Genomic DNA, 144,179 nt, shown 5'->3' on the forward strand with positions numbered 1-144,179 from the left:
TGAGGGGAGGGGGTGTGGGGCTACCAGCACTTCCATCTTCCCCAGTTCAAAGGGGTACACCCCAGTACCATCACTGCACTGCAGCACTCTCCCCACTGCCCCAAATATTAAGAGGATTCCCTTCCCTCCACCCCTGCAATTAGCTCGTTTACCAGGAGTATCCCACTAAAATGAACATTTCTGCTGTTTTAGGAAGGAACCAGCTTTTGCAGGTCATCCCCCCACCCCAGACAAGAAGGTGACAAGGGGATAAAGCAACATCTCCACCATCCATAGGGCAGCTTCGTTGTCAGACACCCCCCTGGCATTGAACCTTCTCACCTGTGGAAGATCCTCATTAGCTCACCACGCTGTGAATGCTTCTACACAACTTCTTCTTTCACCTCTGCCTGGTTTATATTTTCCTGGGAGCTTTCCTGGCTTTAAAGACTCAAGTCACATTTTAAAGTAGAAGGGTTGGGGGGTTGGTTGTTTTTTTGGCCCTGGCACAGCATCTCATCAACGCTGCCTTGGCTAAGCCAGGAAAGGTATCCAGCCTGCATGGACAGGGCAACATTTGCCTGTTCCACTGCCTTTTTTCATGACTACAGCAGTTCATCTCAGGGTGCATTCTGCCTCCCAGGAGGCCACGTTGACTTCATTGAAAAAGTCGAATCGTTCACTTACTCCGACTTTTTCCGGGATTATTTGATTCCAAACCAGCCCTGTATTTTCTCAGCTAAATTCACTGAAGACTGGGGCAGCAGGAGAAATTGGGTTACTTGGGATGGAAAGCCTAACTTTGATCATCTGCTGCAGAAGTTTGGTAAGCTGTTGACGTGTTTAATACCTGATTTAAATGCATATGCTGAATGACACAGCTTTCTTCTGATCATAGGAATAGAACCACTAAACACTGAGCAATTCCCTCTTTTTTTCTAAATTAATGTGTTCTGCACTTACTCACTCTGTATATTTCTCAGATTCCAACCTCAAATTAGATAATAAAATAAAAATAAATAATAAATACAATAAAAAGTGCTGTATAATTCAACCATACCAATTCACACACCTGCTTAAATTTAACCTCAAGAAGCTGACTGACACTTTCTCCAGGGAAAGGGAAAGCATTGCTCAGTTCCAGTGAAGTATCTCTTCAGGTTGTGAAATATTAGTTTGCTTTATTAGAATGAATACCCCATTCCTGATGGGGTTTTAAGGGGAAAATTCTACTCACAGTTAAATTACTAACTTCAGGTCTGAATCATGTTTGCCTGGATTGGTGGCATTGGGAGTGACAGCTGGGCTAGGGGTTGTTACTTCATCTGTTTGCACTGTATTGGGCATTATATTGGTGTTATATTATATCCCAGATATTGGAGGCTGTGCAGGGCACCAGCTAAGGGAGTTGAGATTCAACATCACTTATTCTGATATTATATCCCAGATATTGGAGGTTGTGCAGGGGACCAGCTAAGGGAGCTGAGATTCAGCATCACTTATTCTGTCCCCACCTGGGCTCAAAGAATTTCTCTTTCAGGAGATGCTGTGGTACCTGTTGCCAACTGTGATGTCAAGGAGTACAATTCTAACCCAAAGCAGCAGCTGCCTTTCAAGGAGTATATAAACTACTGGAAAGAGTACATTAAAAACGGCTACCAGTCAGCTCGAGGGTGCCTTTATCTGAAGGACTGGCACCTGAGCAGGTAAGAACACCATGGAAACCCCTCCTTACCTCACACAGCAGAGAGCTGCTGTGGAGTCTTAACACTTTACCTTTAATGCCTCAGTGTTTGAAGGCCAGCAGTGCTGTTTGGTAGCATCTGGCCACCAGAATATCAGTCTTACACAGCGTGGTTCTTGGTGATCCTTAAACAGGTCATTGTTTCCTGAAGTGGCTGATATTCTCAAGCATTTTCCTTTTCATCTGCTTTGGAAATGACTGTGTTATCCCTGTGTGTGGTTCTATCATCTGGCTTTTGTCTGTCTGCCAGAGTGCAAACCTTCTTAGAAAGAAGGGGGACATCTCTAATGATGGTTCATTCCATGAGCATGTGTCAGTTACAACCCTTTGCTTTTCTGTTACCCTTCCCAGTCATTAAAGTTCTCTTCACCCTGTCCTGGCTTTCCTTCTCCTCCAGCCTTCTGCTTGTAAGGTCAATGCATTGTCCATTCCTCCTACCTGTGTGGGGCTTGTGTCCTTTCACTTAAATCACTTCTTCCTTAGATACACCCTGTCCTTCCTCCTACTTCCTCATGCTCACCTCTCGTTCATTTTTGAGTTTGCAGTGACTTACAGTAGAGGCAGGTTGTCAGTCTCTGCCTCCCTGTTTGTCTCCTTTCCAAAACACCAGTGTTGTGGCTTCAGAAAGTCTGTACACACACCCTGGGGTGTCAAAGGGGGAGCATATTTTGCAGGAGGAGGCCACACACTTGTCAAAGTCCCACAGCCTGGCTTCCCTCCTAAACCTCACACTCCCAGCCTGCCTTCCAGGTGGACAACCAGTCTTGCAGGTCTCTCATCTAAAGAGAATGTGTTTATTAGGATTTGTCTCTGCCAGAATTAGGAGTTTCCCCAAATAGCAGTTAACCTGCACAGCTTTCCTGGGAGACAAGAAACATACAACACAGAGCTCCCAGGGATAGAGAGATGGCAGCTCAGTATTGATGTCCTGTGAGAGACTTGACTGATCTCTGTCTCTGGGTTTTGGGAACTGAAGTAGAAGGAGAAATACTGTGTTTTACTGAGACCAGTTTCCAAAACCTTATCTTTTTAAGAGCTTTCCCTGAGCAAGATGTTTATACAACCCCTGTGTATTTCTCCTCTGACTGGCTGAATGAATACTGGGATGCTGTAGCTGTGGATGATTACCGGTTTGTCTACATGGGACCTAAAGGTTCATGGTAAGGCAGTGTGGCTTCTGCCATCCTTATGTACTCATTGTTCTGATTTAGTGTTACAGGGGAATTACCACATTGTACTTCAGGGCAGCATCACACTGCAGAGGCAGTGCTGGACCTGAAGCCAGCCAGCCTTGTTTCTCAAGCAGCTCGTTTAGCTCTGCGTGTGAGCTGCCCTTATGTGGTCAGCTGAAGTGCTTTTGATCTTTCAGAAAGCCCTGAATTGTACTCACAAAATCTGGAAAAAAAAAAGTTATCAGCTAGATTATATGAGTTTTTAGAGCAGAAACCCTGGGGATCATCAGGCACTTGTGATTTGCAGAGTCAACAGAAGCCTCGGAGGGGCGCTGATGAGTCAGTCAAGTATTTTGCAGGTAAAAAATTAAGCCCAGCACTGATGATGAAGTTGCATTTACAGCATTCTCATCAGTTCACATCACAGCAGCTCCTGCCATTGAGGTGTATGTGGTACAGGTGCAAAACTTACTGATAGGGAAGTACAGAGGCAGCTGGGGATGTTTAGCCTGGAGAAGAGGAGGCTGAGGGGACACCTTATCACCACCTATAACTACCTGAAGGGAGGTTGTAGAGAGGTGGGTGATGGTCTCTTGAGCCAAGTGACAGGAGATGGAACAAGGGGAAATGGCCTCAAGCTGTGCCAGGGCAGGTTTAGATTGGATATTAGAAAAAAAATTTTCACTGAAAGAGTTGTCATGGCTGAAACAGGCTGCCCAGGGAGGGGGTTGAGTCACCTTCCCTGGGCGTGTTCAAAAAAAGGGTAGATGAGGTGCTCAGGGATCTGGTTTAGCACAGGATGGGAATGGTTGGACTTGATGATCTTCAAAGGTCTCTTCCAACCTTGTGATTCTGTGAAAATAATGCAGTACTGCATAGATATAGTGGCACTGTAATACTTAAAGCAGTCAAATGAAAAGGATGACAGTTTGGGGTTGGGTTTACACAGTAAGGATTTATTTCTCTGTGTGCATGCCTAATTCTCAGAGACTTCCATTCATCTCACAGCTTTTAGGTGTTGTGCTTACTTAAACCTCTGATTTAACCCCCCAGGACTCCATTCCATGCTGATGTCTTCCGTTCCTATAGCTGGTCAGCCAATATATGTGGGAGAAAGAAGTGGCTGTTGTACCCAGCAGGTCAGGAGGAGTACCTGAAGGATCTCCATGGCAACTTGCCCTTTGATGTGACTGCACCAAGTCTTCAGGACAGGAGTGTTTACCCTCGCTACAACCAAAGTCAACCCCCTGTTGAAATCGTGCAGGAAGCAGGGGAGATCGTCTTCATCCCCAGTGGATGGCACCACCAAGTTTACAATCTGGTAAAAAGAACCAATACCAACCTTTTCATAATGTAGGGAGATGGTCAGACAGCAGGCTTGAGTCTGTTCAAGCTGTTTGTTATGGATGCTAAAATCTAACTGGGCTGCAAAAGAAGTTTAGAGAGGTTCAGGGAGGAAAGGTGGCTGCTCAAGATGATGGTTAAAAGCAAGCTTGAACTTGTAAGCTCCTTGTGTCATTGACCACTAGAAGCTGGGAGAGTCTACAACTGGAAAAACTGTCTGCACCCCTCTTTCCTTATGCTTTTCCTCATTAGATGTTACTATTTCACTGAGAAATAGGATGGTAGGTGAGATGGGTTTAAGTTGAGGCTGTTAATCTAAGTTTCTGACAACAAACTATAATTTAATAAAGGAAAATGCTGACAAATTGGTCTTGGGGATTACAAACCAAAATTGACAGCATGTGGGTTGGACTTGATGATCTTCAAAGGTCTTTTCCAACCTTGTGATTCTGTGTGTGATTCCTTTCTCCCTGCTATGTTCTCCCACTGTCTTTCCCTTTAAAGGTTCCTCAGAGGAACTGGAGACATTTCCCAGTTTACAGAGTGAAACAAGATTTTGCTGTTGAGGGACAATACAAAGAGGTGTGGTGGTGCCAAAGCAGCATTTTCCATGCTGAGGAATCTGAGTTTGCATATTGCATCATAGGTGGTGTTACAGTTGGTTTCTCTTGCTTTCCCACATCGTGCCAAGTAACCATTTAATTTCTTCCTTCAGGAGGACACCATTTCCATCAACCACAACTGGGTGAATGGCTGCAATGTGGCCATAATGTGGTGCTTCCTGCAGGATGAACTAGCAGCTGTCCAGAGGGAAATCAATGAATGGAAAGACCCTATGGATGATTGGCACCTACAATGCCAGGTATAACAACATGATGCAGGCTGCCTGACTCCTCTGCTCCTCCCTGGTTGGGCCCCACCTGGAGTGTTGTAGCCAGTTCTGGGCTCCCTGGGATCAAACAGCCAGGGATCTCCTGGAGAGAGTCCAGAGGAGGGACAGAGATGCTGAAGGGCCTGGAGCATCTCCCCTGGGAGGAAAGGCTGAGGGAGCTGGGGCTGTTCAGCCTGCAGAGAAGAAGCCTGAGAGGGGATCTGATCACTGGTTCTCAAGAGCTGAAGGGTGGGACCCAGAGGGCCATGGGCAGCCTCTGCTCAGTGTCTGTGGGGACAGGACAAGGGGTGATGGGCTCAAGTTGGAGCCCAGGGAGTTCCCCCCAATGTGGGGAAGAACTTCTTGCTGGTGAGGGAGCCCTGGGACAGGCTGCCCAGGTGGGTGTAGAGTCTCCTTCTCTGGAGAGATTCCAGCTCCATCTGGACACCGACCTGCATGCCCTGTCCTAGGGACCCTGCTTTGTACAACCTTATGAGTTCTAAGACACAAAAGCCCTTAACATCATCCCTGGAATTAGTATGTGTTTCATACAGATAGTAGGAACTGGTGACAACTTCATTCTGCAGGAAATCAAATATTCCTTTAGTAAGATGGGGAAGGGTTTGTGCCAGTGTGTATTTGCCATGTCAAGGAGCTTAGGATGTTGCCTAAAACACTAATGCTTCAACTGTTCTTCAACTTGGCATCCAGATCAATCCTTCATGTAGTATTTATGTTCTTCTTTATAAAATACAAGTGTTTTTTAATGTAAATAGAAGAATTGATAAGACAGACTGCATGCAGAAGAACTGGTTTGAAGATGATTCATGAAAAAACAGTGAATCTGAGCCAAACAAAATTAAAACAAAGGTGGCAGCAAGTTTCTGTGTCTTCAAAGTGATGCTTTTAGAACATGTAACTATAGCAAGCAATATTGTATCTTGTATGCTTCCAAAATCCTAAGCATGAAACAAATGTAAAGTTTATTTCTGGAGTCTATTGCTGCTGCTCTAGGTTTGTATGGTTCAAAACTAATTTCAAAAGCCACAGCCATTTAGTACTTAGAAGAAACAGACTGTTGCTTTTGGGGCTAGTGGCATTTCAAGGTAAGGAAATCCCAGAATCACAGGGGTTGGAAGGGACACCCAGAGATCATCGGGTCCAACCCCCCTGCCAGAGCAGCTCCCCAGCTCATACTGCACAGACAGTCATCCAGATGGGTCTTGAATATCTCCAGAGAAGGAGACTCCACACCCCCTGGGCAGCCTGTCCCAGGGCTCCATCACCCTCACTGGGGAAAAGTTCTTCCCCATGTTGGTGTGGAACTCCCTGTGCTTCAACTTGCAGCCATTGCCCCTTGTCCTGTCTCCACAGACACTGAAAAAGGGCTGCCCATTTCCCCTGAATCCCATACTTCAGATATTTATAAACATTAACAAGGTCCCCCATTACTCTTCTTGTCTCTAAGGACATTGGAGAATTACAAAAATAATATGATTAAACATGTTTACTTATGATCCCAGATAGTTACTAGCTTGAAAAACATGTTTTTTGCAGTTCTTACTGTAACTAAGAGAGAGCTGTTTCCATTTCAGTGCTGAGTGTGTTGTTGTTTTCTTCTCTCTCAGCTGATCATGAAGTCTTGCACGGGTATAGACTATAAGGAGTTCTACAACTTCCTCAAAGTTATTGCAGAGAACAGGATTTCTGTCTTGGAAAAGGGCCTGGATGACGAAGCTTCAGCAAAGAACACTCCAAAAGCTGCCATTTCCACTTTGGGCATGCTCCATGCAGTGTTTGATTTAAAGAGGACTGTGAAGGTGTTAACATCATTGAGTGCTAATGAAGATTTCAAGAAACTAGACCTGACCTCACTTTCTCCACCTCCGGAGGCATTACTCCACCACTTGAAAGCAGCAATAGATACAGCCCTACTCTAACTTCCTATTTACTCAGCTCTTTGTAAAATGAACCCTTTGCAAAAAAAAAAGGGTGTTTGTAGAAGACTGACTCCTCCCTGTTTAATAGCTGTTGCAGTTTAAGTACAAAGAGCCTTAATAGAGAGTGGGGAGAGAGTACATTCATTAAGACAACCGAACACTGTTTGACAGTATTTGTCTAGATTAATTGGACAGGACAAAAAAATCTCAGATAAGAGAAACTCAAACCATACATTATAGTATTATGAGCCCTACCTGTGAGTATCATTCAGGGAAAGGGAACAGAAGTTCTCAGTGGATCAAGCTTAGGTCTGTCAGGGCTAAACACTGAGATCTCAGTGGTCTGCACCATGTTCCCTCTGAGGGCACTGCATGCAGACAGCAAACCTGCACTGCAGGCTTCAGCATTTAAGCTCTGCTTTGCCTGCTCACACCTAAATTGCTTCAAGGCCTGTCCTACTTCCAGGTGCAGCTTAGCTTTTCTTTTCCTTTTCTCTAATATTAGAGAGGACCTTAGGTCAGCTAGCTTCCCTTGAAGCCTGATCTGGCTCAACAGCTGCAGCCTGGATGGGGAAGAGCTGACTAGTATTTTCCCCATACAGTGGCATCTCTCCAAAGCTGTAAGTCTCAGGTAGAGTCAGCTATCATTGCTGCTCCAGGGTCTGCAGGATTAAATCTACCCTATCAGGAAGCTGCAATCCTGATAGCACATCTCCCACAGGTAATTTAAAGCACATGATCCACCCCAGCTCAAAAGGAGGAGCTCCAAATGTACTCTCACATTTCACCACCCTATTTCAAAGGCACTGTGTTTTATATCAAGTGGAGATTTGATTAATCAGGGAAGCTAGCAAGTAGCCTCACCACTATCTCCCTAAAAAGCCATGCTGTTAACACACCAAATGGCACTACTGCATGGTTACACAGCACAATTTGCAACCTGAATGCTACCCTTGGGCTAAAAGAATGCTTCCAGTGAGGTATCCCTCTTGCTTTTACTGGTTAGTGAGAAAGCCTAGAAGCACAAATGGCTGCACACTGTTACCTTAGCTGCCCCTTTAGGGCTCACTTGAATTACAGCTCAAGAACTTCCTCAATTTTCAACAAGATGACTGGTAAGAGCAACTAAACCACCTGTATGTTTAGAAAGTGCAATAGTAGAAATCTCACTGTTTTCTAGATAATCCTGTGGAGTTTGTACATGCCTGCATTTTGCATGTCCTATTTTGTAGTAGAAATTTCTGCATTTTTGAGTAGGAAGTGGTACCTGAATTTAAAAAAAGAATCAATATCCAGAGCATGGAAGAATGCAGTATGGAGAAAACAGATTACTTCCTTTTTTTCTTTTAAACAGCTGTGACTACATCTGAGTGATTCAACCTTCTGGCAGGCTGTTTCTTTAGACTGGAAAACTGCCAGGTTTAGGCAAGTTTGGCTGTTTACATTCTCAAAGGCAGGCAAGCTGGAGCTTTCCTTCCTTACATGAAGGAGGTGAGATTTCAGAGAGGTCAGGAACAATGCTGTAGAGCTGACAATCAGTAGGGAAGCATGGTTTTTTTGGTCTTGCATTCCCCAGTCTCACTGCATGCTGTGCAACTCAGATTGGCACCAACCACTTTCAACACTGCAATTTTATAAAAGGGTTTGCTTAGCCAGACAGTTTCTTGTCCCATGAAGCTGGAACTGCTGGGCTTTGCTGTGTGAAGACAACAAAACTCCAAGTTAGGTGTTTACACCAAGAACCCAGTATATCTCAACATACCCCAGGCTGGTTTAGGCACTGTTCTGTCCAGCCTGCCACATCCTCACTTGGATGGATGGCATGAGCTTGCTGTGATGCAAAAATTCAGGCAGCACTTCTCAAGGAAGGAGGCATCATTTCTGCAGGTAGTTCCTCTTCCCTAGTGTGGACCACTAGTAAGGAAGAAGATAGCCCCTCTTCCCTGGGTAAAGCTGGTAAGGAAGAAGATAGCCCAGCATGTCAGGGTGGCTGAAGAGGTGCTGAAGTAATTGTTCTCTTCACCTGAGCTGTCTTCAGCTCTGAGGATATCTAACAGCTATCCTTCCTAAGGCATGCTAAGGCTTAGCTTAGCATAATCAGTGCCAGACAATGGGGTAAACCAGAAGAGTTTTAATTGCAAGAAATGAGCTTAAAGCTTAATCCATGTTCTTACTTATTCAGCAAGGAGCAGAAGAACAAAAATTAGTCCTATTGATTCAGCCCTTCAGAATTACAGCAGGAAACCAATTTGTAGTTCAAATTCACCATTCCTATGGATAAGGCAGTAAGAGAGGCATCTGTTTTCTAAAGTTAAAGAGAGGAAAGCAAATTCTCAAAAGCCTGAAAACAGCAACAAGATTGGAACAAGACATAGGGGAGCCTGGAATCTCTCTTAAAAATTAGACAGCTTTATTTAAATACAGTTTACTGTAAAACTTACATTAGGATTCTCTCATACCAATATATTAACTATTGTAATCAGTGTACTATTTATTAAAGCATAATACTTGTGATAAACAAGAGAAAACTGTACAGTTGTGTTTTGTTTTCCTGAAGTCACCGACCTGGACAATTTAAAAAGTCAATGTGTAAAATAAAAGCAGGTTAAAAATCTAGTTGAAAAGAGCTTTTGCCCTAAATATGCAACTCAGACTTTACTATTTTTTGTCTGACAGGAACAGGATACTGAGTATCCTTTTGTCTTTTATAAAGGCAGCATAAAATCCAGCCCAATTCTTCCCTGATTTGTACCCAGCTGGGTACAGTCGGTGGGTGATCTGTCAGCACAAAGCTGTGCACCCCCAGGAAAACCAGTGTTTTCACAGCTCTGTCAGTGCAGAAAGCCAGGTGGGTTTCTGTTTTGTCTCACCAGGATTGGCAGTTTCACAACCCCAGGACAATCCATGGTCCTTTCTATAAGGCACACACAAACCCCTGCAGAACTACAAAGCAGCACTAGCACATCCAAGGTGCAAGTGTGATATCCCTGAGATATAACAGGAGTCTCTCCAAGATTATAAATATACACTTTGAAGTATCATAAACCAAGGAAGTTAGTCAATAGCAGCTTTACAATGCAGTGGAGAGGTACTGAGTTTGAGATAGGTAGGAAGAGGAATGGAAAAGCCTTCCTCTTTAGGGATACAGGAAAAGCCACCTCATTCCAGGAACAGGATGGAAATAGCTTCTCCTGTCCATGCCACGTTTCTGTCAGCCAGGAGTCGTCCCACCAAGACAGTTCTTGGGGTTTCACTTAATCACTGTCTATAAACTAATCCTCCCTTATGTCAGCTCACCAGTGCAAAACAAACACAGCATCCAAGAGAACAGTGAAACAAGGTTGGAAGGCAGGCTGCTCTCTGCAGGAAAACAAAACCTTGTCTATGTCCCAAACCACAAGCTGAGGTTGTGTTACCAAAGGCTTAAAACCCACAGCATCCATACAGCCATACTTTTGTCATCATAGTCCAAGAGAAAACCCAACAACAAAACCTCATCTCAATAAATTAACCATTCTTCCCTTTTTAAAGGCAGCCAGGACAGTGGTGACTTGATTGCTTCTTCCTCCAACAGTGTTTGGTCAAGAAAGTGCATCAGGGAGGAGCATCCCTTCAGGTCCTGGGGCTCAGGAGCTGTGAGTGACGTGGCAGTTCTCTCTTTGGTGGAGTCTCATCCTCTGTATGTGCTCGTAGCATGACTAGGCAGGGAACAGAGCAAGCTGTTACAGAAAAGTTTTGGGACTTTGGGGCAAAATCTGGTCTCTTGCACACAAAGTGAAGCTGTGATGCCCCCATAGAAGGGAGATTAAATCTGTACATTGTTAATTAAAAGTAGACTAGAAAGGAAATAATCCATACTATACTTATAAACACCCCTCTGAAACTAAATGAGAGTACAACGTGTGTCTCTACTACTCAGGACAAGCTAAAGCAGCTCACAACTCGCTCTTGAAAAGGTTTTCTTACCTCCAGTGCTGTCAACAGAAAGTCATACAGTCCTCCTTGATTGGTGGGGTCCATCAAGTCTCTGATCAGGTGGATTTCAGCTCCCAGGTGCTGTATTCTAGGGGGGGGAAAGAAAGAAAAAAAGTCATAACCAGAACAAATCTCTGGGCACTGGTGTCTGTGGTGCTTGAAATCAGAATACAGAGAGAAGGAAACAGAGATCTGGAAGTTCATTGCTGATTCTGGAAGTTCATTGCTGCTCTGACATTCATTGTGCATCATCTTGATCTTCTGGAGGTACCCTGAGGTCCCTGGCATGACTGGATCTCAGCAAAGATGCTCAGTCATAAGCAAATCTGAACTCCTCCATTTTTCATAGTGTCTCATTCCCCTCCTCTCTCATCTACAGTTGAGAAGGCTCCTGAGCAAACAAACCCCTGCCATCCTACAGGACTGCAGGATAAAGAGAGAAAAGGCCAAGGAGGCCGAGGCGAGGGGCCTGGCGGGGGCAGAAGGCCGAGGGGCTTGGGGGGGGCAGAAGGCCGAGGAGGCCGAGGGGCTTGGGGGGGGCAGAAGGCCGAGGGGCTTGGGGGGGGCAGAAGGCCGAGGGGCTTGGGGGGGGCAGAAGGCCGAGGGGCTTGGGGGGGGCAGAAGGCCGAGGGGCTTGGGGGGGGCAGAAGGCCGAGGAGGCCGAGGGGCTTGGGGGGGGCAGAAGGCCGAGGAGGCCGAGGGGCTTGGGGGGGGCAGAAGGCCGAGGAGGCCGAGGGGCTTGGGGGGGGCAGAAGGCCGAGGAGGCCGAGGGGCTTGGGGGGGGCAGAAGGCCGAGGAGGCCGAGGGGCTTGGGGGGTCAGAAGGCCGAGGAGGCCGAGGGGCTTGGGGGGTCAGAAGGCCGAGGAGGCCGAGGCGAGGGGTGAGGTGGGGAGAAGGCCAAGGAGGCTGGAAACAAACTTCTGGGTTTCATAGTCCTGAGTTTAAACATTTCACCCTTTTTTGGACATCCAGCATATCCAGGAAGTCAGTCAAGGATTTCAACTCAAAATTTTCCAGCAAAATAAAACAAATTAAAAAAAAAAAAACCCAAAAGTAGAGTTTCATTCTAGTGGATGTAAGCAGGTTCCTGCAGCTCCAGTGAAAGCAGCTCAGCCAGAGCTGCTTCAGCAGGAGTGTGTTATGTTTACAGTCATTCCTACACAGGAAAAGTCTGATCACTAGGTGGTCGGTGTTCAAGACCTTCCTCATCTCTGAAACAAATCACAGCGCCCCACTGAGAATGGAAAATAGATGTATGATACATAGATGATGCCTTGAAGGCATCAACAATTGGCCTTCAAAAGTTTCATGTTCTATTTTCTACAGTAATCTGAGACACAGGTAAGACTGTGTTTCCTATGACAACCCTGAATTATCCTCTCAGATAAGGAGGTGGACATTCAAGAAGTCCCTAGCCACTTTATCTCATGGCCCACACCATCACCCCACAGCTGGCAGGCAGTAACACACAGAAACCCAAACACAGCTCAGGAAAAAGCATGTTAAGAAACAAACCCCAGTTGTCATTTAAATTATTTGGCCTGGAAACGTGGCTGTCCTTTCTCTGAGGTACCACAAAACAACGGGACTGGGAAGTTAAAAGCTTCCACTTACTTTGCTCTGGATACAACATACATCAGTAGGGGCAGCAGATCATCCATGGGGAGCTTGTAGTCCTTTTCCACCACCCGGGACACTGTGTTCTCTATCTCCTCATACGTCTTCTGGAGGATCACCAGCTTTTCCCGGGGATCCACTGTGGTGCTGTGGAAACAGCCATGTCAAAGATGCTTCCACTATGCAGATAAAGAGACAAAGCAGCAGAACTAAAAAAAAAATCAGAGCAGACCATTGTGGTACAGAAAAAGACTGTCCCATCATCTCAAATGGCTGCATAAAAAGGGATCAAAAAAAAGGGGTTGTGCCAGGAGGCATCACCAAGATATAACATCATCCAGGTAGACCTGGAGCCTTCCCAAGTCCTGAGTATGACCTGCTCACCCTAGTGTCAGTCTTTTGGTTTAGGACTAACCTGGATCACCATCCATCAAATAAAACCCAAACAGCATGGGAAAAATCACTTTGGGCAGTTCTATTCAAGGTATTTCTCTTGCAAGGGACTAAGAGAGTTGTCACATCTACAAGGTTGACTTTTCCTGCCCATAATGCCCTGCCAAGGTGCATGTATCCCATGCTGCCTTCCCCAGAAGATAAGTCACATTGGCTCTCATAGGAAGGGACCCACCAGGAACAGTGTACTTCAGAACCCATGAGTTCCTGTCTGATGGATCCTGAGACACTTCTCTGCTCCCCTTTAACTTCCTTCCCGCTTGTTACTGCATCACCATCCCCTAGGTTGGACTTAAGCCAATAAACCAAGCTGAGCTTCTTAACTCAGCTTTGCTACATTAACTTATCAGGATGCTACATTGGATGGATAACCCCCACATAGCTCCATGTACCCAGAACAACAGGCTCCATCATGACCAGGCAGTCACAGCCAGGCAAAATTCTCCATTCACACTGAGTAAACTCCACTTCAAAGTCAGATTTGGTGTAGGAATGTCTCCACAAAACTAAGGGGAGATATTTTCCAGGGGAAGGTTGCATTTAAACATGCAACATCCTGACATTCTTCTCTAGAAGTTACTCTTTCTTTTGAATTGAAATATCACAAACAACTTTTATTTCAACTCTCTTGCGGGCTGACCCAGATATGCTTTTGTAAACAAGCTGAAGTTTACAGCATTCCCAGGACACAGAAAATCTCCATCAGCTCTGGTTGTCAGTCAAAGGTAACGGGTGGTGACTTACATCAGCTTCTGGAGGCACTCTGTGGCAGACAGGAAGCACTTGTCTTTGATAAGGGACCGCCTCTGAAAGAGAAAGGGTTGTGTCTCTGCAAGTGCATCCCACAGACAGCCACCAAATGGCTGGACCCAAAATAAGCACACTTGCTGCCCAGAAAGGTGGGCAAAACAAAGCTCTTGTAGACAGTGCCACTCTCAACACACTTAGATGTCTACAGTGCCACTCTGAACACAGACATCTTAGCAACACCCTTGAGCAGAGCACTATGTAGAGCTCATTGCCACCCATCTGGGAATTCACATGCAGCAGCTACAGGGCTTAACTAATCAACCCACACCATGTAGCTCTGATTTCTGAGTGCAACCTGCATGGTGGTTACTTTGGTGAAGCTCCATCATTAGCCAGCACCAGCAGGTAGCCTCAATGCCACCTCACTAACACACCAAAGCTAACTCCTAGGGTTCTTTCTTTACCTGGTTGGTTGTCAGGGTGAGATCTTTCAGAGGCCAGAGGTGTCTAAAAGGAGAAGAGAGAGAAGATTTAGAAGGTAGACATCCATATCTTAACTACACCCTAAGTCAGCCTTGACTGCTTTTATCTCCTTGTTCTAGATGATGCCAAGTCTTGTAGGTGCACGAGGCTGTGTTTGCTCTTCTCATTACTGTAGGAAGAATTAACAGACTCATTAACCCAAGTGTAGGGTTCATTTTACTCACAGAAGCTCCTGTAGTAATCAGTAGAGAGTTTTGGCACTCGCAGATTCAATTCCTCTCACTGTGCCTGGACTAAATCAGAGATTCTAGGCCATCTGCTGCCCTGCTTAAGCCCTTGAGCTGATGCTGTATTCATAAAAAACCTCACATGCCTACTGAGCCCAAATATTTGGTCCTCATCCATCAAAGATGGAACTAGCTGCAGGAATGGGTGAAGGAAACATCTGGCTCCCTAGCCCTTCCCCCATGTTGAGACTGTGTGCCCACACTATTATGAGAAGTCCCACTGGTTGGACTACAGTTCTGAGACAGTCACAGACTGTATCTGACCAGGGAAAACTTCAGAGCTAGTCAACAATGAACCCAGGAACATGTTATATGTCCAATCTATCCCTCCTGTGGCATCAGAGCTTTCCCCAGCCACTGCCTTCCCAGCTGGCATCACCCTATGGTGTTGCATCCTGGGATGAAAATCTGTCACTTACTTCTGCACATCCAGAAACTCCAGGAGCTTGATGTCAGGAAACAGGCTTAGGTCCACAATCCCTTGGCAGTACAAGTCATCTTCTCTTTCATGATAGAGCATGTAGAGCATGAAAAGCTCAGGGTAGAAGCAGGGCAAGATCAGTGGCAAGACAACACTGCATGCCTTCTGGTCACTGTGGCAAAGAAAAGCAAAGCAGGGTCCTGAGGCACATGGGACACAATGGAAGAGGCTGTTCTTGTTCTCCCCTCCTTCCTCCACCTCAGAGTTCAGTGTCACAGCGGGATAGTAGTGACCTAAAACACTCTCATGCTGAAGATACAAGCCTGTGCTGTAGGACAGGACAGGGTACTTTTTCTCCACATGGTCTCCTTAGTCACTGGGAGAAACCTAGAGCACCACAGACCTCTCTTCAGCTGTTCTTCCTGAGCTATTCCAGCTCTTCCTGAGCTTTTCTTGAGAAAAGCAGACCAAATAAATTCAAATAAAGTTCTTTTCCAGCTGTTTACCACTACACCAACTTCTTGGCTTCATCCAGCCCACATGGAGATGGCTGCAGATTACAGCAAAGAGAAACCCAGATGAAGCAGGAAACAGCTGAACAAAGAGACACATATTTCCACCCCAAAAACCCCTAAACCTGGATCTCCCACAATTATTCCTACCTTCTTATTCTAGGAACATCCTGCCTTGTACTTCTGCTACATTTCCCACACTGCACTCCCTATTTTCAAGCCTACCTTTCTCTCTGCACTGGTATGGAAGTCACCAAGAAGGTCCCATGACTACTGGAAAGGACACAGCAGTGCTGGAACTACTGCCTCACACACAGTAAGCTCATGTAGACGATCTTACAGTGTCATGTACCACACACCTCCAGCTCACCAATCTTTTCTGCTACAGAACATGATTAAAAGAAGTTGCTGTCATGCTTTAAGTAAAGCTATGGAAATGTCTGCTCAGAAGAAAGTGTAGGCACTAAGCCTGGTTCAAAAGGAGAAATACCATCAGTTCAGCACTTTAGATATTTTAGAAGGCACCCCATGCATCCACAAAGCTCAGCCTTAAACAATCAGTGACACATACCTTGTATCTCCATCCACACACTTTGCAGGCATTTGGCCTTTCTGTTCCAGTGCCAGGTGGAGCAAACCCCTAGAAGAGAAGCAGAACCAAGGTTTAGTTATCTCCCCTCCCCTTTAAGTGTGATTTGTTATTCACAAGTGAGGAGCTCAGCTGTCTGAGCATCAAGTGGAGCATTAATAAAAGCTCTCAGTAATCCTTGTGGTGTGGTTGGCATTCAAGTTTCAATGGACATGCTCCATTACCAGCAGAAGTTGCCAGGAATAAGTAAGGGTTTCAAAGATCCCCATAGCTTCTGAAGAGTAGGACAGTCACTCTGGAGATCCTAACTGTGGTCTGCATGGAGCACCACCTCCTTGTATTCCCACTCAAGGGACATGAGATTTCAGGACCTGTCATACCAACTGATTATCCAATCTATCTGTGAACATTTCAGGATGTTCACACTCTCAAGAATCAGCTTAGGGTTGTCTTGATACTTCCAAGCCAAAATCTTCATAACCTTAAAATTGGGATTAGGGAGAGGCTGCCCTTTTTTGGTGTAGAAGTATCAGCCCCCAGGCAGGGGCACAGCAGAGCAAGGTGGGTCTCCCTCTGCACACTGCATCTGAAAGGTCTTGAGACATGAACCAAGCTCTCCACAGTGTGCACTCAGCTCAGAAGCACCTTCACATGAAGCAGTGCTCAGGGTGTCAGCTGTGTTGTACTGCTTGTGAGCACAGCTCAGATGAACTGAATCACATCTCACTTGTTGCCATCAGCTGTCCAGCTGTTCTCAGACTGCTCTGGGAGAGATAACCCTTCATCATAGAGCTGGAAGTCTTCCCCAAGTACATAAGGTTCACTGATAACAACAGAGGTTTCACTCAACCTCTTATTTTCAAGGCAATACCACCCCAAGCACAGCTAGAGGCAGAGCTCCCAACCTCTGCCTACTCTGGCATGTCTTCTATCTTCTAACAGATGCTCAGACAGCAACAGGACCCCACTCATGCCTTTGACTCAGTGCTTAGTTACCCACAGGCACCACCACACAACTGAACCACCTCATTTTAGAGTCACTGCCCACACCAGCAGAGCCTCAACAAGGTGCTTACACCACATGTTCTTAACTCCTGTTGAGTTGAGGCATGTTAAGCTGTTTTTCATTCAGACACAGATATCAAACAGCACTTTGCTGTTCTCATTGCTTACTGAGGTTTCTTCCTCTTATTTATGGTTGTCTAACCAATTATTATGGGCAATAGCTCATGGAGCTTCCACAACTCAGTGAGAGCCCTGGGTCATGTACTGAGCAGTGGGCATAATAAAAGTTTTCCAGGTCACAGAATCACAAGTTTGCAAAAAACCTATAAGATCATCAAATCCAACTGTTCCCATCCTGTGCTAAACTATATCCCTAAGTACCTCATCTACCCTTTTTTTAAGCACATCCAGGGATGGTGACTCAACCATCTCCCTGGGCAGCCTGTTCCAGCCCTGACAACTCTTTCAGTGAAGAATTTTTTTCTAATATCCAATCTGACCCTGCCCTGACACAGCTTGAGGCCATTTCCCCTCGTCCTGACTCCTGTTAGTTGGCTGAAGAGACCATCACCCACCTCTCTACAACCTCCCTTCACATAGTTGTAGGTGGTGAGGTGGTCTCCCCTCAGCCTCCTCTTCTCCAGACTCAACACCCCCAGCTCCCTCAGCTGCTCCTCAGAGGATTTGCCCTCCAGCCCCTTCCCCAGCCTGGTTGCCCTTCTCTGGACTCACTCCAGGACCTCAATGTCCTTCTTATGGTGAGGAGCCCAGAACTGGACCCAGCACTCCAGCTGCAGCCTCACCAATGCCCAGTCCAGGGACACAATCACCTCCCAGGACCTACTGGCCACACTGTTTTTGACACAAGCCAGGATGCCCTTGGCCTTCCTGGCCACCTGGGCACACTGCTGGCTCATGTTCAGCCTGCAGTCAACCAACACCCCCAGGTCCTTTTCTGCCTGACAGCTCTCCAGCCAGTCTCCAGCCAGGTCCATAAAGCTTTGGTTATTACAAATGACTGTCTAATCCAGCACCATTCAGAAGCAGCTCTCTCAGGAAATACACTGTGAAATAAAGCAGCCCTGTCAGCTGAAGAAGTGATCCAAATGGTCTAGTCCACAATCCCTCTGTGCTCATACCCACTGGAAGGGCTCAGCATGATCGACTTACTGGTAAAACTCCCATATTTTCTTCGCATAGTACTTGACTTCCTCTTGTGCCATAGTCAGCAAGTGTCTGTTGGCCCCAATCCCAGAATATGTTGCCTGAAAAGCTACTGTCAAGGCCTTCAGCAGCTTGCCCAGTGGGTGGAGGGAAGACTTCAATGCCTGTGTGATAGAGGAAAATTTAATTTTACAAGTCAGCCCTTGTCATTAGTAAAAGATAACACTGAGAGGATGGCCAACCTTCTTCTGTCAGCAAAGAACAACAAGCCTAGAGGTGATTAACTATCATTTTGTCTATTTTTGCTGCCACAAGCCCATTCTCCTCCCATTATCATGTAGAAATATGCTCAGTAGAATTGCTGTTCTGATGAGATTTGGTGTGATATCTGAGAGAGCACAAAGGGTGCTTCAGGGAAAGGCTGGTTGAGTGGAATAACAGCCACTGAGAGTGCAGGGAAGCTTTTTAATCCTCTTCTTCACAAGCATAAGTATTCACACACTATTTAGTGAAGTCCCTGGCAACATCATATGTGCCTAAAGAAAGATGCTAACAACTTGTGTCTGTGTCTGGTGGACACCCATGGATCATCATGCCCTTGAACTTTACCTTGTCTAAATAACTCTGTAGTGATTCAAGCCCCTGGTGCTGGACAAGCTCTTCAAGAATATCTTCTATCTTCCAGGACACATCCTCAGTCCCCCTGAAAAGACAAGAGGTGAAGAAGGAAGACCACACAACACAGCACTGGGATAAATCCAAATTGATGTTGCAAATAGATTCCAAGGGGACAATGAGCTATTAGAACAAATTAATGTTTCTTCACCCTTTTCAACACCTGTGATTATCTAAATTCATCACCTTCAGCTCACCTTACAGCACCCCCAAGTCCTTCTCAAGGTTCCTCTCAATCTCAATTCATCCTCCTGTCCCATGAGCAGGAACAAAGGGATAACTCTTGGGTTCATAACTCGAACACATAGCAGACCTTAACATAATCTACTACCCCCTCTACACAAAAGGGCTCCTCTGCTGCAATGAGGGCACATAATACTCATACCTCTGGCAGAAGAGGTACTCCTGAGATTTCCGCAGCTCCTTGCTCGTTTGTATGTGGAACCCCACAAAAGACTCCTCCATTTCTTCTTTGCAGCCAGAGTGGATGAACTCCAGGAACTGGTCGTAGATTCCTTTCCACCTCTTCTCCACTGGGAAGTCCTCAAGGCCCAGCTGACTGCAAAACATCACGTGGCATTAGGCTTGGCTGGGTGTCTCCTCAATTATTTCAAACTTCACCTTCACATAGGGAAGGTTCTCCAGAGTCAGATATTAATACAAGGACTGTGGGAGCAGAGAAGTACATCAGTGCCTGACTGGTAATTCAGTGAATGAGTTTATTGTCCTGACAGTGAGGTACTTTGGGTGAAGAAGATCTCCTCCTGCGTGGAACATCGATCTGAATCTTTGCTGGAGAATTGATCACAGACTTTCTGCTCCAGTTACAGATATTTCTACACACAAACTATTTATCTCAACTGAAAGCCTTCAGAAAAGACTGATAGTAAGAAGACAGTTGAGGAACCATCACTAGTCAGTGTTGCTGCCTGAAAAGCACAGGCAACAGAAGCTGTTTCTGCAACATCAATATTCTGATGGACTGGAAATGGGTCGAAGATGAAAGAAGAGGAAATTAAACTGAAGTGAATTCCCCTCAGAGGACAGGCAGCTGTCTTTCCCACCAGGACTCGTTCATTTGGGTTAAACTGTCTGAACCCAGGCCCTCCTGCCTGGCAACGACAGCACACCCTTTGCAGGGTTCACCCTGAAGAGAAGAGTCCATGCCAAAGGATGTGGCATGATAGCTTCAGCCCAGCTACTCCTGCCCTGCATTCACACCACTGCCTACCAAGACAGCATCAGCATGCTGCAAAGCTTTGACCCTGGGTCAACACTACCCAAACCAAGCTCTTCAGAGCTTCAAGCACTATGCTTCACTGCTTGGTTTTTATGAGCTTTCCTACCTCTACAATATCAGTTTTAATTAATGTAGCAGCACAGAGGGACAGGAAAGGAGTAAGTGATACCCCCCTGTGGTACTCAGCACTGGTGAGGCCCCACCTTGAGTGCTGCATTCAGGTTTGGGCCCCTCACTACAGAAAAGACAATGAGGTGCTAGAGCATGTCCAGAGAAGGGCAACAAGGCTGGTGAGGGGACCTGAGAATAAATGTGATGAGGAGCAGCTGAGGAAATGGGGTTGTTTAGCCTGGAGAAGAGGAAGTTGAGGGGAGATCTAATTGCTCTCTACAACTACCTGAAAAGAGGTTGTGGAGAGGTGGGGGCTGACCTTTTCTACCTAATGACAAGTGATAGGAGAAGAGGAAAGGGCATTCAAGTTATGTCAGAGGAAGTTTAGATTGGATATTAGAAAAAACTTCACAGAGAGGGTTTTTAGGCATTGGAACAGGCTGCCCAGGTAAGTGGTGGAGTCATTATAGAATCCCAGACTGGTCTGGATTGGAAGGGACCCCAAGGGTCCCAGAGCTCCAACCCCCCTGCCACAGGCAGGGACACCAACCTCCAGGCCTGGAGCTACACAAGGTTGCCCAGGGCCCCAGCCAACCTGGCCTTGAACACCCCCAGGGACGGGGCACCCACCCCCTCTCTGGGCAGCCCCTTCCAGCCCCTCACCACTCTCTCTGTAAAAAACTTTTCCCTAACATCAAATTTAAACCTTCCTTCCTTTGGCTTTAATCCATCCCCCCTTGACCTCCCTGGAGGGATTTAAAAGATGGCTAGATGAGATGCTAAGGGACATGGTTTAGTAGTAAATGACAGGGTAGGGTGGTGGTTGGACTTGATGATCTAAAGGGTCCCTTCCAAGCAAGACAACTCTAGGATTCTTTGCCTGTACAGCTTCAGACCTCTGTGTGTGTGTACATGGAAATGTATGTGTGCACACACTTGTGCAAAAACCACAGGGAATGAGAAGCCTCCAGAATTCTCTCCAGTCTGAAGATGGGAGGAATTCTGGGTGGATGGGGACAGGATGGGAGTAGAAAAATCTCTGCTCCATATGTCACATTAGATTAAATGGCAAAACGTTGTCACCTTTCCTCCTTCCCTTGCACATAAACCATTTTTTAGATCAACTCCTTCAAGGCAAGGTGATCTGCCTTGATCCCTCCTATAGGGATTAACCTGGTACTTCTCTAGGCAGAGTCAAAATACAAGCCAGAACCCAAGAAGTCAGCTGTTGCTGCTCACGCTTTGGTGATCCTGTCATCCAGCTGCTCGTTGGACGTGTTCAGGATGCCGTGTGTCTGAAGGCCTTGGCCCAGTTTGTTAGTAAAGGTTCCCTCCAGAATGAAGCCGTTGGCAAAGGACAGCTTCCCCTGCAAGAGAGAAATAAAGGCTTATTCTGCCAAGATCTCATTAGTGAGAGGAAACACGCTGGACCAAGATCTCACATTCTCTTTTCAGCAGAGCCAGCTCCCCAAACAAGGATGAAGAACGGCTTCCAGCACAGAGTGCACATTTCAATTTCAGCCTCCCAAGGAATAGTGAGTAGCACTCACTGGAGAAAACATAACCTTGCTGTTAAGTGACACGTGTAGGATTCTGGACTGGCACAATTAGAGTAAAACATTTGCATTATGCTTTACAAATACACAATATCTTCTTTGACCTCTAAAATTGCCTGGCTTAAATTTGACAGTAGTTATTTCTAACCTAGAGCATGAAACTTCCAATTTCTCCTCTGTTTTTCCTCTGCTTGTTAAAACCACAAGCAAGTTTGGCTTCACAAGTAGGGGGGGATCATATGAAATTCACCATAAACATTTTCTAAATGGGTTTTTTTTTCTTGGTAGCAGAAAAAAAACCCCCTTAAATTCTCTGAGGCAAAACCAGAAGACATGCAGTAGCTTGACTCAAACTTGGAAGTTTTAATTGAATCAAATCCAAAGCCAAACAATATGGTAACTTGAATACAAGCCCAAGATCCTCGGTGCTAACAGCAGGAGGCATTCCATCTTTAGATAAATATCAGTTTTGGGCTAATCACTCAAGCTAAACATTAATTTTGGAGGAAGCTGTCTCTAAGCTCTATAACCAGTCTCTGACAAACCCACCCAAGGCTTCCATCTGAAGATGATGATGACAAACTCTTCCTCTCATGACATGTCATTAAGTGACAGGGCTCATTTGTAATCAGTACCCAGTATCTATTTTGACATCCACTCAGTCTGATACAACCACACGTTTCCTCTCAGGTTCACCACAGAGTTCTGCAACGAGCCAGAGGACTGGTTTCCCCTGTAACGGGGCGCCTCATGAATACTTTGACCACATAGTTCTGTTCAAGACTAACCACAAAGTGCTGAACGTGTCAGTGCAGCACCCAGATTGCAAAATTCAGCTTCCAAGATCCCTCAGCTATGTTAATCTCTTGGTTACGTTAGCATAGTGCTGGTGCTGCAACTCCATTGGGGTTTGTACATCATTTCCTGTGTTCCCTACCACTACAAAGGCTAAAAACATTTGTTTGAAGAACACAGAAGGATCTCAAGTGCCAGCTGCAAAGCACAGCCAAGCGTCCCACAAAACAAACAGAAACTCTCAGTGCAAACAAAACAATGCCCAGCACTCCCAGTGACTTGAAGTCTCTCAGCTGCAGCAAAACCTCCAGAGACACAAACCAAAATCAACCCCCCACACACACCCCAAAGAGAAAAGTGTTATTTTCTAGGGGACTGGGGGGAAATTGAGTGGGAGAGTATGGACTTTGAAGGCTAATCCATCAGCCCTTCTAGAAAACAAGCAACTGTATAAAAAGGTCAAGTTGGATGGGGCTCTGGGCAACCTTGTGTAGCTCCAGGCCTGGAGGTTGGTGGCCCTGCCTGTGGCAGGGGGGTTGGAGCTCTGGGACCCTTGGGGTCCCTTCCAACCCAGACCATTCAATGATTGTATGATAAAAGGCTAAGATGAAGCGCTCACCTTTCCAACAAATGTTAGATCTTCTGTGAAGTTCCCTTCATAGACAGAGTCATCTTCCAAGAGCAGAATCCCAGAACCCTTCATTTAAAAAATACAAACAGTGAATTCATAACATTAACTTCCTACCTGATCAAATTCATCTAGAAACAGCCACTGGTTTGGACTATTTATGGGCTGTCAATTCTGAGAACCTTTTTGAAAGCCCAACATAGGACTGCAATGCTGAAGAGAAAAGCAAGGAGGTGCTCAAGAGATAACCTATTAGTCATCACTGCACAGAGAAGTACTGGGAAGGTCAGGAGGCTTTAAGCAACAGCACTATTACATTCACTTCCCTAAAACAAGGAACAGAAGGCAGGTTCCTGTTCTAAGAACGGTCACCAAGCATTGCCATCTGCTCAAACCCATGGCCCTTCCAACCATATGACTTCTAGGTGATGGTAGCCAATTGTGTCATGCTGTCTCTCTTAGGAGAAGAGAGGAAGCCAGTTACTATGTAGAATTGTCCTTTGCTGGGCAGTCAACAGGACATCAACAAGCTGCCCCTAAGCATTTGTGAAATGACTTGTTCCATTACCTTCCAGTTCCCATGACTGCTTACAGTAGCACATGTTTCAGGGCAGGACCACCAAGATACAGAACAGACAGCAGATAATTCACACCATCACCAGGTTGGAAAAGACCTTTAAGATCCTCAAGTCCAACCGTTCCCATCCTGTGCTAAAGCATATCCTTAAGTACCTCATCTACACCTTTTTTAAACATATCCAGAGAAGGTGACTCATCCCCCTCCCTGGGCAGCCTGTTCCAGCCCTGACAACGATTTCAGTGAAATTTTTTTTCCTAACATCCAATCTGACCCTGCCCTGGCACAACTTGAGCCCATTTACCCCTGTCCCATCTCCTGTCACTTGGCTGAGGAGACCATCACCCACCTCTCTACAACCTCCCTTCAGGAGTTGTAGGTGGTGAGAAGGTCTCCCTTCAGCCTCCTCTTCTCCAGACTAAACACCCCCAGCTCCCTCAGCTGCTCCTCATATGATTTGCCCTCCAGCCCCTTCCCCAGCCTGGTTGCCCTTCTCTGGACTCATTCAAGGACCTCCATGTCCTTCTTATGGTGAGGAGCCCAGAACTGGACCCACCACTCAAGGTGCAGCCTCACCAGTGCCCAGTCCAGGGGCACAATCACCTCCCCAGACCTACTGGCCACACTATTACTGACACAAGCCAGGATGCCCTTGGCCTTCCTGGCCACCTGGGCACACTGCTGGCTCGTGCTCAGTTGGCAGTCACTCAACACCCCCAGGTCCTTCTCTGCCTGACAGCTCTCCAGCCAGTCTCCCCCAGCCTGTAGTGCTGCAGGGGGTTGTTGTGTCCCATGTGCAGCACTCTGCACTTGGCCTTGTTAAACTTCATCCCATTGGTCTCAGCCCATCAGTCCAGTCTGTTCAGATCCCTCTGAAGAGCCTCCCTACCCATTCATACCAATGGAGTAGATTCTTCATGCTGGGGCTTATTTAGCCCATGGTTTGGGCCTGAAGGATTCAACATACCCAATACCAGCCAGAAAAAGTGGTCACATTTAAAACTGTAACACATTTTCCACTGGAATGGTTTTCTTGATGGAAATCGCCCTTTCTGGCAAAAATAAAAGGTTTCCAAGGGAAGCTTCTTGGCCATACCAATTTTCCACTAGGAAAACTGAAGTGACTGCTCCCCACCCGGAAGCCTTGTGAAGTTAAAGGAGCTTTTGGCAGCTGGCAGACCCAAAGACAGCTTTAGTTTGGTTCTCCAACAGATGGGAGGTTTTTCTGGAAAGTCCTTCCACCAGAGTTTCCATGCTAAACATCTTGTCCTCACTTGGTGAGTGGGGAAGGGGTTGTTTGTTTTTTTTAAAGGGTGCATTTTTCAGGAAAAGAAATGCTTTTATTTCCAAGCCAGTCCTGGTGATGCCAGTTCCTGTTGCTTTCCCCACCGACACCTAAACTTGCAGTGAACTGGACAGCCAACTTGTCATGGGTTAGAAAGGTAACTGCTCTAATGATCTCCAAGACAGATACAGTATCATATAGAACTGCACAGCTCTTCCCATGTGAGTTATGCTCTATAATTCTGACCTAACAGTAAGCCAAACAGCCAGACCTATAACACAATTCAGCATGAGCAAGAAATGGCATCTAATTCCTACCTGCACCTCGTGAAGGTGATGATAAACAAGACTTCATCCGTGCCTTGTCCTTTGAAAACATCATTGTGATAACTTAAGCATTGACTTTTTTTCCTTGCTTTCTATTTTCCCCTCATAGATTACTTGTTAAATGAAATCTTAATCTTGCCCTTGATGGGGAATTCCGTGTCCCACCAGTCTAGAGAGCCCACTGAAGATGGATACTCACCACCATTTTATCAGCATGAAATGTTCTTTGATAGCAGACACCTGACTGGGTTACTACAATGCCTTGTCCATGTCTGTGATCATCAAGCCACGTCCCTATGTACCTCTCCCCTCTGGAATGTAACAGAACACAAATTATGTTTTATTCTCTATTTTATTAGATCTTAGTTGGTTTGATGTATCATGTTGTGAGGGTAGTTTTACCTGATACAGTGCTCTGTGGAGCACAACTGCCAGATGTACTACACAAACTCAATCCATATAATGCTTCTCCAGGAGCTTAAGCCTTATAACACAGATTGAACACAGCCCCCCTTCATCCCCAAGTCCCCCCTTATAAAAACCCTTGCCAACAGAGGGATAACACTGTCAGGCACTTAATGCCATCTTTGATCTATACCACCCTTACCTATCTTTGTCTTCCCAGACTCCATATCCATTCTTCTTGTCGTTTTCCCACTGTCCTGTGTATTTAAATGGATGTTCAGCTGAGAGGTTCTCCAGTACCCCAAACCCTTGACGCACGTTGTCTTTGAAGTAACCTTTGTAGACCATATCATTCCCATACCTTCAGGGAGAGGGAAAGAAAGAATTTAAGTCTTGGCAGCCTGCTTGAGGTGATCCTGCTCTTGCAGGGGAGGTTGAACTAGATGATGTCCAGATGTCCCTTCCAACACTAATTATTCTGTCACTATTTGATAGCTACTACTAGAGTAGGAAGCCAGGAATGTGAGTTGATTGGGCTCATCTGCCTGCTAAATACTCCAAATGTTTGGCTGATTGATCCAGAGCCTGTAGGTGTTTCCTATTAGGAGCATGCATCACCCAAGCTAGTCACTCCACAGTTATCTTTCAGTGTTAGCTAAGGACACAATACTTGGGCTTGTAGTTGTCCTGGGTGAGGCCACTCAGCCATTGACCTCTCACCAGCCAGGCTGCAGTGACCACTGGTTAAGGCAGAGATCAAGCAAAAAGCCAGATCTGCCTTCACTTTTCTACACTTGCCAACGTTTCAGGGCTCATCCCTAGGATCATCCCAGCTCTGTTCATGCTGGCCAGCAGATATGCACTGCTCCAACAGAGAAAGCACCTATGCTAAACAGAGAAAGCATCTATAATTATCAACATGCTCTCACATTTGACATCAGAGACACTAGCACAGCACTGCCCAGTTGGCTCCAAGCTCCCTAGAGACTGCATGTCCTAGACTCTGAGTTTGATTCTTAAGGAGGACAGCAAGCAGGGAGTATGAAGATGATCATGCTAAGCAGCCAGAAAGCTGGACTGTCTGCTTTCCTCTGCCACAGTTGGCTCAGTGAAAGCAGGGGTAAGTATGTACAGTAACAAGCAGTCCAGTCTTCACGTTGGCCAGCCCACTCAGCTACAAGCCACATGTAACCTAAGCAAAGGTGAGGATGCTTTTGTGCTTACTGCTGTGTAAACAAAGCAAGCTGGTCCTGCCCACTTAACCCCATAGGCTGCAGATGAAACCAGTTTTTACCTACCACCTGTATAGCAGGCCTCTGCTGCCATTTCTAGCCTTCTAAATGGCAAGGCTGGGACACTGCCATGTGCTCACAAGGAAGTACTTGACAGACTGGGCTCCATACAAACTCCTAGCAGTGCTTTGAGACGCAGATGTCCTAAGGTGTGTTTCCAGCAGCTTTCTGATGAGTGATACAAGAAAGTCTTGGACTCCATTTTTTAAGTTAAGATCTGGATTTAAGCTCAGAATTTGAGAAAACAGCCCCCTTCAGCAGCTCAGGATAACAGTTAGAACTCCCAGACCAACCCTCATCAACCTATACAAGGTTTAGTTCAGACAGTGTGGCCAGGGACGAGAGTGGCAGACTCCAACTCTGTCCAGGGCTGACTGCACACCATGTGCTCTCTGCTCTGCAACCACAAGCCTGAATGCAAAATTATATCCTCACCTGCAAGGCACAGAGGATGCTACATCAGGTAGCTGCAATGTTCACAGCTTGCAGAGAAGCTCTTACTACAATAATGCTCAGGAGAGTTATACTGCCCATCTCCAAAGCAAAAGCTTCTGGCACCTGAACAGTCACTAAGCCTCTCACAGTGAAGTGGGAATATTAAATACATGGAGTCCCTTATCCCAAAGTCCATCTTTTGAGTTTTACTTACTCACAGATTCCATAGCCTCTCATCTTGCCCTCGTACCAGTGGCACTTATAGCAGTCATACCGGTCTTCAGTTCGTCGTGGGACAAGGCATATTCCAAACCTACAAGGTGCATATGGCAGAGATCAGCATGGCAAAAGGCAACTCACTTGTCCTGGATGAAGTTTAAAAAACTTAGGACCTTCCAGACCCCCAAGCTGGTATTCATGGTCGGGGGCAACTCTGCCTCTGACACTATTTCCAAGTCCTGAGAGACTCACTCCAAGGAAGTTCTTTTCCTTGTGAACTGCAGTTGGTTTCCCATTGCTTCTTCTACAGAGCTACTTTCAGTGTTGGTTTTATCCCGCCTCTCCCCCCTTCCCCACTTTAGGAGCTGGGTTAGACTACAGAATTAATTGCTTTGGTTCAAATGAAACGTTTTCTTAATCCTGACACAAGGTATTTGAAACATTTTTTATTATTTTTCCCTTTTAAAAACCTATCCTACCCTAGAAATTACATAGAAATGAGAAATCTGTAAGCCTGACTTGCAAAAGGTTTTAGAAAAATGTTTAAATTTCACAGTATAGTTTACTTCCCCCTATAAACTCCTCATTTAGGAGAGTTTTTTAAAGATATATAATGGTAACTGCTTTCACGGTACTTCATGCAAATAAATTCACCTAGATGTAGAGATCAGAAGTCAGATTTGTTCAGCTGAACGGAGCAGTCTGCATCAGAATTGGCCACAAGTGCACGCTTATTTTATTGCACTCACTTAATCCACCCACTCTAGGTTACAACCTACTCAGGCTGAAGCCAGGTGTCTAACATAGGTCAGATGAATTGGGCTGTAACTGTGAATGAAGTCCTCTTACAGGACACTGGTGTCCCTGCACGTCTGGGAGATACCATTTCTCAGCTTATTTTGAAAGCAAGAAGTGATGGGTTTTCAGGCTTACCCATGCTCCAAGCCCTCTCTGAAATCTCCAACATGGTTGCGTCCGTCACGCCACTTCAGTGTCCCCCTGCAATTCAAAGCAAGAATTTTAGAAGGGAGATCACCAGCAATGTCCACAGCTGCAGTGGAAGGTGTCAAGCACAACCTTGAAATGGCTAACATTGAAACATCTCTTCAGGGAGCTGACACACAGAAGTTCTCCAGGCACCTCCAGGACGCTGGTTTGTACTCTAAGGATTTAATACCACAGTGTTTTCATGCTCTAGAATGAGCAGGAAGAATCCTCTTCCAAGTTCCCTAATCTCAAATGTTCTTTGTAGAGTTGCTTGGTCATCCTTTTAGAATCATAGAATTGTAGGGCTTGGAAGGGACCTCCAGAGATCATCGGGTCCAACCCCCCTGCCAAAGCAGCTCCCCAGCTCATATTGCACAGACAGACATCCAGATGGGGATGGAATATCTCCAGAGATGGAGACTCCACACCCCCTGGGCAGCCTGTCCCAGGGCTCCCTCACCCTCACTGGGGAAAAGTTCTTCCACACGTTGGTGTGGAACTTCCTGTGCTCCAACTTGCAGCCATTGCCCCTTGTCCTGTCCCCACAGACACTGAAAAGGGGCTGCCCATTTCCCCCTGCATCCCATACTTCAGATATTGATAAACATTAATAAGGTCCCCCCTTAGTCTTCTCTCCAGGCTGAACAGCCCCAGCTCCCTCAGCCTTTCCTCCCAGGGGAGATGCTCCAGGCCCTTCAGCATCTCTGTCCCTCCTCTGGACTCTCTCCAGGAGATCCCTGGCTGTTTGATCCCAGGGAGCCCAGCACTGGACACAACACTCCAGGTGGGGCCTGAGCAGGGCAGAGCAGAGGGGGAGGATCCCCTCCTGTCACCTGCTGCCCACACTCCTCCTGATACCCCCCCAGGATCCCATTGGCTCTCTTAACCACCAGGGCACACTCCTGGCTCATGGCCAACCTGTCACCCACCAGCACCCCCAGGTCCTTCTCCACAGGGATCCTCTCCAGCAGCTCCCCCCCAGCCTGTACTGATACAAGCAGTTGCTTGAATCAGGACCTTGCACATGATCCTTTTGGACCTGCAGCACAGCATGCAATTAACCCAGCTGAAGTTCCAGCATGGCACATTCCCACAGACAACATAATGGCACCACAGTCCAGAATTCCATTGTGCCAGGCACTATGAGAACCAGAGAGACAAGCACTGGTCTAAAGGGATCATATCTGTCCATCTGTTTTGTGGGGGAAGTTGTAGATACACGAGTTAACAACGCAACAACAAGACTGGAGCGGTCAGCACGACGGTTAAATTGCTGCACAGCCATGCCCAGTTATGAATGCCTTTCCCCTCCCTCCCAAGTCTTCCTCCCCACCCACCACCCACTCACTGTTTCAGTTCTTGCATCACCCCACACACTGCCAGCTCCCGACACGTTCCCCAACCAGAGACAATAGGAAACGGTGCAGTACCAGAAGCGTGACGCATTTGTTTGCTTTTCAACAAGTTCTTGTTGCTTTAAGCACCTGCCTGAGACAAGTTCTTCTCCTGGGATTCACAGGGAAGCTGAAAGATTCATTTTAAGTGGGTTTTAAATACGTCTTTTTGCTTTGCTAGCATGAACCCTGGCAAAGGAGGGCAAACCAAAGAGAATTCCTACTTCAGCCATGGGGATAGTTTAACATGCTTCTCATCTCATTCTCCCCACACCAGGTCATCAGGAGTACCAGAACAGCTCGGTGATCAAGGAGATTTTTGACTGGGACCATTTAACTTTTGATCATCCCCTTTTGGCAGAGCTCACCCTTAAATTTTTAGTTGGATTTAGTCAAGAGTTCTCACATCTCCAAGAGCTGCATTTGAGCCTTATTTGTTTTGTATTTTATTTTAATTCCTTTCATATCAGTGTGGATGTTAAAACAGATTTTCATAGCAAGGGATGAGACTTTTCTCTCCTTCATGAGCTAAGGCTTTTTATTGGTTCTTCTTGTCATCTTGGTGGAAAGGTTTTATGCCTCAGGCTGAGATTTTGAAAATAAACAGTAGCTCAAGTCTAGGTCCTAATTACAGGCATAAGCCGATGCAGTGCTTCAAATGTGATCGTTACCCCATTATTAGGGGCAGCCTCCACAGTTTATTGCACAGACCAGTAGCACTAGAGAGACATCTACAATACAATAGATCACATGTCAGGACTCGTGCTTTGACTGAAATCAAATAAATACATTCCAACTGCCCACTGAATCCACCCTCAATACCAGATTTCCCTCTAGAAATAAGTGAGGAACCAGAGAGACTGGCAACCCTTGGAGATCACCAGTCTAGAGCCTATGGTCCAGAACCTCAGCATAGGATGGGTCACACCACGTCCACAGCCACTCTGTGGTGTCTATACCTCCAACTGGAGAAGAGAAGGCTGCGGGGGGACCTCATTGCAGCCTTCCAGTACCTGAAGGGAGCTTATAGGCAGGAGGGGATTTGACTTTTTAAAAGAGCAGATAATGGCAGGACAAGGGGGAATGGACTAAAGCTAAAGGAGGGAAGGTTTAGATTAGATATTAGGGGGAAGTTTTTTACAGAAAGAGTGGTGAGGGGCTGGAACAGGCTGCCCAGAGAGGTAGTGGATACCCCGTCCCTGGAGGTGTTCAAGACCAGGTTGGATGGGGCCCTGGGCAGCCTTGTGTAGCTCCAGGCCTGGAGGTTGGTGTCCCTGCCTGTGGCAGGGGGGTTGGAGCTCTATGATCCTTGGGGTCCCTTCCAACCCAGATCATTCTATGATTCTATGATTCTAACTAGCTCATCCACCAGTTCCAGGCAGTGCTGTGCAAAGACAACAGGGCCATCCTTGCATAGAAAAATAGGGGAAAAATAAAGAAGAGGAAAAAAAAAAAGCTCCTTACTTGCCATGTGGCTTTCCCCAGTGCCACTCGCCCTCGTAGGATGCGCTCTTGAACTTGCCCTCCAGCCTGAAGATGTAGGTGAAGAAGCGGGAGGATGGGGGCTCGGTCCCTTCCCCAGTCTTGCCCCACAATGGGAAATCTCGCTTCCCGTTCAGTGCCTGACGGACAGCCTGGTTCAGCTTCCACTGCCAAACAGCCTGGCCACAGAGGGAGAGGAGAAGCGTTGGACTAGAGTGAAGACAGTAAAACACCTTCCAAGACGTACTTTGGAAGGAGGAGGAAGAAGCTGGTGGGGTTTCCATCAGTTCTGTGAGGTTCAGCTGGCTGGGCTGGTGAGTTACAGCCCGCCAACAGCATCTACAGGAGGGGTTAGCTTGGGTCCTCCAAGTTGGATTCTGCACCAATGCACAACACATCTGTATCATTTAAGCCTGACTCTCATCAGCACTAATTGGCCTTGGCACAGGACCATGCTAATGAGGCTGTGCTCTCCCAAGCTCTGCAGCTACACAGTACTGCCCAGGGCAGACCACTTCCAGCACCAGGATATTTCTCATCAACTGTCTAACACCTCTGACTACCTAATAGAGTATTGGCTCTGCAGAGGAGGTGAAGAACAACCCAACAAACCCCACATCCATTATTCTGATTTAAATAATAATAAAAAAGGCAAAAAATCACAAAGCAAAAGCTTCAGCATCATTTCAGCAGGTGCAGAGCACCATTCTGATCAAGAAGCTACATTCCTGACACTTTATGGGATTTCAACTTCCACACAGTAGTCAATATTTTGTCTCCACTACAGAGCCCCCCCCATGCCTTTCCCCTACTTCAAAGCTCGATGTGCAGCATATCAGGTGGAACAGAAACTCCCTGCCCACTGGTTACCTTCATCTGTGGGTCTTTGGCAGAGAGAAAGAACGTCTCCTCTGGGGTTGTAATACGGAGTCCATACCTGTGAGGCAAGAGACATTACAGAGACTATGAAAAACACATCCCTCAGTCAAGCAGCAGTTCCTGCTCTTCCCATCCCTCTTCAGAAGGTAACAGTGCCTTTGCAGACAGGTTTTCCCTCTGAAGAGGTACTCAACTAGTCAACTTGTCTTTGTTGCCCAGGTCTGGAGGCAAAACCATTTTATCACTGATTTCAGTATGACAGCAAAGGCAAGCAATGCAAGTCCAAGCTACTGTGATCCCCTTTGGGAAGTTCCACAATTGCCTGTATCCCTGAAACAATCCCTCTGGGTCGAAAGGAGATGGGACAAAGATTTAAAGCATCATTAACTCAGTTTCACAATCAAGTTCACCACTCTTCTTTTAATACCTCCAAGTGGAAAGGTTTCACTTACAGTCCTGGAGCTGATTTCTCCCTGCAGTTTTCATCTACCCACACAAGCTTCAGATCAAAACTCTGAAAGCTGTTTCCCTGGAACAAAAGGGAGAAGATGTTCCTGTTATTGATGAGAACGTCACACTTTGGCCCCACTCTGTTACTCCATTGAATAAGACTGGCAGCACTGCAAATTCCCTCTTTTGTGGTCCATACATCTATCCCACACTAAGATGAATCATAGAATCATAGAACTCTCTGGGTTGGAAGGCACCCCAAGGATCACAGAGCTCCAACCCCCCTGCCACAGGCAGGGACACCAACCTCCAGGCCTGGAGCTACACAAGGCTGCCCAGGGCCCCATCCAACCTGGGATGGACCTCTGAGACTGATGGAATGGACCTCTGAAGGACCTAAGACACTGAAAAAGCGTAGGAGAAGGAATAAAAGTTCTTATTTTCACACTTCTAAATGGTTTTCCATAATGTCATGGCTACAACTAACACACACAGACCTTCTTAGCACTTATCTCTACCAGTTTTTTCCCTGCCACATGACAACACTTCCAAATCAGCCCTGGCACCCACTATGCCCTAGATCTCATGATCTATCTAATACTGGGACTTCAGACAGCAGTGTGCCACTAGCACAACATCTAAGGAATCACTCTTTTGATCAGTAACACACCAAACTGAACTAAAATGGTTGCAACACTAAGTAAAGAGTGCATTTCACATTACTTCTGCCTTCCCTGACTGAAGTAGAGATGCACCCACTACAGAGTTGCTGTCTGTAAGGATGTAGTTGGCCAAAATTAGGTACTAGCACTATGGAGTTCACCACAAGTTAATCACTGATGTATCTGCCAGATTTGGGGGAACAGGGAAGGGAGGAAGGCTCAGATTGCCAGCACCAGACCCCTCATTGGCAGATGCCTGCTGGTAGCCCAAGCTAACCACATTGGTCCTGGACCAGTTATACCTCCTCAGCCTGAAACAGGCTGCCCAGAGAGGTTGTGGAAACCTCATCCCTGGAAGTGTTTAAGGCCGGGTTGGATGGGGCTTTGGGCAACCTGGTCTAGTGGAGGATGTCCCTGCCCATGGAAAGGGGGCTGGAACTAGATGATCTTTGAGGTCCCTTTCAACCTAAGGCATTCTATGATTCTTTAACCATCATCACAGCAGATGTGACATAGCAGGTGGGAACAACTGACTGAACAGCAATGTCTACAATGAAGATAGCTCTGTGTGAGCTAGCTACCCTGTGCTCTCACTCTAGTCAACAGAGCTGAGGACATGACTCAACTCATCCTAATTTTGGCATCTAAAATAGGTCAGACAAGCCACACCCAGTCAGCACATGTTTCTCTCCCCGACTATAAATGGAGCCTGGGGGCACTTGCTCACAGCAAGATCACTGCAGCACTAAGACATCCACAACGTAAAGTTGGATGAGATAATCACCACCTTATTTCCTCAGGCCTAGACCCTGTGTAGGACTGCCTGGTGTTATCATAAAGGTTTATGTCTGGAAGAACCCATGAAGTCTACCAGCTCACAAGACAGTCATGTGTTTGGACACCTGAGGGGCTGGCACATCACTAAAGAGCAGGGAGAGGTGCAGATGAAGAGAGCAGTGCTAGATTACAGGAGCTGTCATTCAGAGCAAGCCAAGCTGTACTTAGTTAGCATGCTGCAGAACAGCTTTGAACACATATTATTGCTGTAGATACTCCCTGTCTGCCCCACACCCAGGCCCTAAATCCCTGTAGAGCCCAAAGAAGACCTGCAAATTCTGCTCCCATGCCCCTAGCAGCATCAACCACGAGAGATGACTTTCAGTCCTACACATGAGTGTTCACAGGATAAAAATCTTTGACCCATCAGGCATCATTCGGGTAAGCAAGGACAGAAACCAACAGATTCATATGTAGGCATAGGCTTTGGTTACTGGAAAGGCACCTGTGCTGGTTGAATGGTACTTTCTATACTTGGGAAAAAGTCATGGGGACACTCCTCTATTCCTTCTTCATGAGGCTTTCTTTTATTCTCCAGTGTAACTGCAGGTGCACTTTTGCCAACAAGTTGAGGGCAGGTTTTGCCAACAGCCAGGCTCTACCACATCTTTAATATCAAAGGAACCTGAATTTTACTCTCATTTATCTACACTGCCTTTCCAATCCCTCTGAAAGACTGAAGACTCACCTGAATTAGCACAAGGACATCATCGAAGAGCAAGATCCGATCAGATCGATTGGTGCTGGCAGAGATGGGGAGATTTTTGCTATCTTCCAGCAGCCTCCTTTCAGGTACACAGAGCATGTCCTGAAGAGGGAATCAGAGCAGTCAAGATAGAAGACCAAAAGGATCAGGAAACACCAGTATTTGGAAGAGGACATACAGCTCAAGCCAACAATTCCTGCAGAGACAATCTGACTCGTGGCACAGGCTGAACTAGAGACAGCACTCAACTTCTAAAGCCCCCAGTGACCATAAGGTTTCTCCCCTCTGCCCTGCTTTGTTGGCTTCAAACCAAGCCTCAAGTGCTTGACCCATATTAAATTCCCTCCACGTATAAGCAGAGGTGTCAGATCTCAAAAAGAACTCTCCATCAAGCCACCTTCCACGTCTGTGACGCACCGTGAATTTGTAGCCCAAGGATTTCCACAAGGACTTGGTAAAACAAGCTTCATCCAGGACCTGGCTGATGAAAGACTCAAGCTTCACATACTCCTTGATGGCACTGGTAAAGATGTCCTTTTCAGGACCCTGATAAGAGAAGGCAGGGCTTGAGCAACAGTTCAGACATGGCTGTGCAAAACATACTCTGGGCTACAGCTGCAGAATAGCCCCAGCAGATCTGAATCCAAAGGGCTAATGACAGTGAACCCTCCAACCCTATTGCCAAGGAAAACACCCCAAACCCAGCACTATCTGCCACCAGCAGAAGTGTGCAATGTTAGGCCAGTTACTTGCCCCTTCACAGCTCCTCTTGTAGCTTGTACTACACTGGAGTAGCCACTATTTGTTGCCTTGAGACCTTCAGCTGGGCTGCATCCCACTCATGCTGGTTGCCACCACCCCAGTTGTCCACTGGAAATCATTTTCCTCCCAGACAACTTTGGATTTGCTCACAACACTACAAAACCCCACAACCACTGGGTAAGATGTCAGCATAAGCCAGCTAAAAACCATCACAGAAAGCTCCCTACCTCTTTGAGACCCTCATTCAGCTTGGTAAGGAGCAGTATATATTGCTCAACATGATCCCGGAGAGGTTTGTGAAGTACAGTGTATAAGGCCAGGGACATGGAGGTCTCAGAGGTGAAGTCTGTGAGGAATTGTTTCAACACGGTCTTATGGTGCTTCCAGGCTTCACTGCAAGGTGGTGAATTGAGACAAAGGTTCATTAATTAGTTTTTCTGCAAAGTGGCACTCTCTTGCCTTCCAAACTTTATGTGTCACTTCCAGAGAGGGTGTAGAAAGACTGCAAAGAGCAGGAGAAAATGTAGTTGTCACAGACTCACAGAACTGTAGGGGTTGGAAGGGATGATCTCTGACCTGATCATTGGGGGTTGGACCCAGTGATCTCCTGAGGTCCCTTCCAACCCCTACCATTCTATGATTCTGTGACCTCCAGAGCCCATGGGGTCCAACCCCCTGCCCAAGCAGGGTCCCTAGGACAGGGGCTGGAATCTCTCCAGACAAGGAGACTCCACACCCCCTGGGCAGCCTGTCCCAGGGCTCCCTCACCCTCACCAGCAAGAAGTTCTTCCCCACATTGGGGGGAACTCCCTGGGCTCCAACTTGAGCCCATCGCCCCTTGTCCTGTCCCCACAGACACTGAGCAGAGGCTGCCCATGGCCCCCTGGGTCCCACCCTTCAGCTCTTGAGAACCAGTGATCAGATCCCCTCTCAGGCTTCTTCTCTGCAGGCTGAACAGCCCCAGTTCCCTCAGCCTTTCCTCCCAGGGAAGATGCTCCAGGTCCTTAATCATCTAAAAATCATGTAATTATCTAGTTGTCCTGGGTTTGGCTAGGATAGGGTTAATTTTCTTTCTAACAGCCAGTGGGGGTTAGACAGACTTTTCAGGTCTTCTTCCCCCCTCTTTTTTCCCCATGGAGGTGGGGAATTAAGGCAGTGAGGCAAACTAGAGCTCCATCCACCCTGCCTCTGGCCCAGTCATTTTTACAAAACACAGATACACAGAATACAGCATGACCCTCATGATGTTTGCACACCAAGAAGGTGACTCAGACAAAGCAGCTGTGAATCTGCTCATACCTCATGCTCATGTCTTCACTTGCTGTTTCCATGAAACTCTAACCAAACACTGGAAACATCCTGATGGATTCCCACACTACCTCTTCTCCAGTCCCACCCTTACCTCAACCCCCCCAAAATTCCAAATTTCACAGGCTTCCTCTCCTACAAAAGGAGTTGTGCAGGGCTAAAAAGAGATGGAGAGAGAGATTCATAGAGAAAACCTTCCAATAGCTATTGCCATGGTCTCAGATGAGGTCAGGAGTGGCCACTATGGCCAATTCAGAGGAGAAACTGAGACCACAGAGGTGCAGCACTCAGAGCAGGTTTAGTGTCTTAACCCACACAACATCCCTGTGTTCCTATCAGCCCTTTCAACAAGCATTCTGCAGCCCTTTTTCACTGACCTTTTGCTCTTTGTGGCATGTTCAAAGCCGTGGACCACAACGTAGTTTGCAAAAGTGACGAAATATCTGGTGGTGGGGGGAAAAATGGAACAAAAACAGAGAAGCAGGAGCTGAGTTAGAGATGCACATTAGCTACAGAGTTTAAGCAATAAAAAGGAAGAAGTTTATTTGAACAAGTCGGGTCTATCTTCCCAAGGGAGGCAGAGAGAAGCACAGATAATGTATGTCTCACCTTGGCTCTCCCCCCTTTCACCCCCTTTCCCAGCTCCTTGGTTGAACTGCCTTGTTGACTTCAGCACTAGTCTCATCACAGGAAGCTGAAATCATCCTGGCACTGAGCAGAAGCAGAAGTAAACTTGTGCAACTATCCTGAAAAGCAAGTCTACAGAGGCTGAGCTTCAGGTTTCAGCTTCAAATCCTTCAGCCAGCAGAAATTCATGTATCAGGTCTGCATTATTGATGGCAAAGTCAAGGTGTCCCATGTCAATGTATCTCATCTCACACTAGAGGGAGATCGAGCCATGTTTAGTCAGCAGTTGCCCAAAATCACTACTGGAAGAGAGACTGCTAAATCATGCCTTCTGTCCAGATTAATTAACGTTACATCTTTCAGAGCCATGTATTTACTGCTGATTTTCAAGCCACTGGAGAGGGGGCTTTGCTAAGTCCTGCATCACTCCAATAAGGGTGAGGCTGCAGTGTCAGGACTGCACAGAGTGAGTCAGCAGAGGTGGGCAGGTAGGAAGTAACTCTTTCTTTATGATGCCAAACACACAAAAAAGGCTTTAATTTCAAAGTGAGGGGAAATGAGAGCTCAAGATGAACCGCTCCTTTGTGTTACCTGAAACCTCAGCACAAGTTTTCCTCTTTTATCTGCCTTTTTAAAAGAGAAACCTACTTTAATTCCCTGAATCAGTTTCCAAATGAAGAGCACCCATAGCTCCAAACTCCATCCATGTAAAGGCAGGTTTTGTTGTGCACCACTTTCTAAAATGATGTTACAGAATCATAGAATGGGCTGGGTTGGAAGGAACCCCAAGGATCCCAGAGCTCCAACCCCCTGCCACAGGCAGGGACACCAACCTCCAGGCCTGGAGCTACACAAGGGTGCCCAGGGCCCCAGCCAACCTGGCCTGGAACACCCCCAGGGATGGGGCACCCACCCCCTCTCTGGGCAGCCCCTTCCAGCCCCTCACCACTCTCTCTGCACAGAACTTCCCCCCAGTCTCTCCTCTCCCCCTTCCCTCCTCCAGCTTCACTCCAGCCCCTTGTCCTGCCAGTCTCTGCCCTTCCCAAGAGCTGATTCCCCTCCTGTTCCTGGGGTCCCTTCAGGGACGGGGAGGCTGCACTGAGGTCTCCCCACAGCCTTCTCTTCTCCAGGCTGACCCAGCCCAGCTCCCTCAGCCTCTCTCCCTAGGGGAGCTGCTCCAGCCCTCTGAGCATCTCCGGGGCTCCTCTGACCCCTCTCCAACAGCCCCACATCTTCCTTGTGTTGGGCCCCAGCTCTGGCCACAGGACTCCAGCTGGGGAGGGCAGAGCAGAGAGGGGCAATCCCCTCCCTGTCCCTGCTGGCCACCCCTCTTCTGATAGAAGGTCCAAGTAAAACCAAAACAAAGTAGTCCATCCATCTGTCCTTCCTCCTCCCTCCACGTGCATAAAACCCACCAAAACCAAGACTAAATGAACAGGAGAGTTGAGGAGCCAGCGTGCCCATCTCTCCTCCCTGTGTGGGTACCAAGCTGCACAGACAGTACAAACCCATCTGCCAAAGGCTTGGTCGTCGTGATGACTAGAGGACTGAACACTCTCTGCTCTGTGTGTCATCTCAGATGCCCATAAACCATTTTTCATGCTAGGGACATCACAGGTTACACAGGCTACAGTGCTTTTTAAACATTACATTTTTGGGTGGCAGGCAGATGGGGAGCAGATGGAATTCATTCCTGAAACAGCAACGGGGCAGGGTGCTTTTCCCATCACGCTACATCCATCACCTGCTACCCTAATCCTTGCCAGAGGGGTAGAAATGTGGCACAAACACATAATGTGAACTCTGTGGAGTGACATCTTCTCTACTCATTCATATGACTTCTTTAAACCTGCTTGTGCATCCCTTTCTGTTTATAGACAGTGTAACCTTCACCCTCCTAAGTTACCCAGGCACAAATTCTACCCCCATCCTCTTCCTGGTTTTTTAAAGATACATTTGAAAACCTCAAAACTATACTTGCAATTAAAAAAATTTTGCCACTTAAAAGCATAACTACAGCTACAAAAAGAAGAAAAATCCACTTATTTTGCTGTCAGCACAGATGTCACATTCTGTAACACTTCTTTTCAGCCCTGAATGCAACCATTCCCCTCACCCCATGACCAAACACTAGTAGACAGGACTGAACAAATTAAGTACACAAATTAATTGCAGCAACCTACTAGCCAAGCTGATAAATTTGGTCCCCAAATGCTTCTTTACTTACTGGATGTAGAGGCTTAGAAATAGGTCTCCTTTCCAGACAGTGTAAATGTCCTGGATGCAGCATGACTCAGAGGTGCTATATTTTTGTTTCAGTATCCGGTAATTTTCTTCTGTGAGGTTCCAAAGAGCTTGAAATCGATCATTCAGGAGGAGGAAGAGCTTAAAGTTCTCCTTTCCCTTCTGGTCACTAGGCTCTTTGAGGAAAAGATGAGGGAACAAGTTTACCAGAAAGCCTTCCCTCCAAGAAATCTCATAGGAAACATTTAATCCTCAGCCCTATTTCTCAGGGTAAAGCACATATATTATGACAATGCCAGGGAGGAAGGAGATTGTGATTATTTAGGGTTGTAGCCCTGTGAGCCACTGCATAGGATGTCCATGCTAATCATAGAATGGTATGGGTTGGAAGGGACCCCAAGGATCATAAGAGTTCCAACCCCCAATACTAAGGCTTTGTCCTTCCCATTGCTGTGGGCTGTGTGGCCAGGGCAGCCTGCTAAGGCTCAGCCCCAGCTCAGACACCAGCACCAGAGGAAAGTTCCCAGTCTCTTTGAAGGCTCAACCAGAAAGGTGGTGACATGAGAGGGAACCACCCTACGGGGTCTAATCCAGTTGCCCTGCTTTTGGCCAGACAGGCTTGTGAATATTTATACAGATTTGTTATTTCAATTGAGCTGCTCTGATTTCCTGCCAGCTCAGAACCTGCACCCACAAGTTTTCCCTTCAAAGATGGGCATGACTGAGAGCAGGGAGGCAGAACAGGCACAGTTTAGGGGTGGCACATGTGTGGGATGTGGTTTGGATTCCCAACACACCGTGCTGGAAGCAAGCCTTGGAGCAGGTGTACAGGCTGACACTAATACTATCCGGATTAACCTCTAAAAAGACCCAGGAACCACAGTCCTGGGCTCAAGTGAAAGTACATAAGCTTCTTAAAGAGCTCACTATCTTAAATGAAACATCTCTACATACCACTCACTCCAGCAAACCAGCCTCCAGCAAGTCCTCAGCCATGGAGCTTCAATTGTAAATCCCTTCGTAGGTGTGCCAGTGACTGAAGCCAAGAACTACAGACACAAAAGCTGTCTTCTCTGACCTACCTGCCTGGAGCAGAGGCTTGAGGATGAGGGCATCTATCCTTGCCAGGCATGCTGAGAAGGTTTCTTCTGCCTGGAGCAGAGATGCTGTTGCTTCAGCCGTGCACATGTCCTGGAGACAACACAGAAAGCACAGATAAACTCCCTGAGCAAATCTGCCAAGGTTTCCATCCTCATTGCAAACAAACAGCCTTTCCTGCTCTTAGCAGACACAGGTGTAACTGCTGTCCACTGGAAAAACATTTGGAAGTGTCAGAAGAGGAAACAGAAGCCCCATAAGCCAACATGACCTGGTGTCTCAGAAGACCACCAAGTATGCAGCCCACTTTCCTGATGCCCCAAATTGATGATCTTCTCAGGTGGACCACACCACCTCCTCTTCCAGAGGATGGAAAGGCCCTAAGCATCTTGATAAGCGTTAATCCTGCTTAGTGCCAGGTTTCATTCTCCCAGAAAGAAAAATCCATGAAGTACAAGGCAGCAATAGCTGAAACAGAGCCTCTCTTCCCACCTCTCTCACCAGCTTTCTTCCAAGGTGCCTCAGCCTGCACCGTTTGGCACTGAAGGCTATTGTCCGGAGCTGCAGAGGCATCCCTGCCATGGCCAAACATCCAGCCCTTCAGAGGAACAGATGTCTGGTGTTACTCCTTTCTGGGGAGGGCACTGCACTGCTGACTATGTGTCACAACTGCTGCATCAAAAAGGAAAGCTTGCCTAAAGTGGAAGTGGCTTTGCTGCCTTGTTTTTTTTTCTCCTCTCCTAAAGTGCTGCCCATGTGAGCAAACTCCTGCAGCTTCCTCCTTCCCAGCCTTGCCCCCTGAAAGAAATGCATCAGAGAAAAAGATCACAGCCTGCTAATCATAAAATGGTCTGGGTTGGAAGGGACCCCAAGGGTCCCAGAGCTCCAACCCCCTGCCACAGGCAGGGCCACCAACCTCCAGGCCTGGAGCTACACAAGGTTGCCCAGGGCCCCAGCCAACCTGGCCTGGAACATCCCCAGGGACGGGGCACCCACCCCCTCTCTGGGCAGCCCCTTCCAGCCCCTCACCACTCTCTCTGCACAGAACTTCCCCCCAGTCTCTCCTCTCCCCCTTCCCTCCTCCAGCTTCACTCCAGCCCCCTTGTCCTGCCAGTCTCTGCCCTTCCCAAGAGCTGATTCCCCTCCTGTTCCTGGGGGCCCTTCAGGGATGGGAAGGTTGCAATGAGATTCCCCAGCAGCCTTCTCTTCTCCAGGCTGAACCAGCCCAGATCCCTCAGCCTCTCTTCATAGGAGAGGTGCTCCAGCCCTCTGAGCACCTTCGTGGCTCCTCTCACCCTAATAGGATGTCATAAGACTACTTGGAAAAAGGCCAGGTGGTGAAGATACCATGGGCAGAATCAACTAATATTACCAATGGAGATAAAACATGCAACACTCTGAGATGCTTTTAACTTTGTGAAGCAAAACAGCAAACCAAAGGGACTGAATATTGCTTGTCTGTGTTTTATCCTTAGCCTGATTTCTGGTTTCACTGCACACTCACAGGCTCAGCTTGCAATAGTGAGCAAACAAGGATACAGAATTGTGCTCCAAAGATTTCCATTGCTAAACTGGTGGCAGAGACTTTGGCACAGTTTTGATGTGTTCCAACTAGCACCTGTCCCAGATAAGGCTCAACAATGGTCCAGGAGCCATGTGAAATAGGTTCCTTGCCCACAGCTGTGCTGTTTTGGGAGGTAAATAAAAGTTAGGCTATGCAATAATCATTTGTCAATAGGACTAGACCTAATTTATTTATTAATAGAGACGTAATTAGTCTTTTTACACTGTTTCCAGGAAGAGCTAAACCCAGACTACCTCCTGGTGGCTTACTCCAAGACATCCTGAACTCTACCCTGCTTGCTACAATAAGTGAGATTCATTCTCTTTGTGTTGAGAAGCTGGGAGCTCAGACACAGAAGCCTAACCCTAGTTTGTATTTCATGGAAAGAAATGCCTCAAACATCTCAGCATGGGCTATAAAAAGGTCACTCAGCTGGGGTGACTAAGTTAGGTGGGAAAGTCTCAGTTTTTAGTTTCACATGTGGGTGAATTCTTGACTAGAAAAGAGGTTTGAGCCCCTTGAAGTCACCAAATTCATCTTAGGAATTCCTTTTCCAAGTCATCCTGGAGCTTGGGCTGAATTGGAGTAATAGAAGATGACACTATGCAGCTTGGATGGCTAGCTAGCCTGGTTTTAAGTGGTTGCTCAGATCCAGACACAACTGACTACACAGATGAATGACAATATTTTCTCCTTAGTAACCGCTGCCTCTTAAATTTCATTTGTCTGAAAAATGGGAAACATTAAGAAAAAGCCCATAATCTCATTAAGTTTGCAAGTTTTCATACATCATCAAGGTCTGCACAGCCACAAGGCTGTTTTTTTGCAGGAACACCAGCACCTCATCCCAAGAGCAAGCTCTAGGCATGGCAAAAGGTCAACACACTGCAATCCAAACTCCTCCTGGCCCCTCCCAGGGAAGGAAACTGATCCAGGAAAAAAAAAAAAAGCAAAACAAAAGAGCAGCCAGACAACTCTCACCCCAGAGCACCAAGAGGACAGGATAGATCTAAAAGGTGGGGTTATTTGCCACCCCTTAATCCTCTGTCTTGTAGGCACAAAGATAAAGCTGTTTCTCCCAGGTCCTAGAGAGCACTCAAGCTTGTTAGAAATTTCTACACCTAAGTAGCTTGCTTAATCAGGGAGTAAAAGCAGGTTGGGTATGTGACAGCATTGAAGTTTCAGATGCTTCAACAGAACAGTAGGTCATTATTAGGGTCACTGAATAACAACCTGGTGGGGACTTCGTTGAGGGTTTTTTTGTATTTAAGTCTACTTTGTCTAATTTTGGAGAAAGGGAGATGATCCCATCATTTCAGATTGCTCACTGGTGAGAGGGGCTTGTTCTACACCTGGTCCTCATCTAATTCTGCAAGAAAGCATTTTATCCTGTGCAAAACAAAAAGAATGGGTGTTAGATGCCAAACTCAGGAAGTCTTCCCCAAACTCTTATCAAAACAGCCAGAAGCACCACCCATTTATTACATACAGATGGCTTAATGTAAACCAAATGACTCAAACCCAAGGTACAGAGACCAACAGGCTGGCTTCACAGCACCAGGACACTTCATGAGCAGAGGCAGGAGGCTGAGGAACCTCCTTCAAGGCTGAGGAGCACATATGCAACACCATGGGAACATCACTGCCCCAGCCCAAGTGTTAATTAGTTACTTCTGTAATGGTCACTTGGAAGAAATAACTGTCTATGTCCAAGGTGACCTATTGATCCAGACACAGGGCTGCCACTTCCAACCACAAGCTGATCCCAAACTCTGCCTCCTGCCCATCTGCAATCCTTATTTGTTGAAAGCCCTCTACCCAATGGGCACCTGACCTCAAACCATACATGGATGACCCTGTAGTATTCCCATGGTGCAGCACACAGGCTGAGAAACTCTTGTAGTAGCTACACTGTAGAGACACCCAAACTGACTCTGCAAAACGTAGATGGAGCTAGCACAGCGTTTTGTGTTGGGGTTGGTGGTGTTTGGGTGGGTTTTGGGTTTGTTTTCTTCTTTTTAGCAGCTGGGGTCTTCACCCTTCTTGTGAAAATTTGTGGGCTCCCTCTGGTGAGGACAGGAGAGTCAGAGCTCATTTGCTGAATGGGTGAGCAGCACCAGCCAGGTTTCAAAACAGCCCTTCTGGCACCACAAAAAGCTCCAAGTTGCCACATCACATCACCCAAGAAGGTGAGTGTGAGTTTCAACCACCATTTCCAGGCTTTCCCCATCAGTCTGAAAGAAGATCTGAATGCTTGTTCCAGCCCACTGAGGCAAAGCAGAGGGCAAAGGAAACAATTGAGGCTGTCCCAGGGCACGTGAAGGTTATGTCATGCATCCATGCATGTCAAAATCTGACTCCAACTGCAGTGCTGCTGGGTGATGGGACCACTGAAGAGAAACCTGGGGCTGCCACATGTTGTCTTCCCCCTGCTTGGACCCAGCTTTTGCATGACTCAGGCATTTTGTAATTCTGTGTTAGCTCCATGAATGGCAAGGCAGGCTTGAGCAAGCCTCTCTGGAGCTTCTTCACATGGTTTGAGTCTGCTCTTTGTGGATGGCTCTACTACCAGGGAGTGAAGACCTCTGAAGATAGTGCATTCCTGGGCAACCAGAATTGGAGGTAGTGCACCTCCAAGGAAAGGTCTTCTAGCTGTGCATAGCCCAACAGCACGTGCTTTCACATGCAAAACCAGGAAGTCTGAGGATGGACAGAGACTTCCACTGGCAAAGCAAAAGAGCCATCAGTCTGCTTCAGGCTCCCAGAAGAAATGACATCATCTCCCTGCAAGAACGTTTTCCAAGGTATGAGACATATCTGTTTCTTCTCCCTAAATGAAGCTACAAGAAAGCTGGGCAGCACAAGCCTGTAATTAGAGAAGGGCCACACAGTAGTATTCATGTAGAAACAGGAAAAAGAGCTTGAGAAACAGCTTCTCTAGAAGTCACCAGATCTGTGTGGTTCGTCACAGTCTTGGCCTGTCCAATGAGCATGACAATGGGGATAGAAAAAAGGGTGATGCCTCAACTAATACCAACCTAAGCAGCTGCTGAGCATCCAGTATATGGGAGCAGCCTAAGTCATCTGGAGGAACATTCATCTTCAATAGGGTCTGTCCAAAGCTGATGAATGCACATTTTGGAAAGAAAAAATACACATCTTGGAGGAGCCACAACAGGTTGTTATAACAGGTTTCAAGAAATATGCCCAAAAGGTAGGTGGAACAGATAGGAAAACAAGGAAATAAACATTTTTAGCTTTGCTTAGAACCCCTTTCTACTTGAAGTCTGTAAGAGCTGAGGCAGCTCTTCCACCAGGAAGGAGCCTGGAAAGCCCCATCCATTTGAGATGTGACACAAAGTGTCTCATGGAAACACACGTTTAGTCAAGCAATCATGCCAGCCTCTACACATTAAGGAACAAAGTGGACATCCACAGGACTGTTCCATTTTCCATCTTCCTCTTGTGATTCCCCCTCTGTGCAGAAGATTATCAGTCAACAAAATTACTTCTCGGGTGGGAGAAACCAGTTGTCAACAGCACCAGATTTAGGAAGTGCTTGGGGCATTTAATACTACACCCCCCTGGGATATAAATGCCACAGCCATAGAACCAGAGAATTTTTAAGGTTGGTAAAGACCTCTAAGATCATCAATTCCAACCATCAAACCAATGCCACTACATCTACTAAACCCAACACCACTGTATCTACTAAACCATGTCCCAGAGTGCCAGATCTACATGTGTTTCAGACACCTACAAGGATGGTGACTGCACCACCTCTCTGGACAGCTTGTTCCAGTACTTGACAAGCCTTTTGATGAAGAAGTTTTTCCTAATATCCAATCCATGTTTGTTGCAGTGCCTCCTCTCCTTCAAGTCTTCTCTTTGCCTGCATCAGCCATCCTAAAGGGCACTGCACCTTTGCAAGGCTTGCTATCTCATCCATCCTTGCAGTTCATGATTTTTCTACTGCTGACTGCCTCAGAAATTAGTCCAGTCAGTTACTCTCTCACATAGTCCTCAAACATGCCAAGTTCTCCCTCCCCTGCCCATTGAGAGGCAGTCAAGTCATTGCTGCCATGTAGCTGAAGAGGTACCTTCCTACTGCAGCCCATGTAGAGCACATTATCTTTGCAGAAGCAGGGATAAAACTGCTTTAATCCAAGCTCTAGTTCAGAAGTAAATAAAAAAAAAATGCTCCAAATTGAAGCCAAGAGGTACTAAAAGATACTTCTCTGCCAGGGTGAACCTGAAACTCTTCCTCAGATAATGCTTTTCACTCTCTAGGTCAATTACATTCATTCCAGTAATGGTATTATTTCTAAATAAAGCATCTAAGGATGCAATATAGATCATGGGCACTTACACTAGGACTGGTAAATGCTGTTTGCAGCAGCCTGAAACATTTGAAATTTAAAACTCTCTCCTTTCCAGGCTGTCTTCTAGAGTCCCAGAGTTCCTCTTCTGCTGTTAACCACTCACTCACCCTCTGCAAAAGCATTACAACTTTCCTCAAGCAGCTCTAAAAGGTGCATGTTACAGGGCAGAACAATATAGTTCTGCACAAAACCTGCCAGTAGGGAGTTTCGCCCTCAGAAATTAGCAGATGAGCATGAAAAGTTTATTAGATTGAGTCAGGATAGGCCAGCACTTTGTGTCACTTCACAGTGAGTGACATAGACAAATCTCAGGACCTTAACCCAGAAGGAACAGAGACCTATGTCCTCCCCTTGATCAGCTCAGCACCTGTATAGGTATTATTAATATGATAAAAAATAGTGGGGGAAAGTGGATTAGCATTAAGGTCTTCAGGGATGCAAGGGGAGAGGAAAGATTTGTTTGAGCTCAGACCATGGACCCTGTCCCTCTTTGCCAGATTACTTTTTAACCTGAGTTTGTTCCCCAGTACAGTTCAACATACCAAGACATAAACATGCCCAGAAGCAGGGTGGGATCTCCTCATTCAATCAGCAGAGCCAGTTCAGAGTCCATAAACCCAGGAGCCCCTCCAGCCACGGGGGGAAAAGAGTCTGGTGGCCAGCATTAAGACATTGCTCTCCTTTCTCTCCCAACCTTTGCTGCTTTTCTCTGGAGGCCAAGTATCCTCATGCATCCTAATTATGATTCCAAAGGACATCCCCCCCCCCCCCCCCCCTCACGTGTCACACTCCAGCTGAGTCTGCATTCAGGCTGGCACAAAGACCATCCTGTCATGTGGAAAAACACAATTCCAGGCTTTGTTTAACCAACACCAACAGGCTGGAGCAAATTCTCCCATTCAAATTCTGCTCTCATCAAGCTTCAGATGGTGACGACTCAGCATGAATTAACGTTCAAGCTACTGGAGCTGCCTCATAAGCAGAGGGAAACACACAATGAGTTAAGAGGTAATTGGGAAGAAATAGGGCAGAATGAAAGTTGAATTATCTGTTCTGAGACAGCCCTTCAAAGCATACAAAGAGGGGAGAGAAGAGAGGTAGAAGTTACTTGAATTTGGCTTTAGCATGGGATACAGAGAACATGTCAAGGAACTAGGCAAGACCTGGTTCAACATATTCCTTACCAGTGGGAAACTGCTGAGAAAGACAGCAATGAAAGTAGGTGGGCACCCATCAAGTTTCCCACCCTGAACAAAGACCCTCAGGCTTTTTGGTCAGTGCAGGTTCAGGTCACAGCAAACATGTGGAGGAGCACAGCACAACCACGTCTACCCTCAAGCCATGGGGCCAGCTCAGGACAAAGGGCAAGACATCCAACCTCACCATTAAGCCAAAGAACTCACTGCCACAAGAGATTATTGTTGCTGTGAGAATACTATGCATGCATTCAAAAGCAGCTGGACAAGTCCATGGAGGCCAAAAAAAATCAATTAAAAGCTAATAAAAACAAAAGCATCAACTCTCCAGCTCAGGAAGTCCCTGAGGAGGCAAGAAGCACAAACAGAGGAGGTATTACTACAACTCCTTCTAGTTTTTGTGCTGCACATGTAGATGAAGTCCTTAAGGACACAATCTAGAGGTGGACTAGTCAGGGTTAGGCTGTGGTTGGACTCAAGGATCTAAAAGGTCTCTTCTAAGCCAGGTTCTATGATTCTGATTCCGTATTATTATGGAGATGGGAGGCAGCCTGGCTTGATACCAATTCTTTCTTTCATTTGTCAGAGTCACCTGCACAGCAGGACATCAAGCACTGAAAAAAGAGAAGATGGAATCACAGAAGCACAGGGGTTGGAAGGGACCTCCAGAGATCATTGGGTCCAACCCCCCTGCCAAAGCAGCTCCCCAGCTCATATTGCACAGGTCGGCATCCAGAAGGGTCTGGAATCTCTCCAGAGATGGAGACTCCACAGCCCCTGGGCAGCCTGTCCCAGGGCTCCCTCACCCTCACTGGGGAAAAGTTCTTCCACATGTTGGTGCAGAACTTCCTGTGCTCCAACTTGCAGCCATTGCCCCTTGTCCTGTCCCCACAGACACTGAAAAGGGGCTGCCCATTTCCCCCTGCATCCCATACTGCAGATATTTATAAACATTAATAAGGTCCCCCCTTTGTCTTCTTCTCTCCAGGCTGAACAGTCCCAGCTCCCTCAGCCTTTCCTCCCAGGGGAGATGCTCCAGGCCCTTCAGCATCTCTGTCCCTCCTCTGGACTCTCTCCAGGAGATCCCTGGCTGGTTGATCCCAGGGAGCCCAGCCCTGGTCACAACACTCCAGCTGAGGCCTGGCCAGGGCAGAGCAGAGGGGGAGGATCCCCTCCTTTGACCTGCTGCTCACACTCCTCCTGATGCCCCCAGGATCCCATTGGCTCTCTCAGCCCCCAGTGCACACTGCTGGCTCATGGCCACCCTGTCACCCACCAGCACCCCCAGGTCCTTCTCCACTGAGCTCTTCTCCAGCAGGTCATCCCCAGCCTGTACTGAGTCAAGTGGTTATTTCTTCCCAGGTGCAAGACTCTACACTTGCTTCTGTTGAACCTCATTTGGTTTCTTACTGCCCAGCCTTCTAGCCTGTCAAAGTCAAGAAAGTTGTCAGAAGATCATCCACATTAAAATCTCAACCCATTGAGGATAGCAGTGTGTGGCCAGGAGCTCAGGAAGGGCCAAACAAGCGTTCAGTGCTCTCCTCAGAAAGCACCGAGCTTGCTAACTGATTTTGCAGCTGAAGGAGAAACTTCCCCCCTCCCTCAACAGACTCTTTTGTCTTTGTCATCTTTAACACACAAAACCAGGGAAAACAGGAAGCCTCTGTGTGTGTGGGAAGAGACTGTGCTTTTCTTTATTTCAGGGTGGGGGTTTTTTGTTTGGTTTGGGGGGGTTGTTTGGGTTGGTTTTTCATGATTTTTTTCCAAAAAAAAGGAACAAAGGAAGAGAAACCTTATATGAAGCAGCATTTATTCCTCTTTCTTCCCTAAACCCGAATTGGAAGATTGTATCCTTTCCTTAGGAAGTTCACTCCTGAGCCATATAAAACCAACCATAAACCTCTAGTTGACTTCAACTAGACAAAACCCACCTTCTGGATGTGTGAAAGCTGAACTACCCACCCCAGGTTCCCTTTGTAACCAAAGAGGCACAGGAGAAGCTCAATTTAATCCAGCCTAAATGAGGTGGATGGTTGGGCATACCTAGCCTGTCTCCACTAGTTACAGAATTAGCTCAAATAAGCCCCTTGACATGTTGACAACTGTGGCTAGAGAAGATTGCTCTCCCCATGATTAAGGATATCATTCAGCCCTAACAAGGCAAGTCTGATAAGGCCCACAGGTGAGATGATGTTTACTTAAGTGTTTTAATGACCCATGGTCTTGTAGCTCCCACTATCATTATCGTTATCACTTGCAAGCAGCTTATGCATGTAAAGCACAACTGTTTTGACCCAGTAACTCAGATGCAACACAAAATGACTTGGTGTTACTGGGTGAAACTCCACAGCAAACCTGAAAATAACCCCACATGTTTTATGGAGGCAGCAAAGGAGATTGGGAGAAGAGGGGTCTCAGGAATTCTCCACTGAAGTAGAAATACAGGAACAGCAGAAGACAACAGCTAGGGACAATTTTTGTGTCATAGCTCTGGTAGCTTTGGGAGCAGGAGCTCATCTCCCCCATCTCATACTCCCAATATGCCTGCTCTGCTTTTCCCAAGCCAATAGAATTTCATCACAGCCTCAAAAAGAAGGAAAAACGGCCAAGCACTGAACATCTGGCATTTAAAACACATGTTGCTGTCTACATTGAAGCATTTTTGAGTCAGTCTGATACTCAGGGTCTGAATTACAGCCTGGAAACCAAACCAGAAGCACACACAGAATCAGAAGAGCATCCCTTGGGATAATGGGAGAGCTGGTAGCAGAGCTGCTTCACAGGTGAGGAGTTCCACATACAGCAACAGCGCTCCCTGGAACCATCTTCACTCAGGACCCCCAGAATTTGAGTAGGGCCAGAGGGGATTTCACTTCCTTTGTGATAAACAACAGAAACCCCATCACAAAACTGTGACAGCAGCCACTTCTGAGATGTCTGTCTCCACCAAATATCCACAAGTGAGGCGCTGGATCCATCCTCTGGCTGCCCTGCCTCTGGACACCACCACTTGCCTCTCCTCACATCTCACAGAGGTCAGCTTCTGCTAGAGGCAACGTCCAACATCTAACAACATGTCACTACAAAAATACCACTCCAAAAACCTGCCAGATCTGCCCTACCACAGTGACCCAGGCAAAGTCTCAAGCACTTCACAGTATCTCCAAGACCTGCCAGGCACAGGGCAGGGCTGAAGTTCATCCAAAGGAACAGAAAGAAGGGGGAAAGGAAAAGAAAATAATAAATATTTGCTTGGATTAGTTAATCTCTGCACCCATCCTTTCTCTGCATCCTGTTTGGGTCCCTTAAACTCACTCCTGTTCAGGAGCATTACCAACAGCCCTGACTGAATAAATACCAAACTTTTCTTCCTCTCTCCTCTAGTGCTTTTACCAAGGACTGAGCATAGCAGGAAGCTTCTAGTGTTTCATCTATCCCTTCAGGTGCTTTTGGAAGACAAATTACAAGCCACTGGAGGTAGGACAGACCTGCAAAGAGTCTTTGGTGCTTCCTAACCTCTGATCATCATTGTGAGACGCCACAGTTCACTGAGGTGCTTTGAGTGCCAAAAACCCAGGTCTTTTGATGACCTGAAGAGCTGGTCAAAGCCCTGACAAAACTGTTTCACAAGAAAATTCCTGTCTGTTGAGCCCAAAGTGCTTTGCATGAGCCCTTTCCAACTCAACAAGAATGTAAGCATTACCCAACCAGCTCAGGCCAGTGGTCTAGCTAGTCTTGCAATAAGAATAAGAGTTATTTAGAGGACAAACAATCTTGGCCACTTTGAGATCCACGCTTCCAACAGCCAGCTGTTGTGTTGGAGACCTCAAAGGGCACAAACTTATTCTTAAGTATCTCCCTGTGGACCTGTTGCTCCTGAATTCACCTTACCCTCTTGAACTCACCAATATTCTTGCCTCCAAAATGCATTGCTAAACTGAAGGCAGGGTCTTGACAGAACCTACACCAGGTTTCCTTGCAGACCCTCAAAAAACGTGTCTTGCAGCTCATTGGGAATTGAAGTCATTGAAGTGGCAATAATGAAATTACCAAGTCCAGGGAGCAGCTGCAAGGTCTAGGAAGCTTCCAGGCCATAGGAAATTTCCACAGAGAAAGAGACACAGCTTTGGTTAAGGTCCAAATTAAACTGAAGCCTAAAAACAGTCCCTCCTGTGAACTGCAGCTCCTCCTCTTCTGGCTTTAAACCACATAGCTGTTTGTTTGTTACCTTTAAAAAAAAGTCTTGTGTGTTACTGTTCCCCTATAATTGGGCCCTTTGACCCAGACTTTTCACTTAACACCTAAGACACCTGCAAGCTTTTGATGGCTTCCCTCCCTTGCAGAAACCCAGGCAAGCTTATCAGCCTCTCTCACCCTGACTAATTAGCTGGGTATTGGTTTCTTTACACTGCCAGGCAAGCTGTGCAAGCCCAGCGTGAATGAATGCGTGGTTTCCAGCCTTACTTCATCAGGCTTGTACTGCCAAGTGAGGCTTGCCCAGCATGGGTACAAAATCCCCCCCCAAAAAAAAACCAGGAGCAAGCCCCAACACACAGGATCAGGCAGCTGCCTGCAGGAGAGGTCCCCTGCGTGCACACACTTCTCCAGAATCCCTTTCTGGAAAGCACAAGGTGAGAGCAAGCAGAGGATTTAATGCCACAAATCCAGACCATCCTGGGAATTAAAGACAACATACCTTCTTTACACAAAGTCAACATGTTGTCTAGATAAAGCACAGGGTGGGAGGGACTCTAAGTGCATTTTTACACTCCAGGAAAACACACTCCACGCCTTTGGTCACTTGTACAGGTAAAGTTTCTACCTGTAGAAAACACTCCCAACCTCGACTCTACTTAGAGCACGTTACCTTCAACAGTCCCTGCTAAGGCTACTCTTACACCCCTCCTACAGCACACATATAAACATAAAGCCAAGCCTCAGGATCAACAGGGATCAACAACCAACTGGCCACGACAGCCGTGAAACAACCAGCGTGTAGAGTAACATACCTTGCATAAAGGCAGCCAATTAAAATTCCCCCGTGGTAGAGTCCTCTGGCAGCAGCTCCTCTGAGCTTCTGAGTCCTGAAATACTTGGTGCTCCCAGAGCCAGCGCTCTCCCCTCCCACCTCTCCCTCCCACCTCCACCCGCCTTCCTTCGCTGCACCACAGATCTGGGCCTGTTCATTAGATGAGACACCCACGGAGCCCGGAGAGACGGTGACGAAACCTGGGAAAAATAGGGTTTCTACAGCAATTCCTTGTTCTCTGCCTTTTTAAAAGGGCAAGAAACTGTGGGATGTGCTCTCTTGCAAGCTCACACGTGGAGGAAACCTAAAAATCCAGGAAACTGAAAGGGAAAAGGACAGGATGCATGTTTCTTTGTGGCATTTCCCAGCTCGAATCCCTTTTCGCCTACAGCGAGCTCCCCTAGCAGTTTGCCAGATGACAGCTCCTGAGCTTTTTTCCCCCCTCCTTGTTCTGCCAGTTTCTCCCTTCCTACAACTTCAGCACTTGCTGTAGCTCACAGACAGTCAGCACTTGCTGCAGCTTCCAGACAGAAACCCTGGGAAATGGGATGTTTCCTGCTATTCAGAGCCAACCCGCTGAGAGCGTGACAACCCACGTGCGGTGTGTGCAAAGTCTGTCCTCTGCTACTCTTAAACCAGCAGTGACTATTTCCCCTCCTACTACAAAAGGAAAGCTAAAAACAAACCCCAACCCCCCCCAAGTCCATATTTTAGGAGCATTCGGAGTCCTCCCTGGCATTTATTAAGAGCTCAGCCACCACCCCTCAGCTCCTAAAGCAGGGAAGCATTTTTCCAGTCAATCCACAATCACAGCAAATCCCTGCAAGTGTTTTGTCAGAGCAACAGCCACCACAGTGCACACTCTCTCTATATCAGAAAAAGCAGGCAATGCTGCCCAATAAAAGTCCCCATGCCCTCCTGTTCTCCTTCAGAGAATGCTGAGGAGCACTAACAAAGCCCCTGTTTCCCAGGAGCTCCAGCACTTTACCATCCAGCAGCTTGCCTCCTCCCCAGCTACATGATTTCAAGGACTTTGCTACAAACTACTGCAACTTACTGTGGGCTGAAGGATCAGCACAAGTGGGTTTCTGTAATGAGGATGCTCAAGGTGCAACAGGAGACAGGAGGTGCCTCAATCACCTATTGTTTGGAGAGGTTCTTCTAGCGTGGTGACTTCCTTCCCACTTCCCTAGACTCCTGTGGTCTTTTCAGAGCAGGATAACTCACTGTCTGCCTCAGCACCAGGCAGGCTAGCAAAGCAGCAACCCTTGTACACAGCAGGGAACAATACCAGGGAAGGATGCAGCCAGAGAATGGGAAGGATGAGTGAGTAATGAGCTCACTGCCGGTCTCCTACCTGCTCTGCAACTGTGAAGTCAGAGCTGGTGATCAGGACTTTGGCACAATTACAGGCTTTTTTTTTTTTTCTTCCAGTCCAAAATTTGGAATTAAATCAGATTTTCCACATCCTGAGTGTTCACCCACAAAGGATGGCAGACAGGTGACTCAACTCCTTTCAAAGTCTTTGCATTAGTGTTTGGAGTCGGGAGGACAAGTCTTATGAGGAGCAGCTGAAGGAACTGGAGTTGTTTAGCCTGGAGAGCAGGAGGCTGAGAAGAGATGTCACTGCTTTCTACAACTATGTAAGAGGAGGTTGTAGTAAGGTGGAAGTTGGTCTCTTCTTCCAAGTAATCAGCAATAGGATGAGAGCAAATGGCCTCAAGTTGTGTCAGGGAAGGTTTGGATTAGATATTAGGAAAAATTGCTTCACTGAGTGTTCAGTCATTGGAACAGGCTGCCTAGAGAGGTGGTGGAGTAACCATCCCTGAAGGGGTTCAAAACACCTGCAGACATGGTACTCTAGGACATGGTTTAGTTGACATGGTGCTATTGGACAGATGTTTGGACTTCATCTTAGCAGACTTTACCAGCATTAAACTCTCTGACTTTCTAGCCTCCAGACCCTGTGTGGGTGGAAATTGCTCCCTGGAAGAGTTTATAGTAGCACCTAGTCTCCAGACAGGGAAGAGGGTTTCAGAGGTCCCAGTGCTGAGCAGTTCTCTATTCAGCACAAAGGTTTGTGGATGTCCATCTCCCCCACAGCGTGGTGTGACAGGCCTGGGAGCTCTGCTCCACACTGGGGAGAGAGAGACAATGGGGAGCCCATCTGACATAAAAGGTCTTCTGGTTCAACCCACTAAGTGCATTTAGGTCTGGGCCTCAAGCTCAGCTTTGTGGCTTGTTTCTGTGGAGTTCTGCTTAAGTGGGTTGGTTGTGCATGCTTTGGATCCATGTTTTCCCCCTGTTATTGTTTAACCTATATCTGGTAAAGCTGTGTTGAAACTGTGCTGACACAAAGGGGTGTGACAATTTGGTTCCAGACCCCTCTTTTACTTTTGCTTGTGTTTCCTCAGCAGAATTTTGTTTCCAAACACTCAGCTAGTTTTTCCTCAGAATTTGCACAATGTCACGTTTGGCCTGAGCCCTCTGAGCTGCTTCTCACTCTGATGAGCAGCAGAAGCCTCAAGTCCCAGTGCTTGCAACTCTACATTTCAGCTCTGAGACACACTTCATGCAAGTGGACAAGGCAAGACAGGATCTGTGCAACCCAGTTCCCTGTACGCTCCCACTCACTTGCTGCTTTACCTCTTCTCCCACTTCTCCTCAGCCCTAATCACCCTTGCTCTTCTGGATGCCTCCACCAGCAGGCCAGCCAGCCAGGATTTTTCTTTATCTTCCTCTGGACAGCTTCACATTCCTTCTCCCTACATGCTGTCCTCAACAGAGATAAGATCTCCAGCTTCCAGACCAGGTTATTTCCCACTGTCAGCTCACCTGTCCCCATTGCACAGGCAACTCAGCTGGTCACGCAGCAGCTACCAGATGGCCTCAGGTTGCAACATGAGTTGATGTTGTTTTGCTTTAAAAAACTGGGCCAAAACATGACAGTGATTTGCTACTACTCGAGCAACTTAGAACTAGAACCACTCTGGCTCTGCTAAATCACAGAATCACAGGGGTTGGAAGAGACCTCGAGAGGTCATCGGGTCCAGCCCCCTGCCAAAGCAGCTCCCCAGCTCATATTGCACAGATAGGCATCCAGAAAGGTCTTGATATCTCCAGAGAAGGAGACTCCACACCCCCTGGACAGCCTGTCCCAGGGCTCCCTCACCCTCACTGGGGAAAAGTTCTTCCCCATGTTGGTGTGGAACTTCCTGTGCTCCAACTTGCAGCCATTGCCCCTTGTCCTGTCCCCACAGACACTGAAAAGGGGCTGCCCATTTCCCCCTGCATCCCATACTTCAGATATTGATAAACATTAATAAGGTCCCCCTTTAGTCTTCTCTCCAGGCTGAACAGCCCCAGCTCCCTCAGCCTTTCCTCCCAGGGGAGATGCTCCAGGCCCTTCAGCATCTCTGTCCCTCCTCTGGACTCTCTCCAGGAGATCCCTGGCTGGTTGATCCCAGGACGCCCAGAACTGGACACAACACTCCAGGTGGGGCCTGACCAGGGCATGGGAGCCTTCAACACACTGGGGACATCTTTCCCTCCAGCCTTTAGGACCGGCTTAAGTTTGGGCTGGATATGGAAGGTGAGAAACAGCATGATCCATCACTTACACAGGCAGTTAGTATTTGCTTAGCATAAAGACTGATAGAGGGTAAGCATCAGTTGTGATGTGCTGTCCAGGATATTTCTGCAATAGACAGGACAGTGATGAGGACACAGATGTTTCAAGAGCATCTACGGCTGCTTCTCACCTTGTAAAGGTAGTACTGCAACTGCTGCCCCATCCTGCTTTGACTGGGGAGGGAATAGGAGGAAAAAACATACCCAAAGACGTACTTTGCATATAGGAAAGTTTTAGTCCTAAATCATCCTAGAGACAAAGACCTCTCTTTTGATCATTGGTTTTAAAACTTGAAGCAAAAAAAGGCAAGTGTCACAGAATCACTAGGTTGGAGAAGACCTAGTAGTCCCAAGAGACCTTCAACTGTAAAAACACAACACAACAGCAGGATATATTAAGGACATATTGACAGATGGAGCTTTTCTGCTCCATCCAAAAGTAGGGGGAGAGAAGGATGTCTATGCCTGGAGTTTTGTCAGAACTAAGCTGCTTCTAACAGGTTTTTGTGTAATGAACACAGTGGTTTTCCATGGAAGCCTTTAGAAATCTCCCCTCTCAGCTCTAAGTCTGTCTCCCACTATCTGACCAGATCATTATTAATGATATTGTCAGTGGCTATCTGCAGCCCCAGATCAGAAAACATAGAGAACGTGATAGAACCTCTAGACAGGAGCTTAGGGAATGCTAATTAGCATTCATTTGTCTACAGACAATGATTTCAGGATGGTTCAGGCTTTGTGTTTTGCTCACCTGCCTGCCCACAATTTTAAGTCTGTTTCCTATGCCTGTATGTGTCACTCTGAGGATACAATCTAAAGCCAGGCTTAACACTGTCACTAGAAACATGCACTCAAGGGATCGGTGCAGAGGGCTCAATGAACATGCTATCTCCAAGAGGTCTACCCTTAAGTGGATTGCACAGCAAATTGCCATTCAACCACCTATGGCAATTAAAAGCATTTACCCCTCTAGAAACACCAAATCAGCTTTAATCAGGAAAACTCTTAAGAGAAGAAGTTCCCCTTGTCCCTCTTGCTTAGGGATTTTAGCCATGAGACCAGAAATCTCCACCAAATCTCACCCCAATTTGTACCTTGTGGAAAAAGCAAACCCAACCAACTCTCTTTTCATAGAATGCTTTGGATTGGAAGGAACCATTAAAGATTGCCTAGTGCAACCTCTTTGCTATGTTCAGGGACATCCTTTGCTAGATCAGGTGCCAAAGCCCCATCCAACCTGGCCTTAAAGTCTTCCAATGATGAGGCATCCACAACTTCTCTGGACAACCTATGCCACTGTCTCCCTACCCTCAGTTACCCCCAAGCACAGTTTCACTGCAACAAGTTGGTTTTTTTTCCATCAAGGACTTTTTGGTTCACTAATTTTAATCATAAACCTATTTTTAGTCTGGGTTCCTCCACTGAAAGTATGTCCTAGGCAAATTCTTGAGTTCTGGAGCCAGTGATGCCAAGTCAACTCTGTTGGCCAGCACATCTTTCTATCACCAGGGCAATACCACCCTGTATTAGAAGAACCAACCATTCTGGAAATAGCTGCTTTATGACTCACCCAGTTACAAGAACATGCTTCACTATACCAGCTCCAAGGGGTTGCTGAAACATGCCCCAGGGTAGCAGCAAACAACCAGCAGCCTCCCATTCTCACAGCGTTGCTCAGTGAAACATCAGCTCCTGCTTACCCCTGGGTAGAAACTGAAGATGGGAGAAAAGAAACCTGTTTCCCCCCCCCCCCAGCAAAGTATAATTCCTCCTAGCATACATCCCAGTGCCACATAGCTTTATTGCCCTTCCCAAAAGCTATTTGAAAAGAAATCAGCATCTTCAGTTACCCTCTCAAGACATCCCTAGAGTTTCATTAGTGAGAAGTAAAAGAGAACTGAATTGAGAGATGGAGGAGGCAAAGCAAACCTAAGATGGCACTAGGCCCACAAGCCCAGCCATCACCAGCTTGGTATTTCTGCTGCCTAGACACATGCAGGCCACAGGACCACAGAATCATAATATGGTTTGGGTTGGAAGGGACCTTAAACACCATCTAGCTCTAACCCCCTGCCATAGCCAGGGACACCTTCGACTAACCCAAGGTGCCCAAAGCCTCATCCAACCCGGCCTTGAACCCTGCCAGAGGTCCAGAGGCAGCTACAACTTCTCTGAGCACCCTGTGCTAGGGTCTCACCACCCTCATAGGTGATCTAAATCTCCCCTCCTTCAGCTTCAGGCCATTCCCCCTTGTCCTATCACTCCCTGCCCTTGCCAGCAGTCCTTTTCCAGCTTTCCTCAAGCCCCTTAAGTACTGGAAGGCTTCTGTAAGGTCCCTCCAGACCCTTCTCTACAATGAACAACCCCAAGCATCCAAGGCTGTGGCAGGGAAAAGGGCAACCATAGCTGCTTGGACCTTATTGGATCTATTGTGCTTTAGCCAGCTAAGGGTCTGACACAGCACCCACCCCAGTGTGTGTACTCAGCTGGAGTACTCAGATTTGCTCACTCAGGGGACTCTACTGTAGAGACAGATGTCTGATCCAAGTACATACTCTAACTCCTGTGCCCTGCAAGCCCAGAAGCCCAGTATTTGTGCATGCCATTGGGAAAGTATGCATGGAAACAGGAGCTAAGTGCAATCATTCATATCTCATGCAAAAGAAGTTTCACAACCTTCTTGATAGTCAAATTTGTCCTGGTTCTTTTCACTGAAGCAACACAAGCATTTTCCCTAAAGGGTAAGAGAGGCATGCAAGGGAGGAGTGATTAGAAAACAAGGCACAAGAAACTGGGACCAGCAATGGGGACAGGTGTGTTTTCTGCATCCCAGCAGCCACTCAGCAGTAAGTTGGTACAGAACTCAAAGACTTTTTGAAGGTTCTCCACGCTCCTGCCAGGATGCACAGAAGAATTCAGGTAACAAGCACTGCAAACTGTATCTGCATCAGTATTTGTGTCCATGAAGTGAGATGACAACCAGACAAGAACAAGGACAGACCACAGTACAAGACTGTCCAGGAGCAGGATGGGCAGAGAATGAGTGTAAGAAGAGGAGGCATGGAAAAAGTTAGTATCATGTACTCAACATCTTTGCTTATCACACCCATTTCCTTATGTAGGAAAGCTCTGCACAGAGTTAAACTGACTCTTTCTACCATCTCCAGTCTCAGTGTCTACTAGTGAGAACACTCAGATGCAAACTAAATGTCACTATACTGACCCCACACAGGCTCTCAGCTTGGAGAGCTGAGAGTTGATCCCTGAAGTGTGCACAGTCAAGACCTTTTGGTCTTAGTTGAACAGCCAGATGACCTAAATACCATTTCCCTAGTTGTTTACATGACCTTTGGCAAGTCCACCCCACCTGGGCTCTCCTCTGTTAGACAATAGTTGGTCTTCATACTGTCTCTAATTACATGTCCACACAGTGCTGGGTCTATGGCAGACACAGTTCTTAGCAGCTGTATTGCTAAATGTCTACAGCCAGTTGGGACTCACTGCATCTTCTTTAACTGGTAGAAGTGCAAGGTCATCCAGAACACATTGAAAAGACCCTGGCCAGACCATAGCTGTTGGTTGGCTGATGGCCTTCATCAGGTTCTCTTTAGAGAAAAGAAGAGCTGGAAAAAGAGCAAAACCAATCAGAAACACAATGGTCATGAGCCTGTCTTTATCCATGGACCAAAAAATACCCAAGAGTAACATGTCCCCTTGTGCCTGTTAGTCAAGCTGCACCAGTTTCTTAGCCCATTGGACAAACTCCAGCTGCAACAAGGTGGTGCTGAAACCATGCACTGTAAGCTGCACCAACTGGTCCCATTGTCTTCCTGTCCCAAACACCACAGATTAGGCTGCCAAAGCAGGAGAACTAGATGGTTGTGGTGAGGATGGTCAGTATTTCAGGATGTGCCTCCTTCGTGTGACCTGTAGTACTTGCCTCTATCCCTGAGGGCAGAAAAGCCAGTCAGGATGCCCATCCTTCTGGGCCACAGTGCCCTCCAAAGGTGAGGGTGTTACACTGCTCTTGGAACTCTGAAAAGCCCAGATGATTTATCAACATTTTGGGAAGATACCAGGCACCTCTGCTCACTGGGGACACCATACCACATGGTGTTACACAACTGATGTGCCTGCTGCTCACCAAAGCAATTCTAATTCTTACTCCATAGGAGTAAACAAATAGAAATACCAGTCCTTAGACCAGCTACTTTTGCCAGTGACAGCTGGCCAGTCCAAGAGAGACATAGGGGCTCTTCTTGGAGGATTACTTCTCTGTAACAGACAGAAACAAGAAAGCCTTTTTTAAATAAACCATGATGCCCACTTAGTTAACAAGAATGAAACATGACTCATGAATCCAAACTATTTATTGCTCTGTTGTAGCTTGTCTTAAAGGCCTTGCTAAGGAGGAAAACAAACACTAGCCACTGGCAGTCAGTCCTAATTCCATAGGAGCTGCCTTACATGTGGATAGCCAGATGACAGGAAAACAGACCAAAAAAAACCCCACTTTGCTATGTCAACACCAAGCTGGGCTTTTTCAGCTCAGAATAGCTTCTTATCTGCAGTCACCTGAAGCCAGGAACCTCTCCTTAGTTAGTTGGATAAATAAGTCCCCAGAAAAATTGTGCAATGATACAAAAGTATTGTATTGTCCTCTCATTGTAGTGGAATGATTACAGCTCTTCAGGCTCTGAAAGCAACACAAAAATATGCCTCAGTTCGAGCAGAGAAGTGGTACCAGTGGGGTAAGTACTTCATTGTACAAGTCCTTTGGGCTGCAGAACAGCCCAGCTGGGAAAGAGGACAGAGATCTACAGTGACTTTTGCCAGGGCTCTTCCAAATGCTCTAAGCAGAGGGGCACAGCCCCTGCTGCCATGCTGAGGTCTTGTTCCTGCTCCTTGGCAAACTATGTCAGAGGCACTCAGGTGGTGGATTAAAGAACCCAACAGCCAGAAACTTCTGGCACCTGGAGACAAAGAGGAGTATGGATGCAGAACTACAGATAGGTTAGAGAGTCACTGAAGGAAGGATGGATAGCAGAAATCAAATAGATTTTCTTTCTTAATGCATGAGACATTTTTGTGGCCATTATGAGTCTCCCTCATCACCCAGATGGATTTTATGGCTACCTCCTGAGAAAGCCACCATTTGGTGTGAGAGGGCTAGGAAAGGCTTTCCTTGGACACAGGCAGAGTGGGAGATGAGGGCCAGCCAGCACATGAGTATCTGAAGAGCAGAGCAAGTCTTGGCCCAGTCTTCACCTCATTCCTATCCCTCCTGGTTCCCAAATCCCCCACTGAGACAGCAGCATAAGCCCAGGGAGCCCATCAGCGACCCACCTTTTCTGTAAGAGCAATGTAAGAGCAAGAGTAATGACAACCCACTGCATCACTGACCCTGGAGACAGGGCAAACCATAAGGAAGTGACCTTCCTTCTGTGGCCCTCTCCTTGCCTTTGACTGACCTTCCCACGGCACCACGGTCACCGTATCCAACCTCTTCCTTCAGCGGCTAAATGGGGACAGCAAGGCCCTGTCCCACTGGGCTGGAAGCCACCTGCAAGCACCAGGCAAGTCGGCTACATAACAAGTCCAACTGCCTGGAGACACAGTGCTGGAGAAACAAAGCCACCTTGTCCCACAGCGTTGTGGTGAATCACACCATTATATCCCACTCCCGGGGCACACGCCCTCCCAGCACCAGGAGGGATTTTGTGAGTATTTGCCTTGATGCAGCTAGGAAGTGGGCAGCATTCCTGTCTTATGGAGGCAGCAGTGGAAGGATTTTACTGAACTCACAGCCTCCCCAAACTGTCTTGTGTCTTAAACACGGAGGGATCGTTTCCTAACCCTACCCAAGCAATAAACTTTGGAGAGAGACACTATCACGCGCTGAACCTCACCCTGTTCCTGAAACTGCAACCCCCTGATCTTCCTCACAGCACAGAGCCAAAATCTTCTGCAACAGGACCACAATCTCCCCCACAAAACCACTTCACCCACAGTTTGGTAGCACCTCCTAGCAGCCAACCACCACCTGAGCAAAAAAGCCTGTCTTACCACGGGGTCGAGCCGTCAGCCAGGATACGTAGCCATGGGAATGGAAAGAGGAGCTGGTGATGAGAGCTGGTTGCTCTAACTTCTCAGCTGCTTTATTTACTCACTTTAAGGGGAGGGGAAAAAAAGAAAGAAAGAAAAAAAAAAAAGGAGGAAAAAAAAAATCAAGGAAGTAATGTGCCTCTCCCAAGGTGCACTGCAGAACATTCTTGGTAGACATGGAAACGCCTGGCAGGCTGCCATGGCTTGGCCAGCCTCCACATAAACATTTCAGCAAGCAACTCAATACTTGAATGGCTTTTAGAGAATTTAAAGGGAAATGGCAGCCACAGACAGGCGATGTGGCTGCCACTCCCTGTAGGGAAGCGTTAAGGGTGCTCCTGGGTTTGCCTTCAGCTCTTTGGGGAAGCTTGTCCTGCTTCCGCGGTAGCGCAGGGAAAGCAAGTCCTGACTGAGCCAGCTGAACACAAATGCACTTCTGCAAAGAAAGTTTCCTGGCCACAGCCTGCAGGGACTGAGGGCAACCTCCAAATATCTAAAAGGGACCTGCAGAGATGAAGGGGGGAAACATTTCATGCTGCTCTGGGGATTAAACTGCAGCTAATGGCATTTCAGAAGATCTGTCCCCCACTTCTGGCTTCTCCTCTCTCCTGGCTCCCAGCTTCCTCCTCCTGCCATGGGGCTGCCTCCTCTTTGCTCATGGTTTGGCCAACAAGTGATGGGGAACTTGGTCTTCCAGGAAATCTCCGAACACCCAGGAGAAGCAAGAAGGCACATGGGCTTGGGACCTTGCTGCTTACAGGGGAAGAGCAAGGACAGCCGAGAAAGCCTGGAACTGATTTCTGAGGGACATGGGGACCCCCAGGGTAGTCGAGCAGAAACAGTCCCACACTTGGGCATGAAAGGAAACCCTCCACCTTCCCCTGAATCCATTCTTCCCACTCATTCAGGAATATGCATCCTGCATGGCAAAGGGGGCCTTTCCCTCTAAACTCTGTATCGCTGCACAATGCCCATCCCTGCGGCTTCAAGGTGGTTTGAAGCACGTGGAGGAAAGGAATTGATGTGCACCCAGTAGAATAAGCAGCAGAACAGAGCTGACACACACACAAAAGTCACCACTGGTCCAGTCTCAGATTTCCATCAACAGGACAAAGAGTTGTGTGACATGTAAGCAAGCACAAGCACACACAGGTCACACAGCTTCCCTCTTCTGGAGCTTCCTTGCAAAAGCCTGTTGTATTAGAATCCCAGCTACTTGGCAGGGATGCAGGGGGCAATAGCCAGCCCCTTTTCAATGGTCTGTGGAGACAGGACAAGGGGCAACGGCTGCAAGTTGGAGCATAGGAAGTTCCACACCAACATGCACAAGAACTTTTACACAGTGAGGGTGACAGAGCCCTGGGACAGGCTGCCCAGGAACGTTGTGGAATCTCCATCCCTGGAGACATTCAAGACACATCTGGACACCTATCTGTGCAATATGAGCCTTCTTTGGCAGGAGGATTCAACATGGGACCCAATGATCTCTGGAAGTGCCTTCCAACCCCTATGATACTATGATTAATAAAGCAAGGAGGCTCAACTTCCCCACTCTCTTCTTGCATGCTCAGTGCATTTCCTGGAAGACCAGACCTCAAGTCCCCCATGACTCTTCACCCCAAAATGCAGAGAAGGAAGCCTGAGGAGAGGGGAGAAGATAAAGCAGACAAAAGCCACATCCCCTTTCAGCAGTTTCACCGCTGGGACTCTTGCTGCCATGCTGAGCAGACACCCACAGCTCAGGACCACGACGTTCTCCTGGCTATCAACACCACCAGCACCACAGTGACTGGCAAGGCGACAAGTTGAGCGTGGTCCATGTTTCATTTATTTCCCAAGAGGATGCAGAAGGCACAAGCTATAAATAGCAAGCTGACAACATTAACAGCGCCTGTGGTTTCACTAAGAGATTGGTGGTCATCCACTAACGGGTGAGTACGTAAAAGCATGTGCAATCTGGGCTATGAGTAACCTTATCTGGTGAGGGGTCATTGCTGGTAGGACTGTATATGGGAAAAGGCAGCTATTTCCCCCTCTCTCTACAGAGCCTGCTTCCTCACTGTTGCTAAATTCAGAAGTTTTGCAACACTTTTTTTTTTGCCTCTCTAAAATATCCAGCTGGAGGGGTCAGGTCACCAAATGAAAAGTAGAAGTTTGGTTCTGAAGTGTTTGTTTGGTCTTCTCCTCCTAAAAGGAAAAAAAAACAAACAACAAAAGCAACAGCAACAAACCAAAACACAAACCACAAAACCCCAGAAACCTCTGAAAGATTAAATAAATAAGAGGGCAACATGAAATCTTACAATTTAAAATCCTAGCAAGAGATTCTGCTCTGATCAGCTCCAGCTATTTTTCAAGTTGCCCCTAGGAAAGAAGCTGAAATGAATTTATGAAGTGCTGAAAGGGCTGGAGACTGCAGAAATCCATGTTTCCCCCCCCCTTCCAAAACAAAGGGAAGCATTCTGCTTCAGTGACCCATATATAGTGTAAGAAATCTGGAGGTTGGGAGGAGAAAGAAAGAAAGATCAGGTTGGTTTGTGCTATTTTTGCACAGCTCTTGGCATGAATGTTTTCCAGCAGTGGTTTGATGCCATAGCAGACCTGGTTCATGAGCACACAGGGAAGTGAGCTCCCCATCAGCTACAGAAGAGTCCCAGTCTGACTTGCTCAATGTATTAAGAAAAAAAATAAACTCTACACTCACAAAACCTCCACACCTCTTGATAAGCCCCAAATAAAAGGAAAGGAGCAGTGTTGAACTCCCAATGCATGGGCAAAGCACTAATAATAAACCACACTCTGGAAATAGCATCCTGGAGGGTTAGTGCCTGTGTCTGACCCAGTGTATTTCCCCAGACTCCTCTTCAGCAGGGTAGTCCTAGTGCTCAGACAGTGTTTTCACAGAATCATAGGGGTTGGAAAGGACCTCCAGAGATCATCAGGTCCAACCCCCCTGCCAAAACAGCTCCCCAGCTCATATTGCACAGGTTGGCATCCAGAAGGGTCTTGAATATCTCCAGAGATGGAGACTCCACACCCCCCTGGGCAGCCTGTCCCAGGGCTCCCTCACCCTCACTGGGTAAAGGTTCTTCCACATGTTGGTGTGGAACTTCCTGTGCTCCAACTTGCAGCCATTGCCCCTTGTCCTGTCCCCACAGACACTGAAAAGGGGCTGCCCATTTCCCCTGCATCCCATACTTAAGATATTTATAAACATTAATAAGGTCCCCCCTTAGTCTTCTTTTCTCCAGGCTGAACAGCCCCAGCTCCCTCAGCCTTTCCTCCCAGGGGAGATGCTCCAGGCCCTTCAGCATCTCTGTCCCTCCTCTGGACTGTCTCCAGGATATCCCTGGCTTTTTTATCCCAGGGAGCCCAGCACTGGACACAACACTCCAGGTGGGGCCTGACCAGGGCAGAGTAGAGGGGGAGGATCCCCTCCTTCAACCTGCTGGCCACATCCTCTCGATGCCTTTTCTAGAAGGCAGCCCAGTTTGCCATGGATTTATGCCCTGTGGTTGCATTCACTGGTGTCTAGGAAGATGCAGGTTGAAACCAAAGCTGCCCCACAGCTCGGCTGGTCACAGCATCTCTGCCCAGCATGGATACTCTGCCACTGATATTATCCTTCTTCCTTCTGTGGGCAATACATATCATATAATCTTTTTTAAAACTTAAATTTGTTGATTTTAGCTAAATTAAAACTTCCACAAAGTTTTAGAAGTTCAGAGGAGAGAAGGTAGGTAGGGGGGAAGGTAGGAGGAGAGCAGCAAGCAAAGTATCACCACCAAAAGCCCATTTCCTTAAGAAATCACACAGAAAAACTTCAAACCAGAGCAGCAAACTGCTGCTTGGGATCTCAGAGCCCCAAACTGGATTTTCATCAGGGAAAGGAGGATCAAACTGCACAAGTCCTGAGGCAGATGCATAATTCCCTGCCTCGCTGCTGCCACCATCTGTTATCTGCCGATGACACCTCACAACTCAGCATCCTCTGCACACAATTCCTATACCAGTTTTCCAAGCAAGCCCTTTCCCATCGCCTCATGCTTGGAAAGCCAACAACTAACAACCACCACACGAGTCTGCAGGAGCACAAGCACAGCAGAGAATCAGAACAGCTGCTTTTCATCCAAAGGGATGCACAGGATGGCATCATTCCACTCTAATCCTCACCATCTAATCAGGAATGCAAACCTTAAAGCTCACCTGCCTATTGCAGCTTGTAAAATATTCATTTGCTATGGAGCTTATTGTCCTTGAAGTTGCCTTCATGTCACTAGAAGTGCTCTAGCAGAAGCTACTGCATCCTCCCAGATCTCACTGCTTACCTCCTGACCTAAAATCCTAGGGCTTTTCCCCATAAAGACCACCACAAGAAACAATGAGAATAGAGTAAACTCAGTTCATCCAGTGACTCTCCTCCTGATTTTCTTTGTTTCACTCCATGATGGAAGGTTTTGCTTGCTCTCCTTGGTGGAAGGACAGTCCAGCTGAGAGTCTCATGCTCTCTCAAGCTGTGCTTTCCTTTCCCTACCCATCTGATTCAGGTAATTGCCTTGAGCTGAGCTGGAGATGGTGGCCCTGCAGTTTTAGCTTCTACAACCTGCTATTCACATGCTTTTCCCAGTTGCCTTCAGCTCCCTTCAGAGCCCAAGCTCAGGTGACATTTCAGACTGTAGCAACACATCCACCAGCCCCTTCAGGGGTAAAAGATGCTTTTAAAATCCCAAGATGTCAAATATTAATCTCTAGTAATGCTGGACTTTGCTAGCAATAGAGTAGCTATGATGCTGCTGATGCATCAGCTTGGCATACAGCCCTTTTTCATTAAGGGAAGAGAATTCTCTCAACAGTCCAGGAGAAAAACAAGAACAAGAGAGCTGGAATCAGTCAGGCAGCTGGTTAAAAAAAAAAAAGAGAAAGAAAAAAAAAGCAAAGCCAGGGTCTCAATGAGTGCATCTCCTTCCTCTACAGGAGCAGCCAGAGCTGTGAATCCTACTTTGCTCCCTGCATCACCCCCCCCCTCCTTCATGAAGCCCAGCTTGAGGAGCAGCAGAGCACTCTGTAAGTGACACCAGTCTAATTAATTAATGACTCCCCAGCGTCAGCCCTGTGACTGCTGGGTTAGAAAGGAAAGCAGTAAAGAAGGGCCAGGACAGCATGAGACTGCTTCTGGTAAATGCTGACCGCTGCTGAGAGCTGGCTGGGTTATTCATAACCTGCTCTGTGCAGGGCTACAGCACACAAGTCAGAAATCTGCTGGGCAGAGAAGATGGCGTGGGATCCACCCTTGCAGCATCCTCTCTCCTGGGCAAGGTCTTCCTCCCTCTTCTTGTCCTGCTCAAAAGCTGCCATGGCACAGTTAATCGAGGTAAGGAGCGACTTGTGTTACAAGCTGGGGTGGGGGGGGTCAGGGGGTGTCCAGAAATCATGGGTTGGGGTGGGTTTTTTTAACCATGTTTACCCAAGGAGGACAGGTGGGGTAGGCAGCAGGGAATTTAAGGTGGCTCCAAAGAGTTAGAGGCTTCTTTGGGAGATGCTTGTTGCTTTCTGCAGGCCCAGCACTAGAAGGAAGGTGTTTTGACAATGTAGTTGCTGCTGAGGAGAGTCAGCACTTCAAGGCAGCTTTAAGCCCCAAAAAAGGACTTGGGACAATGCAAGGGGCTAAAGTCACAGTGTGGCATTTTTCTAGCCCAGAACTCTGTGTCCAACAAGTGCCCAACATCAGAGGCTCAGGGAAAGAAGGACCAGGCATGACCCAGGCAATCCTGTCCCTGGATATACCTGCCCACATTGAATTTTCAGGCTGCAATTTTCCTCTCCTCCCTTCCCTCATTTCCCCTAGTCCAGCAAAACAAACCATTCATTTTTGAGGTGTCATTCCTCACCCACAGCTCAGTTTCAGAGCTTTCCCCTGAAGACAACTACTTGTTCCCATGGCCTTGGATCCCCACGACAAGGCTGGGATGAACCAGGAGGGAAGAGCAGCCCCACAGGACTGTGCCCTAGCAACACTTAGTGCCAGCAGTTTCAAAAGTGAGAATCCTATCTGGTAGGACAGCCCCCCACAAGATTTACAGCTGCCAAAAACTTGGCAGCCCACCTGTTTTTAACCTCTTTGTCACTTTTTCTAAGGCCTGAGCCACACTGGGGCTCTGACCCTGGACCACCACAGCACCAGCAAACAGTGTGTTGGTTAGCAGAGCTTGCTTTGCTGAGATTTCTGGGGTTGGCTACACTGCTTGAGAAACACATTGTGCAGGCATAGTGAAGGGCTCTGGTGGGCTAGAATAAGAACATGTATATTTTTGGAGCATTTTGAAGCTTTGCATCCTTGGCTACCCTGCCCCTCACCTGGCCTGGCTTCAAGCCAGGTCTGATCTCTGCAGCCTCTGGGCTGCAGATTTTAGCAGCTCATCACCAACACATCACAGACAATGACAACCCTGCTGAGTTCATATCCCAACCCCATGGTCCATCTTCTGCCTGACCCTCCAGTGTCTCATTTTAAAGCTATTGAATTCAAGATTTTCAAATGGATCTACCAACTTATCCTACCTGACCCCAAATTTAACATCCCCAGCAAGGCAAATAGAATCATTGAATCATACACTGGTCTGGGTTGGAAGGGACCCCAAGGATCATAGAGCTCCAACCCTCCTGCCACAGGCAGGGCCACCAACCTCCAGGCCTGGAGCTACACAAGGTTGCCCAGGGCCCCAGCCAACCTGGCCTTGAACACCCCCAAGGACAGGGCACCCACCCCCTCTCTGGGCAGCCCCTTCCAGCCCCTCACCACTCTGTGTAAAAAACTTCCCCCTAATAGCTCATCTAAATCTTCCTTCCTTTAGCTTTAATCCATCCCCCTTGTCCTGCCATTATCTGCCCTTTTAAAAAGTTGATTAAATCTCCTTTACAAGCTCATACATCCTCTGCTGTAGCCACTTTTCAGGTTTTATCAAGTTCTTGAGCCTGCAGCAGCTCTCAAGGTGACAAGTGAGGCAGAACTTCCCCTTACAGTGCACATTTCACAAAGCACACTTCGCTGAAGCCAAGGCAACCTGCAGACACAGCATCCACCCAACCGGGAAGATGCTGCCATGAAGAGAGGCTGAGGGAGCTGGGCTGGGTCAGCCTGGAGAAGAGAAGGCTGTGGGGGGACCTGACTGCAGCCTCCCTGTCCCTGAAGGGACCCCAGGAACAGGAGGGGAATCAGCTCTTGGGAAGGGCAGAGACTGGCAGGACAAGGGGCTGGAGTGAAGCTGGAGGAGGGAAGGGGGAGAGGAGAGACTGGGGGGAAGTTCTGTGCAGAGAGAGTGGTGAGGGGCTGGAAGGGGCTGCCCAGAGAGGGGGTGGGTGCCCCGTCCCTGGAGGTGTTCAAGGCCAGGTTGGCTGGGGCCCTGGGCAACCTTGTGTAGCTCCAGGCCTGGAGGTTGGTGGCCCTGCCTGTGGCAGGGGGTTGGAGCTCTGGAATCCTTGGGGTCCCTTCCAACCCATGCCATTCTATGATTAGGCTTCACAGATCCATACTTTACAGGAATTGTCCTCACACCAAAGCAAAAACAAAGATAAATGGCAAAACTACAAAAATTGTTTTAAAATCACACCTGTTTATGGCCTGTTTTCCATATACCAGGCTGTCCTGAAAACTTGTCTACTGCTTATAGCACATCAGAGGGAGCAAATCCCACCTGGACACATAAAATACATAGCAGATTAGATACCAGTTATCCAAAAACGAGATTAGAAGAACAGTCAATTTCTTTATTTCTAAAAGGAGATGAATTGCAGGCTGCCCTGAAGCTCTGAAGGACTTTTTTTTTTTTACTTCAAATAATTATACAATGCAGCTATCCCAAATAATTCAATTTATGCTAAGCCAGCCTAAGCAAACAGAGAGAAGGTCAAAGGGGGTGGACAGGAGAACACATCAGTGAGCTAAAAACAAGCCCAAAAAACCCCACACCCCAAACAAAACCCAATGAAATTAAAAACAAACAGCAAGGAGGAGTAAGGAAACAAGAAGATGCATTTGTTTTATGGTGTTCAAATGTTTTCAGATGTACAGATTCATGTGCACTTTCCACTTGGGAGCAAGAGGCAATAGAAGCTCCTGCATATTGAGTCTAATCACATTGATAAAAAGCTTTCCTCTTTCCTAGGCCTTCTGGAAGAATTCTCAGTCCCACAGGATGAAAAATAACTGTCCAGGGATTAGCAAAATACCCTGGCACTGGGTGAATTTGGAAATAGTTCCATGGGCTGCCTGGGGCATTGCCCAGGAGCCCTTCTGTAAGGTGCTTTGCAAAGACATCCTGCACTTCACCTGGAGATGCAGGCTCTTCCCTTTGGAAGTCCCTTACTCCAGTTTGAATGTAGTTTGTATAGGTTTGGGTAGATACACACCCACGTAGCTCTACCTAGGTACCCCTTAGTGCCTCCACATCCCAACCTTTAAAATACATTCACGTGCTCAGACATTGGTAGGAGCTAGATAAACACCTAGGATAGTGGGGAAAGGCTCTCTTGCAGCATCACACCAATGCTCTAGTGTAAAGATGACTGAAAAATAAGAGAGAGGGGCTGTGGTTTCCCCCCACATCCCTGTTTTGCATGGGGCTGCTCAGATAGTGCATTCACCTCCCATAAAATAATACCCTTTACATGAAAGGCATAATAGCACCAGCCCATTACTTAGCTTTCCACCTTCCCTGTGATTTCTCCAGGAGCCCCAGATGGGACAAAACATGCATTTCAAGAAGCAGGTAGCTTACATTGTGAAAGGAGGGATGAGGGTATAGCACAGCTCATGCTACTGCTGCTGCTTTTGCCCATTGCACCTTTGCCATGCCCAAGGCATGCTTTGGAAAAAGAATTAGGGCAGGTTAGAGAGGGAAAACATCAACATTTCCAGCACCTCCAAAGCAGAAATTTCCTCTTGTACATACCAACATAAATCCCATCACTTCTCAGACTCACCTCTCCTTTGGCCCAGGACTGAAAATTAGCACTATATTGGTGTTTGAATATTTGTAATCAGCTTAAGAAACAGTCTACTCTGCATCATAAGAGGAAAACTGTCAGGACTTTGCTTTGGGAAAGCACAGGGAAGTCTCTATGCTTATTTCAGCAACTTTATTGATGCCAAGGGCTGATAAACCAGCTAGAACAGACCATATTTTCTTAGTCTTCCCCATATGGTTCATCACTGAGTTCCTTATTGACATCATTACCTTCTCATTCCTACATCAAGGCTTTTCCCAGCCCTTCTTTACCCACTTTTTCTCCTTTTTAATAATTTTTAGGTACTTGCAGTAAGACAGAAAAGGCAGGAATCAAGCTAGATAAAGATAAATGCAAAAAATAAATAGCTGTCTGAAAACTCCCCATGTTTTATAGGGGAGGTCCACCTTGTTTTGGCAGAGTTTAGGCCTATCAGTCTTACAGGTTATTACAGGATGTAATGCATGCCTCAAAAAAACAACCAGGGGGACCTGATAATCTGCATCACATCAGCTGTTTAAAGGCTTGGACCACGTGTGAAGTTGGACCCTGGGATGGGAGGACAATATCAAGTATTTGGGATGTAGCATCTGGTTTAGTCAATGATCCTCCTATTGAGTTAATTCTGCATCTATCTAATCTTTATTAAGTTCTTCATCTCTGAATTGGAGTTTGGAGCTTCCTACTCAGGGGATTAAACTCTGTCCTAGCAAGTCACATAAAAGAAACTCTTCAGAAGCTTTATCAGACTATAAAGAGGTGCCCCTTCTCTCTACCAACATAGGAATTAATAGAAAGATACTTCTGGTCTCCCATCAATTCTAGCTTGGAGTCCTGGGGAAAGCTACAAAACAGACTTGAGAATAGGGAAGGAAAAAACCCAACTAATATATTTTACTGGTTATGAATAGATTCAGTGGAGGAGAGGGAAGTCCTGATGTAGTAGGATAAGATCACTAGAAGATACACTGAAGGCTATTTAAGAAGAAACAAAGAAAAGGAGAGGTAAATTAAAGGCTTTCAGATGTTTTCCAAGGCCTTCCACTTTGCCATGTGGACAAATAATATATTCAATACACAGGGTGCTAAGTGGAGCTCAGTTTATACTACCCTCAGCTGTGTATTGCTGGGCTCAAGGGACATTGATAGCCTCTGAGTCAATGTTCTGGGGGTGATGTTGTATGAAATAATCTGAAAATGCTCTTTTATGATTGCAGTTTAAATGAAGGCAGGTAAATTTACTGAGTAATTCTAGTGGACTCCTGGGGGTGATTTCCCATGTGGATGCAGAGATTTAGCTCAATAGCTGATGATAAAGTATAAGAAGCAAGAAGAGTAATAGTCCAGAAGGACATACACAAACAGGCTGCCCAGAGAGGTGGCAGATGCCCCATCTCTGGGGCTGTTCAAGGCCAGGTTGGCTGGGTCCCTGGGCAACCTTGTGTAGCTCCAGGCCTGGAGGTTGGTGACCCTGCCTGTGGCAGGGGGTTGGAACTCTGGGATCTGTGGGGTCCCTTCCAACCCAGACCATTCTATGATGATTTAAGAGAGAAGTGTTAGCTTTGAGAACAGCATCTGTAAGGAAGATACCAGTATTTGTATCAGCTGGATTAAAAATATTATAGAAAATTATAAAATCCATTTACTTGAAAATTCCTTGTCATGGTCCATCTGAGGAAGCAGGTTCAAGTAGGGATGGAGACTGTACAAGGTACAAAGCCACTGGACCATCCAAGACCCAAACCCACATAAACATTAAGGAAAAACATAGATATCATCACTGTTTTTTTCAGTGTTGCATCTGGACCCTGCCAGGGTTTCACCACCACTGCAAAGGTTTTTGTTGGCCTCACTAAGTAGGTTTCGCCTACATGAGGATCCACTGTCAGATTGTCCATCTCCTTGTCACTTGGAAGGAGTGGGAGGGACTACTGAGTCCTCCCAAACCATCTATGCCCTTTTGATATGTATAATCAAATGCAATTAGGAATAAATGTTAATTTTCCGAAGCCCAGCCATGCTCTAGGGAAAGCAGCCACACCAGCCAAGCCTAATCCAAAGAGGCATTTTAAAAAAAGCCCTTGAAGAGCATTGCCTTTTATAATTCTTCTTCTCTGCTGCTTACTAAAGTGAATAAAACCCCTCTGTCCAAGCAGCCATCTCCTTTTCCACTGGGCATATTTCTGCTTCCTCCACCACTGACAGCTTCTGCCTGCCTGAAATGAATCAGAAACAAAGAAACCACCGTTTTTCTTTCTTTTTTTTGGCTAGAAGAACTGGTGTCAAACTGTTCTGACCTAAAACATGCAACTTGCCTAGGAATGATTTAATATTTAGGGGCTTTGTAGATGTTTTGCAGGCCTGAGTGTCCAACGTCAGTTTAGAACCAGCTCCTGACAGAGTAGTTTTTCCTCCTCCCAGTCCTTGCTGGGCACTTAGAGAAGCTGCAATGGTGATGCCTGCAGACAAAGCAGAGATCCTTTCTTTGGTGCAACTGAGGCACACTGGGATGGGGAAGACAGGCCTGGGATCCAACAGGCCCGGGATCCAACAGGCCGGGGATCCAACAGGCCGGGGATCCAACAGGCCGGGGATCCAGGTTCAGGTACCAAGTCTTTGGCATAGTCTAGTCCTCACTGGAAGCAAATGGTTTGCCTCCTCCACAGCTAAGTGGACCTGCCATGGCAAGGAATAAGGCAGAAGAGAGGCCAGGGTACAAAGCAGAAGAGAGAACAAGGTACTGTGGACATGGTCCAGCCTTCTCTCCTACTTCAGATCCCCCTTTCCCTCCCACCAAAGCAGCTCTACAGCCACTGGAAAACCAAAGCATGGGGCAGCATCCAGCTCTTTCCCTAGAACATCCCCAAATCCCTCTTTCTCTCTTCCCTGCTGCTACACCAAGATATCAGGCAAAGAACTGGACACTAAGGCTGAGAGTTCCCTGCTCATAATTGGGCATCTAGAAACCAGACACCCAAATCCGAGCGAATCACTGTAGGTTCAGCTAATAATCACTGAAGAGAAATAATTTATTCATCAGATCAGTTTCCTCAATGGGATGAATAACCTATTTAAGAGCTTTTTCCAGTCATAAATACCCTCAGAATAAACACCTGAGGCTTAAGTACTCGTACCACTCACTGTAAAGGAAACACATCTAGCTTTACTTGGGTGCTCACAAGGGAGAGATTTAGCCTGAAGGTTAAGGCACAAAAATACATGCCTACAGATCACAAAGAAGTGATCTGGGTGCTTCAACTTCCATGGGAGATGTAGTCAGTGCAGTCACAGGCTAAGGAGCTATTCCACTGCAACAGACACCCCCAATGAATGGTCCATCCTTGGTCTCAATATTCATTATTAGTACTGGATTGGAGGTGGTTTCACTTCCCTAAACATTGCAGTCTAATCTTATTTTAGATTTTTTAGCTGTTCTCCAGCTGCTACTCTAGAGAGCCCAGGTCTTCCATAAGTATTACATGGAATACTTAACTAGGACCTACATCATTGTTTCCTTAACATTTAAATTTAGCAGCCTAAACTAAGTTTCTCTTTTCTATTACATGATTATACATATTTTCAGCCTAGAGCCTGCATGTTACTCTTTTCCACTACATTTTTTCCCTCCTGGAGCCCCTACCTTTTCCTGTGCTTGTAGGCTGCCCACAAAACTAAGTGGTCACAACACTGTGGTGAGGCTAACCCTAGGTGTGGTCTCCATCATTTTCTCTGCTATTTTTCACCTAGTTGCCTCCACAAGACCTTCCATGCTGAATTATTATCCAGGTGCTGATAATGCTGCTTCTTCCCTGCATTTTCTGTGTTCCCAACATCTTCCTTCATCTGAAGGGGACTCCTCTAAAGCCTGATACCTCTTGCAGAAGTCTGTTTACTGCTTCCCGCCTTCCCTAGTCTTTTCTTTAGTGCAACTGCTTTGCATTGATAAAGCAATGCTGAGGTATTCCACCTCTGTCAAGGTTTCTACAGCAGCACTTAAGAGGAGGATCCTATAATCCATTTCAGAGTAATTAATCCCTGCCATGATCTTGAGATTACTTTTAATTGCTCGTCTCAGCTACTCTAGTCTGTACTGGGAATATTGCTTCTCTTGAACAAGGATAATGCATCAAGTGCTTTGAGATGTCCAGAACAGAGAGACTCAAAGGTTTTGCAGGCAAAAGCAGCAAGCATTTCTGGTTCCACAGCTCTGTGTGTGCTGTTGAAAACCAGGGCCATCACTTCCAAGCCATGGATCTTGTTCCCTCACCTTCAGATCTGCAATTTGCATTCTTTTTCACTTTATTCTGGATTCTTTGAGGACACTCACAGATTATTATTATTATGATTATTGCAGAGTAATTATGAGCTGTAAGAAAAAACAACCTGAAGATCATTAGGTCTGGAGGATGAGATGCACCATGACCAGTCACAAGACAGGAAACCAGGTTCTACAACCCACAAGAGGTTGCTCTCCACACCTACAGACAGGGAATATATACATGAGCACCCACCTCTTCAGAGCACACCCTCAGGAGAAAACACGTTCTTGGAGGCAGAGTAACACTACAGCATCTCTCTTGTCTTGGGACTTTCTGGGACCACTCACACTGAATGTTCCACTGTAGCCAAGAAAGTGTGGAACATTGGTGATGATAACACAAGGGTAGATGGCCTCAAGCTGCCCCAGGGCAGGTTCAGATCAGACATTAAGAAAAAATTCTTCACTGGGTATTGGAACAGGCTGCCCAGGAGTCACCAAGCCTGGATGGATTTAAAAGATGGGTAGATGAGGCGCTCAGGGATATGGTTTAGTAGAGGACAGGTAGAGTTGGCCTCTGATCTCAAAGGTCTTTTCCAACCTAGTGAGTCTGTGATTGTGTTGCTCTGTGGAATACAGCCCTGCAAGTGCCACCGTGAGGCAAGTGGAAGGAAGGACAACTGGCAATGTGCAAGGCTCAACCAAGGAGGCACTGACTTCCAGAGCTGCAGCTCCCCTCCCTGCCCTATTGTTAGGTCCTTCAGGGACTTGTTCATAAGACAATCAACCTTTTTAAAAGGGTAGACAATGCCAGGACAAGGGTGATGGACTAAAGCTGAAGGAGGGAAGGTTTAGATTAGATATTAGGGGGAAGTTCTTTGCAGAGAGAGTGGTGAGGGGCTGGAAGGGGCTGCCCAGAGAGGGGGTGGGTACCCCGTCCCTGGGGGTGTTCCAGGCCAGGTTGGCTGGGGCCCTGGGCAACCTTGTGTAGCTCCAGGCCTGGAGGTTGGTGTCCCTGCCTGTGGCAGGGGGTTGGAGCTCTGGGACCCTTGGGGTTCCTTCCAACCCAGACCATTCTATGATTAGGCTTCACAGATCCATACTTTACAGGAATTGTCCTCACACCAAAGGAAAACCAAAGATAAATGGCAAAACTACAAAAATTGTTTTTAAATTACACCTGCTTATGGCCTTAAACCTCCAGCCATCTACAGAGCTAAAGCTTCACCTCTGCCCCAGTTTCATATAACCTTGGTAGGACTAACACTAGCCATGTCCCTGTCTGCCTCTTTTTCTTTCTTGATGTGTACTTTAGACTTACCTAGATGTGCAAAGTTCCAGCAGAATGCCCCCAATTTCCATTTCTCACCAGTTTTCCTCTTTATATCTGGTCCCCCTTTCCCACTTACCTATTAGAGAGACGTTTGGAAGAAAAGACCCATCCTTTGGAGACCTGACCTTCATAAAGCATCAAAAATCATGCCACCTACTGCAAAGTATCTCATATGAATCAGATTGAGCCTACCCTAGAAGTTAACTCCAGGATGAGTGAGAGGAAAGCTGCATCTAAGGCAGGAATTAAAGTTAGATCTCTGAGGTCAGCACTTCTAATTAGACAAAGTTCTCTTGCCAGCAGGCAGTTTCATGGTTTATTCGTGTGAAGGCAGAAAATGAGGGAAGCCAGGACTTTCCTCCTGGGCTCCTAACACAACTGGATTGTCTCTACACATTTTAAAGTATTCAAGTGATACAAAGGCTCTCAGCAAATACAGGTTATCTGAATTCATCATGACAAACAGCTCTTTGCTTGTTACTGTTATTATATATAGATATATAAGGAAATAGGAACCTTGACCTAAGCTTTAGTCTTGATTCAGATGCAGCCCAAATAGCCATCCCATCTGCAGCTTTGCTTTTTGGACAGCTAGAGAACAAACTGAGGGAGAATTACTTTCTGCACATTGTACTACCCTTTAAGGGTTCATCAACTCCTCATTCCTCAATGAGAACACTTGATTTCAATCCCATTATTTCTCAGCTTATGAGTTCCAGGATCCATCCCTGTGTCAAATCCACGTGGCATTTCCCTTCAAATTATCTCAAAGCCAAAAGTAGGGAGGCAGCAATAACTCTATGACCAGTGGGGAAACTGAGGCACTCACAACACGAGGCAAACAGTGCAAGGTACAGATATAAAGCCTTCTGATTTTGTTCCATGCCTACAGACAACAAAGTCAGTGCTGTGAAATTGCTGTGAAGTCTTGTGCCATTTGAGGTCTCCTATGGTATGTGACATGGAGTTGGCATATATGACACAGTGCAAGACCTGCACCCTGCTGGGTGGGCAGGTGGAGGATACTCAACACCACCTCAGACAGGACTAGATGCCTGTATTGAAGAGGTTGAATCCTACCCCAATTCACATCTTTAAAGCCAAGGAGCTATGAAAAAACACCACAAAGCTGTAGATTACTCATGGGTTTGAGTCCTCCTCCTCCCCTCCAGAGGAGCATTCCTTGTTTAGAAATAGGGCTTAGAAGAGGAACAGACCCAACAGCTTTCAGGAGCAAAACCCTAGTCTCAGCCAAGGGGGCAGCTGCAATATTCCCCTAGAGGGTCTTACAACACAGCATGAAGAGGGGAAAAAAGCAACAGCCAAACTCTGAGGTTAGCATCCATTGCTCTCCCACACACGGTAACTACTCTCCTATTTAATCTAGAAGCTCTTCTGCAGTGTGTCTCCAGGGTTCAGGAGCTCCAGGCACCCAGAGCATCCTCTTCCTGGAGGTCAGGCTGTGAGAAAGCACAATGAGGGCTGACCCCATACCCTGGGAGCTGCTTTAAGCCAAGGCTGTAGTGTTTGCCCCCTTACCTATACCTGGCCACAATCTCCTCTGACCCTTGAGCTTGCCCCATCACTTTGGGCATGTCTTGTAAGCTAGGCTTTCTCCACTCATCCTGGCTCCCACCCCAGGCTTGCCCTGCTTCTCTTGTTTGGGCATGATGGGATGAAGTCTTGCTAGTGGGGCCCCTGCCATGTGGTGTCCCCTCCATCTCCCCATCTTCACAAAGCATCTGACTCTCATTGTGCCCTGATGTTCAGCCCATTTCCTCCTTCCCTTCTTATCTAGCCCTAGCAGAGCAGATGCTGGTGCAATGCAACCTGTGAAGGAGTCTTTTCAACAAACTAAAAAAATAAAGCCATGTTGTACCTTGTAGCTGAGTCTTAAATGTATATTTTAAGGATAGGAATCTAAAATATAATCATAAATTTCCTCCTGACCACAAGATTCTTTAGAAAAATCTGGGACTTTAAGAAATAACAGCAAAAATATTTGCTTTGTAATCATGAGAACTGTCAATACTTCAGATAACTTCCACAAGTGGGAAAAGCTTTAGAAACAAACTTTTTAGGTAAGTCCCTCAAAAGACTTCCAAATTGTTGGGGGAGGCAAGTAAGCTAGGGTCCACCATCTCCTGTACTACTGGCATCTTTCTGACTGGTTTAGGGATCATTACAAACCTTAAAAATACATTTTTCTTTCTTTTTTTCCCCTCCCTCTTTCCCAGGCTACCACAGAACCCCCGAAAAAGAAGCCAGACCCTGTAACTTCAGAGACGGTGGTGATCTGGGGGCTGCGCCTCTGGCAGGTGATTGGTATCTTTGCCATCTTTGTCCTGGCAGTCAGTAAGTTGTAATTCTCTGCCTTGCACCACAACCACAGCACCACCTCAAGTAGGACGTGTTCCTGGAGGACTACAGACCAAATGGCCATGGAGGTTGCGAGCTGAGGGTCTTTGGGTACAGGAGAGAGGGGGTTTTGCAGCAGGGAGAGGCAGGTGGGGTCTTTGAAAGAAAGGCAGATGGGCCACCATACCTTCATCTTGCAAAATACTGATCTACAGTTCCTAGCATACCTCCTTCTCTGGGATGCCACCAGCTATCAGCCCAAGTTCTGCTGCAGTACCACATTCAGACCCACATGCATGTTTATACCCATGGTCCTGCCCTGTTACACAGCCACACAAAGTATAGATGACCTCCTGTTGTGCTGTCCCACAAGCCACAGTAAGAAGCCTCAAGACATCTTCAGTCACAGGCAGATCTGGCATTATGGTCTGTAACTCCTCTTCAAGACTTTCAACTTGGATTTAGCAGGGCTTTCAGGACTTCAAAACCCCTTTTCTGAACCCAGGCACTAGGAAGCCACTGGTTCAGACCTGGTGACTGCAGTGGGATGGGATCAGACATTCTCCCAGTGTACTTTGAAGATCTATCTGGGTGTGGCTGATTCCCTCCTGAGTCTTTTCATCCAGCTTCATTCCCTTGCAGTTTGCTTTCTGGGAAGCACATAAGTAGCTTCACTGTGCATTTCAAACTCCTACTGTGAGCATCCTTACCAGAATATCACTTAGGACGCTATCATAACCACATGTAGATTGAAAGGAAGGATCTTCTGCTCTCTCCTTGAGCCATCTATAACTTCATACACAAAAAAATAGATCAGCCTGATAAGAGTCAGACCTGATAAATCCATTTCCTCCCCATCATCTTGTTTGGGTGGGTTTTTCTGCCACTACATGAAGTTTCACTGATTCATCTGCAATTCCCTTGAACCTCTTTTTCTGGTTAGGGACAGGTGAGCAGAGGGACAGAGCCTGTCCTCAGTCCCTGAAGGTAAAACCCATCAACTCAGGGATCACCTCAAATCCTTACCCACTTGAGGAAGGGCATCATCCAGCCATATAGACACATCTAAATCTTCTAGGCACTTTTAATCATTCCTTTCTCATTCTGGCTTTGTGGCCCTAATTGCTTGTTTAGTTTTGTCAGTGGAGCAATGAAGCATTTTAAAGCAACCAGAGGAAGGTCTTGAGTGCCTCAGCTTTCTGCATCTCCCTTCATTCCTCATAAGTGATGAGCACTCTCCAAAACAGAGTGGCCACATGCAAACTCCTGGTGAGGAGCATCCATAGGTGATGCCAACTCCAGCCTACAAGCAGCCCTTGTTTAGAACCCAGGTTTTCTGGGCCAGCTCTAAAACCACAGCATTGCTCTCTAGTGCTCCCCATTACTTTTTAGTTTGCTGCTAATCCTCATCTAGGTGTAGCTCTAATCCAATCAAAGAGCACAGCAGTCTGTGGTGCTGTCTGTTGATATCAGGGGAATCCAGCTGCTGCTTGTTGGCACATCCATATCTTTGGCTCCTGTGGGTATCAGCCCTTCCCTGACAGCCTTCCTCTTTCCATCCCATTCTCCCTTTAAACCAGACATTCACATTTTCAAAGCAAGTCCCAGCATTTTCTTCTGTTTTCTTTTCCCCTCTTTGCCCCTTTCTGGGCAAACACCACCCCCCACACCCCCAAAGTCTGAGGGATAACAACTCCCACAACTTGCCTGCTCTCAATCAGCCAAGCTTATGCTAATTCATCACATGCCACAACACCCTTGGCAAACAAGCACTTGCAACTCCATAAAGCAAAGGTGGCCAAGATTTTAACCCCAGTGAGTCTGCACACCAGGTGAAATAGGCATCAACATTAACAGCAGGGGCTTTAAAGTGCAAGTAGGCTAGTGAAGGGGTTTATTTAATTGTCTTTTCTTGGGTATTTTAGCTGGTTGGGAGGGGTTATCATGGAATCACAAGGTTGGAAAAGACCTTTAAGATCATCAAGTCCAACCATACCTGCCCTCTGCTAAACCATATCCCTAAGTACCTCATCTACCCTTTTATTAAACATATCTAGGGAAGGTGACTCAGCCCCCTCCCTGGGCAGCCTGTGTCACAGCCCCACAACTCTGCCAGGGAAGAACTTTGCCCTCCCAGCTGAGCTGACTCTGCCCTGGGGCAGCTCGAGGCTATTTCCCCTTGTCCCATCTCCTGTCCCCTGGCTGAAGAGACCACCACCCACCTCTCTGCACCCTCCTGTCAGGTCAGTGTAGGTGGTGATAAGGTCTCCCCTCAGCCTCCTCTTCTCCAGGCTGAACAACCCCAGCTCCCTCAGCTGCTCCTCATATGATTTGCCCTCCAGCCCCTTCCCCAGCCTGGTTGCCCTTCTCTGGACTCACTCCAGGACCCCAATGTCCTTCTTGTAGTGAGAATTTCAAATTGTGAAGACATTTCCACACAATAGCTTGGTGTGCTTTGTTGCTCATTAGAGATTGTCTCTGGCACAACCAGGTTATTTAGGGTTAGAAACATAGAGAGCCTGCTGTGCTACCAGCCCAGCACATCAGGTGGAAACTAATTTGGGGTTTTTCTTCCTGCTTACCTAAAAATATCAGCACCAAGAAGCAAACACCCACGAAAATTTGCTTGCCAAGTGACAGCCCAGAAAGGAAACCCACTATTAAAAATAACCACACAAAGAAAGGTACTGCTGAGGCAAGGAAAGCAGCAAATGATGAGAAACCAAAATACTTCCCAAGATCTGAGTTTAGACAAACAAACAAGTAGGTTAGGTGTAATTTGATGAAGTAGCATCTGCTTTAAGGTTCAAGCTGCCACTAATACACACAACAAAATCAGACCATTATGTCAGCTTGCTACAGATAGGTATAACTGGAGGAGTAGCAGAGTATTTGCTAAGAGATCACAGGGCTTGGGCTTGCTGATTCTCAGAGGGATAAATGGATTCAGTGCATCACAACGTGTAATGGGGTCAGTTTATGGCTCTACTGCTCTGTTAGAGACTCTGTGTTTGGAGAAGCTTTCTTCCAATGAACAGAGGGGGTTTGAAACCAACAGCACCCATTCAGGTCAGCTTTATGGAAACAGCACATGGTGATGACAGTGAAGACAGCAACTACTAACCTAACCAGTGCTCCAAGTCAAAACAAGGCAGGTTCAAGCTTAATGACATGAGAATAATTGAATCATAGAGGCAGTTCTCACCAGTTTCTCATATCTTGCTCCATCAACATCATCCTCCTCCTCCTCCTTTGCTTGGCGGTCCCCAAAGCATTGATGGTTCCCCAGCTTTACCAGCAAAGCTTTAGCTCTCAGGAGCAGACACGTGTTTTTCTGTGAGCAATCTCTTGAAGGTGGTCTTGGTATCAGTCCACAAACCTAAGCAAAGTTCTACTTCTCAAGTGAAGCAAGAGGTAGAGAAGAGCTTTAGCATAGCTTCCTTCACCCAGTCCCAGGAGCACCCTCCCAGTCAGAGCAAGAAGGCAACAAACTCTCTACACACAGAGGCAAAAGAGCATCCCTCCCAGGGCTTCTCAAGGCCTACACATGATCCCATTGGCTTACCACTTCACCTTGTTATCAAGTCTTTAAGGGTGTGTCTGCTTTGTCATGTGAATACATGCAAGGAATTGAGATGCTTTTAAAGTTAATGCCCCTAACCACCCTGCTGTGGGTCATTACAAAGCACTTGAGCTGAGGATCTTTCAGTTGAAATAGAACTAAAAGGTAGATGCTCTAGAAAGATGGTCCTCAGCAATTATGCAGGATAATTGCTGAGGGCAGCCACACGACCAAATTACAGTACCCCCACCTGAGATAACAGATTCTCCATCCTCTTTCGCCCCACAAACCTGCTGCTGCTGAGTGACAGGGCACACAAGTGTAGGTAGGACCTAGGTGTGGTTTCCATCTGATGTTCCCAGCAACTTCCACAAGATGGCATTAGCACATAATAAAAGGCAGAAAAAACAGCCGAATCCAAAAGTATTTTGCTTTTCCTTAAGGAAAACAAGCAGAAACCTTACATAAAGGCATCTCATAGGCCAACACACACCACTGGAATGGGCAAAAAGTCTCCATGGAGATCTTTTAACTCATAAAAAGGGTTTTCAGGAGGTTAAAAACCAAAGAGGGCAACTCCTAGCTCTACCCAGCAGAGACTTGGAAGAGATTAATTGCTTACACACCTATTAGCAGAAGGTTTTTCTGCCTGTGCTGCAGCAACTGATAGCCAACTTTCTCAGATGCCTTCTGAAAGCATCTCTCTGTGAGACCCATCCATCTCTATCTTATTCCTTTGTTTCATGTCTGTGATAGGACATGTCACAAGAGAAAACTGAGGTGATGTGATTAATGTTTATAAATATCTTCAGTGTGGGACTCAGGGGGCCATGGGCAGCCTCTTCTCAGTGTCTGTGGGGACAGGACAAGGGGCGATGGGCTCAAGTTGGAGCACAGGGAGTTCCTCACCAATCTGCAGAACTTCTTCCCAGTGAGGGTGAGGGAGCCCTGGGACAGGCTGCCCAGGGGGTGTGGAGTCTCCTTCTCTGGAGAGATTCCAGCCCCATCCGGACACCGACCTGTGTGCCCTGTCCTAGGGACCCTGCTTTGGCAGGGAGGTTGGACTTGATGAGCTCTGGAGGTCCCTTCCAACCCCTACAACTCTGTGATTCTGTGAAAACTGGCAGTAACCCAGCCCATGGTGGAAAATCTAACTTAGTAGCACATGCAGAGGATGCTGGAGACAGAACTCTCATAGATTTCTGCATCATTGCACCATTCTTATTCATCTACTAAAATATCAGTAACATCAGATCTTCTTGCTCCAGCTGGAGAAGGCTTGGAAGGGCTCATTTTCAAACCAAATACAACCTCTGCAAGGAGAAAAATCTGCAGAGAAACAGAGGAAAAGGCACATTTCTCAGGTACCACACTCAGCAGGTCAACCCAGCGTTACTCTTCCACCCCCAAGATTTCAGCTTAATCTTTTTATCCTTGATCAAAGGAAACCTTCCCTTTTGGCTGTTTGAAGCAGGTAGAGCAAGGCAGGGTGGTGAGTGTCCTGAAATCCTTATCAGGGCTGCCTCCTAGCACCAGGAATAATTCAGCTGCTCTGGATTGCTTCTCTGAGTGCTGGTTGATAAGAAAAGAGACCACTTGCAGGCTGGAGCAGAGACAAGGGTTACATCTGTCTGTCTCTTTCTTGGAGAGACTTTGATGTGACAACAACAGGCAACTAAAATGAGATTAGTTGTCAGGAGGTTTTGATTCACTCAGGAGAGCTGCTATCTGGTTTCCTGGCCTCACTTTTCATTTCTTTCTTGGTCCCATGAAAGTTGTAAACAGGGAACTGAGGCCCAACACTGTCACCCTGATAGGACAGGATGGAGTCATAACCTTGGAGTCTTGCACAGCCTGTTTCATCCACAAATACTGAGGACTTTGCACCCAAAGTATGGCCTTTTACAAGGTGCAGTGTTGTGATGGAGGAGGAGGTGGTCCTGATCCATCTCTGGGAAAGCTAGGAGCTGGCCCAAGGCTTGGCCAGTGTGCTCTCCACCAGCTCACCCTTTTTTTTTTTGGCACCAGTATTTTTAAGCAGCCTTGTGGACTGTTTATTTTCCTCTCTGGTTGTTAGTTTAGGTCTGTTGAGAGAAGCTCATCAGGCAGGATGCAGGCAGCATGTCTTTGAGCGATGCCCCACTGATCTCTACAAGCCAAAAACTGGGTCTAGATGCAGGGCAAAAAGTCTCAAAAGCCCTGCTGGTATATTCCTCTGAAGGGAATCATAGAATGGTTTGGGTAGGAAAGGACCTCAAAACCCATCTAGTTCCAACCCCTGCCCTGGGCAAGGACAACCCCACCAGCCCAGGGTACCCTAAGCCCAGTCCAACCTGGCCTTGAACCCTACCCAGGGATCCAGGGACAGCCACAGTTTCTCTGGGCAGCCTGTCCCAGTGCCTGCTACCCCCAGGGGAAGTATTTCTTCCTAATATCTAATCTAAATCTACCCTCCTCCAGCTTAAGGTTCTGGAACAGGTTGCCCAGCCAAGTGTCAACCACATCTAGCACAGCCAGGGAAAGACAGTTTTGAATCTCTATTGAATGGAAAATGTGAGGGAGAAGGTAGGGTGGAACTGTAGCAGGAGGCTCCTATGTGAGGTGAGGCAGCAGCAGAGCTGTTACTGCATCCCACTGCTTGGCTGAAAGCATGAGCTCACGACTTGTGCTCAAGCTGAAGACCAAGTTGGTTTTGGATGATACCTAGTTATCATGGTAAGGAACACCAGAGCTACCTAAACTGGTGGTGGACTTCAGACCATCCTTTGTCCATGAGTGGTGGGCCTTATATTCTTTGGCTGCTGGTGTTTTAGTGGCATCATAACAGCTCCAGGGCCATGGAAACACGTGTTCACTGCACATCCTTACCTGTAGTCCACACCAGGTCTAGTACTACTGGGAAGTAGGGCTTACCAGGATGAGGACTGAAAAGTAAAAGGCTAAAACAGAATCTGGTTGAAGAAGTAGGAGGCTCATTTCACAGATACCCAGAATGGCAGGGGATGGAAGGAACCTCTGGATCATGTCAAGCAGGCTGCACAGGGTTGCATACAGGTAGGGTTTGAATGTGTCCAGAGCAGGAGAATCCACAATGTCTCTGGGCAGTCTGTCCCAGTGCTCCATCACCCTCAGAGTAAAGAAGTTTTTCCTTATGTTGAGATGTTACCTCCTGTGTTCCAGTTTGTGCCTGTTACCCCTTGTCTTCTCCCTGGGCACCACTGAGAAGAATCTGGCCCCTTCTTCTAGACATCCACCCTTTAGATAATTTGTAAATATTGATGATCTGTGTATAACAATGATCTATTATAAACATTCTGATCTCTCTTTCCCTTATCATTGTGTTCTTCTGCAAGACCTACCAGAGACAATTCCCAATTCTCACTGAAGCCAGTCAGATAATAACATGTAGTCCCAGACATCAGCATCAGTAATTTTTCTCCTGACATGTAACCATGGACATGAAAGCTTGAAAAAACAGCTTTATGATCAGGAGGGATGCTTGAGACACACAAATGCAAAGCTTGGGTTTATCTGCCTGGGTAAACTGGGGATCCTTCCCCTTGAACCTCTCAAAGGTTCAAGAGGGGTATAAAATAGTGTGGGAGTACAAGGGAGGCTCACACTGCGAAAACACCCTCACAGGAATCAAGGAGTATTTAACAAGCACCAACAAAGCTGTTAAACATCTTGGATGCAATTAACTGAGAGCAGTTTAATTTGTAGTGTTGGAGGGTTTATTTACCAACTTGCCGCGGGTGTTGAAATAGAAATGCCAGGCCAAAGATTTACACTGTTAAATAACCATTACTTTTTGGATGGCAAAACTACCCAGATGTTTCCATTAATGTGCAGAATTTCCAGTGAGGCAGAGGAAATTTCAGTTGGCTCAGGGATGCTCCACATGGGGTTTTCTGACAGAGGCTTTAGCATCTATCTTCAAATAATGCATCACAGCGTATGAGAAACGTGCATCAGTAGATCAGCACCCCTGTACTCAGCATTGGTGAGGCCACACCTTGAATACTGTGCCCAGTTCTGGGCTCCTCACCATAAGAAGGACATCGAGGTCCTGGAGTGAGTCCAGAGAAGGGCAACCAGGCTGGGGAAGGGGCTGGAGAGCAGCAAAGCTTGTGAGGAGCGGCTGAGGGAGCTGGGGGTGTTGAGCCTGGAGCAGAGGAGGCTGAGGGGAGCCCTTCTCCCCCCTGCCCTGCCCTGCCCTGCCAGGAGGGTGCAGATTGGTGGGCGATGGTCTCTTCAGCCAGGGGCCAGGAGATGGGAGGAGGGGCAATGGGCTCAAGCTGCCCCAGGGCAGGGTCAGCTCAGCTGGGAGGGCAAAGTTCTTCCCTGGCAGAGTTGTGGGGCTGTGGCACAGGCTGCCCAGGGAGGGGGCTGAGCCACCATCCCTGGATGTGTTTAAAAAAAAAGGATAGATGAGGTACTTAAGGATCTGGTTTAGCACAGGATGGGAATGTTTGGACTGAAAGGTCTTTTCCAACCTTATGATTCTATGATCAGGGTATGGAGAATAGTATGTACAGAGGTGGATGTGAGGGGAGGAATACTGTTCTCCATCACAGAAAGGATCACTTTGGCGCAAGAGATGGCTTCTACATAGAGTCAATAGGTTGACCCCCTCTTTTGCTCTCAGCCCAAGTTCTCTTGTGGAAACATTTTCTCCTGTTTTATAGCTGTCCCTCACTTGCATGCCTACAAAATAGCTCAACACCACAAAATTATTGGCATCAGCATATATATATATAGCTCAAGCTGAGCACAAAACAGGGTCCTGAAGAGAAAGTTAAGTGTCTTTCAAAAAGGAAGGACCATTCTTTGCATACTCCAATTAGTAACAAGCAAATAGTCTTTCTTCCTGATTGTTTTGGTAACAAATAACCTAGACTGCTCTTGTTTTGTATAATTAAACTTAATCTTCCATTGTGCATGTTCATGCACAGGTGAGCAAGGTTACTACAAGATTAGTTGATGTGATCCCTATCAACTGAAAAGCAGTGAAGATGCCATTGCCTGAGCCTGGGTGCTCTTATATGTGGGAGCTACCAGGTCATAGAGAGGAGGATGTGCTTAGGATCTGCAAGAGGAAGAACTGGGGTGTTGGACTATGGTGAGGCTCTAAAATAGCTGCTCTGTGTGGATGTCCCCACCAGCTGGAAGCCTAAACTGCTTCTTCATCTACCCACAATGCTTTCCCAGTCAGTCCCTCTCCTTGTGTGGAGGAAATGGAGAGGGCTCAGTCCCAAATCCCTCACCCCTTGGAATGGTAAATCCCACCCCTGCTCCCAGCTTTTAAGTTGGGATGGTCAGGAAAGAGAGTTAGAGAGCTCAGGAGATACTTCACTGGGCACAAAAGAACTCAAGAAAGCAATACAAAGCATGAGCAATTAGAAGCTTTTGGGGTTTTTCTTCTTAATTAGGGCTTTTGTTAATTAATAGCTCAGATTGCCAGCCAAAACATCTAATGTGGACTCTGTCACTATGATTCATCTCTTCTATCAAGAGACACCTTCAGGTCAGACATCTAGAGTGACCAGGTAAGACAACAAGGGGAATAATTAACCTGTTTGCTTTAGATGTCTAGCTGAGGATGAGATGACCCATGTTCTCAAGTGCCTTGGCTTCCCCATCTGGATCTACAGGGATGCTCCAGGTAGCTCCCAGAGAATATCTGCTTCATTTTGTCCCGTGTAATGCTTCCTAGCTCAGAAATTGAACTGCTCAGAGCAGAGTTTCCTAAGGTAGCACTTGTTCTGATGAGAGGTCCAACCCTAATTCATGTTTTTCACTGGTGAGCTCAGAATCACCACACACTTGCTGCTACTAAAGCTGTTTTTCTTGGCAGGAGAGTCAAATAAATGAGACATTGAAGCATCAATGCAGGGTGTTGGCTGAACCCATTCAAACAAAAAGCAGTGAGTGACAGCAGAAACAGGGACCTGTGGTTGGGAAAAGGGAATCTAGACCTCAGCTACAGGACAAACAAACATTCAGTGAGTAAATTATAATTGGTAACGTTTAGTAACTGTTATCAGAGCACAGGAATCAGTGAAGCAATGCAGTTGAGGGTAATGCTGCAGGAAGGACTTAACTTGAATGTATTAATGTGGGTTAGTGAGAGGAAGGAAGTTTGTTGACCTCTTTATGCTACCCTGGTGAGATGCTTATGCCTATGTATGAAAATAAATGCTGAAAAAACAAAGGATTTCAAGAGAAAGACAAAAAAAAATAAAGCCCAAAGATCCTCACCTCTGTTTGATGCCTGGAGAAAGGTCCTCACACAAGACTCTTGCTGTGTTCACTTTGTTTATCTTCTTGGAAAGAAGGTCAAAAGGCCACTTGATTGCAGCATTTGAGGAATTCAGAAAGAAAAGAGGAAAAATAAAAGTATTCAAGATCTTAGTCTGGTGGATAGAGGCAAGAGCAGAGTGTGGGAATTAATACCCAGTTAATTCAAGAGGGAATTTGAGAAATAAATGTGGCAAGGAGGGTGATTAAACATTGCCACACTCTCCACCCCTTAACAGCTGTCCCCAGAGCAAGGTGGGATTCAATCCAATGTGAGATATTCCACTCAGGCACTAATTAAACATAATAACCTGTAATGTGCAGAGAGGTCAGATGATGTGATCTAATGGTGTGGACAGACCTTCCTTTCCAGACACCAGGAAAATATCACACGTAGAGGAGTAGTTAAGCTTGATGGCTGAGCAAATACTGGAGCAGCCCTGACCCCTTGCAGCAGTTCATTCAGCATATCCTCAGGGTGTTTTGCAAAGGCTTAATACTTTAAAAACATGCTTTGCTTCAACTCATACTGGCCCAACTACAGAGACTCCAATCTGTATCTCTTCATTCTTGCATTCCTATTTTTGGTTGCTAGGAAATTAGTACAGTAACCCAAGTACAAGAACAGCCATGGAGTGGGATAAAATACAGGACTGAGAAGGATTTTGAGAGGGCATTTAATCCATCTCCAACCTGGACCTGACATTTTCACCACCCATGTCTTTGGAATAAAGTAGATCCCAAATCCCCCTTGGCACAATCTGATCCCCAGCCTGAACCTCAGCCCATAGATACATTTCCACACACACAGATCATTGCACATCCTTTAGGGGGAAAGCCTCCTTCTTCTGTATCCCAGTTTAGGGAGTTCTGAGGCACTAGAACAGAGCAACAGCTCTGATAGCAGCAGCAGAGGCATCTTTCAATGAGGTGGTTCAGACACCAGCATCATCTGAGCACTCAGGGTGGACCAGTCCTACAACAGCCACCCAAGCACTAACTAATTTTCTTGGGAGTTCATTAGCCCTCACTGATCATTGCATTATCACAATTAGCCAGTTATTAACACTGCCTTGAGTAGCTGGAGCAACCCAAACACGCTGGCTCTTTCCTTAAAGCATCATTGTAGTTACATAGTAAGCAACTCTCCAGGCTTTACAAAGAGCATTTAAACACAAGTGCTGCAGTTAACTTGCCATTGAATACATCTGCATTAATTGCTTGCATTATTAACAATGGAATGGCTGCCTAATTAACTCAGAGCAGCCCAGGCTACTTTGCTAAATGTTAATTAACTTCTTCATTGGCAGGCTATTTTTTTCAGCTTCAAAGAGAACAAACCTACCGTGTATTGCAGCCAATTTCCATTCAATTTATGAAACTGTTTGATTCTCAGTCGTAGCTCTGCTGAAATATTACACCAGGCAGTCTCTGGAGAAGATGCTTCATTTACATCTTTTCCAGCTCCTAGGAGAACCTAGTCCTTTCTTTCCTTCTTTTTGATTTTTAAATTTACTGCCCACTAGAAGCAACTGTGTTGCTGTTGATGAGCTAAATTCACTTAAGTGAAAAGAAAAAAGACACCATGAGCAGGGTAACTCTGCTACATGGATATTTATTTGAAGCTAATAGAGCTTTTTTCATGGGTTTTTTGTGTATACACTTAGCTTGCTTCAATTGCAAACCAAAATAGTTTAGTTTAAGCCAGTGGGAGTAAACACACAGCCATTATTTAGTCACAAACATCTACCTGTATATGGTGGAAATGACGTGTTTAACGTTGGCTCTGTTGTTGTACTGCAGAGGTTTTTTGGGCCATTTATTAGCTCCTCCAACCTGAGTAGTATTGGATAGGAATATTAGTACCAGGGATGAATTTATCCCAGGGAATTCACTTCTGGACTCCCTGGTATAAAAAAGCCAGGGTCTCCTGGAGAGAGTCCAACGAAGGCTACGGAGATGCTGAAGGGCCTGGAGCATCTCTCCTCCAAGGAAAGGCTGAGGGAGCTGGGGCTGTTCAGGCTGGAGAGAAGAAGCCTGAGAGGGGATCTGATCAATGGTTATCAATATCTGAAGGGTGGGACCCAGGGGGCCATGGGCAGCCTCTGCTCAGTGTCTGTGGGGACAGGACAAGGGGCGATGGGCTCAAGTTGGAGCACAGGGAGTTCCCCCCAGTGTGGGGAAGAACTTCTTCCTGGTGAGAGTGAGGGAGCCCTGGGATAGGCTGCCCAGGGGGTGTGGAGTCTTCTTCTCTGGAGATATTCCAGCCCCATCTGGACACTGCCCTGTGTGACCTGTCCTAGGGACCCTGCTTTGGCAGGGGGTTGGACCTGATGGGCTCTGGAGGTCCCTTCCAACCCCTACGATCCAGTGATTCTGTGATTAAGAAGACATTGCCCCATGGGAAAATAATGAAAACACATTAAAAACCCTGAAAGGAACAAGCCTCTGAGTGCTTCAGCATTTCCCTAGTCAGTTGTCATTTAAGACTATGCTGAAGAAGAAAATACATCACCTACAATACCTCTTTTTTCATCGCAGATAGAAAAAGGTTGACTCCTTTAAAATACCTGTCCCATAAAGGACTGCCAATTATTAGCTTCCTTCTTGAAAAATTACACTTCACATGATCAGCCTGGCAGAAACAGTGAGAAATTATTCCCTAAGTTGTCAGCTTGAATCTTCAGCATGGAAAGAGAACAGCATGTGCAGGATCAGACCTGACTTTTTATATTAAGAAAGAAATGTACCTTCAAAATAGGTGGCTGAATTCACTCATGTGTGTCAGGTAACTAAAAAGGAAAGAAATAAGAGATGAGAAAATTGTTTTTAGGCCAAACAACAAAGCAACCTTCAGCATATTATTGGAAAAGAAAAGCCTATGCTTTAATTGTGCAGTTCATGGAAGATCCTTATTATCACAGTATCAGGCCATATGCTATTAACACAGAAAAAGCTGAGAAAATTGAGAATTGAAAATTGCTCCACTACACTTTGTCATACAGGATGTTTCTTCTTCTCCTTTATGTAGTTTGATAGCAGAGCAACCATGAATAATGTCACCATTCCAAGTCTTGATGGTGAATATTTTTGTGGACCTCCCATGGTGCTAATGGGGCACTGGTACATATTATAAAGATTGCTTCAAGTCACTGTAGCATCAGACAGCCCATAATTTACTCAGGATGCATTTTAGAAGCCTTCTGGATGATTAAAATGAAAGCTGAAATCCTGAAAAGGAAAGAGAAGACATGAAAAGAAGGGACTAAATATTGTTTGATAGGCGTGTGATTCAAGCACCCACCTGGGGAATAAGAGAATTGGTGAAAGTTTAATACAAAACAGATATTCAGAGCTTGAAGTCAAGCAATCTGTCTGACCCCCCCCCCCCCCCCCCCCCAAAAAAAAAGCACAATAACAAATTCTCAGGTTACACCTAAGCTAAATGGTCACCCAAATACTTCATCCTGTGGACCCAGAATCAAAAGAAATCAAGTTATCCCCATTCAGCTGGGTTGCACAAGAGAGTACAGACCAATTCTTGATCTGTTATCTTACAGGAATGGAAATGTTTACACATCAGTCCCCATTACCAGCCATCCTCCCATGATGGTTAAGTGTAAGTGGTGTCTACCAAGTTGGTAGAGACAGAGAAGGTTCAATCAGGGTCAATCAATGGGACACATGAGCAGTCATGGGCACAGCTACAACAGCCACTGCAGCAGATCTCCAGAGGTGGCAGGCATGAAAGCATCGAATCACAGAATGGTCTGGGTTGGAAGGGACCCCAAGGATCACAGAGCTCCAACCCCCTTGCCACAGGCAGGGACACCAACCTCCAGGCCTGGAGCCACACAAGGTTGCCCAGGGCCCCAGCCAACCTGGCCCTGAACACCCCCAGGGATGGGACATCCACCCCCTCTCTGGGCAGCCCCTTCCAGCCCCTCACCACTCTCTGTAAAAAACTTCCCTCTAATACCTTATATCTAGCATCATCTTAGGAATCACATCAAGCAAAGGGGGAGCCTCCACTGAGGCTTCTAACTCCTCCTTTGAAAGCTACCAGCTGCATTACTTCTCATCTGGCCCTGAACCCAGGCAGACAAACCCCAGAAAGTGTAGTGGTGGTGAGGATGCCCTCAGGACCTCTACAGGCACGTTCAATTTCCCAGGTTGTCTTCAGTACAAAAAAAATCTCAGCTTTTCCTCTGGAAAATAATGTTAAGGGTGGTATTCACAAAGGCCTAGGAAACATCACCAGTTACATTGCTTTCTGGTTCATTTGATGGGTAAATTAGCAGTGGAGCAAATATGATCTCACCAGTTTGAAGCAGGAAAACACATAAAATATCTACCAGGCACAAGAGAAGTGATGCTGGGATAGCTCCAAACTTCTAATATGCAGCAAACCTTTCACTTTTAACTTCCAGAGTCCTTAGCAGAGATTCACCATGTCTAACCAAGGGAAGAGTTCACATGCCTAAATGTAGATTGCTGATGCCATTTGGGAGCCCTAAGGCCTCTGTCTTTCACTCTAGGGGGTAGCAGCTCTTCCATGGTCCTACTTCAGCCTGATCACTTGGGGTCTTCCTGTAGTTAAATGGGAGAAAGGCAGCTGCAGAGAACAATTTCTTTGGCATACGTTACATTTCTGCCTTATAATGAGATTAATCACCCTGTAGAGATGCTTTTCTCTCCATCAGTGATAAAGGGAGCCTGGAGTGACTGTATGAGACCATAATCTCTAACTTTGGGAGGTATAAACCAGAACTGTTGAACTCCACCCACTGTATCTCTTGTGTCTGTCTAGTGATGAATCATTTCACATCCCAAGACAATATAACTTCTTAGTACCTCAATGTAACACTTTATCTCCATTAGAAAGTTAAACAGAGAGCCCAGCTCATGATTGTCATGTAGCAACTACCATTTTTGTCCTCAGTAATCAGAAACAAGTAGAGCTGTGAGATATAGAACAACCCCTACTCCTTCCTGCAGGGATAAGTGAACTACTTTGATATTGGCAGGCCTTTTGTCCTTGGTTTTCAAGGGCATTGAGTGATCTCTTTGTGCTTTACTTGAAAGATGACAGTCCCATCGTTTATCCATCTCCAGGAAATAGGGTGCTAATTTTCCTGGCAATTTTTTGTTTCTCAAATATAAGTAGAGGATTTCCTAAGTCAACAATAGATGTTGATTTAAAATGGATTAGAGAAAAATGCACCTACCCCACTGCCCTCAGTAAATTGTTTCCCTGATTGCTGTCACTGTTAAAAATGCATAGTTATGTCTGCTCTGACCTTGCCTTGAGTCCTTGCCCAGCTACAGGGTGTTATTTTGTCTGCTAGGCTGGTAAGGTCTGTGCCATCCACTGGTTGGGATGTAGCTGTAGCAGGCTCTGTGGGCAGGTGCACAATTAAATCCTGATGCCCTGAACAGCAGGTCAGACCCAGATGTGGTCTTTCCAGATGTCATACATTACCCACTTGCAGGCTGCCAACGTTGCCCTGCCAATAACACCATATGGGTACCTCACTTTCCTTTTGTAAGACCAATAAAAGCTCAATCACCCTCAGCTTGTTGCTGACCTTCATGAAAGAAGCAGGAATAAAAGCATCTCGATTGCTTCCCCAATTATAGGTTACTCCAATTTCATGTTGGTTTAGTCAATTCACTTCAGCTTCACGTGTCTCCTCCTGTTGTGACATTTAGATGCCCTTGAGCGTTATCCTACTACAGCATCTCCTCAGCAAACTGTTTTAGGGGAGTGATAGTTTTGGCAGCAAAACTCAGCCCAAAATTCAGGGAGAGAGGAACTGCTACACTTTGCTTGGAAACTTTACACTATCCTCTAAACAAGGCTTTTGAGAAAAGGGGGTTTTGCCACTTTCCTTTTCTCTGTTGTGATATGGACAGGTCATGCAGAGCTCATTCCTGGTTATCATGATGCCTCCTTACTTAGGAGAGGCTGGACAGGTACAGGACAAACTTTTAGGGAGGAAAATTTACACCAACAGAGCTCATTCCTGGTTAACATGATGCCTCCTTACTTAGGAGAGGCTGGACAGGTACAGGACAAACTTTTAGGGAGGAACATTTTTACTGGGGAAGGGTCTGTATCCCTGTGTTGTGAAGGTTGTCTGCAAAATGGTTTTACTCCTGGTGAATAAGAAATGCTTATTCTTGGAACCAAACAGGTTACTGCTCTCATTTCCTTGGTTTAGTCTCAAAGGTCTAAAACATTGCTCATGGTGATGGAAAGCTGGAGGAGATTACCTGGGGTTTGAAGTGGACAGAAAGTTGGATGCTTTCTAGTTTCTTGTAGCATTGATGCAGCATGGGGGGAACTCCAGTTAAAATAAGAGGCAGAGCATGCAAAACTGATCATACAACACCTTTCCAAGCACAAAGCTCTGCCTGCCTGCAGAACCCATTTCCATAAGGTGTATAAATGAGGTTAAGAGCTTAGCTAGGTTGGAAATCTGAGCTTTTATTTAGAGCAGGAGAAGCCCTCAAACTATTTTAAAGGTGCCCACAGAAAAGCAACTCAAAAATTCATAGAGACCCTGAGATCTCATGCTTTTTGACATGTGTTTATGGCATATGGGCCAATAATTTTATGATTACCTGTTTCTGAGCTTCATTGATCTCTCCCCTGATGTTGCTGCTTTGTTGTTGTCAGGAGTGATAGGTGGATAGAGTGATCTGCTCAAGCCTGAGAATTCTTAGTCTTAAGAACCCAACCAAGAATGATTTCTTTACAACAAATTGCCTGAATCATGATTAGATTTGCAGCTGGAAATTCTGAAATAATATATGGGTTTAACCAGGAAGGAAAAATAATATTTCTTCCTAAAAGTAAAAACATCAGCTGCATCCTTAACTCGTGGGAAGAAGCCTAGCCAATGGGAAGGAGCAGGATGGAATAATAAGAGCATGATGGAGGGATTTAGGGGATCTGGGTCCAATCTTGTCTTGCACTAAATGGATTTGGAGGAGTCAGTTAAGACATAAATTGACCTCTTGTACTGGGTCTATTTAGAAGGCTTTACTGGGTTTCCACTCCAAACTCAGCTTTCTTCAGCTGGAGGTGCACAGCCTCATCATCCATCATCACTCAAAAATGATGATGGATGTGTGATGATGCTAAGATGTGTTTTCAGAGATCTCTACCCATAATATACTGAAGAGTGACAGTACACTTTAATTGCTGCTGCCATTTCCAAATAGATAATCAATTTAAACTGTCGATGCTCTGATGCTCAGAAACAACAGTGACATATATAAAGGCAATGATTTACATTGGTGGGAAGGACATACTCAGTCCTTTGCCACAGCTCAGCTGTAGAATGGCAATTCTTTACTTTCAGGTATCAGTTGCTTTAGATTGTGTGAGTGTATCTCTCAGGCAGGTACCTCCTTTGATGTAAAGGTCTATATGTTCCCACAGGAAGAAACTCTTCTGAAATGACCCTGCTGCCTCCCCACTGTAAATAAACCAGCCTGCACTAAACAGAGAGCTGCTGACTAAAGCAAACACTCTTTCTTCCCTCTCTCTTTTCCCAGTTATCACACTCTGCTGTATTTTCAAGTGCCGGATCCCCCGGACCAAGAAGGAGATTGAGGCACGGTACGCTCAGCGGCAGGCAGCCAAGACATATGCAGACAAACTGGAGACTGTGCCACCACTCAACGAGCTGACAGAGATCCCTGGAGGTACTTTCCATGCCCACACCTGCAATAAGACCCGTTTTTTTCTCTTGGGGTTGCTTTCTGTATGCATAAACACAAAGGGCTAGGCTCTCCCTTAGTCCAAATCAATGTGTGTCCTTGGGCACAACCATTAAGATATTGCCATGACTTGGTAAAAACACCTCCAATTCCCATGCACTAAACCTGCAGCATTTGTAGCAGCAGGCACAGTCATTTAGATGAAAGGGACAGTTTCTCCTTTGATACAAATCAGGGTAATTCCTTTAAAGTTCATATTTAAATCTTTCAGAGAGTCTGATTAATTTTACAGTCCAGTTCCTGGTTTAGGTGGGAGGTGAAGGGGGTCAGTGGGAAGAAAAAGAGGTGTTACAGTTGCACATTAACTGGCTTGCTCCATTTGTATGGCCAAGAGTATTTCTGTCACTGGTCTCCACTCCTCTCACTCATCTTTCCTGATTCTGTACCCTAGGCTCTACTGAAACTCTCCTAACTCTCTCTGGTCATGTGCAGTCCAGACCTCTCAACTCACTGCCTGTGGTGAAAGAAGAAGATGAAATGGCCCTGCAAGGAAATTAGGGGACTGCCTTCCTGTCTGTCCATCTATGGCTTCTCTTTTCTGATGAATTCCATCACACTTTGGACTCTCTGCTTCTCAGTTCCCTTTCTGCGTTTCACCTCTGTTTTCTCAGTACCTTTTTATGACTTTTTTCTCTTTCCTCTGCCTCTGCAAGCCCTGTGGACAGTAGCTTCATAGAAATTCAGAGTTTTCTTGACTCAAAATGTGATGCTTCAGTCCATGAAACTGGTGGAAGAGGCAGAAATTTAGTTCTATACCAGCAAAACACAGAACTAAGTGCTTAAAGGTAGAAACTTGCACATACCTCAGTATTTCAGAGGTGTTCAGACATCTGACCACTAGAAACTGAGGATGGCCAGACCCTTCTCTGGAGCTGAACCCAACTGGCACAAATAAGCCCTTGTCCATATAATTAAATTATCTTAAGCTACTTTAAAGTCAAAGATCATCCAAAGGTCTAGCTAATGCACTTCTACATGTATGAGCAATCACACATGGAAGTGCTTAGCATTGTATCCTTCAATTTCCTGTCCAAAAGACCAAATTCTGACTCTGTAAGGATCAGTGGATCCCAGAGGGTGTGAAGGCTCATGCCTGCACACAGCAGAAAGCCAAATCCTCTCATTTGCTGCTGCATCCTCTTCCTGCCTAACTGTGACTTCTGGAAAACCCATAAATTAAGCATGAGAATATCCAGAAGAGACAGAAAGGGTATTTGGGCAGCAGAATGGCTGGTTAACCCCAGAATGCTAATAAATTTTCATCTCCTGTAAGTAGCCTTTATATCCTACAAACATGTTCATGTACTCCATCCAAAGGCTGGCTACATTGCTGCAGATTTAATCAGCCCATGGTAAATTATTGCAGCATGAAGTCATGAATAAATTACCATAAGAAAGCAATGTATGGGAAGCCAACCTCACCATAAACACTAGGTCAGTTTTTATCCCTTTAAATGTGTAAGTTGAGCAGTTGACCACCCTTTGACCTTTTGAGAACTGCAGAATTCTGGACCTGGCATGGTACAGGGCAGGAGGTTGGTGGATAACACATTGCTGAGTGGCTGCTGATGTCTGGGAATGGCTCATGAGTACATCTGCTCTGAAGGTCCTAGTCCTCTAGGTTTGGATATAAATCTGCCCACATTATCCTGAAGGAACTGGGACTGGGTTGGGAGTCATCTAACTACAAATACATGATCCACCTCAATGGAGACGTCTGCATCAGCACTACTTGTCTCAAATTTATTCCTTTATTCATGGTGGAAAATAAAAAGGATGTGATTTTTATTTTATGGTAAGGGAGGTGCTAATGTAGAAGAGGTAAATTGTGCCTTAAAAATGCCTGTATGTCTTCAATCTTTGGGACTGGAAAGGACTGACTCGGCTGTCAGCACTGAAAGTGTTAGATGCAAAAGCCAAGTAGGATCAAACCCACTGCTTTGCCCTCCTGAAATCATAGAATCATAGAATGGTCTGGGTTGGGAGGGACCCCAAGAGTCCCAGAGCTCCAACCCCCTGCCACAGGCAGGGCCACCAACCTCCAGGCCTGGAGATACACAAGGTTGCCCAGGGCCCCAGCCAACCTGGCCTGGAACACCCCCAGGGACGGGGCACCCACCCCCTCTCTGGGCAGCCCCTTCCAGCCCCTCACCACTCTCTCTGCACAGAACTTCCCCCCAGTCTCTCCTCTCCCCCTTCCCTCCTCCAGCTTCACTCCAGCCCCTTGTCCTGCCAGTCTCTGCCCTTCCCAAGAGCTGATTCCCCTCCTGTTTCTGGGGACCCTTCAGGGACGGGGAGGCTGCACTGAGGTCCCCCCACAGCCTTCTCTTCTCCAGGCTGACCCAGCCCATCAGTGTGCATCTTGTCCCCCCCAAAAAAAAAGTTTCACTACATAATTTAATCATTACAATGGAAAGTATGCAAACCTTTGGGTTTCATCTCTGTGCTGCTATTTTTCAGCTGTACAGGGTGATGATGCTCTGCCACGTTGCCCCACTGGCATTTGGCAACCCACCTTGATTTATGCAGTCCTGAAATATATGTAGCTGTCAACTATTCATATCCTGTGCCAACTCCTGGTCTACCTATTCAAGGCCAGAGGCATGACTTGAGTGATTTTAATTACTGAGTGGCCATTAAATGCTTTAAAGATTTCTGTGAGTGTCAAATGCTATTAATCATGAATATATATCAGTGCTTAAATACTCTTCTTTTTTGGCAGTATTTTACCCTACTTGGCATTTAGTATGATGGAATATTCTAACTGCCAAATGGCTCTCCATGCACTTTTTTTGAGTGTCATATATGGCAAGCCCTTTTACTGGACATAAATAAAATAGACTTTAGTGTTCAGTGTATAAAATGTTATATACAAATTGATTCATTTGTGTTCTGTCTCCCAGTCTGTGGGAGAAGTACAAGCAGAACTTGGCCTTTCTCTCTGGATGGAGATGTACTGTCTGGGTCTATGGCCTAGGAGATATTAAAGTATTTTGGTCTGAGGCTTCTCCAGCTGATATTTTTGGGATTTCACCTGGTTCCTACCATATTTGTCCAGGAAAAGAGATGATGTGGTGGTTTTGAGTTGGTTTTATTCTTCCCTGTCCTTTTTTAATATGAGATCTCAGGATTTTCCCTGTGCTTGTAATAAAGACCGTGTTGTTCTATTCCCAGATGTATGTACAAATGAATTTGCCAAAGTTCCCAAAGTCAAAGGATTATATTTCATTTTAGGGTGTAGGTTTAAGGAATATTTTAAGAAAACATTAAAAAAACAGCTTTGATTTGCATATGTAATACATTGCTGCAGTCTGAAAGTGGCACTGCAGACATCTATAGCAATGGGAGATTTGGGGCCACTTAAACTTGTTGGAGTCCAATGACTCCACATAAGGGCTGAGACATCTTATCAAAGGCCCCTGCCAAATTATCTCCTAAGACAGTTCACTCCCTTCTTTTCTTAGCCTGTGATGGACTTGAAATAAATTGACTTAGCCTATGTGGCAGCTGAAGAAAGCTAAACAGTAACCAACCATCCTCCACTTGCTGAGGTCACTCCTAGGTCATTGCTAATTTTAATTAATAAGTTGTGTTAACATGGTTATCTATTAACATGTTTGCTTCCTATATTGGGGGGTCTTCAGAGAAGGAGGTCATAGGAACCTTGACATGTTTTTCACTTGTTTCTGCAAAACTTTATACTCTGCTGGTTTTGAGTAAAGGAAGAGCTTTCCATCAGAAATAAATGAAATATGATCTGTGTTTAAGTGTCAAATTGAAGCTTGGGATGAGAGTTTAGTGCATCAAGCTCTGATTTCAGAGATACTTTTGAGAAAATTAACCACTTCTAGCAAAAGGAAAAGAAAAAAAAAAAAAGAGATGAGGAAAAGTTTTCTGCTACCAAATTCCTAAGTAAAAGTATTCCAGGTCAAAGGAGGGGATCCTCCCCCTCTACTCTGCCCTGGTCAGGCCCCACCTGGAGTATTGTGTCCAGTTCTGGGCTCCCTGGTGTAAAAAAGCCAGGGATCTCCTGGAGAGAGTCCAAAGGAGAGCTAAGAAGATGATGAAGGGCCTGGAGCATCTCCCCTATGAGGAAAGGCTGAGTGAGCTGGGGCTGTTCAGCCTGGAGAGAAGACGACTAAGGGGGGACCTTATTAATGTTTATAAATATCTGCAGTATGGGATGCAGGGGGAATGGGCAGCCCCTTTTCAGTGTCTGTGGGGACAGGACAAGGGGCAATGGCTGCAAGTTGGAGCACAGGAAGTTCTGCATCAACATGTGGAAGAACTTTTCCCCAGTGAGGGTGAGGGAGCCCTGGGACAGGCTGCCCAGGGGGTGTGGAGTCTCCTTCTCTGGAGATATTCCAGACCCATCTGGACACCGACCTGTGCAATATGAGCTGGGCAGCTGCTTTGGCAGGGGGGTTGGACCCGATGGGCTCTCAAGGTCCCTTCCAACCCCTATGATTCTGTGATTCTGTGATAAGTAAAAATATTACAAGCTTCCTATAACTAATATGGCTGGTGTGTTAAAACAAACCAAAACACTGCTAACTGTGCACTAAAGTTAATTGCTTTATGCCCATGGTATATTGCTGACATTAATTGCAGTGATAGAGGTAGGAAGCCCATCTCATGGTGACACAAGCTAAACATACTTGGTAGTCCTGATCTGGGCAAGACGTCTTTTGCTTGCCTGTTTGACAGGAAGAATCCTCAGCAGAATCCCCCCTGTCTGCTCTCAGCTGCAGGAGACATAACCCATACAGGAAAACAAAGAAATAGAAAAGCCAACCAACCAAAAAACCCCCAAAACAAACCCAAGCCAGGTCTGTACTGAATTGCATGAGAGATGTTTCTGTTCCTTCTTGTGGAAGAAGGCAACTCTACTTTTAATGTCATTTTCAGGAAATTGCTTATTACTGGTGTTTAGACATTTCATGGAGCAGTTCCCAGCAACAGGAGCTATTTCTTCCAATAGATCCACAGCCCAGCCCTTGAAATCCTCAGTTCTGCTTTATCCCATTTGTCTACCTTCTCCAAACAAAGCCATGAAAAGCTGGTGGTCATTGAGGGAAAACAGGTGTATGGACAAAGCCCCAGTAGAAGTATTTTGCTTCCACTCAAGATTTGCCAGCAGGGAGCAGGAGCTTTGCCCTTTTCCTGGCTACTCTGGACCCAAGGTAACCACTTTCCTGTTTTCTTTTTTCCATCCTTGCAAACAGCTCAGGTTGCAGAAGAAAAGAAAGAAGAAGTACCCACTGTATCTGGGAAAGTGGACAAGGCTCAGGGGAAGAAAGATGGATCCAAAGGCTCCAAGAAGAAGGATGGTGAAAAGGACCAGAAAGAAGGCTCCAAGAAAGAAGGGAAGGATGGGGCTAAAAAGAAAGAAGGAGAAAAGGGAGAAAAAGGGGAAAAGGGAGAAAAGGGAGAAAAGGGAGAAAAAGGGGGAAAGGGGGGAAAGGATGCTACTGACAAGAAACAAGGTGGTGGGAAGAAAGGTGAAAAAGAAGGTGAAGCAGGAAAATCAGGAGGAAGCACCAAAACTAATGGCAAGGCTGGTGGGAATGCCAAAGCCCCAGCAAAGAAGAAGTGACCCTGCTACCAGACAGTGCTGGCAGTCTTTCAGGGAGGACACTCTTCAATTTCTGGGAGCAGATAGGACATGCAGCCTCCATATACTCAGGCTATTGAGTGCCACTGGATGTATGGGTTTATTACCTTTGGAAGACCAAATCACTGGGGGGTGTTTTTTGTTCACCAAAGGCAAACCTGGCCATTTGACTAGACAGTATCTTGTAAATATAATATCACTGTGCAGCACTGCATGGTAACAACATGTGGAACCAAACTGCAACCTGGAGTGAGGGTAAGGACTTTGGATAAGCATGGAGATGCACAGAGATGAAGGTTTAACCTAATGGGAGGACATGATTAATTTAGAATTTGTTCTTCTTGAGGACTTTAAGGAGTTTGCTAAATATTTAATAGTGCTCATCTCCTCCTAAATAGGATTTGCATGTGGGTAATTTTAGAGATTAAGGAAATTATCCATGCTAAAACCCAAAGAATGGAGTTTTCTAAGCCATAGCTCATGATTTCTGAGAGGTGGCTTGGACACATGGGAGAAAGCTTTCCTCCTTCTCAGATGCCTCTTTCTATAGACTGCTGAAAGAAATACAAAGAACTACACATCTCCCCAGAAGATTTATCCACCTTTTTCTCTCCTCTCATGAAAGACATATAAATCAAGCTGTAGGAGGATGTGCACAGAATAAAAACCAGACTGCATCTGTGCTGCTTGTAGGCAGTAGCTGTCCTCAGTCCATCATCCCTTCAGGAAAGGCAGCAGACGACGAGAGCCCGCTGGGATGAAGGGGATGTGAAGATGCTCAGCGTGTTGAAGCAGAAACTCAGGGTCTCGAGGGGAAACAGGACTGAACACAAGGCTTTGCTCTCTCCCTGAGCAGTTTTGAAACCAGGGATTTTGCCCCGTTTCAGTGTGGCTGCTGTTGCTCTCACCTCCTGGAAAGTGGTTTTATCAGGAGCAGCTTTTCTCCTACTGTGTTTTGTAAATATCTCAGCAATTTATGCCTGAAGATTAACAGCCATTAGGTATTTAGCTAAAAAGCTGATGGGGGATAGTTTGCAAGCTATTGTGATGGCTAAAGCTCTGCCTCTTGTCTCTGCTGAGCGCACCATCTCCCAGTCTATGCACTGGCATGACTTTGTCTACTTCATGGGGCAGGGAGGGAGTTATCTCCAGTAGTTTATTCATCTCAGGCCCCATGAATGAAATTTATATTAATCCTGCTGTTTTCTATTCACCCTGTGGTTTCAAGACAGACAGAGAGCTGGTCTGTCACTGCAATGACACCTCTCATTTATCTCACCTTTCCTTTCCCCTCTCTCCTTTCCTACCCAACCCAGCCTGGTAGAAAACGAACCCAGCAAAACAAGGAGCATGATCTGCTGTGTTAATGAGGTCAGTCAGCTCATAAAAGACCCCAAAAGCACCAGAGCTACTGAAGGGGAGGTGTGAGACTTGAGGAGCAAGGGTGGGAAAGATGTTCACAACCACGTAAGTATTTATTAAGAGCATGAAGGGTGGCAGTCCACTCACTGCCTTTGGGTACAATCAGTGATGCTGGAGGAGAACAGAGGGAAGTCAGAGCCAGAAATTCTGCCCCTCGTGCAGACAAGTGGTTGGAGCCCTCAATCTCCATCCACTGAATAATACCCAAGGATGAGTGTCAATATATATGTTCCAGATATCTATGTTTAAGTCTGAATTTCTGTCCTACCCCTCATTTTTCAAAGGCTGAAGGTGAGTGGGGATTGCAGCTTCCAGAAAGAAGCAGAGGACTTGTTTTCAATTCCCTCCTCAGCCTGGGAAGCCTCAGATGTCCAGGTTAATGGGTCAGGACAACTGCTGGGCTACATCTAAGACGAGGAAAAGGCTTTTATCTACTGGAACAAAAGGGAATACAGGTCATGCATCCAGCTGCGGGGGGGAGCAACCCTGCAGGAGCACAGGTCTGTAATCCAGTCTGTGCGTGCATGTGTAACACCTCATGAGGTATCAGTTCAGAGTCAACACACCTTGACTCAGGGATCTGCAGAGACTCCTAGTGCCAGAGTTCATGAAAGCACATTGATCCCAACACACAGAGACGACGGGTGTCAATCACTGTGTTTCAGTCAACTCCTTCCTTCTGTTCTCTCCCTAATTCATTTCCTTTTCTTTTTGTTTTTTCATAAGGAATCACAAAGAAAAGAAAGGGAAAAAATATTTAAGGAATTGCATTCAGGCCATGCTATTTGCCTGTGTGCACACACATCTCTTCCTGGGGTCTGCACGAGGTTGCTTGAGCTCACTATGGATACTGGGGGAGCTGATGCCTTATAAACTTCAGGCCATAGGTAAAGCAGCTGTAGGATGAGATCCAGCTGTGATTTGGGCAGAAAGGACTGCTTCCCTGTCCTGTGGCTGGAAATATGGCGTAGTGCTGTTAATCCAGCTGTTAAAGCTCCTTATGATGTAGAGAATGTGGGTGCATGTACCCTTTTGGTGAGAAAGAAGAGGGACAGATGTACTCCTGGTCCAACAGCTTCAATAAAGAAAATCTGCTGCTTCACTGTGTCACCATTACACAGTTATATCAGCCCTTTCCTTAACTCCCTCCTCTGTAATACGGCCACTCTCTCTTTCACACACACACACAAATTAGAAAACCCCAGTAACCTGTATCTGGGACTGCTGGTGCCTTTGCACTTCATCCTAATTTATTTCTGCCAAGATCAGAGAGAAAATACATTAAAACTCATACATATTGGATCATACTACTTTGTGGCTGTGTCTTACTGGGGAAAAAAAGGTGCTGTGTTTAATGACAAGAACTCCAAAAACCCCAAAAAATGAAAAAGAAAGAGGTTTCTCCTGTGAGAAGAACCAGCCCTGGGTCATCTGAGGGGACACATCAACTTGTTTCCCACTTGTCAGAGAGACAGCGTAGGGGTGGGATGAAGGGAACACATTACTAGGGGTTGCTGACTTTCAGGGAAGCATCCTACCTAACAAAACTTGTCACAGTGTCTGAAGTGGGCACGGAGGGAGGTAAATTTACAAGCACAGTACAAAGCTGGTGCATGTTTTCCACTTAGGTCATGTTACAGTGGTGAGGTGGAATCTGAAAGCCAGGTCTCCTGGGTGTAAAACAGCCCTGCTGAGGTGGAACACACTCACCAGCTACAGCTTGGGACCTGCTTTTTACACCACCAGATGGAGAAATTGCACTGGAAAAATAACATCCACAGCTGCAGAAGCTTTGCAATATGAATCATTAATGTCAAGGTTGGAGATGCACTGATTTCTCTGGAAACATTAAGTGACACAACAGAACCCAGAGGCCAAAAGCAGGATCTGAGACCAAAATCTCTGACATCCCTGGTAGTGATGACAGCAGCTCTGCTTCCAGTAGATTAGCCTGGTGATGTGTGCATGGCAAGGGTGATGTGGAGAAAAACAAACCGAGATAACTACCCAGCCAGGGCAAGGAAGGACTTGCATGATCTCCTGCTTGACATATTCCATAGCTTTCCACTAGAGGGGACCTTGTTCTTCCTCTGGAGTATGTGGAGACAAAAAGTAGTTTGTGCTGGATAGATTTTGTCTTATTTCTGGTGTTAAATCAAGTCTAGTGTTGGTAACATCTCCTCTTTGGTCCAAAAAAGACTTCCATGGCATTGGTTTATCTACCTGAGCGATCACATCTTCTTTCTGTATCATTTTTCCACTGGTTAATAGAGGTAAGAGTTCAGCTGACAGCAGCTTCATGCCCCAAGGACGTAGCTGATGTAAGAGATCAAGAAAATAGTCATTGGCTTTGGTGGCTAAAACTGAAGTCAGCCTAGCTGCACTTCCCCAGGGGGCTGTGGTGGACATCATAAGTCTAGACAAGAAGGTCAACAGGAGGAGGTGGGAAGCTGAAGTTTTTAACTCAATTTCTGGTTCATTTGGGGAAGAAGCCCATGGAAAAGTTATCTTCATTATTTTCCTTCCCCTTCCTTTTCCTCCTTGGTTTTGCTTTTAGCATTGATTAAAAGCAGTGAAAAACTAGCCATAGGTTCTGTGCTGGTCTTCCAGGAGATGCTACACACAAGGTGCATCTGTTACTAGGAAATCTCATTATACCTTTTCAACCACTAAATTGCACCTTTCTCCAGAGGTTGAAATTCTCTGGAATAATTACAGCTGCCCCAGACACTCTCAAGGAAAAATACAGTCTCTTTTTTCCTTTCCCTCTGTTTTCTGCACTTCCTCACTGTGCAAGACACTGAATAACTTCTACTTCTTACTGATTTCATACTATTAGAAGTATCTTGCATCTACCTTCTGAAAGTAAACACTCCATGCCACCTTTAGACCATGGAGAACAAACAACATCTTCATCAGGACTGGGACATTCCCACTTCCATCAGGTGACATGTGGAGCCCTGAACCTGAGGTAGGGCTGTTAAAACCATGTGCTGGGTATTTCTTTTTTCTTTCATTGGCAGAAAAAGAAAAGGATTAACCCCCAAATATTTCCAGGACTAGAGGTGGAATTTTCATCTGTAGGTCAGGTTGGACTTTATGCTGACTTGGGTTGTCGCCATGTTCGAAGAGATAGGGTTTTGTAGGCTTAAAGAATAGGGTCTTAGAGGTGCAAAAGTGCTCATTTTCCTCTTTTTCTACCATTTTTGGGGGGGTTGGGGGCAGAAACAGAGGTCCTTTGAGCATGTTCCTGCAAATGCACCCTCCAGCTAAACACCCTCATGAAGTGTAACTCCCAAACCCCCAAGGTGTCTTAAAGATGCATCAGACAATAACTGTGAGATAACTGTGGCTCTCTGCTGTTCCTAATTCCATGTGGAATTTTGCATGACATTGCTCTTATTTCCTTTGGTCCTAATCTTTTCTGGCTAAACAACATACATCCTCTGCTCTTGCTGAGTCCCTGGTGTACTGAGTCCCTTACTCTGGACTCCTGCAGACTGAGAAGTGTCAGGCAGGGTAACTGGGGCACAAAAGGCAATCTGCTTAATGTCAGAAGCGAAATATGGGACAATAGATTGGGACCTGAGCACTGATCTTGTGAAACAGGGCTTTGTGCATATTCCCTTCTTAAGATGCTCCAGGGATTTGATCTAAAATAATAGTGGTGAAGCCTCCCTGAACTTCACTATCTTCTCTTACCATAAAACTGCCTGTCAAAGCAAAGTTCTTTGCAGGGAGGTCATAGGACACAATAGAAATTCTCATGTTTAAGACACAATAGAAACTCATGTTCACTTTCCAAATCTGCTGTTGAGAAATTAAAGAGGTGATACAGGGCACTGGAGGAACTCATTTTGCTTTGAGGAGGGTGAAGAGAAAAGGGAAATCGAGGCATAAAGACTTGTGGAGTTTGCCTTTCCTTGGTCTGTTCCTCACAGCTCTCTTGAGTCTGATTCTGGGGAAGATAAAGTCTCATTTTTACTGCAAGACTGTGAGAGTCCTCCAGAAAATCTTCAGTCCAGACTTGACCTGTCCTTTTTACCTTTTCTGGGCATTTTTGTGGTGCCATTCAGGACAAGAACCTGTGCTGCATGGGCCTTTAAGTAGTCTAATGCTGTTGGGATACTGGATTTTGGTGGCCTTTGGGCAGATAGCCTATTATTATCCTCTGTAGTGTGTCTTGCTTGCTGCTTGGGGCCTTCAGCCATTTGGGACCACCACTTCCAAGCAGGTTGGTGCTTTGCCCTGCCTTTCTGTCTCTCAAAACCAGAGACCCATTGTGGTGGTCTCTACCTGATGCTATTTCTAGCATTCAAAGACCTATTGCCATCTCCTTGCGTGTGAAAGGTCTGTCTGTGGCCGACCAAATGAGGTCTGGATTGTTTATTCCTGGTTATGAGGAGGGGTGACTTTGAAATAGAGCTCCCCAAAGCCAAAAGCCAGCTCTGTGCTTTGCAGCAAGGGTCTGTCCCTTGCTGTTTGTCCCTCCTACATCTTTTAGTACTGCTCCCCCTCCGTTCCAGCCTCAAACAGCTCAGCTCTGAAACTCAGTCACATCTTTTTCTTTGCTCAAGAGATAGGAAGTAGCTTATAGGGGGCTTTCTCCATAGGCAATGCATTCAGAATACCAATTTAATGAGTTTATTTTACAGGCTTTCAAATATTCCCTGGCTCCACGCTATCACACAGTGGTGTATCTCACTGATGCCAACGATTCCATATGGGGATTATGATTTTTCTTAAAAAATTCATTTTAAACATCCCTGGGGACTTTATTAAGACTTCCTGTAAGAGGACAGGGAGTCTAATACAGAGGGAAAGAAACAGGAACTTCGATTTTCACTAGAACAGGGCTCGACTTTATACATGAAATGCACACACACGCTCTCCCCCACCCTGTCCCCATCCCGTTTCCCCCCTTCCCCAGCCCATAAAACAGACCCCAGGATCAATGCCCTATGTGTATAGAAATAAAGACTAATCGTTTAATTTCTGTGGCTTTCTGTTTGATGAGTCACTGAGCTGGGAGAGGGACAGAACTGCTGTGTAGGGCACAAGTCCTGTCCTGGCTGGAATGTGCCGTCAGGGGCGAGTTGCTGGGGATGGCAGATGCATGGACAAGGGCAGGGGGACAACGCATTCATTGAGGGTCACTTGTGTTGTGTGTTTCTGGTTGTTAATGAAAGGGCTTAACACACTTTTTCCCTTTTCTCTCTTAGTGGAAAGCTGGGTCTAGCTGACCCACTGGGTGGTGGCATGGTTGGGAAGGAGAGATGTGAAGGAGATGCTCTCCATGGCTGTTGGGAAACCTTTCTCCTGGGGAGCACAGGAGTGATGTGGTGTGGTCAAGGAGGGGAAGAGTTGTATTTGCTTTTCATAGAATCACAGAATAAATTTGCTTGGAAAAGATCTTTAAGATCATCAAGTTCAACCATTAACTTAACACTACCAAGTCCACCACTAAACCATGTCCCTGAGTACTGCATCTACACAGCTTCAAATCCCTCCATGGATGGTGACTCCACCACTTGCCATGGCAGCTGGTTCCAGTGACTGACAACCCTTTTGGGGAAGAAATGTTTCCTGATGCCTGATTTAAACCTCTCCTGGAACAACTTGAGGTCTTTTCCACTTGTCCTACCACTTGTTTCTTGGAGAAGACACTGACCCTCACCTTGCAACAGCCTCCTTTCAGGTAGCTGTAGAGAGCAATAAGGTCTTCCTGATGTGGTTTGTTCTCTAGACCTTTAATTAGCTTTGTTATTCTTCTGGGAACACACTGTAGCACCTCAATGCCTTTCTTGTAGTGAGGAGCCCAAAACTAAACACAATTGAGAGCATCCACCTCTAAATCTTGCTTTGAATGTTAGTTGTCTTAGTTTGGCTCCTTCCTGAAGTGTGTGTAGTGGAGAAGGAACACCAGGTGAAGCAGAGCTGTGTAGGAGCAGGATAAAAAAGAGCCTGTCACAGAGCTGAAAAGCAATAGGAAAAAACCCTAGAAATTCAGAGCTAGAGGGGGCAGAGCTGCAGTTTTGTCTTCAAAAGCATGAACCAGGCCAGAGATATGGGAAGGGGCAAAGAAGTCAACTGATCCAATGAAGGAGACAGTCAGCAGTCTGACATTTAAATGGAAAACATTTCCAGGCAGAAAAAAAGACCCAGACATATGGGAATAGTAGAAGCAGGGATGTACACATCCAGCAGCTTGACTTTCACAGTCTATTATGGCCATAACTTAACAAAGCACAGTATAATTTAGGATAGATGCTTGTCAACTCTGGGCACAGTTCCTGGTCTCAATGCTCTCAGAGGATACACCTAAGAAGGTAAGCAAATGAGCCAGCACCCATTCCCTGGCTGAGAAGCCATCTGCCTCACCAGGGTGCACATCCACATAGCTGAAACCTGAAGCAGTGTGGTTACCTCCAAATTGCACAGCTGGAAGGCTTCCTGGCTTGTGATAACGATACCCAGGAATTGTTTTGGGGAAATATTAGTTAACCTGTGCCAAAATCATGCTGGAGAACAAGCTCAAAAATTAACAATATAGGTGGTATTAGAACAATCTTTGGCCCATCTCCTGGTCTTGTTGAGTTGCTGGTAGAAAGACAATAAACATGAACAGTTCCAGCAACTGCTGATGGAAGTCACAGCCAATGGCAGACCCCACACCCATGGGACAGTCTCTTCTTTTGTGAGTTCATTAGGTGTATTGTTCTCTGATACTTTGGGACAAAACCTTTGCTTTTTGACCAGTGCTTTAGAAAGCCACTCAGTTTCCTTCAGAGCAATGTAATACTGGTCATGCCTTAGCTCTGTTAAGGCTCCCCATCACCTATCAGAGACATGTTTATGCTACCAATGCCTGCCAAGCATAATTCAAGTGCTGTGCATTCCTCTCTTCCTTTTCCTTCTTTCAGAGAAGCATCATAGGATTAATTCCCAATTTTCACTCATTTGTGTGTCCAAGTGCTGCCCTAAGTGTGATTACTGGTGCCTGTAGGATCCTCATAGGCCAGTGATAGCATCCTGAGACAAGCAGAACCTCAAGATAAAGAAGAGGATTCATTTTAATTTAAAATTTCCATTCAGATTTTTTTCCATTCTGGTGGAAAAAAAGGCAAATTCTCTTATTAACAGCAATACCTTTTCTTCATTCATTTGTTTTGGGCTTTTTTTTCTGAGAGCAAATGGTTATTTCAGTGGAACTATTTGTTCAGGTCTGATAGGAAAGAAACCTTCTGAGATTCTGAGACCTCATGTCCTCTAGTTATTGGAAATAGTGACTCATTAATTTCCTTGATTGCCACAAAACTGTCATGTACCAGCTTTGGATATTAGAAAAATTGCCCATCTAAGTCATTTCTGAAGCTGTTTTGGTATTTAAAAGTTTTATTTGCACTTTCAGAGTATTATTAACTTTGTTATAAAGGAAAGAAAAAGCAGATGAGACTCTTCTTCCTTTGAAGTGAAAGAGCTGGTGGAAACAGTGCAGATTCAATAAACTGTTATGTTTCCCATCCCTGAACACAGGTCTCAGCAGAGTTTTTGGGCACCAGCCTCGGGCACAATCCCCCAAGCAACAAAGCCAGATCATTGCAGGACATTCAGAGAAGATATGGGAGGTGGTTCACCAGCATCCAAGGAACACAGTGTATTGCACAAGGAAGAGGACACTCAGAAACTGCCACTGAGATAGACCAGGTCCATTGCCTTGGTATTGCAAAGACCACTTTCCTAAGGTTTGGTTTTACACCTAACACTTGGGAGATAGATGATGGGGAAAGTGGGCCACATTTAACTCTTCTCATTTCTAGACACATGAAACTCTGGGGCAGGTTATAACCTGTTTCCAATGGAGGTAAAAGTGGGCTACATAACTGCAAGAACAAGAGGCAAACCTGCCAGAAATCATAACCAGGAGACTAGTGAACTTTGGATTGGTGGCACTTATGAGTTAATACCTGCCTATCACAAGTGGCCTTTATATACATTTCAAGGTTAAGCTCATTAAGCAGAGCTACCCAGTAAAAATAAACCCAAGCATAAACCTGCTTGGTTTTCTCTGAGTGTATATTTTTACATAATCCTGGCACATTTGAAGCCTGGATATTAACTAGAAATGAAATGTTAGCTCAAGGAGTGAATAGAAGCCAAGGCTGAAGGTGGTGGGACCATGCTGGAATAAAAGGTGACCTTTCCTCTTCTTGGGGTGTTCACACCTGACTTAAAAGAAAAGCAATAATCTCTGAGACAACTAAAATGAGCATTTTAGTTGGTGCATGACAGCTCCTGTGTTTACCAAAGACAGTATTTCCAACCCCAGAAGATGAACTGCAGATTTTCTTCAAGAACCTACTGTCCCCCTGTAAAATTCTCAGTGTGACTTTGTTGTACTATATAAGCTTTAACCAATGCCCTAGATTTGCCAAACAACATTCTTTTTCTCCACTTAGGGACCCTTGCAAGCATGAAAGTGGCTTGAGGGACACATTGCTCATGGAAAATCCTCAAGGGGAAGCAGTTTCCTGTCAGCAGCAAGGGTGTAAGTAAAACTAAGAGCCTTTCAGACAGCAATCACTCTCCTCTGCAGAGTTGAAAAACTCAACCAAGCACAAGAACTGGCAAGAATAGAGGAAATGTGACTTATGTAAGCATTGACCTGCTGTCTGCTGGGATTTTACCCATAAAACAAACTGTAAATTTACAATATGATTTAGGCCTGAAGACTTAGGCATCTAATAACTTAGACATTGAGTGTGAACTTCTGAGGAAAGGAAAGAATGCTTGAAAAGAATTCTGTTTTCTTTTCAGACTAGCATGTTCCTTGTGGGGGGGATCTCAGGACCTTTTTAACTACACACCTATAAGCAAGCCACCTAGCCTGTCTAATTTGAAAAATACCCACCAGTGGAAATGAGATCTCCAAAACACAGTGCTGGCAAAACAGCCAGATCACATCTGATCCAATAATACAGTTTAATTCTCTCAACAACCTCATAACTAGTTTGCCAAATCAGATTGTCACACTGGCCAAAAAAATCTCAGAAGGCTGCCAAATCTTGTCAGACAAATTCCCCAAATTGAGTATTTTCTCCTGTTATGTACTGGAAAGAGACAAACAGAAAGAAGAATCCATTTGATTCTACTTGCTGAGCACACATGCAACAGTTAAATCTAAGGACTTTCAGGGAAGTGGTGCAGGAAGGTGGTGGCTGAGAGAGACTTGGAGCAAATCACAGCATAGGACAGGAACAGTTGGACTCGATGATCTTAAAGGTCTTTTCCAACCTTGTAATTCTGTGATTCGGTGATTCTGTGAAAATTAAACCCTATTTTATTTGTTGGTTTTACTTCAGTTCAACTTAAACACACTTTTCCAAACGCTGTTTCAACATTCACACGTTTGTGGATAGGAAAGGAGTGGCTGAATGCAATCCCTTTATTGTAAAAGAGTGGAAAATGTGGAGGATGATGGGGAAAGGTTTAATGAATGCTGAAGCACAGAAAAAATACTGTAAATATCTGAGAATTTTTGATATGTCCTACACTCCTTTTGGAGTCAGTGGTGAAGGTCAACCTGGTCCAGACAGAGGTGAGGAGAAGCATCAGAGAAGCAGAAATAACAGCCTGCAAAGAAAGATGAAACAAAGTTTGACTGTGGAAAATGCCAAGGAAAAGCCTTGAAATAGTTTTAAAAACCCTCAGAGATTACTAACTAGGAAAGAAATATTTTATTTTCCTGGTCCACTGCGGACAGAACAAGTGAAAATGAACTTTTTATAGGAATAGACATTTAGGACAGTTAGTAGAGCAGATTCCAAATGATGAGAGTAATGAAGTATTAAAATTTTCCTCATTTTAGGATGTTAAGAACAGGTTAGATGTAAATTATGGCTTAGGTGATTCAATACTGGGTCTGTGACATGGAACTAGACAGTGTATTGAGTAGAAAGAGGATGGATTTGTTCACACAAAATACATTAGATTTCCAGTTCAGAATAGAAGTCATGAGACTAGTTTAAATATTTTTTTAAAAACTATGGGGATTTGGGGAATGCCTTTTTTCCTAGGACTTTCTGTTTTCAGAGCTTCTTACTCCATATTTCCAGACCTTGTTCTTCCAATACAAAGAAAATGGAAGAAAAAACCAACAAGAGTTTACTTGAAATCTACTAGTCTTTGTGGAGAAAAAGAATTTCTTTTAATGCAAATAATCAGTCCTTCCAAAATTTAAGTAGTTAAATTTAAATTAAGAAGTGCAGTTAGAACCAGGCAGTGCAATGGTTAGAGGGTTAGCTGAAATCTTGGGATCAAGACCCTCTTCTGTCAAACATGCTTCATGTTTGGCCTTAAATAATTAATCCAACCTCTCTGTGTTGTGACCACAACAGCTTGAGAGCTGGGGGAAACCCACATTGTAGGCAAGACTTAATTGCCCTGCATTTCCTAAAGCTGTCTCACATTCTCCTGCTTCTCAGGAGTCATTTTGCCTTCAGTTTAATAAATACTGTGTTCTTGCTGAGTCATTTTCCCAACTATCTTCATCACCACCTGTTAGAGGCTGGTTTAGAATGCCCCATGTTGCCAAAGCTAAGAGGTCAAAAAACATGAGTCAGAGCTCAACACCTCACCAGCCTGGTAGATAACCAAAAGGTACCTTGAAAAACATAAGTGTAAACATACTTATGTGCATATATCCCATGTATCCACTTTCTTTTACATCTGTGTTTTGGACTCCCCCTGGCAAGGCAAAGAGTCCTCCTCCCTGGACCAGCTTTTCCCAGGGTGTCCTCTTGGCAGGCTGAAAGAGCAGTTGAGCCTTTGAAAGCTCTCAGACAGAATCATCAGGATAGCTATTCCTGCCATGCCCAGTCTCCACCCAACCCAGCTGCCTCCTCACTCTATGTCCCTCAACCATGGACCCTGCTTGAGCATTGCATCATCCTTGAGGTAGGTGCAGAATATCTGAGGATGTAAGACAAAGCTGGTTCTTGGCATGGTTATATTGTCAGCAAGTGAACTCTAGAGGTTGTTCCTGTAGAGTACCACAGAGCTCTATTTGTTTTGAGTGACATACTTTGCTAAGCAAGAAAAACCAAACCAAATCAGCTAGCCAAGAAACTCACCCTTACTGTGGAGAAACATGTGGAACTTCTGAAAGAATAAACCAAGAACTGATAATACCAAGGGTTTGTTGATAACTATACTAATAAAGAATATCAAGGAACTTCCCCCAGTGCAAGAATTCTGTTGTCCACATAGTTAATGTCTTCTGCCCCTGGCCAATCCAATTAACATCCTTCCAGCAAATGCTTAAGCCTTTTTTGAGTTATTCACAGGCCAAGGACTGTTCCTACTATGGAATGCATGAAGATATCCTGCTTCAGGTTGTCACAACCTGAAAGTAGGAATAGAAGAACTCAGCCACAGGGTTGTAGGCTGCACTGTACCACTTTGCCACAGGACCACCAGACAGACCCTGACCCATTCAGCTGTATCTATATCTAGAGTCAGGTTCAGACCAAAGAATGTGAATGGAAAACATGGATGTCTCATGTCTTTGCTCATTCTCCAACTTCCCTTTTGTTTTACAAGTGTAGACACAACCCATGAAGCCATTGGAACGTTTCCAAGGGACAAGCCAGGTCTAATATTTATAGGCTCAGCATAATTTACTGGTTCCTATTTTCTCAATCTATGTTGAAGGTTCTATTTTATTGCTGTTCTTCTAAATTAATCAGTGATATTAGACACACACACCACACAGTGATAAATGTTTTACAAACGCCAGAGACACTGCAGATGTCAGACACTAAATTTCCTATCTTGGAACCAGATACTCTGAAGTCTACTGCACAAGAACCTCAGGAAGAATGAGGGGTTTTGCATAACCTTGATATTCAAAGGCAACTGTAAAGCAAAGGTACCCTAACAAAGCTGAAAAGGAGCTGAATAAATCTCTCAAGACCTTTTAGGGAGACACTGCTTGTTAAAGCAGCATTGAAGGGAGCTGCCAACTGAACCAGGAAACCTCAGAAGATTCCCTTTGTGTGTATGGTTTGTGAAACTGTCTGACTAGAGGATAAAATGCTGGAAAAAAAAAAAACCAAAAAAGATGAAATGCAGTGTCACTTGTTAGAGAATTTAACCTCAAGTAGAGACTGGCATCAAAGTGAGTTAAAGCTGCTACCAATTCCTGTCCATCTAAATGGCATCTGTTTATGTCTCCTATCTGCTTTTCACTCTTTAATCTCCTGTGTTTTCAGAGGTGGAGGAAGGTTTGGTTCTTGTAATTGTTTTCAACATTTTTTTTTCCTCTTTTTCTCTTTCAGCAGGACTTTGTAAAAAGTATTTGACATTTCTTATTTGGGAAAACACATGTAGGTTTCTCAGATGTAGGATCTCATACTATGGACAGACTCTAAAGGGGAAAAAAAAGGAAAGTAGGACATCAGAGAAGAGGACCAAGAAAGAACAGTTGTGACATAAGGTACCTTTGAGTCTCCCATATGATCTGCCAACATCATGGGGATGCCTTGAACACCTCAGAACTTGTCAAATTGCACTACATGGTTAAGTACAGAGAAATGAAGAGTCCTTGGTGATGTTTCCTATTGTCATCCCAGCCCATACTAACAGATATTTTAACAGCTATTTCTAATTAGAGGTACAAATAGGTTCTGTAGCACAAAATACTGAGGGGTGTGGTATCTAATTTGCTTTGTGGCTCTACCCAGCAACACAAGGATACTGTTCCTGCTCCAAGAACTGGAAATCTCTTTCTGAGCCTCCATAAGCAAATACCTGTCCAAATCACCTTCCTAGAAATTAGAAAAAAATTAAGCTAGTTCAGTCTTACATCAACACAGTTACTCCAGAAGATCAAACTAAAAAAGTATGTAGGGACTGAACAGGAAGAAGGAAAATTTACATTTTGCATGCAGAAGAGAAGAACAAGCTGGATCTGCTCTATTCAACACCTCCTAATGTCCAACTATTTTCAGCTCTGGAACATTTGACTGTGTTTTTTAACTTGTTTTTTTTCCCAGTCATGTCTGATACTCGTGATCTTTCAGTATCTGCAATGCCCTTTGATAAAAAGGTATCACAAAGGTTTCCTTCTCATGATGCCAAGAACCACAGACATTTGTTCTTTTCAAAACCGATTCCTACAGACTTCATGTCTTGTCCCCTACTTGTCATGAAGAAGGCAGAGAAAATAGATACCTTTTCAAGATGCTCAGGGGTTTTTTAGAGTCTTCTCAGTTGTTTTCTTCTCAGACTGACCACGTGGGCAGTGTGTGAGTTTATATCTGCAGGCTTCTGTGTGGGTTGGATATCAGGTTGCCTCCCATCCCAATATGAAGCTGGCAGACATGCACACAGCTGAAAGACACCTTGCTCTCCTCTCTGATTAAGAACAGTGTGGCTATGAGTTCCAGCACTTTCTAGATCAGATGGAAAGTTCTGAGTGATCTGACAGTCACACAGTGACTGTAAAACCATGTCTCAGACCAACTTAGTTGTGTTTGCCCCGGGCAAATTGGAAAGTAGACTGTAAAGGTCTTCATGATATCCAGTCACCACAACAATGAGCAACTAGAAGCAGTTAATACATACAGCCCCAGACACAGTTATCTATCGATAGCCAGCTAAACTCTCATGGAACCAAAAGGATTACTCTTCATCAGCTGAATGGAGAGAACCTAAAGTTTTTAGAGTGATCTTTCAGTCTCTTTGAATATGAGCCAGCAGTGTGCCCAGGTGGCCAGAAAAGCCAATGGCATCTTGGATCAAAAATAATGTGGCCAGTAGGTCTGGGGAGGGGATTGTGCCCCTGGACTGGGCATTGGTGAGGCTGCACCTCGAGTGCTGGGTCCAGTTCTGGGCTCCTCACCATAAGAAGGACATTGAGGTCCTGGAGCGAGTCCAGAGAAGGGCAACCAGGCTGGGGAAGGGGCTGGAGGGCAAATCCTATAAGGAGCAGCTGGGGGAGCTGGGGGTGTTGAGCCTGGAGAAGAGGAGGCCAAGGGGAGACCTTCTCCCCACCTACAACTACCTGAAGTGAGGTTGTGGAGCAGTGGGCGATGGTCTCTTCAGTCAAGTAACAGGAGATGGGACAAGGGGCAATGGCCTCAAGCTGCACCAGGGCAGGGTCAGGTTAGATGTTAAGAAAAAATATTTTACTGAAAGAGTTGTCAGGGCTGGAACAGGCTGCCCAGGGAGGGGGTTGAGTCACCTTCCCTGGATGTGTTTAAAAACAGGGTAGATGAGGTACTTAGGGAGATGGTTTAGCAGAGGATGGGAATGGTTGGACTCGATGATCTTAAAGGTCTTTTCCAATCTTGTGATCCTGTGAAGATTCACAGATTCATCTGGTTTAAGTCAGCTGACCTGTAATGAGGCACATGCTTCCAGAGAAGCATGCCTGTCTTCTGCTTCTCCTTCAACAACTGATTGCTACTTCTTTCCCCACCAGGGCACAATATACTTGTTCACAATATTTATCACCTCACAACCCAGGGATGCCACTAGTCGTTGAAGCCAATAAAATCTATGCCATGGGAATACCAGGTAACAAAGCTCCCTGCGGTGCCCTTATACAAGAGTCACTAATATTTGATGTAAAGAATGGTTTGAGGGCTGGGCTATCCATTTACTGCAATGAAGGTACTGCATTAGTATGGGTAAAAATGAATTTTGCATGATGCCAACTTGACATAAGTGATATGAAGCCTGGGAGCAAGAGACAACCAAGTGGTAAGTAGATAACCTAACTGAATAAGGAGAAAAATGTTCTGTAGAGTGTGAGATAAGGCCTGCGTAAGATGTAAATAATACATTTTAAGTAATTTCAGCTCTTAATAAAATAACCTTAAATCTTGCCTGGGTTTAAATCAATGTGATGGACATCTCTGGAAAAATAGTGGTAAGTATGAGACTATTGAAACCCATGGCCAAATATCCCAGAGACTTCAAACAAACCAACCAGCACCAGTCTACTAACCCAGTGCTGCTCTCAACCTCTTTGCACCAAGAGTGACAGCTATACAAATGCTTTTTTTCTGAGCTGGCTTTTGTAATCAATTATGAGAGGTGAAAAAATCCCACACTGATTGACTCTCCAGTGTCTTCTAGGGTCTCTAGTTTCCTGGTGCTGGGCAAACAGAGGCATAAAAATGGGAGTTCTGTAACTAAGTGTAAACATCTGGGTTGTCAATGTCTGCAGTTAGTGAAGGCAGCCCAGGCTTCTAAAAGAAATAAATGTTCCTAAGGCACTGCTCCTCTCAGTCTAAGGTGGATGCTAGATTAAACAAAGCCCTCTAAAAGGCTCTGTTCCATTCTACTGACTGCAAAATGAGTCCAAGGTCACTAGACTGGAGGCATATGGTTTCACTGTAGACATCTAAAGGCATTTGTGGTTTCTCTCTCCAAGTGGTATCCCACTCAAGGGTGGCAAGGGCTGGCACTTGCAGAAGGAAGTGATGATGAGTAATGCTGCAGAGCCTTGGGATGCTCATCTCAGCATTACACACCTGGGCAGCAACAGTACTGGGAAACATAAAGCAGGTTCTTAAAACCAAGGGGCTGATCATAAAACCCCCGTTGCTAAAGCCTGATGATGTGAGGAAAAAGAGGGAAATAGAAGAAATGCTCCACCATCAAGTTGACAGGGTTGCAGTTCCTACTTATCAATGGGATGGCGATCCAAAGAAGCATGATGATGAGAGCAGGCCTCCCTGACCACCTCTTTAGAGAACATGGGATCTTCCCTGCCCTAGAAAGGGTTCAAAAAGGAAATTAATGGACTTACAGACTTTTCTGTGTTCGTCTCCTGCTCTGCCTTGCTTGAGAAGAAAGCAATCTCAAACAAGCCACAACTTGTGAGCACTTCATAAACCTCAAACATCACAAGAAGAATCACAATATTTGCTGTGGAGCATGACTTGTAATTCAAGCCTTTGAAGGACAGGATAGACATTGGATGATTTTTTTGCAGAATAAAAAACAACCCAAGCATTGCCTTCTCATTTAAGTGAAACACCAGGCTTTTACATCCAACCTTTAAACATAAAGTGGGCCAGATGTGTTATTTAATGTCACCGTTCTGCAACCTTAACAAAAGGAAAATAGCCACGAATATCATCGATCTCTGGGCACAGATGCATTGCCACATCCTTCATTCCACATCCAGCAACCTCTCCCAGGCCAGAACAAAAAAGATAAGATTTTCACATGAAAGTCTAGCTATTCATCAGAAAATCAGCTGGATAAAAATGGTGAAGCTCGAAATTCTGTCCTCCTCTCTGGTTTCACTCGATGGCTTCCAGATTGCATCCATTAGATTTACAAATGGAAGCTGCTCTTCCCCCCTCCGCTAATTATGAGGGACACAAATTCAGTTTGGGATGAAAACCTTTTGTGTGTGTGCCTCTTAAGTCCTCCAGAAAAGTTCTGCCATTGGAATTTGGCCAACCATTTTGTTGATGATGCATGAGCTGGAACCGAACGGGGATGATTTTTCCATTAACGACTTTGGCTCTGCAGAACCAACAGGAGTAAAAGATTAGTTTTGCTTGCTAAAGAATCCACTGTGACTCAAAGACACAATGAAACAGATCTTTGGGGAAAGGGGCTTATGTGCCTAGAGAATCACTTTCCTAACTATAACCATACCAGTCCTCAAAGCTGTATAAAGAAATCTTATGCATTTTATTACAGACGGTCAAGAGTCCAAAGGTTCAGACCTCCAAAAGGCCTTGAAAGACTCAGAGTGAGCAACTAAGTATTCTGTCAACAAGATTTGGTTGTGGCTTTTTTTTTTTCCTTTACATAAAATGTTGATCTCAACTACAATACAGATTTAAAGCCAATTAGGAACAATCAGGGTTGGGGCATAGTTTGAATTTTTCTAAGTCTCCATTAGGAGAGTGGAAGGACAGAAGACAGTTTCTCTATTGGAAGATAAAATATTAGCCACTGTGGTTAAAGGGATGGAGTAGTGAAGACCTAGGTGAATCTGGAGGTTTAGAGAGTTGGAATCCACCCAGAACATATTACTTATGTAATAACTGTCCATTGCCTCATGGAAAAAGGTTTCTATGTTGTGTGGTGCCTAACAGAGAAGCTACTACCACCTCTTCATTCCTCCTCTGGTGTATTTTTGCTTGGGATTAAAAGGAATTAAGGTTCTGTATGAAGTTACATGCTAACGTGGGCATTCATATTGCCTGGATGTGGAAACTTGCAGTAGTGAAAGTGGTAGTACAACAGGTCCTTTCCTGACCTGGAGGTAGCATCGTGCCCCTTGCTCTTCCTCCAGAGCTCATGAAAGCTCAATCCCACCACAGATCCATCAGGTTAAAAAGGAAAAATATGTCTACATGACTATTTTCTTTCAAGTTCCATTGTGGCAAGCTCAGCTGAAACATGATTTCCTCTCCCAGTGGTACCATGGGGAATGGTCTCACCCAAAACCTACATTCAAAACCTATTTTCTGATCACTGCATCTCTCATAGAATCATAGAATCATAGAATGGTCTGGGTTGGAAGGGACCCCAAGGATCATAGAGCTCCAACCCCCCTGCCACAGGCAGGACCACCAACCTCCAGGCCTGGAGCTACACAAGGCTGCCCAGGGCCCCATCCAACCTGGCCTTGAACATCGTTGCATCCCCCTCACTGACAAGTGACTCATGCTATTCCAGAAGGATCAGAGTGCAACAGAGTGTAGGTTGGCATCAGCTACTTAGGGTTCTCCATGCATTAGTAGGGTACATCACTGTAGAGACACAACTTAATGTTACTATTTGCACTGTCCAAAGGTCTCACAGTCAATCGAGACATCACTTCTTTCATCTGTGGCTGCAATGAGAGAGAAATTGTGATTCCCCCTCCCCATTCTGACACGACCTCCTTCATTTTCATTTAAAAAAAAGGCAAACTGCAGCTGATCAAGATTATGTTTTGCAAACCATTTGAAAAAGCTAAGGCATCCAGCAATGTCTGGCTGAAGAGTAGCAATGACACTTAATCAGGGAGTTTTGCAGAGCTAATCCAAACAATTTGCTTTTATCTCTGCATGTGTATGTGTATGTCTGTGCATGACTTGGCCTTTGGGTCCATTCCAGGCTCATTCATCACGTAGTAACTTCACTTAGCAAATAAAAATAAGAATGTGTACCACAGCAACATGGAGGGGCCTCCAACAGGGTCTGGGCCCCACGATGCTGAGTTGCATAAACATGTACTGAGAGCTGGCTTCTGTCCTGAACAGCTAAAATCTAAATAAGATGGCAAGAATAATAAATCAAGAGGCAGACAGGAAATATCTTCACTTTCAAGTGCCAGTCTGTAGGGATAGGGTGTATGTTTGGGGATTAGTGATGGAGAGGGTGGAGATATCCCACCCCTGCTGTCCCGCTTGATGGCCTTGCTGTTGCCTGCATTGGAAGAGCCCAAAGATTTTTGAAAGAGATGAATTTAAGATGTGTGTTGGGCTGCATTAACATGTACAGAATCACAGAATCACAGAATCACAGGGTTGGAAAAGAACTTGAAGATCATCAAGTCCAACCGTTCCTGTCCTGGGCTAAACCCTCAGCTGCTCCTCATAGGATTTGCCCTCCAGCCCCTTCCCCAGCCTGGTTGCCCTTCTCTAGACTTGTTCAAGGACCTCAACGTCCTTCTTATGGTGAGGAGCCCAGAACTGGACACAGTACTCAAGGTGCAGCCTCACCAATGCCCAGTACAGGGGCACAATCACCTCCCCAGACCTACTGGCCACACTATTTCTGACACAAGCCAGGATGCCATTGGCTTTTCTGGCCACCTGGCCACACTGCTGGTTCATGTTCAGCCTGCAGTCAACCAGCATCCCCAGGTCCTTCTCTGCCTGACAGCTCTCCAGCCAGTCTCCCCCAACACATTAATGCAACACATGCAGAATTCAGACTTTTTCCCCAAATGGAGGTTTTTCTCTTTAAAAGCTGTGGCTATGAGCCTGAAGCAAGTCTTCAGGGTTTACAAAGTGTATGTGTGACATGGCTGGTATTAAGATTGGACTCACTTTTGGGTTTCACTGAGGGTATAAATATGCCTAGGACAACTTTTTGGTGCTAACATCTGGCTATTGTTATCAGCAATTGACATTTATTGAATTATTTCATACTGGACTTTCTGCAAATTCTATCACTTGGAAAGCTGTGGAAGCTCAAGGGTAAAAGTGCTGTTATGAGTGATATGGGCATTAATGCAACACAGAAACTGGGGATTGGAAATATACCTGAGTTTTACCACAAAATTTCCCACAACTGTGCAGTACACACACAAGGGAGGAACTTACAATGGAATAGAAAAGGGAAAAAAAGCTTTATCCAAGCAGTTGGTGGGTGTGATACTTAAACCATGTCATGTTTCAGTCAGATAATTTGTGAATTTGTTTTGATTCCCATAGGAAAAAAGAAAAAACAAAGAATAAAAACTTCAGTATGGGTCTCTCTCTCTCTCTCTTAATTGTAGAGAAGAACTCAGGCTTACAGTTTAAACAAGTTACTTAATTCTTAGATAGCTACAGTAACCTGAAATAACCCCAATTTATGACTAAATAGTTACAGAGCTTTTTCATGACCTCTGTATTTAGGACATTTAGGACTGAGGAGAAGGACAAGAGGTGCTTAGCCCTAGAGTTTAGATTAAATAAGCAGCTGTCCATGTTTACCCCTACACTGAATAGGTGAGGGTGTTACAGTTAAATGAGAAAACCTGGGAGTGGGTCCTGAGGTTCATGCTTGAAACACTGAGAATTTAAGGCTGAGCAGTTGCTAGTAGTGACACTGAAGTAGCAAGAGCCCAAGACAAGACACACCTAGGATGGATGATGCCCTAAATATCTTACACAGACTTATCACCCTTTCTTGTCAAGTATTTTCTGCAGTTTGTTGTTAGAGATGGGACACCAGAGTAATTTAGAGCTGGTGCGTAAGTCTAATGCAGCCATCTGTGTCCTGTATCCATGTTCTCTTCTCATTTCTCATGGGCAATGTGAGCTAGCAGCCCTTGGACCTCAGAAGCTGGGGAGTTCCAGAGGAAATCGGGATAAACTCTCTGTGTGCTTCTTTCCAGCAGAGATGGTGACCCAAAGGCAGGTGTTCAGCTTGGAACTACTCTATTCACTTTTGGGTTTCAAGTCACTTTTCAGAGCCCCAGCTGAACTGGAAAGCTATTTACCTCTTTGGTTCAGGCCTGCAGACCTGTCTCCATCATCATCTTTCCCATCCCTTAGCTTTATTATTCATGTAGTGCATTTTAATTAGCAAACTCCTTAATCTTTAATACATTTGCTCCAGTGCCAGCTAACCCTTTGGCCTCTTGGCCCCTAGCAGCTTCAGCAGCTTCCTTTCCAGTTCACTTTACTTACTTCAGTGATACTTTTTTTTTTCAGAATTAATACATCTTTTGGAGATATGAACCCTGACAGCACTGTTAATACAGGATTGTGAGCTGAATTATGCTCTGTGTAATGCTACTCACCTCAGAGAGATTGCTCTTGAGTTTCTTTTCTCTTTTTAAATCAGAACATTTTTCTCAGTAAGAGAATTTTGTATTTTTAAAACTTTAAATAGACTGAGTCACAGAGGTGAAGTGATCTTGGAGTTTGTATTGAAATCAGCTCAGTCCTCAAGGAGATAATAAATATTAACAATGATGGTAAAAACATTGAGCTGAGGAGAAGACAACAGAAATATCTCTGTGTTAGAAGAAGACAAAAAACATCACATAGCTAAATTGTGAGCCCACATCTTGAATGCTTCTGGTAATTTTGGTTCTCCTCCCTTCCACACAGGAAAGGATGCACTGGGACCAGAAAAGGTTCAGAGAAAGGTGACAGAGACAATCAAATGGCCACATCAGAAAAGAGGCCCCTTGTTCTTCAGCTTGTTAAATAGTCAAAAAGGCCTGTAAATTCCTGAAGGGTGATGAGGTGGGAGAAAGTGAACAGGAACATCCTCCAATTAAAGGGAGAACCTGATGAATATTTGGAGGAACGTACTTAAAAAGCAAATGAGAGGAAGCCTGTTTTTGCCAAGCTCACATCCTGTAGCTCGTTGTGACAGGAAACTGTGGAGTCCAAATACATAGATAGGCTCATAAAAGAAAGAAAAAAAACCCATGGAGGATCCATCTTGTGGGATTATTAAATTCAAGGGTCTGGATTCAACTTCCCACTCAGGAAGCGTCTGAGCTGGGTAGTGTCAGATCCTGGGAGGTTATTCGAGACACAGGATCACTCTCTACATTCCATGTTTCATTTGCTCTTTCCTTATACATTGCCCTGTTGGACAGGCTATATGAATTTTTGGTGTGGATGAGTCTAACCACCAGTAGAGAAATGGAGCAACAACAGACTTGTTCTCATAACTAACAGTTATGAGACTAAAAAGTAGAACCAACCAAAACCAGAACCAAAGTTCTACTTCTTCTGTCTTCAGGGCACCAGCAATAAAATAGCTGTTTGCCTACCAGCCAAAAGATGATAGACTTGGGTCAGAACCTGTGATGTTCAGATCTTCCTACTTCAGTGCCTCCTGTTTCTCTCCTCTTTATGAGAAGGAACTTTCTTTATAGTACTGTTTCAGTTCTTTATCCATTTGGGTCATAAGGAATTACATGATAATGAAATATCAGAGGTAAAATAATGGGACCCTTTCAATGCACAGACATCTCCTTCACAGTGAGTGCACAAGGCTGATGAAGCTTTTTTTTGGACTCTTAAACTCACGACTCAGAATGGCAATTAACTTGTCTGGTGCAAGGATTGTCTGGTTCAGAGTTTCAGCAATGTCTAGCCCATCAGGCGACTCGTGGGGGATTGTGAAGGGACCCAGCCTTGGATTGCCTTGAGGCCCCATCTCAGCAGAGACAGCCCATGGGAAGCTGTACAGATAACTCAGTCTTGAGTTGTCCAGCAAAAGGAGACTAAAGGGGGAGTGCTGCATAATTCAACAGATGGAAACCTGGTTTGAGCCTTGAATTTCTTCAACAAACAATGTTCCCTGAGTGCCAATCAAGCCACTATTTGGCTGCCTAGGCATGCCAGAGGGTCTCCATTTGGCCTTAATGGATCCAGACAATGCAAAGAGATGCAACAGATAGGGCATAAGGGGAACACTGCTGAGGACAAACATCATGGTGGTATTGTTCACTGTTAGTCCTGTACATCAGACTGAAAACCAAACAAAACCCTTTGGATTCCATCTGAGAAGGGGGAGCCGCTTCTCCAACTCTGCAAGGAGACCCTTCCCCCTTGGCCAGGATGCTGGGGACCCTTCCCCGTTGGCCAGGATGCTGGGGACTCTTCCCCCCTTGGCCAGGATGCTGGGGACTCTTCCCCCTTGGCCAGGATGCTGGGGACTCTTCCCCCTTGGCCAGGATGCTGGAGATTCTTCCCCCTTGGCCAGGATGCTGAGGAAAGGTGCTGAGAGCCTTCAGCAGAGAGATGGGTAAGTGAATATTTGCTATGCTTTAAGTTTGTAGTCTCAGGTGATTAACTAACACACGTGCAGTATTTAGTGCGCTTGTGATGGTGTGTTCTGTGAACCTGCTGTGGTTCTAATATTATAAAAGGGTATAAAAAGAGGGTAGATGAGGAAGTGAGGTACTTAGGGGTATGGTTTAGCTTAGGATGGGAACGGTTGGACTTGATGTTCTTTAAAGGTCTTTTCCAACCTTGTGATTCTGTGATAGTGAACCGTGTGACTTGCCCGTGGGCAGTAATAGTGAGTGGCTGTTGTGTTGTGACTCTCCTGTGGCTGTGAGAAGTGTAGTCACACTTCTAAAAGGCAATAGTGCCTTTTTCTGTTGTATCCATGAATCCTGTGGGAGTGATGGATTGAATGAACGTGGTTTAAAAAGAAATTATTCTTTTTTTATTATTATTTTCAAACTCCTGCATTCAGTTGCCTTCCCATCACATCTGGGCTCTGATCACCAAGACTTGTTCTGTCCTTTTCCATGAGATAAATTAAGACTGAAAGGAAAAAAAAAAAATCCTATGAGCTTTCTTAGATTTCTTCCATTGTTAATTGTTTACTTAAAATTGAAACAAAGGTGAAAAAGTCTATTTATATCCTTTAGTTGGGTGGAGATTGATTGTGCTACTCTCTGCACCGTGTCTTCGTGTAGCCTAGTTTTTTGCACCACCTTTTTCAAAGCACCTGGAGAGTAGCCCTTCCATCATGTAGAAGAAACTCTTCACTGTGCCAGACTCAGTGCTACTAGCAGGATTGCAAGAGGTTTATAAGATTTAGGTGAGTCATTGGGTCATTCACTTTGGAGATCTCTCCTTGATTCCACAGGCTTCCATCCTGTGTTGTAACTCATGAGGTGCTCAATGTTCTGTGAGGAAACAGCCCTCTTTTTAGCCAGAATAAGGGACCTTGAATTTCCTTGAACTGCTGCATTTTAAGAACTTCTCCATGGGCAATACTCCTGAAGAGTCCATGAGGAGAACTGATTCCTACTCATTCCTTTGGAGCTGCACATTCAATTTTGGGATATGGAAAATGAGGACTGGAAGGAGATATAGAAAAAAAAACCCTCTCCTGTGCTGTAAGCAGACTTTCTTTTTTAAATTTTAAATTTCCTTACATATCTTGCTCTATATCTTGTCACATGTTGTTTAAATCCAGGCTTGGCTCTTAGGGCTTCCCTGCAGTTATCTAATTTTCCTAGGGATACTCGTGATGTGAAAGCCTGGAGGTCATTCCAGAACTGATGAGACACCATCGAACAGACAGCCTGAGGATTGATACAAGTTGCTAGGAAAAGTGGTCTGAGTTAGAATAAAATGATCATTTTGGCTTGCTGGCTTCAAAAATGAGGAATTATCTTTAAAAAATAAAAATCCCGTTACCATTCCACTGATAGCTGGAAGTCTTCTTCTCTCTTGCTTGCCTGGCAGCTGCTTAAGCTGTTCAAATGTCTTGATGAGCCAAGACAACGTTTGGCAAGTCTCATTTTTATTTAAGGAGGGTTTTTTAAAAAAAATAATTATTTTGCCTGTTCTTTCCTTTTTATTCCTAACTCATCTGTGCAATGAGGATGTTAACGATTCGTGATGTCCTTTGGAAACAAGTTCTGCTACAGCTTGACAAGTCATGGGCCTGACACTACATACAAGGTTTATTTTGGCTAATGGTAACCATCAAAGTGCCAGAAAAATAAGTCACTTAAAGCTCCCTCTAGAATCAGACTGAGAAAGCTGATCCTTCCTGTGATGGGTAGGTGTCTATAAAAAAGATAAAAGTTTAGTGTTTGTGGAGTGCCAGTGTTATATCCAGTCTTACAACCCACTGGGGGAAAGGATCTGGGCTTTTGGCAAGCCTTTGTTCTTCAGATTGGAGGGTTGTTTTTAATGCACATAGTTTCCTCAGTAAGATTTGCAGCACAGTCCTTCAAACAGACCTGGTCTGCTAACAAGGACTATGTTTGAGGTTGTGTGTGAAGAGGAGAGAGAGTCTTGACCTGCTTCTTCCACCCAGGAGAAACATTGTGTGAATTGCTGTTATGGATGTGTAGACAGAGCTGGCAAAGGTGACAGATGCTGCTAGCAGCAGTCATCTAAGCAACTCTGGTGACAAGAAGTGAGCCGAGCTACTGATCATCACTCAAGGTTTACTCCTGAGTGCAAGTTTAAACTCTTCAGGAACTCTTGAGTCCTTCTGGAGACTGAGAGACATCCCAACCACCTGCTGCTATCTTGTTCCCTCATTCCTTCTGTTCTCTGCATTGCACCAGTGCTACCATGTCAATGCCTGATCTCTTCTTGGTTTGCTCTAAGAACACAGCCAGAGAGGAAATGCTAAGCTCAGAAGTGCTTTGTAGCCTTGATTATTTCCCAGGGTATATCAAAAATCTGTCTCCTTGGCCTGAAGAGAACAGATTTTGTAGTAAGGGCTGATATATTTTATTAGACCAGCTGCTACAGCTGCAAATGTCAAAGGAGATCCCAGGGACTCAACCCCTTCTTCAGTACCAAAATAGGAGTAGCCAATACACTAAATAAAAGATGTCTCATTCATACCTTTAAACCATCATGGATACAAACTAGTACTGAACCCACATCCTGATCCAAAGTCCAGAAGGGGCAAGGAAAAGATTACCATTGGCTTTTTAGCAGCTTTTTAGCCATCCCAGGATTGCTCTATACTGAGATACCAAACCATGGCTGGAGTTGAACATTTCTTCTAAGGAATATCTAGTGAGATGTATTGACACTTGTTTAACAGATGCTCACAGTTTTCTATGAGCTCCTCAGAAGAAAAATGATAGAAAAGCTTCAAGCTTCTTTTATTAATGGGCCACTTGATCTCCCTTCTGATGCTTATCTGCAGCTTGTTCAATAAAAACACCACCAGCATCTAAAAGGTTGCAAAAAGACAAGTGTGTGTGTGTGTGATTCCTGTTTTGAAGGTGCTGAATGAATGGGGTCTGGTAGCTGTTAAACCTCAGGGAGATTATTTTGCCAGGCCAGACTTAAAGTTTAAGCTTTTAAGTTTGCTTGTGCATGGAAAACTTTTCGTATGTCTTAAGTGAATTTTTTCCTGAATACATCTCATATTTACTTCCCAGAATAATTAATTGTCTTAAAAACTGAATAGAGAGACAGCAAATGTATGAAAAATAGCCACATGGCACATCTCTTGGTGTCACTGCGATTCAGGTGCTCACTCTTGACCGAGGAAAGGGGAACAGATTTGAAACCCCAAATGGTCCTTGTGTTTCATAATCAGAATTTGAGACTTTTGTGGAAGAAGGCAAGACCAAAAACACTTAAGCATTTAAATGGACATAGCTGTAGCCTGTTCCTGGCAAATTTTTATGTACTTTGTGTTAGGAAGTATGTAAACAGGAGGGGAATCAGCTCTTTAAAAGGGCAGACAATGGCAGGACAAGGGGGATGGAGTGAAGATGGAGGAGGGAAGGGTTAGAGGAGATATTAGGGGAGGTTGTTTTCAGAGAGTGGTGAGGTGCTGGAAGGGGCTGCCCAGAGAGGGGGTGGGTGCCCCGTCCCTGGGGGTGTTCCAGGCCAGGTTGGCTGGGGCCCTGGGCAACCTTGTGTAGCTCCAGGCCTGGAGGTTGGTGTCCCTGCCTGTGGCAGGGGGTTGGAGCTCTGGGATCCCTGGGGTCCCTCCCAACCCCAACCATTCTATGATTCTATGATTCTGCTCTGTGTATGTATATGAGCTCCGTAGTCTTGGCTGAACTGACACACCTAAATGATTATTTCTTATTAAAGTGACTTGAGATCCAAAAGCTAGAGGAGTTCACACTCACTTTTGCCTCAGAGACAAATTCACTCTGGTAAATCCCAGAAGGCTTGGAGCTCCGATCAAAACACATGCTGAAGAGGAGGGGACTCTCCCCTTGGTCTTTAACAGCCTCCAAGTAAAAGCACTTCCCTTTGCGGGGAACCTTGAAATCTGGGCTTTAGGCTTTGTCAGATCCACCTCTTAATGAGCAGGAAAGAAAATGTTCTGATCAAAGGGACCCTTTGTCCTTCCTATGGAACCTTCTGTTAGAAATAGGAATGGATCAATGAGAGAGCGAAATGATGAAGCCTTTGTAGTTCGACAAAGGTCAGTGGGTGATGCCTGCTGGGGTATTTCCAGAGATTTGGGGTTTAACAGTTGTCTAATGCAAAACAGAGGCGTAGTTGGAGATCAATTTGTGCTTTTGTCTCCGTAAATTAGGAGCTGAATACTCACCACAAAAACATACTCCACCAACCATTAGGCGTAATTATCAGTCTGACATACCAGCAGTGCCAATAAAATTAAGCCTAGAATTCAATATGCAAAAAACCCTACAAATGGCTGGGAAGTTACTTACAGGGGCAGCTTTGACTTCATGAATTAACTGGAGACATTTAACTTAATGCACAGCACAGGAGGTGCTTGCAATGAAGCTCATTATCTCATCACATACCATGCTGTTGGATATATATTACCTTTCAGCTCTAACACAAAATGGGTTCATTTAAAAAAAACAATTAAATTATAAAAGACCCGAGCTACCAAGGTCCAGTTCTGGGCTCCCTGGGATAAAAAAGACAGGGATGTCCTGGAAAGAGTCCAGAGGAGGCTATGAAGATGATTAAGGGCCTGAAGCATCTCCCCTGTGAGGAAAGGCTGAGGGAGCTGGGGCTGTTCAGCCTGGAGAGAAGAAGACTAAGGGGGGACCTTATTAATGTTTATAAATATCTGAGGTATGGGATGCAGGGGGAAATGGGCAGCCCCTTTTCAGTGTCTGTGGAGACAGGACAAGGGGCAATGGCTGCAAGTTGGAGCACAGGGAGTTCCACACCAACATGGGGAAGAACTCCTTCACAGTGGGGGTGAGGGAGCCCTGGGACAGGCTGTCCAGGGGGTGTGGAGTCTCCTTCTCTGGAGATATTCAAGACTGGTCTGGATGCCAATCTGTGCAATATGAGCTGGGGAGCTGCTTTGGCAGGGGGTTGGACCTGATGAGCTTTGGAGGTCCCTTCCAACCCCTGGGATTCTGTGATACAGGATGGGCAACACAAAGGGAAATGATTACATCTGCATTTTGGTTTACACAAAGAATCTGTAACAACATGGGTCTAATAAGAAAGGGAGACAGAATAATTAATAGAGTATACTAATTTAAAGCACAGAAAGTTGATGCATTAACAACTTTTTGTGTCTGAAAGTGAGCAAAAGTAAATATGTGCCAGGACCAGGTCATCTAGAAAGGAAATGAGGTGGAGCCCTGGGGTGGTGAGGCAATCACAAGTAGCCTTCATAGTTCAGGCAAGCTGTGTTTTTATATAGACACAGTTTTATGCAGTTATGTAAACATTATTGGATGTTCTCATGGATGAGAAGCCAGTGACCAGGAGAGATCCTCTAGAGCAACTCAAATGGCAGTTCAAGTGCCTTCAAATGAGCAATATAACCATTTCCCAGCTTGATAGACCCTTTATTGATTCTAGTGGCAGATTAATTGCTCAAAACACATTTAATCACATAAATTAAAGCATTAATGGGAGGTTAGGGACAGGGAACACTCTGGTACAGGCCACCTGACCAGGGAGACAGAGTGGATGGGGCCTTCTATAGACACATAGGAGCAGTCTCAGGTTCACAATCCCTGGACCTCATGGGGGACTGTGAACACCCTGGTATCTGTTGTAAGGACAGCTCAGCAGGGCACAAGAAATTCAGGAGGTTCCTGGAATGTGTTGATGACAACTTCCTTCTCCAAGTGATAGAGGAGACAAGGAGGGGTGCCATGCTGCACCTTGTTCTCACCACAAGGTGCTGGGGAATGTGAAGCACAAGGGCAGCCTTGGCTGCAGCGAGCATGAAATGAGGGAGTTGAAGGTCCTCAGGGCAGTGAGGAGGGCACACAGTGATCTCACTGCTTCTGGAATGAAACAGGAGACCTGGTTAACCAGGATATGGAGAAGGTTGAGGAACTCAACAAATTCTTGCCCTCAGTTTTCACAAGCTCTAGTCATGCTGCCCAGGTCACAGAAGGCAAAGGCAAGGGCTGGGAGTTGAAGGAAAAGATCAGGTTTGAGAACATCTAAGGAACTTTAAATTGCTCAAGTCCATTGGATCTGATGAGATGCATCTGTGAGTCCTGAGGGAAGTGGCAGGTGAAGTGGCAGTCCAGTGGTGTTCCTGGTGACTGGAAAAGGGGAAACATCATCCCCAGGTTTAAGAAGGGAAAGAAGGAAGAACTGGGGAACTACAGGCCAGTCAGTGCCCCCTCTGTGCCCAGCAAGGTCATGGAGCAGATAATCCTGGAAACTATGCTTAGGCATGTGGAAAGTACAGAGGTAATGGGTGACAACTAATACAGCTTCACTGAAGGCAAATCCTGCCTGAGAATGCAATTACTAATTACACCAGGTGCAAGGTGATGCTACATATAATGGGAGAAGGTGCTGTCAGCTCAGGAATCAGGTGTCATCCCTTTGCAATGTGACTACCTCAGAGCCTATGAAGCTTAGTCACAGATTATTCTCATCTGCTTTTGCTATTTGAAAGCTGGAGAGGGGCTTTCACAGTGGCATGTAGTCATAGGGTGAGTGGTTAATGGCTTTAACCTGAAGAAGTGTAGATTTATGCCAGATAGTAGGAAGAAAATCTTCCCAGTGAGGGTGGTGAGGCACTGGCAAAGGTTGCTCAGAGAAGCTGTGGATGCTGTTACCTGGAAGAGTCCAAGTCCAGGTTGGATGGAGTTTTGGGCAACCTGAGCTAGTGGCGGGTGTCTATGCCCATGGCAGTGGGATTGGAGCTAGATGACTTATAAAAGCCATTTCCAATCCAAACCATTCTGTGATTCTATGGCTCTCAAAGATTTTTAGAGCTCCACCTTCTTTGTACTAGCTAGACATATTCACTAAGGAGTATTTTTTTTTAAAACTCAGTTCTTTATCTTTAAATAAATCCATATGCAATGGAAATTATTAAATTGAGATTAGTTTTGATTGTTTTGAGTTCCTCCAATCTCTCTGTTCAGAACCCTATTGTAGCTTTAGGGGGGTTATCAAGGTTTGAGAGGAAGGACTGGATTGCTTCTGTTTTTGAGGTGGGTCTTTTTTTTTTTTTTTGTATGATTGATCTGTTTTTCTATATTCTCTTAATTGCAGGAATGGCCAGTTAACTGTTTGGCTTACAGAATGTTTCTCATGAAAAAGAAAAGAAGAAACAATCACAACAAACTGGTGCTTCTACCCCTGTTCATTCCTTCATACCCTTTTGTGCATGGATGACACCAGGCAGAGTGAAGCAAGAGAATCATCACCTAGGATCATCAGAGGCACTCCCAAGGTAGGGGGGATTTTGGTATTTTCTTCTCAAGCAGGGATTTCCTCCATTGATAATACCTTGGTGGGGATAAATCCCTTGGGCAGAAAGTGCACTGATGTTGCTACTTTGCTCCTCTCCTATTAAGAGCCAGAGCAAACAGCTTTACAGTCTTTCTTTCAAAGCAAATATGCATCCAAAAGACTGATTCTCAAGAGAGATAACTGATTGCAGGAGCTTTACATCTCATTTCATTACAATTCAGGAAGCTGTAATGCTTGGCGCTCGCTGAGGATTTATCTATCTCCAGAAGTGTAGCCAAGGGTGAACAGAGGTAAACAAAGTTTATCCTCTTCTAATTTGGGCAACCAACAGTTTACAGCTCCATGTGGTGGGCCTAGAATACCAAACAAGTGAGTTTATCCACTTGTTTATTGACTCCTGCACAAGACTCCCGTGCCAAAAGAGAACAAAGATGCCTTTATCGTTCCTAAAGACAAAGCCAGGCAGATCACTGCATGTCAGATGGAACAGAAAGCTAAAACAAGCAGGGCATGAATAGATTGCAGCCTTGTTTCTTATGGAAGAACATATTTTTATATACATTTAAGCATTTTTTTCTGTGTGGGTTAATCAGAGTAAGGCAATGACCTCAGAAGAAGACTGGGGATGGTGTCCAGGATGACTCACACCTTTCACTGTTAGCTCAAATAGGAAATATAGTAGAATCATAGAATGATCTGGGTTGGAAGGGACTCTAAAGATCATAGAGTTCCAATCCCCCCGACACAGTCAGGGACACCAACTTCTAGGCCTGGAGCTACACAAGGTTGCCCAGGGCCCCAGCCAACCTGGCCTTGAACACCCCCAGGGATGGGGCACCCACCCCCTCTCTGGGCAGCCCCTTCCAGCCCCTCACCACTCTCTCTGCACAGAACTTCCCCCCAGTCTCTCCTCTCCCCCTTCCCTCCTCCAGCTTCACTCCAGCCCCTTGTCCTGCCAGTCTCTGCCCTTCCCAAGAGCTGATTCCCCTCCTGGTCCTGGGGTCCCTTCAGGGATGGGGAGGCTGCACTGAGGTCCCCCCACAGCCTTCTCTTCTCCAGGCTGACCCAGCCCAGCTCCCTCAGCCTCTCTCCCTAGGGGAGCTGCTCCAGCCCTCTGAGCATCCCCGGGGCTCCTCTGACCCCTCTCCAACAGCCCCACATCTTCCTTGTGTTGGGCCCCAGCTCTGGACACAGGACTCCAGCTGGGGAGGGCAGAGCAGAGAGGGACAAGCCCCTCCCTGTCCCTGCTGCCCCCCCTCTGCTGATGGAAATATGCCCAGACCTGGTTTTACAGCTGACTTTAAACCACAGACAGGTACCCAAGGATTCTCTATAAAGTTTTTTCCCCTGGTACTTTGTGTTTTGCCTGCTGCTCAACACCACCCCCCCGCCTTCCCTGATGTGCCAGGAGGTTTGGAATCAATAACCTTGCTCTGAATTGTACAATCTTTCACATTTTCTTTTATTCTTGCCGTTGTGAGAGACTTTGGTGCTTTAAAACAGCTTCTTTCAGGTACTGTACTTGTAAGAGGCAGAAGATTTCCTCCTTGGCTTCCTGTTGCACTCACACAAGGTGTTTTGATGATTTGTTTTTTTTTATGGCTTCGTGGTGGTTAGAAACAATCGGTAATTGCAGGGATGAAAACCATGCTAAGTGAATTCCAGAGGCAGGAAAAAAAGAACACAGAAATGACTACCTGTACACAACTCATTATAGCTGTAATGAGACAGCAAAGCTGATTCTGCTTCATAATTATAAAGGAAACGTGTAGCTTTTCCACAAAGACACTGGAGCAGTGTGGTTTCACCAGTGTTGGGTGTATGCAGTGCTACAGGCTTGGGGGAGACTGGCTGGAGAGCTGTCAGGCAGAGATGGGCCTGGGGGTGTTGGGTGACTGCAGGCTGAACATGAGCCAGCAGTGTGCCCAGGTGGCCAGAAAGGCCAATGGCATCCTGGCTTGGATCAAAAATAGTGTGGCCAGTAGGTCTGGGGAGGGGATTGTGCCCCTGGACTGGGCAGTGGTGAGGCTGCACCTCGAGTGCTGGGTCCAGTTCTGGGCTCCTCACCATAAGAAGGACATTGAGGTCCTGGAGTGAGTCCAGAGAAGGGCAACCAGGCTGGGGAAGGGGCTGGAGGGCAAATCCTATGAGGAGCAGCTGAGGGAGCTGGGGGTGTTGAGGCTGGAGAAGAGGAGGCTGAGGGGAGACCTTATCACCACCTACAACTACCTGAAGTGAGGTTGTAGAGAGGTGGGTGATGGTCTCTTCAGCCAGGGGACAGGAGATGGGAGGAGGAGAAATGGGCTCAATCTGCCCCAGGGCAGAGTCAGCTCAGATGTGAGGGAAAAATTCTTCCCTGAAAGAGTTGTCAGGATGTGGCACAGGCTGCCCAGGGAGGGGGTTGAGTCACCATCCCTGGATGTGTTTAAAAAAAGGGTAGATGAGGTACTTAGGATATGGTTTAGCACAGGACAGGAATGGTTGGACTCAATGATCTTAAAGGCCTTTTCCAGCCTTGTGATTCTGTGTGCTATCAGTGTATTTATCACAAGAAAACAGGGAAAGACCTTTTGAAAGCTCACAGAAACTGAGAGGACACCTTTTCCCTGATGGGAAAATGGGATCTACTTCAGGTACAAAACACTTGTTAATCAGGTGATTTACAAAAATTTAAAAGCTGAATGCAAAGTCTCCATATAGAAAGAATGCTTAATAAGTTTGCTAACAGCTGGTACAGAACACACTCAGCCAGCAGGGATCCCAGTAACCAGTTCCAGAGTTGAACACATCATCTGCTCACACAGCAAGGGCCTGATGAAGAGGGATAGAAGGAACCTCACTGGTCATCCTGCCTATTTCTCCCCCTTCAGCTAGCATCAGTTACACCAACAATACCCCAGGCAGCTGGTTTCCTAAGTCAGGATCCTAAAATTCCAGGATTGCCCCAGCATCTCTCAGAACTCTGAGCAGGGATTCAAAATTCCTCAATGCTCCCCAAAACACAGGATTAGGGACTGCTGATTTGTAGGTCTTCCTCTGAGATTTGAAGTCAGACCACAGCAGCTTTGAAAAGAGAGGCAATTCAGATTGCTAGCACAATTGTCCTTGCATTTACAGTGAGTGGGACAAGGTCACACAGAATAATAAAAGCTCTGAGCATCATCAGGGACAGGTGCCAATTCTTGATGGTCCTGTATAAAGCTCTTAACAGTAAAACCAAAATCAGCACTGAAATCTGATGCAATATCACCCTTTTTTGGTGCTGAAGTTTGGCTCAGCCACGGTATTTAGGAGGCAGCATGGAAACTTCTCCTTTGAGTGCAGTAGCATCCATTGAGTAAACAACTTACAAGTTCCCAAGTGAATTGGGAAATGGAAGAATTTCACCTGAATATTCAAGAAATCTTTTCAAAGGACCTTAGGAGTGGATTTAATTGATGATTAATTAGTCTGTCTGAGTATAATTTACCAACATTTTCTTCCTGTAGCACCACAATACAGGAGGCTCAGAGCATCCTGGTCCAGGAGGCAGAGATGTCAACCCTCAGCCACAAACTGGCCTCTGTGGTAGATGGTGCTGGGAATTGTAGGAGAGGTGGTGTTCCTCTTAAATAAGTCTGTATGGTCATCACCAAGCTGGAATTAGTCATGCCATACTACTGTGCTTCATTTCTAACTGCAAGGCATCTGATCAAGCCTCCAGCTTTTACAACTGATGGAAAGATTTATGGTGAAGCCTTGCTGCTCTCTCCATGGCCCACTTTCCACAGATCATAGAATCATAGAATTGTAGGGGTTGGAAGGGACCTCAAGAGATCATTGGGTCCAACCCCGCTGCCAAAGCAGCTCCGTAGGACAGGTCACTCAGGCATCCAGACGGGTCTTGAATATCTCCAGAGATGGAGACTCCACACCCCCTGGGCAGCCTGTCCCAGGGCTCCCTCACCCTCACTGTGAAAAAGTTCTTCCACATGTTGTTGTGGAACTTCCTGTGCTCCAACTTGCAGCCATTGCCCCTCGTCCTGCCCCCACAGACACTGAAAAGGGGCTGCCCATTTCCCCCTGCATCCCCTGCTTCAGATAATTATAAACTTTAATTAGGTCCCCCCTTAGTCTTCTCTTCTCAAGGCTGAACAGTCCCAGCTTTCTCAGCCTTTCCTCATAGGGGAGATGCTCCAGGCCCTTAATCATCTTTGTAGCCCTTCTCTGGACTCTCTCCAGGAGATCCCTGTCCTTTTTATACCAAGGAGCCCAGAACTGGACACAACACTCCAGGTGGGGCCTGACCAGGGCAGAGCAGAGGGGGAGGATCCCCTCCTGTCACCTGCTGCCCACACTCCTCCGGATACACCCCAGGATCCCATTGTCTCTCTCAGCCACCAGGGCACACTGCTGGCTCATGGCCAACCGGTCATCTACCACGACCCCCAGGTCCTTCTCCACTGAGCTCTTCTCCAGCAGGTCATCCCCAGCCTGTACTGATACAGACAGTTGTTCCTTCCCAGATGCCAGACTCTCCACTTGCTTTTATTGAACCTCATCTGGTCTCTCCCTGCCCAGCTCTCCAGCCTGTCCAGGTCTCTCTGGATGGCAGCGCAGTGTCCTGCCTGTCAGCCACTCCTCCCAGCTCTGGATCATCAGCACTTGCTGAGGGTGGATGCTGTTCCCTCATCAAGGTTGTCAATGAAGATATTAGACAGGACTGGACCCAACACCGAGCCCTGGGGAACACCACTAGTCACAGGACTCCAGTCAGATTCTGCTCCTAGATGTTACTCAGTTACCCATTTTCTGGCACAACTGTCCTGTGTACTCATTAGATTAGCAGGATCCACTTGCAAGAAGTAAAGAACAAACTGTCTAATCTTTGCTTGAATAATGAATCTTTCAGCTCACTGGTTCTGAATGATGCTCTAGAGCTCCCACCTCTCCAGCCTTGAAAAGTCATTTGTCTTTTCCATAAGCAGATGAGCCTTTTAGTGTGCTGCCTTTGGTCACAATCCTCATGAATAATAATGTGGACTTAGACAGAACTCCTTCTCTCATCAGGCTGTACATGAAGGAGCTGTTGCCTGGCCCCTTGGGGTTAAGGGCAATGCATGAAAAATCACGTCTCTGATTGAAAATGGCAGGGAAGATTGAAAAGGGAGGGGGGAAAGAAGCTAGCTGAGCCTCTTAGTTCAGTTCCAAGGGGAGAAAGGCAGATTCCTCACAGCTGTAAGCCTGGTGGTATCACAGCTTTCCTTATGGCCACTGCTCTTGTATCTGAATAATGAGGGGGAAAGACTCTGTTACTTTTCCTGTTAATAAAAACAGTTGACAGCTCCTCTGTATGATAAACCAAACCAGTTAATGGGAACTCTGTGGGCTGTGACATAAAAAAATACAGCAATCAAATTGCTTGCCTGAATCCTACCCTCCTTTGGAAAGGGAGGCATGAGGGGACCAAAGGGTAGGGATGGGAATACTGTGAAAAGGTATTGAGAGAGCATTGTTCAGAAGTACTAAGCAGCTTCATGTGCTTTGCTGGACAGAATCCCACTGATATGGATAATAGGGGCACATGGGACCACAGCAGGACACAGTGACTTCAGTCAGCACTGGCAGGGCTGGAGCATCTTGTCAGCATGTTGTATTGGTGGCTCGTGGGGTCTCTGCAGTGCCAAGGGTTGGTGACAGAGCACCTGAACTAATAAAATCTTGCAGGGCTATAGGTCCATGTGGGCAGATGCTTTTCCAGTTCCAGGAGCAAGACCAGACCCAGAATCTCTCTTGGGAGAGCAAGGTTCAGTGCAGATACTCCATTACCTCTGGCATGTGTTGTCTTTCTGGTCCTCAAATGAGATCTTGCTGAAACTTTCAGATGACAAACCCATTCCAAACACATAGCAATATTTGTCTTAATTTCCTGCAGCATCTTCCTTGGCCATTTTCCCTCTCCAGTTCTATGTATTTTCCTCTCCTGTTCTCTGATTTCTCCAGCCTGTGTGCTTTTCAAGGCCAGGTGAACACAAAACCCATGGAGATCAATGGCACTGAATCCATGAACAGTAAATATGTAATCTTAAAACACTGGTGTGATGATTTCATCAATATCTTCAGCTTAACTGTGGTGTCTCAAGTGACAGCCAGGCTGTTTCAGTACTCTTGTGTGATGCAGAGTGTGTTGAAACCCTATCAAACATCTTCTGTTTCATTTTTGGTTGTTTGATTGTTTTTTTTTGTTGTGGTTTTTATTTTTTTTCCTGGCTACTGCAGTCCTGTTTTTTTGTTGGGTGGGTTTTTTGTTTGTTTGTTTGTGTTTTTCCTTGTTTGCTTTTTGGTTTTATTTACTAAATAGAAAAAGAACAGAGGACAATTGTTCCAGGAGACAAGGTACAACCCCCCCCAGCTTTACAGCAACCTCCTACCCCAAGCAAACTTCTCTTTTTTTTTTCCAGTTGCAATAAGATTTTGTTCTGTTTCTCCCAAAGAGACCTGAGTATCTAAAACATAAACATACCCAAATCATTCCTTCACTTGCCAAAGGTCCTGGTATTGAAATCTCCATAGCAGATGACACTAGTAATTCTGACACTACTTTTATTCCCAAGATGATGTATCACCTCTAGAGACAGTCCTTAATCTATTTTAGTTCTTACCTTTTAAATTACTTTCCTTCTTGGTCTTTCATATCTTGTATTTTCCAGGTCAGGGTGTGAAGCAGTCCATCAGCATGCTCCATACTGAAGCCAAGGGTCAGTAAAATACCTACTTCTTACATGCAGTCAAGATTTGGCCAAGCACCTTCTGAGAATGGCTTTGATAGCTTTGCCTCCAAAGAAGTGAGATAAGCAGGTCCTAAGCTCTAGTTTTGCTCTATCCATAACCACTTAAAGTATTTTCATCCCTCTTAGTTCCTTGCCAGTAAACTCAGACCTGGGAATCCTGGTCTCAGCTGTTTGGGTGATCAGTAGTTGTTCCTCACTGAAGAGTGGAGCAGACACAGTCTACTTTCCAGAACACCTTCTCCCCCCACCGCCCGTTCCACCATCCTTCTGTTCTTCAAAGATGAAAACTGACTCACTGAATTTAGCACAAGTCAAATGCTAAATTGATGGGCAAGATATTTGAGAGCTATTTACATCTGCCAGTTAATTGGCTATTGCCTATGCAGTAGCAGTTGATAGACACCATCAAGAAAATAGTGCCCCCAGAGAAAACTCTCTCTTCTTTACACCCCTTGCAGTCACCTGGGAAACATGCTATTTCTGCTAATGCTATGCATATGTTATGTGGGAAGGAAAGTATCCAATCTGTGCTTTTGCCTCCAGGCATGCTGTATTGATCATACTGTCACCAATATATCACTTATTTCTTTCAAGTCAGCTCAGAAAGGCCAGTCCTGGGAAATGCATGGGATGGGTTGCTTCCAAAAAGCAATTAGCAGGTGGTATTTCATCTAAGCTGAATTCTAACTCAAGTCTGGACAAGAAAGGTGCATTGAAGAGCATTGGTAAACATCTTATTTTGAGTTCACTGTGGAAAAGTTCGTCTCTGCAGCTATTCAGAGCTGCTTGCTCATTAGAAGCTCAGAAGGACAGACAACTGATGTTGAGGTAACTTGTGGGCTTTCTCCAATGCACAGGAAGGCCTGAAATTTGAAACCCAAAAATACCTGAGGTGGCCAAGTTTAAAGGTTGCAGAATCATTCACCTTAAGGCAATGCATGGAAGAGTCCCCTGGCAACTCCAAAATGTCAAGGTCTGATCAAGGGATCCTTCACCATTGAAAAGCCCATGGGCTGAGGAGAGAATCCAGAGCTTGCAATCCAAACCACAGCCTTAACCACATGTGGGCCCTTTCCATCACAGGTAGAGCAACCAGAATTCCAATGATGTATGCTAAAATTAAAAACTAGACACAAGGGTTTTGGGCAAACTCAAGTTGTATCTCAGCTGCTGGCTTTGGTCATTGTCATCTTTCTGTGACAGCTATTGTATTCAGGGCTCAGGGGCTGATGCCCTGTTTTACACACCCTCCCTTCCTTAAACCTCAGGTAAATATCTGTCAAATATATTGGTTGGCCATGAGCCAGCAGTGTGCCCAGGGGGCTGAGAGAGCCAATGGGATCCTGGGGGGCATCCGGAGGAGTGTGGCCAGCAGGTCAAAGGAGGTGATCCTCCCCCTCTACTCTGCCCTGGTCAGGCCCCACCTGGAGTGTTGTGTCCAGTTCTGGGCTCCTTGGTTTAAAAAGGACAGGGATCTCCTGGAGAGAATCCAGAGAAGGGCCACGAAGATGATTAGGGGCCTGGAACATCTCCCCTATGAGGAAAGGCTGAGTAAGTTGGGACTGTCCAGCCTTGAGAAGAGAAGACTAAGGGGGGACCTAATTAAAGTTTATAATTATCTGAAGCAGGGAACGGAGGGGGAATCAGACAGCCCCTTTTCAGTGTCTGTAGGGACAGGACAAGGGGCAATGGCTGCAAGTTGGAGCACAGGAAGTTCTGCACCAACATGCGGAAGAACTTTTTCCCAGTGAGGGTGAGGGAGCCCTGGGACAGGCTGCCCAGGGGGTGTGGAATCTCCTTCTCTGGAGAGATTCCAGACCCATCTGGACACCTATCTGAGTGATATGTCCTAGGGAACTGCTTTGGCAGGGGGTTGGACCCGATGATCTCTTGAGGTCCCTTCCAACCCCTACAATTCTATGACTCTATACATCTGGCATTGTGAGATTCGTCCTGCACTTGCTGTACTGGGGGAAGACTGCAGAGAGAAACTTGTTTCTTTGGGAATCTAGTAGGCATCAGAGGGACCCCCACTAACATGCTGGGCCACCACATGTGTCTATAGCCTCCTTGGGCAGGGGAGCAGCAGGACAGGCAGCCAGCTGCCTCTCTGGTGGCTTATCAGTGGTGGCACAGGAAGCCTCAAGCACAGCCTGATTCAGGGAACAGGAAGGATGCGGTCAGCAGCAGCAGCTATCAGCAGCACTCATCTTAAGATGCTCACATTTCTGCATGGGAAGGTGGCAAAAGCTCTTCCTCACACCACCCCATCCCCAGCTTATGTGGTAACACTGAAGACAGAGCTGAAGTTTATCACATTTTCTAAATCACCTCGTTCTGCTTCCTGTTTTGAGCAGCTGCAGCCAAAACAACCTTGTTCTGAGAACCTTGTTTTCAGAGTGAGGGCTCAAACAGATTTCAAATTAAGGTCATTTAATGCTGCTACCCTACCAAAGCCTTCAGCTCAAGCCAGCATGCCAACTCCTTCAGTTAATAGGAACAGGAGCCTTTTAGCCACCTCTTCAGTTCAACACCAAAAGGGCTGTTAATATGCAGCCCACAGTTGTTTCTTAACTTCATGTTCCCATGCATCTTACTGCTTTAAGTGTTTAAAAGCATTGGATGAGTGGTAGCTGCTGTGCTCTTCCTTGCAGTCTTAATTCACATTCATCCTTTCTGGTCAGT

The 144,179-nt window shown here is 45.8% G+C and overlaps 3 protein-coding genes across 3 annotated transcripts; 2 read left to right on the forward strand and 1 right to left on the reverse strand.

Moving 5' to 3' along the window:
* Window positions 1-540: 540 nt before the first annotated feature.
* On the forward strand, window positions 541-8,343 carry JMJD4 (jumonji domain containing 4; the record flags this gene model as incomplete). Its single annotated transcript, XM_084280098.1, has 6 exons — window positions 541-805; window positions 1,520-1,685; window positions 2,758-2,883; window positions 3,949-4,216; window positions 4,955-5,101; window positions 6,739-8,343. The coding sequence occupies 6 exons, from the start codon at window positions 541-543 to the stop codon at window positions 7,048-7,050; spliced, it is 1,284 nt and encodes a 427-aa protein (XP_084136224.1). The 3' UTR covers window positions 7,051-8,343.
* Window positions 8,344-10,625: 2,282 nt separating this feature from the next.
* On the reverse strand, window positions 10,626-41,868 carry ALS2CL (ALS2 C-terminal like; the record flags this gene model as incomplete). The annotated part of the gene is made up of 26 exons (XM_084260056.1): window positions 10,626-10,748; window positions 11,017-11,113; window positions 12,640-12,789; window positions 13,840-13,901; window positions 14,310-14,352; window positions 15,035-15,208; window positions 16,120-16,188; window positions 18,313-18,470; window positions 18,916-19,009; window positions 19,367-19,540; window positions 21,572-21,699; window positions 23,303-23,380; window positions 25,699-25,810; window positions 26,107-26,265; window positions 27,846-27,944; window positions 28,784-28,849; window positions 31,696-31,892; window positions 32,584-32,650; window positions 33,045-33,121; window positions 35,230-35,349; window positions 35,665-35,793; window positions 36,237-36,402; window positions 37,695-37,760; window positions 40,172-40,364; window positions 41,271-41,379; window positions 41,788-41,868. The coding sequence occupies 26 exons, from the start codon at window positions 41,866-41,868 to the stop codon at window positions 10,677-10,679; spliced, it is 2,940 nt and encodes a 979-aa protein (XP_084116182.1). The 3' UTR covers window positions 10,626-10,676.
* A 32,836-nt stretch (window positions 41,869-74,704) lies between these two features.
* Window positions 74,705-104,172, forward strand: TMIE (transmembrane inner ear; the record flags this gene model as incomplete). Its single annotated transcript, XM_084260708.1, has 5 exons — window positions 74,705-74,800; window positions 80,024-80,141; window positions 97,573-97,722; window positions 103,023-103,148; window positions 104,105-104,172. 5 exons carry the CDS (start codon window positions 74,705-74,707, stop codon window positions 104,170-104,172), a joined length of 558 nt encoding a protein of 185 aa, XP_084116834.1.
* Window positions 104,173-144,179: the final 40,007 nt, after the last annotated feature.

This window comes from Gallinula chloropus (assembly GCF_964237585.1).
Source record: "Gallinula chloropus genome assembly, chromosome: 2".
Taxonomy (NCBI): Eukaryota; Metazoa; Chordata; class Aves; order Gruiformes; family Rallidae; genus Gallinula; species Gallinula chloropus.